The sequence below is a fragment of the Misgurnus anguillicaudatus genome, chromosome 17 (genome assembly GCF_027580225.2).
Source record: "Misgurnus anguillicaudatus chromosome 17, ASM2758022v2, whole genome shotgun sequence".
NCBI classification, from domain to species: domain Eukaryota; kingdom Metazoa; phylum Chordata; class Actinopteri; order Cypriniformes; family Cobitidae; genus Misgurnus; species Misgurnus anguillicaudatus.
In genome coordinates this window covers 2,132,619-2,276,797 of record NC_073353.2, presented here as the reverse complement: position 1 = coordinate 2,276,797, position 144,179 = coordinate 2,132,619, and positions in this window count along the sequence as shown.

Sequence of the window (144,179 nt, the reverse complement as noted above, 5' to 3'; positions counted from 1 at the left end):
AGCTGATACACTGTAAATAAGATAATTGTATTAAGGAACAGTAACTTGGTTTTGAAGACGATTCACGTTTCATTTTGTTAAGTTAAGTAATTAAGCATATGTTGATTTGACATCAGTACAGCATTTTATTTACAGTGTATGGAAAAAAAAAATAGGCTAAAATTAAATAGTCTGTGTTTATTCTGTAAAAGGGCCTTGATGGATACAGATAGACTGGAACAGATTATTAAAATGCTTATGGTATAAGCTGATACACTGTGAATGAATGATAGCATTAAGAAAAGTTATTTGATTGTGCAAGCCAATCCATGTTATTGTTTTAATAGGTAAAGTAGCGATATATTTTGATGTGACATCTTTGCTGAATTTCATTTACAGTGTATGGGAAAAAAATTGACATAAAATAATGAAATAAATAATCAAAATATACAAAGGTGTGGTATTATAGAAAATAAAGGTCTTATAGGGTTTGAATTTATATCACAGTAGACATAAGTGTCTTACAGACAAATGTGTTTGTATGAGTGTGATTGTAAGAATGCAATAATAAAGTGGTTGAATGGGCTCTGTGTTCATGATGAGTGTTATCTATAAAGTGCATGCGTAGATTGTGAAAGTATATATTAATTGGTAAAAGAGTTGACTTCTGCTTTGTACTTATTATTAAATGATATAACAACGTTTATTTCATTGATTAATGGTAAGAGAGTAATGGTAAAAGAGTAATCAACGTTTATTTCATTGATTAATGGTAAGAGAGTAATGGTAAAAGAGTAATTAACAGAAAAATTGACAAGTACAATTAAAGAAGAACATGGCAACGACTCCGGTAGACATATTAGGGTTGAAATATCCATTATGTAAAGACATGAAACTTAAAATGTCAAAGAAATGGGAGAAACGCACAAAAAATAAGGGGACAAAATGGCCAAAGGAGGGAACATTTGATGTGGCATTGTGTGAGGAAATGGACATATTGATAAAGAATTATAAAACTAAAGAAAAAAAGAGTAAGGCAAAAGAAAGAGAAGAAAAAAGAGATTTGGAAAAAAGGGTATTGGTCTTGTTTAAGAAGGAAGGGGAACATTTATTGAAAACTATTAAACAAGCACAAAATGTTAATGAACCAGAGAAAACAGGAAAATGTACTAATCCATTTTTATCAGACATAGATGGGCAATTTCCATTAATTAAAGGTATTGTGGAAGTTACAGGTGAAATGCAAATGGAAGGGCAAGTTGAGTTAGAAAATAAACAAACCAGTGTGGGGGCAAAGCCAAAAATAAGACAAGATAAAAAAGGTAAAAAACCAATGTTGTTAGATTGTTACAAAGATGCATGGGCAGCAGTAGAAAGATCACCAGAGCAGTATAAAAGTGGGGCAAAAAGCAAAGAGACATCAGTAACACAAGAAGATGAAGAGGAAGTAGATGAAGAAGAAGAAGAAAGAATAGATGAAGATATAACTAAAAATGTTATTGAAATTGGAAACATACTTGAAAGTACAGATAAACTGTTAAAAAGTAGAAGTAGACTAAGAGAAGCTAGAGAAAAAGAAAGTGAAGAGGAGATGTCATTTGATGGAGAAAGGTGGACACGAGAAAAAGATAAAGGGCGGCTTAGACCATTGGCTACACAATTACCTGTTTTAATTAAAGGAAACAAAGGGCAATATGTTCCATGGGCTACTCAGGATCTTGAGGGGCTGACCACTCATCTTCCTGACATTCACGAGGGAGCTGGGAAGTGGATTAAAGCCTTTGAAGAAGAGACGATGGGGAAAATAATAGCCGTGGGGGACATGAAAGCACTCATGGCGAGAATTCTCGGAGGAACAAAGATGGAAGAAATCCTCCAAATATCTGAACTGGACAGAGCTGTGGACTCAAACTACATGGATGGGACTGTTTTTGATCCATATCGGCCAGCCGTGTGGCAAGCTTTACGAACTGAATACCCAAACAGAGTGGACAATAAGGCATTGAGAGGTGAACAACTTGGAGAAACAGAGAATCCAGTTGCATATGTTCAGAGACAATTAAAAAGATGGAAACAAGAGACTGAGGGAAACCTGGATATAGACCCTTTACTCATCACTATGTTCAGAAATGCTGTGGTGGATGCTATGCCTCCAGCTGTCAAAAGCAAACTTGAGGATGTAGTGGGCTTGAACTCTAAACCACACAAAGAATTCTGTGACTATGTGGCTCATGCTGTGGAACAGCATAGAAAGACTGAACTCAAACTAACAAATCAAGAAAAAGAGTTACAAAGAAAACTAGCCCAATTACAACTTGATGAACTGACAAAGAAAAACAAGAAAAAGATGCAAGCTACAGTAAAGGAAGAGGAGTCAGAACAAATGACAGTGATGGCTCCTGTGACTGCACCTCCAGCTGTCCTGGCAAGGCCCCCTGCAGTATTCCCTCCAAAAGCACCCCAGACCCCTGCACCAATTGTAAACGTCTATGCAACCCCACCAGGCCAGGAAAGATGGAAAAGAAAACCATTTGGAAGGGGACAGGGAGAAAGAAACAAAGACAGATGCTGGGGATGTGGACAGTTTGATCACAAAAAGAGTGAATGCCCAACTAATCCATGGTACCAGCCACCTTGGGGACAAAGGGGAGGGTGGCAGCAGCCCTTCCAACATCCAGGTCAAAGCCCAGTAAACCCATATAGAGGTCCAAATCAAGGGTATTAGGGAGGCCCAGAGAATCCTGAAGGGGAGAATCAGTTACCTATTTTAACAACAAAAGCTGATCAAGACCCTATGTTAAAAATCAAAATTGAGGGAAAAACGACACCTATGTTGGTGGATACAGGAGCAGTGTATACATGTGTTAATTCAAAATATGCAGCACATCTCCCCTTGTCTGGAAAATTTGCTAAGACTATAGGATTCTCGGGACAAATACAATTAATTCCAATGACTGCTCCAGTGTGTCTACAAACAATAGACAAAAATGTGACCATACCTATTCTTGTATCAGATCACACTCCTGTTAATTTATTAGGAAGAGATGCATTATGCAAATTAGGGCTTCAAATTTGGTGTTCTCCAGAAGGAGTATATGTAAATAGTAGGGGAGTAAGCAACCAAATGATCCTAACTGAACCTAAAGTAAATGTATATTGGATAGGACAATTAAATAGTGATGTACAACCAATAATAAATGAATGGGGGAAATTCATTGAAGCACAAATTCCTAATGCACGATTACCAAGGTCAGGATTTCATTGTACTCTAATATATGATACAGATAAAGATATTAAATTAGAGAAGAAATGGCAGGAAGGAAATAATGGACAAAAAATTGAACTAACAACACAGGACATTATAATAGGTGAACAAGGAGCAGCTATAAGCATAAAAGAAAACAAATTTGTAAAACAATGGTTTAATATTATGGATTCAACTCCCCATATCCCAATATATATTGGACAAAACTGGGAATCAAAAGTTTTAGGAAGAATGATGAAAACTGCCTCGCAAAGTCAATGGCAAGCTACACTAAATCCATTAATTTCTCATTCTGTTGACAAAAAATACATTAAGATTTCATATACGACCATCTTTATAGGAGTTCCTCAAGAAATAATTATCAATGATCAGAACAAAATGAATAAAGAAATGACAACAACATCTTGGGAAAAAGAAAACATTTATACTAAATTGTTAAATAACATGGAAAATCAAGTACCAAATGAATTATGGTCAAAACATGATTCTGATGTTGGCTTAGTGAAATCAGCTAATCCAATAAGGATACCACTTAAACCAAAAGCCCCTTTACCACATAAAGTGCAATATCCTTTACATCCAGAAGCTATAGCAGGAATAAGAACTACAATAGATGGTCTAGTAAAAGCTGATGTGCTTTTAGAAACAAAAAGTTACTGTAACACCCCCATCTTCCCCATTAAAAAGGCAGATAAATCTAAGTGGCGTTTAGTCCATGATTTGAGAGCTATTAATGATATAGTAGAAGATTATCCTGCTGATGTTCCAAATCCTCATACTTTGCTAACAAATGTTCCTCCTAATGCCAAGTATTTTACGGTGATTGATTTATGCTCTGCATATTTTAGTATTCCTATTGCAGAAGAAAGTAGGTATTTGTTTGCATTTACATATGAAGGTAAACAGTATACATATTCTAAGATGCCACAGGGATATAAGCATTCGCCTTATATCTTTAATCGAATACTTAAAAATGACTTAGAAGATCTAATAATGGATAGTACTTTGTTACAATATGTGGATGATTTAATGGTTTGCTCTGAAACACTTGAACAATGCCATCAAGATTCTATAAAGGTACTAACAAAGTTGGCCCAGGGAGGTCATAAAGTGTCTAAAGCTAAATTACAGTATTGCCAATCTCAAGTTGAATATTTGGGACGATTAATTGCATTTGGAACAAAAGCAATAGCGCCATCTCAACTAGAAGGAATAAGCAAAGCACCATTACCACAAACAGTTAAACAACTAATGACATTCTTAGGAATGACTGGGTTCAGTGCTGATTGGATAGAAGAATATGCAATAAAAACAGCACCACTTAGAGAAATCATGAAACAAGCAGGAGTTCAAAATCTAAGTGCTCCATTGAATTGGAATACAGATGCATTAATAGCATTTGAATCTGTTAAAAAGAGCTACAAAAAGCACCTGCTTTATGTACACCTGACTATTCTAAATTATTCCATTTATTTGTTGCCAACAGAGCAGATGGGTATGCCTCAGCAGTTTTGATGCAAAAAAGTTGTAGTGGAAGGAAAAAACAACCCATAGCATATTACAGCACTAAATTGGATAATGTAGCACTAGGATACCCCCCATGTTATCAGCAAGGTCTAGCAGCTGTATACTATGCTTATGACAAAGCATCTACATTAACGATGGGTTATCCAATTATTATCTACACACACCACAAGATCACTGACTTAATAGAAAAAGGAAAATTTGTTCTTACTCAGGCTCGTATTTTGGCATACTCTTTACTGCTTACCTATCCAGATATTACCATCAAGAGATGTAATACTGTAAATCCTGCAGAATTTATTCCTTTACCAAATGAAGGTGAACCACATGATTGTGTGGCTAATGCATTGACTTTTACTAGGTTAAGACCAGATCTTGAATCCACCCCAATTGAGGAAGCAGATGTCACTTATTTTGTGGATGGGTCTAGTTTTAGAGATTTTCTGGGAATACATACAGGTTATTCAGTAGTAAGAAAACAACATAATGATTTTATACCTATTGTAACCCAACATTGTGTACAACCATGTTCTGCCCAATTAGCGGAATTAAAAGCTCTTACTACTGCTTGTCAATTAGCCAAAGGGTTAATAGCAAATGTATTTACTGATTCAGCTTATGCTCATGGAGTATGCCACTTGTTTGGAGCTGTTTGGAAACAAAGGGGTTTTAACAAAAGTGATGGGACGCCTATCCAACATGCTGAACAAATAGGTGAATTAATTTCTGCAATGATGTTACCAAAACGACTAGCCATCATAAAATGTCAAGCTCATAAAAAAGGAAATGACTATGTTATCAAAGGTAACAACATGGCAGATCTAGAAGCTAAAAAGGCCTCAGGATGTCATACAGCAGTATTGGCTCCTATAGTACTCATTGAACCAATGCCTCAATTGGAAGATATTGTACGAATTCAAGAACAAGCAGGTCCTTATGAACACTCTATGTGGCTCCAAAGAGGGGCAAAGAAAGATACGCAAAATATTTGGCGTTCACATGAGGGGAAAATTGTTGCACCAACTGCACTTCTAAATATTCTTATTCCGGATGCACATGGTTTTGATCATTGCTCAAGAGGAGAAGTAATCAGGAAAATTAATGATCAGGGGTATTGGTCTCCATATTTGAATGCAATGGTGCAGGAATTTTTGTCCACATGTGAAGTTTGTGCCAAATATAATGTCAGAAAAGGAATAACAACATCAATAGGTCATATACCAATACCGGAAGGACCATTTAAACACTTGGTTATGGACTATGTAGATATGATACGAAGTATCCGAGGCAAACGTTATATGCTCGTTATTATTGATAGGTTTAGTAGATGGGTAGAAGCAGTACCTTCAGCCAATGAGGGGGCTGAAACAGTAATTAAATTCTTGACAAGAGAAGTAATACCAAGATTTGGAATACCATCAGAAATTAGCTCTGATAATGGTTCCGCATTTATTCAAAAAACTGTAAAACAAGTACTGCAACAGTTGAGAATAAAACAAAGACTAGGGTGTGTTTACCACCCACAATCGCAAGGAATTGTTGAAAAGGTGAATGGTACAATCAAGGCTAAACTCAACAAAATTTGTGCAAGCACGCAACTAAACTGGGTGGATGCTTTACCGCTTGCTTTGATGAGTTACAGAATGCAAATTAACAGAAGCACACATCTAACACCGCATGAAATGCTTACTGGTCGACCAATGCCTGTGCCATTTAGTAGAGGACCATACAAAGGGCCCCCCTTGGAACAATTACAAATGGAATTAAGATCTTATATGATGAAACTAACTGCTATACATAAGGCTATTTGTGTGCAGGAAAGACAAAAGGAGCTGGATAAGGAGACGGAGATAACTTGTCCAATTGTGCCAGGTGATCTAGTGTATCTGAGGGTCTTCAGGAGAAAGTGGAATGAGCCAAGGAGAGAGGGACCCTATAAGGTGGTGAGAGCAACTCCGACAGCAGTCCAAGTGGAAGGAAGTACTACCTGGCCCAAAGCGATCGTTGGAGATGAGGAGCGTGGGAAAAATGATATAGAAGGAAAAAAGTAATTCAACGGAATTAAAAGCAACCAAAGCAATTCAGAGGAGAAAGAACCCGTTGTTGAACCTCGAAAGGACGTGCAAGGAAATTTTTTCAAAAATGGAGAAAAGGCAGTTGCTAATCTGTCTGATAATCTGTGGTTGCATATGGCAAATTCACATGGCTATGGACAACCAAACTTCTCTACAAGTGACTTCTCAACCATCAGCGAAATCTAATGATAACTCAACAAAAACCCAAAAGGAGCAGAATTTGAATGAAAGACAAAAAATATCAAAGCATCGAAGAGACATTGAAAAAGATATCAACAAAGAGTACAAAGTGGACATTGTATGGGAAGCAGCCCAAAATAATGAATGGTACAAATGGGCAACTTTCACAGCCAGAGGACTTGGTATGGACAATTGTTTGTTATGTTCTAAATCACCATTGAGCAAGATAACAATAGTCCCAAGTCCACATGATTATTATAAATGTGCTCAATTTAATCAAAACTTTTGTGGATTAGAAAAAGAGAGACGACCATACTGTCCTGCAGAATGTTTAGGTCTTTTGGGAAATTCTGAGCTTAAAGATCGATTTTATTGGGGACATTTTGGGAGTTGGTGTCAGTACTGGGATGTTAACAAAAATATTAAAGTAGAGAAAGGGAAAATAGAGATTCCAGAATGGTACAGTATAGATTATACCCAAAAATATGAATGCTATACTAAATTATATGGAACAATAGATCTAGGAAATTTTACAGGAAAATGTTCTATAACATGGATTTTAAACAAACCAACTATAAGATTCCCTCGATCTATTAAAAGGTCATCAATGATTTTAGCTCAAGGTATTAAAGAAGGAGGAGAAATGCTCATAGAAGAAGAATGTGAAAATCAGACTATAGCTGCACCTGCAATGGAGATATATGAAGATCAAACAATAGTGTTAGCAGATTTCTTTTGGTTTTGTGGAAAAGGACGACTTATGGCTTCGTTGCCACTACAATGGAAAGGTACATGTACTAGGGTAAGATTAATTCAAGAAATTACCTTGGCTCCATGGAATTTTGAGAAAAATATTGAGAAAACAAAGGATAGAGCTAAAAGAGCTTATACACCAGACCCTGAAGTATACTTAGATGTAATTGGGCAACCTAGAGGAATACCTAATCAATTTAAGGCAAGAGATGAGGTAGCATCAGGGTTTGAATCAATATTTGTATGGATAACACAAAACAAAAATACAGAATGGATCAATTATATATATTATAATCAGCAAAGATTTATTAACTACACTGACGATGCTTTAACTGCCATAGGAGAACAAGTAGACGCCACTAGTAAAATGACGTGGCAAAATCGACAAGCGCTTAACTGGTTACTAGCGGATAAAGGAGGTGTGTGTGTTTTATTTGGGGATCAATGTTGTACTTTTATTCCTAATCATACAGCACCAGATGGGGCATTTACTGAAGCAATGCATAAACTGAAAAGGTTAAGAATGGAAACTGCAGCCAATGCAGGAAGAGATAATTTAAGTTGGGATTGGTTTGATTTACAATTAGGAAAATGGGGTGCTTGGTTTGCTAAATTAGGTATATTTTTAGGAGTTGCTGTGTTAATTGGAGGGTTATTATTTTGTTGTGTTCTTCCTTTATTGAAATCTCTAATTGTAAAAGCCACAGTTAAACAAATGGGAATGACAAAATGGATTCATGTAAGTTTCAATTTGAGAAAGATTCCTGGACATAAAATTAGCAAATGATACAGCAGATGCCAACAGTGTCTTTGGGTTTTGAAAGAAGCAAACAAATCTTCTTTAGATCTGATAGTTTTTATGTATTTGTGGGTTTAACTCTGACTGTACAAGCCAACAGTCTGAGCATAGGCAGCAATAAACAGGAGCAGATTTTGTCAGCCCAGCTTCAACTCATCCTCTGTAGTCTAGTTGTTAGAGCACTGATTCTCTCATATGGGAGACCTGGGTTCAAGTCCCACAGGGTTTAAGTGGAGTTCTCTACTGACAAGTAGTCACTTCATTATCTCTGATAGAGTTTGTGGGCAGCTTATAGCCTTCAAATTCTATTTTGCCTACCCAAATCCAGTAGGTTGTTCATTATATTACTGTTCCTATGTCTCCTGAAGCAGTCTTCATAGCTGATGTGGGCTTAAGGTTTCTGCTGGACATTTGAGTTCAAATTTTATATAGAGTTCTGAACATAACAATCAGTGCTTTCAAGCAAAATGGATTCATGTAAGTTTCAATTTGAGAAAGATTCCTGGACATAAAATTAGCAAATGATACAGCAGATGCCAAGAGTGTCTTTGTGTTTTGAAAGAAGCAAACAAATCTTCTTTAGATCTGATAGTTTTTATGTATTTGTGGGTTTAACTCTGACTGTACAAGCCAACAGTCTGAGCATAGGCAGCAATAAACAGGAGCAGATTTTGTCAGTCCGGTTTCAACTCGTCCTCTGTGTTCTAGTGGTTAGAGCATTGATTCTCCCATATGGGAGACCTGGGTTCAAATCCCACAGGGTTTAAGTGGAGTTCTCCACTGACAAGTAGTCACTTCTTTAGCTCTGATAGAGTTTGTGGGCAGTTTATAGCCTTCAAATTCTATTTTGCCTACCCAAATCCAGTAGGTTGTTCATTATATTACTGTTCCTATGTCTCCTGAAGCAGTCTTCATAGCTGATGTGGGCTTAAGGTTTCTGCTGGACATTTGAGTTCAAATTTTATATAGAGTTCTGGACATAACAATCAGTGCTTTCAAGCAAAATGGATTCATGTAAGTTTCAATTTGAGAAAGATTCCTGGACATAAAATTAGCAAATGATACAGCAGATGCCAACAGTGTCTTTGTGTTTTGAAAGAAGCAAACAAATCTTCTTTAGATCTGATAGTTTTTCTGTATTTGTGGGTTTAACTCTGACTGTACAAGCCAACAGTCTGAGCATAGGCAGCAATAAACAGGAGCAGATTTTGTCAGCCCTGCTTCAACTCATCCTCTGTAGTCTAGTGGTTAGAGCACTGATTCTCCCATATGGGAGACCTGGGTTCAAGTCCCACAGGGTATAAGTGGAGTTCTCTACTGACAAGTAGTCACTTCTTTAGCTCTGATAGAGTTTGTGGGCAGCTTATAGGCTACAAATTCTATTTTGCCTACCCAAATCCAGTAGGTTGTTCATTTTATTACTGTTCCTATGTCTCCTGAAGCAGTCTTCATAGCTGATGTGGGCTTAAGATTTCTGCTGGACATTTGAGATGAAATTTAAGATAGAGTTCTGGACATAACATTCAGTGCTTTCAGGCTAAATGTATTCATGTAAGTTTCAATTTGAGAAAGATTCCTGGACATAAAATTAGCAAATGATACAGCAGATGCCAACAGTGTCTTTGTGTTTTGAAAGAAGCAAACAAATCTTCTTTAGATCTGATAGTTTTTATGTATTTGTGGGTTTAACTCTGACTGTACAAGCCAACAGTCTGAGCATAGGCAGCAATAAACAGGAGCAGATTTTGTCAGCCCGGCTTCAACTCATCCTCTGTAGTCTAGTGGTTAGAGCATTGATTCTCCCATATGGGAGACCTGGGTTCAAGTCCCACAGGGTTTAAGTGGAGTTCTCTATTGACAAGTAGTCACTTCTTTAGCTCTGATAGAGTTTGTGGGCAGCTTATAGCCTTCAAATTCTATTTTGCCTACCCAAATCCAGTAGGTTGTTCATTATATTACTGTTCCTATGTCTCCTGAAGCAGTCTTCATAGCTGATGTGGGCTTAAGGTTTCTGCTGGACATTTGAGTTCAAATTTTATATAGATTTCTTTACATAACAATCAGTGCTTTCAAGCAAAATGGATTCATGTAAGTTTCAATTTGAGAAAGATTCCTGGACATAAAACTAGCAAATGATACAGCAGATGCCAACAGTGTCTTTGTGTTTTGAAAGAAGCAAACAAATCTTCTTTAGATCTGATAGTTTTTATGTATTTGTGGGTTTAACTCTGACTGTACAAGCCAACAATCTGAGCATAGGCAGCAATAAACAGGAGCAGATTTTGTCAGTCCGGCTTCAACTCATCCTCTGTAGTCTAGTGGTTAGAGCACTGATTCTCCCATATGGGAGACCTGGGTTCATGTCCCACAGGGTTTAAGTGGAGTTCTCCACTGACAAGTAGTCACTTCTTTAGCTCTGATAGAGTTTGTGGGCAGCTTATAGCCTTCAAATTCTATTTTGCCTACCCAAATCCAGTAGGTTGTTCATTATATTACTGTTCCTATGTCTCCTGAAGCAGTCTTCATAGCTGATGTGGGCTTAAGGTTTCTGCTTGACATTTGAGTTCAAATTTTATATAATGTTCTGGACATAACATTCAGTGCTTTCAGGCTAAATGTATTCATGTAAGTTTCAATTTGAGAAAGATTCCTGGACATAAAATTAGCAAATGATACAGCAGATGCCAACAGTGTCTTTGTGTTTTGAAAGAAGCAAACAAATCTTCTTTAGATCTGATAGTTTTTATGTATTTGTGGGTTTAACTCTGACTGTACAAGCCAACAGTCTGAACATAGGCAGCAATAAACAGGAGCAGATTTTGTCAGCCCTGTTTCAACTCATCCTCTGTAGTCTAGTGGTTAGAGCACTGATTCTCCCATATGGGAGACCTGGGTTCAAGTCCCACAGGGTTTAAGTGGAGTTCTCTATTGACAAGTAGTCACTTCTTTAGCTCTGATAGAGTTTGTGGGCAGCTTATAGCCTTCAAATTCTATTTTTCCTACCCAAATCCAGTAGGTTGTTCATTATATTACTGTTCCTATGTCTCCTGAAGCAGTCTTCATAGCTGATGTGGGCTTAAGGTTTCTGCTGGACATTTGAGTTCAAATTTTATATAGAGTTCTGGACATAACAATCAGTGCTTTCAAGCAAAATGGATTCATGTAAGTTTCAATTTGAGAAAGATTCCTGGACATAAAACTAGCAAATGATACAGCAGATGCCAACAGTGTCTTTGTGTTTTGAAAGAAGCAAACAAATCTTCTTTAGATCTGATAGTTTTTATGTATTTGTGGGTTTAACTCTGACTGTACAAGCCAACAGTCTGAGCATAGGCAGCAATAAACAGGAGCAGATTTTGTCAGCCCGGTTTCAACTCATCCTCTGTAGACTAGTGGTTAGAGCATTGATTCTCCCATATGGGAGACCTGGGTTCAAGTCCCACAGGGTTTAAGTGGAGTTCTCCACTGACAAGTAGTCACTTCTTTAGCTCTGATAGAGTTTGTGGGCAGCTTATAGCCTTCAAATTCTATTTTGCCTACCCAAATCCAGTAGGTTGTTCATTATATTACTGTTCCTATGTCTCCTGAAGCAGTCTTCATAGCTGATGTGGGCTTAAGGTTTCTGCTGGACATTTGAGTTCAAATTTTATATAGAGTTCTGGACATAACAATCAGTGCTTTCAAGCAAAATGGATTCATGTAAGTTTCAATTTGAGAAAGATTCCTGGACATAAAATTAGCAAATGATACAGCAGATGCCAACAGTGTCTTTGTGTTTTGAAAGAAGCAAACAAATCTTCTTTAGATCTGATAGTTTTTATGTATTTGTGGGTTTAACTCTGACTGTACAAGCCAACAGTCTGAGCATAGGCAGCAATAAACAGGGGCAGATTTTGTCAGCCCGGTTTCAACTCATCCTCTGTAGTCTAGTGGTTAGAGCACTGACTCTCCCATATGGGAGACCTGGGTTCAAGTCCCACAGGGTATAAGTGGAGTTCTCTACTGACAAGTAGTCACTTCTTTAGCTCTGATAGAGTTTGTGGGCAGCTTATAGCCTTCAAATTCTATTTTGCCTACCCAAATCCAGTAGGTTGTTCATTATATTACTGTTCCTATGTCTCCTGAAGCAGTCTTCATAGCTGATGTGGGCTTAAGATTTCTGCTGGACATTTGAGATGAAATTTAAGATAGAGTTCTGGACATAACATTCAGTGCTTTCAGGCTAAATGTATTCATGTAAGTTTCAATTTGAGAAAGATTCCTGGACATAAAATTAGCAAATGATACAGCAGATGCCAACAGTGTCTTTGTGTTTTGAAAGAAGCAAACAAATCTTCTTTAGATCTGATAGTTTTTATGTATTTGTGGGTTTAACTCTGACTGTACAAGCCAACAGTCTGAACATAGGCAGCAATAAACAGGAGCAGATTTTGTCAGCCCTGTTTCAACTCATCCTCTGTAGTCTAGTGGTTAGAGCACTGATTCTCCCATATGGGAGACCTGGGTTCAAGTCCCACAGGGTTTAAGTGGAGTTCTCTATTGACAAGTAGTCACTTCTTTAGCTCTGATAGAGTTTGTGGGCAGCTTATAGCCTTCAAATTCTATTTTTCCTACCCAAATCCAGTAGGTTGTTCATTATATTACTGTTCCTATGTCTCCTGAAGCAGTCTTCATAGCTGATGTGGGCTTAAGGTTTCTGCTGGACATTTGAGTTCAAATTTTATATAGAGTTCTGGACATAACAATCAGTGCTTTCAAGCAAAATGGATTCATGTAAGTTTCAATTTGAGAAAGATTCCTGGACATAAAATTAGCAAATGATACAGCAGATGCCAACAGTGTCTTTGTGTTTTGAAAGAAGCAAACAAATCTTCTTTAGATCTGATAGTTTTTATGTATTTGTGGGTTTAACTCTGACTGTACAAGCCAACAGTCTGAGCATAGGCAGCAATAAACAGGGGCAGATTTTGTCAGCACGGTTTCAACTCATCCTCTGTAGTCTAGTGGTTAGAGCACTGACTCTCCCATATGGGAGACCTGGGTTCAAGTCCCACAGGGTATAAGTGGAGTTCTCTACTGACAAGTAGTCACTTCTTTAGCTCTGATAGAGTTTGTGGGCAGCTTATAGGCTACAAATTCTATTTTGCCTACCCAAATCCAGTAGGTTGTTCATTTTATTACTGTTCCTATGTCTCCTGAAGCAGTCTTCATAGCTGATGTGGGCTTAAGATTTCTGCTGGACATTTGAGATGAAATTTAAGATAGAGTTCTGGACATAACATTCAGTGCTTTCAGGCTAAATGTATTCATGTAAGTTTCAATTTGAGAAAGATTCCTGGACATAAAATTAGCAAATGATACAGCAGATGCCAACAGTGTCTTTGTGTTTTGAAAGAAGCAAACAAATCTTCTTTAGATCTGATAGTTTTTATGTATTTGTGGGTTTAACTCTGACTGTACAAGCCAACAGTCTGAGCATAGGCAGCAATAAACAGGAGCAGATTTTGTCAGCCCGGCTTCAACTCATCCTCTGTAGTCTAGTGGTTAGAGCACCGATTCTCCCATATGGGAGACCAGGGTTCAAGTCCCACAGGGTTTAAGTGGAGTTCTCTATTGACAAGTAGTCACTTCTTTAGCTCTGATAGAGTTTGTGGGCAGCTTATAGCCTTCAAATTCTATTTTGCCTACCCAAATCCAGTAGGTTGTTCATTATATTACTGTTCCTATGTCTCCTGAAGCAGTCTTCATAGCTGATGTGGGCTTAAGGTTTCTGCTGGACATTTGAGTTCAAATTTTATATAGAGTTCTGGACATAACAATCAGTGCTTTCAAGCAAAATGGATTCATGTAAGTTTCAATTTGAGAAAGATTCCTGGACATAAAACTAGCAAATGATACAGCAGATGCCAACAGTGTCTTTGTGTTTTGAAAGAAGCAAACAAATCTTCTTTAGATCTGATAGTTTTTATGTATTTGTGGGTTTAACTCTGACTGTACAAGCCAACAATCTGAGCATAGGCAGCAATAAACAGGAGCAGATTTTGTCAGCCCGGCTTCATCTCATCCTCTGTAGTCTAGTGGTTAGAGCACTGATTCTCCCATATGGGAGACCTGGGTTCAAGTCCCACAGGGTTTAAGTGGAGTTCTCCACTGACAAGTAGTCACTTCTTTAGCTCTGATAGAGTTTGTGGGCAGCTTATAGCCTTCAAATTCTATTTTGCCTACCCAAATCCAGTAGGTTGTTCATTATATTACTGTTCCTATGTCTCCTGAAGCAGTCTTCATAGCTGATGTGGGCTTAAGGTTTCTGCTGGACATTTGAGTTCAAATTTTATATAGAGTTCTGGACATAACAATCAGTGCTTTCAAGCAAAATGGATTCATGTAAGTTTCAATTTGAGAAAGATTCCTGGACATAAAATTAGCAAATGATACAGCAGATGCCAACAGTGTCTTTGTGTTTTGAAAGAAGCAAACAAATCTTCTTTAGATCTGATAGTTTTTATGTATTTGTGGGTTTAACTCTGACTGTACAAGCCAACAGTCTGAGCATAGGCAGCAATAAACAGGGGCAGATTTTGTCAGCCCGGTTTCAACTCATCCTCTGTAGTCTAGTGGTTAGAGCACTGACTCTCCCATATGGGAGACCTGGGTTCAAGTCCCACAGGGTATAAGTGGAGTTCTCTACTGACAAGTAGTCACTTCTTTAGCTCTGATAGAGTTTGTGGGCAGCTTATAGCCTTCAAATTCTATTTTGCCTACCCAAATCCAGTAGGTTGTTCATTATATTACTGTTCCTATGTCTCCTGAAGCAGTCTTCATAGCTGATGTGGGCTTAAGATTTCTGCTGGACATTTGAGATGAAATTTAAGATAGAGTTCTGGACATAACATTCAGTGCTTTCAGGCTAAATGTATTCATGTAAGTTTCAATTTGAGAAAGATTCCTGGACATAAAATTAGCAAATGATACAGCAGATGCCAACAGTGTCTTTGTGTTTTGAAAGAAGCAAACAAATCTTCTTTAGATCTGATAGTTTTTATGTATTTGTGGGTTTAACTCTGACTGTACAAGCCAACAGTCTGAACATAGGCAGCAATAAACAGGAGCAGATTTTGTCAGCCCTGTTTCAACTCATCCTCTGTAGTCTAGTGGTTAGAGCACTGATTCTCCCATATGGGAGACCTGGGTTCAAGTCCCACAGGGTTTAAGTGGAGTTCTCTATTGACAAGTAGTCACTTCTTTAGCTCTGATAGAGTTTGTGGGCAGCTTATAGCCTTCAAATTTTATTTTTCCTACCCAAATCCAGTAGGTTGTTCATTATATTACTGTTCCTATGTCTCCTGAAGCAGTCTTCATAGCTGATGTGGGCTTAAGGTTTCTGCTGGACATTTGAGTTCAAATTTTATATAGAGTTCTGGACATAACAATCAGTGCTTTCAAGCAAAATGGATTCATGTAAGTTTCAATTTGAGAAAGATTCCTGGACATAAAATTAGCAAATGATACAGCAGATGCCAACAGTGTCTTTGTGTTTTGAAAGAAGCAAACAAATCTTCTTTAGATCTGATAGTTTTTATGTATTTGTGGGTTTAACTCTGACTGTACAAGCCAACAGTCTGAGCATAGGCAGCAATAAACAGGGGCAGATTTTGTCAGCCCGGTTTCAACTCATCCTCTGTAGTCTAGTGGTTAGAGCACTGACTCTCCCATATGGGAGACCTGGGTTCAAGTCCCACAGGGTATAAGTGGAGTTCTCTACTGACAAGTAGTCACTTCTTTAGCTCTGATAGAGTTTGTGGGCAGCTTATAGCCTTCAAATTCTATTTTGCCTACCCAAATCCAGTAGGTTGTTCATTATATTACTGTTCCTATGTCTCCTGAAGCAGTCTTCATAGCTGATGTGGGCTTAAGATTTCTGCTGGACATTTGAGATGAAATTTAAGATAGAGTTCTGGACATAACATTCAGTGCTTTCAGGCTAAATGTATTCATGTAAGTTTCAATTTGAGAAAGATTCCTGGACATAAAATTAGCAAATGATACAGCAGATGCCAACAGTGTCTTTGTGTTTTGAAAGAAGCAAACAAATCTTCTTTAGATCTGATAGTTTTTATGTATTTGTGGGTTTAACTCTGACTGTACAAGCCAACAGTCTGAACATAGGCAGCAATAAACAGGAGCAGATTTTGTCAGCCCTGTTTCAACTCATCCTCTGTAGTCTAGTGGTTAGAGCACTGATTCTCCCATATGGGAGACCTGGGTTCAAGTCCCACAGGGTTTAAGTGGAGTTCTCTATTGACAAGTAGTCACTTCTTTAGCTCTGATAGAGTTTGTGGGCAGCTTATAGCCTTCAAATTCTATTTTTCCTACCCAAATCCAGTAGGTTGTTCATTATATTACTGTTCCTATGTCTCCTGAAGCAGTCTTCATAGCTGATGTGGGCTTAAGGTTTCTGCTGGACATTTGAGTTCAAATTTTATATAGAGTTCTGGACATAACAATCAGTGCTTTCAAGCAAAATGGATTCATGTAAGTTTCAATTTGAGAAAGATTCCTGGACATAAAACTAGCAAATGATACAGCAGATGCCAACAGTGTCTTTGTGTTTTGAAAGAAGCAAACAAATCTTCTTTAGATCTGATAGTTTTTATGTATTTGTGGGTTTAACTCTGACTGTACAAGCCAACAGTCTGAGCATAGGCAGCAATAAACAGGAGCAGATTTTGTCAGCCCGGTTTCAACTCATCCTCTGTAGACTAGTGGTTAGAGCATTGATTCTCCCATATGGGAGACCTGGGTTCAAGTCCCACAGGGTTTAAGTGGAGTTCTCCACTGACAAGTAGTCACTTCTTTAGCTCTGATAGAGTTTGTGGGCAGCTTATAGCCTTCAAATTCTATTTTGCCTACCCAAATCCAGTAGGTTGTTCATTATATTACTGTTCCTATGTCTCCTGAAGCAGTCTTCATAGCTGATGTGGGCTTAAGGTTTCTGCTGGACATTTGAGTTCAAATTTTATATAGAGTTCTGGACATAACAATCAGTGCTTTCAAGCAAAATGGATTCATGTAAGTTTCAATTTGAGAAAGATTCCTGGACATAAAATTAGCAAATGATACAGCAGATGCCAACAGTGTCTTTGTGTTTTGAAAGAAGCAAACAAATCTTCTTTAGATCTGATAGTTTTTATGTATTTGTGGGTTTAACTCTGACTGTACAAGCCAACAGTCTGAGCATAGGCAGCAATAAACAGGGGCAGATTTTGTCAGCACGGTTTCAACTCATCCTCTGTAGTCTAGTGGTTAGAGCACTGACTCTCCCATATGGGAGACCTGGGTTCAAGTCCCACAGGGTATAAGTGGAGTTCTCTACTGACAAGTAGTCACTTCTTTAGCTCTGATAGAGTTTGTGGGCAGCTTATAGGCTACAAATTCTATTTTGCCTACCCAAATCCAGTAGGTTGTTCATTTTATTACTGTTCCTATGTCTCCTGAAGCAGTCTTCATAGCTGATGTGGGCTTAAGATTTCTGCTGGACATTTGAGATGAAATTTAAGATAGAGTTCTGGACATAACATTCAGTGCTTTCAGGCTAAATGTATTCATGTAAGTTTCAATTTGAGAAAGATTCCTGGACATAAAATTAGCAAATGATACAGCAGATGCCAACAGTGTCTTTGTGTTTTGAAAGAAGCAAACAAATCTTCTTTAGATCTGATAGTTTTTATGTATTTGTGGGTTTAACTCTGACTGTACAAGCCAACAGTCTGAGCATAGGCAGCAATAAACAGGAGCAGATTTTGTCAGCCCGGCTTCAACTCATCCTCTGTAGTCTAGTGGTTAGAGCACCGATTCTCCCATATGGGAGACCAGGGTTCAAGTCCCACAGGGTTTAAGTGGAGTTCTCTATTGACAAGTAGTCACTTCTTTAGCTCTGATAGAGTTTGTGGGCAGCTTATAGCCTTCAAATTCTATTTTGCCTACCCAAATCCAGTAGGTTGTTCATTATATTACTGTTCCTATGTCTCCTGAAGCAGTCTTCATAGCTGATGTGGGCTTAAGGTTTCTGCTGGACATTTGAGTTCAAATTTTATATAGAGTTCTGGACATAACAATCAGTGCTTTCAAGCAAAATGGATTCATGTAAGTTTCAATTTGAGAAAGATTCCTGGACATAAAACTAGCAAATGATACAGCAGATGCCAACAGTGTCTTTGTGTTTTGAAAGAAGCAAACAAATCTTCTTTAGATCTGATAGTTTTTATGTATTTGTGGGTTTAACTCTGACTGTACAAGCCAACAATCTGAGCATAGGCAGCAATAAACAGGAGCAGATTTTGTCAGCCCGGCTTCATCTCATCCTCTGTAGTCTAGTGGTTAGAGCACTGATTCTCCCATATGGGAGACCTGGGTTCAAGTCCCACAGGGTTTAAGTGGAGTTCTCCACTGACAAGTAGTCACTTCTTTAGCTCTGATAGAGTTTGTGGGCAGCTTATAGCCTTCAAATTCTATTTTGCCTACCCAAATCCAGTAGGTTGTTCATTATATTACTGTTCCTATGTCTCCTGAAGCAGTCTTCATAGCTGATGTGGGCTTAAGGTTTCTGCTGGACATTTGAGTTCAAATTTTATATAGAGTTCTGGACATAACAATCAGTGCTTTCAAGCAAAATGGATTCATGTAAGTTTCAATTTGAGAAAGATTCCTGGACATAAAATTAGCAAATGATACAGCAGATGCCAACAGTGTCTTTGTGTTTTGAAAGAAGCAAACAAATCTTCTTTAGATCTGATAGTTTTTATGTATTTGTGGGTTTAACTCTGACTGTACAAGCCAACAGTCTGAGCATAGGCAGCAATAAACAGGGGCAGATTTTGTCAGCCCGGTTTCAACTCATCCTCTGTAGTCTAGTGGTTAGAGCACTGACTCTCCCATATGGGAGACCTGGGTTCAAGTCCCACAGGGTATAAGTGGAGTTCTCTACTGACAAGTAGTCACTTCTTTAGCTCTGATAGAGTTTGTGGGCAGCTTATAGCCTTCAAATTCTATTTTGCCTACCCAAATCCAGTAGGTTGTTCATTATATTACTGTTCCTATGTCTCCTGAAGCAGTCTTCATAGCTGATGTGGGCTTAAGATTTCTGCTGGACATTTGAGATGAAATTTAAGATAGAGTTCTGGACATAACATTCAGTGCTTTCAGGCTAAATGTATTCATGTAAGTTTCAATTTGAGAAAGATTCCTGGACATAAAATTAGCAAATGATACAGCAGATGCCAACAGTGTCTTTGTGTTTTGAAAGAAGCAAACAAATCTTCTTTAGATCTGATAGTTTTTATGTATTTGTGGGTTTAACTCTGACTGTACAAGCCAACAGTCTGAACATAGGCAGCAATAAACAGGAGCAGATTTTGTCAGCCCTGTTTCAACTCATCCTCTGTAGTCTAGTGGTTAGAGCACTGATTCTCCCATATGGGAGACCTGGGTTCAAGTCCCACAGGGTTTAAGTGGAGTTCTCTATTGACAAGTAGTCACTTCTTTAGCTCTGATAGAGTTTGTGGGCAGCTTATAGCCTTCAAATTCTATTTTTCCTACCCAAATCCAGTAGGTTGTTCATTATATTACTGTTCCTATGTCTCCTGAAGCAGTCTTCATAGCTGATGTGGGCTTAAGGTTTCTGCTGGACATTTGAGTTCAAATTTTATATAGAGTTCTGGACATAACAATCAGTGCTTTCAAGCAAAATGGATTCATGTAAGTTTCAATTTGAGAAAGATTCCTGGACATAAAACTAGCAAATGATACAGCAGATGCCAACAGTGTCTTTGTGTTTTGAAAGAAGCAAACAAATCTTCTTTAGATCTGATAGTTTTTATGTATTTGTGGGTTTAACTCTGACTGTACAAGCCAACAGTCTGAGCATAGGCAGCAATAAACAGGAGCAGATTTTGTCAGCCCGGTTTCAACTCATCCTCTGTAGACTAGTGGTTAGAGCATTGATTCTCCCATATGGGAGACCTGGGTTCAAGTCCCACAGGGTTTAAGTGGAGTTCTCCACTGACAAGTAGTCACTTCTTTAGCTCTGATAGAGTTTGTGGGCAGCTTATAGCCTTCAAATTCTATTTTGCCTACCCAAATCCAGTAGGTTGTTCATTATATTACTGTTCCTATGTCTCCTGAAGCAGTCTTCATAGCTGATGTGGGCTTAAGGTTTCTGCTGGACATTTGAGTTCAAATTTTATATAGAGTTCTGGACATAACAATCAGTGCTTTCAAGCAAAATGGATTCATGTAAGTTTCAATTTGAGAAAGATTCCTGGACATAAAATTAGCAAATGATACAGCAGATGCCAACAGTGTCTTTGTGTTTTGAAAGAAGCAAACAAATCTTCTTTAGATCTGATAGTTTTTATGTATTTGTGGGTTTAACTCTGACTGTACAAGCCAACAGTCTGAGCATAGGCAGCAATAAACAGGGGCAGATTTTGTCAGCACGGTTTCAACTCATCCTCTGTAGTCTAGTGGTTAGAGCACTGACTCTCCCATATGGGAGACCTGGGTTCAAGTCCCACAGGGTATAAGTGGAGTTCTCTACTGACAAGTAGTCACTTCTTTAGCTCTGATAGAGTTTGTGGGCAGCTTATAGGCTACAAATTCTATTTTGCCTACCCAAATCCAGTAGGTTGTTCATTTTATTACTGTTCCTATGTCTCCTGAAGCAGTCTTCATAGCTGATGTGGGCTTAAGATTTCTGCTGGACATTTGAGATGAAATTTAAGATAGAGTTCTGGACATAACATTCAGTGCTTTCAGGCTAAATGTATTCATGTAAGTTTCAATTTGAGAAAGATTCCTGGACATAAAATTAGCAAATGATACAGCAGATGCCAACAGTGTCTTTGTGTTTTGAAAGAAGCAAACAAATCTTCTTTAGATCTGATAGTTTTTATGTATTTGTGGGTTTAACTCTGACTGTACAAGCCAACAGTCTGAGCATAGGCAGCAATAAACAGGAGCAGATTTTGTCAGCCCGGCTTCAACTCATCCTCTGTAGTCTAGTGGTTAGAGCACCGATTCTCCCATATGGGAGACCAGGGTTCAAGTCCCACAGGGTTTAAGTGGAGTTCTCTATTGACAAGTAGTCACTTCTTTAGCTCTGATAGAGTTTGTGGGCAGCTTATAGCCTTCAAATTCTATTTTGCCTACCCAAATCCAGTAGGTTGTTCATTATATTACTGTTCCTATGTCTCCTGAAGCAGTCTTCATAGCTGATGTGGGCTTAAGGTTTCTGCTGGACATTTGAGTTCAAATTTTATATAGAGTTCTGGACATAACAATCAGTGCTTTCAAGCAAAATGGATTCATGTAAGTTTCAATTTGAGAAAGATTCCTGGACATAAAACTAGCAAATGATACAGCAGATGCCAACAGTGTCTTTGTGTTTTGAAAGAAGCAAACAAATCTTCTTTAGATCTGATAGTTTTTATGTATTTGTGGGTTTAACTCTGACTGTACAAGCCAACAATCTGAGCATAGGCAGCAATAAACAGGAGCAGATTTTGTCAGCCCGGCTTCATCTCATCCTCTGTAGTCTAGTGGTTAGAGCACTGATTCTCCCATATGGGAGACCTGGGTTCAAGTCCCACAGGGTTTAAGTGGAGTTCTCCACTGACAAGTAGTCACTTCTTTAGCTCTGATAGAGTTTGTGGGCAGCTTATAGCCTTCAAATTCTATTTTGCCTACCCAAATCCAGTAGGTTGTTCATTATATTACTGTTCCTATGTCTCCTGAAGCAGTCTTCATAGCTGATGTGGGCTTAAGGTTTCTGCTGGACATTTGAGTTCAAATTTTATATAGAGTTCTGGACATAACAATCAGTGCTTTCAAGCAAAATGGATTCATGTAAGTTTCAATTTGAGAAAGATTCCTGGACATAAAATTAGCAAATGATACAGCAGATGCCAACAGTGTCTTTGTGTTTTGAAAGAAGCAAACAAATCTTCTTTAGATCTGATAGTTTTTATGTATTTGTGGGTTTAACTCTGACTGTACAAGCCAACAGTCTGAGCATAGGCAGCAATAAACAGGGGCAGATTTTGTCAGCCCGGTTTCAACTCATCCTCTGTAGTCTAGTGGTTAGAGCACTGACTCTCCCATATGGGAGACCTGGGTTCAAGTCCCACAGGGTATAAGTGGAGTTCTCTACTGACAAGTAGTCACTTCTTTAGCTCTGATAGAGTTTGTGGGCAGCTTATAGCCTTCAAATTCTATTTTGCCTACCCAAATCCAGTAGGTTGTTCATTATATTACTGTTCCTATGTCTCCTGAAGCAGTCTTCATAGCTGATGTGGGCTTAAGATTTCTGCTGGACATTTGAGATGAAATTTAAGATAGAGTTCTGGACATAACATTCAGTGCTTTCAGGCTAAATGTATTCATGTAAGTTTCAATTTGAGAAAGATTCCTGGACATAAAATTAGCAAATGATACAGCAGATGCCAACAGTGTCTTTGTGTTTTGAAAGAAGCAAACAAATCTTCTTTAGATCTGATAGTTTTTATGTATTTGTGGGTTTAACTCTGACTGTACAAGCCAACAGTCTGAACATAGGCAGCAATAAACAGGAGCAGATTTTGTCAGCCCTGTTTCAACTCATCCTCTGTAGTCTAGTGGTTAGAGCACTGATTCTCCCATATGGGAGACCTGGGTTCAAGTCCCACAGGGTTTAAGTGGAGTTCTCTATTGACAAGTAGTCACTTCTTTAGCTCTGATAGAGTTTGTGGGCAGCTTATAGCCTTCAAATTCTATTTTTCCTACCCAAATCCAGTAGGTTGTTCATTATATTACTGTTCCTATGTCTCCTGAAGCAGTCTTCATAGCTGATGTGGGCTTAAGGTTTCTGCTGGACATTTGAGTTCAAATTTTATATAGAGTTCTGGACATAACAATCAGTGCTTTCAAGCAAAATGGATTCATGTAAGTTTCAATTTGAGAAAGATTCCTGGACATAAAACTAGCAAATGATACAGCAGATGCCAACAGTGTCTTTGTGTTTTGAAAGAAGCAAACAAATCTTCTTTAGATCTGATAGTTTTTATGTATTTGTGGGTTTAACTCTGACTGTACAAGCCAACAGTCTGAGCATAGGCAGCAATAAACAGGAGCAGATTTTGTCAGCCCGGTTTCAACTCATCCTCTGTAGACTAGTGGTTAGAGCATTGATTCTCCCATATGGGAGACCTGGGTTCAAGTCCCACAGGGTTTAAGTGGAGTTCTCCACTGACAAGTAGTCACTTCTTTAGCTCTGATAGAGTTTGTGGGCAGCTTATAGCCTTCAAATTCTATTTTGCCTACCCAAATCCAGTAGGTTGTTCATTATATTACTGTTCCTATGTCTCCTGAAGCAGTCTTCATAGCTGATGTGGGCTTAAGGTTTCTGCTGGACATTTGAGTTCAAATTTTATATAGAGTTCTGGACATAACAATCAGTGCTTTCAAGCAAAATGGATTCATGTAAGTTTCAATTTGAGAAAGATTCCTGGACATAAAATTAGCAAATGATACAGCAGATGCCAACAGTGTCTTTGGGTTTTGAAAGAAGCAAACAAATCTTCTTTAGATCTGATAGTTTTTATGTATTTGTGGGTTTAACTCTGACTGTACAAGCCAACAGTCTGAGCATAGGCAGCAATAAACAGGAGCAGATTTTGTCAGCCCGGCTTCAACTCATCCTCTGTAGTCTAGTGGTTAGAGCACTGATTCTCCCATATGGGAGACCTGGGTTCAAGTCCCACAGGGTTTAAGTGGAGTTCTCTATTGACAAGTAGTCACATCTTTAGCTCTGATAGAGTTTGTGGGCAGCTTATAGCCTTCAAATTCTATTTTGCCTACCCAAATCCAGTAGGTTGTTCATTATATTACTGTTCCTATGTCTCCTAAAGCAGTCTTCATAGCTGATGTGGGCTTAAGGTTTCTGCTGGACATTTGAGTTCAAATTTTATATAGAGTTCTGGACATAACAATCAGTGCTTTCAAGCAAAATGGATTCATGTAAGTTTCAATTTGAGAAAGATTCCTGGACATAAAATTAGCAAATGATACAGCAGATGCCAACAGTGTCTTTGGGTTTTGAAAGAAGCAAACAAATCTTCTTTAGATCTGATAGTTTTTATGTATTTGTGGGTTTAACTCTGACTGTACAAGCCAACAGTCTGAGCATAGGTAGCAATAAACAGGAGCAGATTTTGTCAGCCCAGCTTCAACTCATCCTCTGTAGTCTAGTGGTTAGAGCACTGATTCTCCCATATGGGAGACCTGGGTTCAAGTCCCACAGGGTTTAAGTGGAGTTCTCTACTGACAAGTAGTCACTGCTTTAGCTCTGATAGAGTTTGTGGGCAGCTTATAGCCCGAAAGTTCTATTTTGCCTACCCAAATCCAGTAGGTTGTTCATTTTATTACTGTTCCTATGTCTCCTGAAGCAGTCTTCATAGCTGATGTGGGCTTAAGGTTTCTGCTGGACATTTGAGTTCAAATTTAATATGGAGTTCTGGACATAACAATCAGTGCTTTCAAGCAAAATGGATTCATGTAAGTTTCAATTTGAGAAAGATTCCTGGACATAAAATTAGCAAATGATACAGCAGATGCCAACAGTGTCTTTGGGTTTTGAAAGAAGCAAACAAATCTTCTTTAGATCTGATAGTTTTTATGTATTTGTGGGTTTAACTCTGACTGTACAAGCCAACAGTCTGAGCATAGGCAGCAATAAACAGGAGCAGATTTTGTCAGCCCGGCTTCAACTCATCCTCTGTAGTCTAGTGGTTAGAGCACTGATTCTCTCATATGGGAGACCTGGGTTCAAGTCCCACAGGGTTTAAGTGGAGTTCTCTACTGACAAGTAGTCACTTCATTATCTCTGATAGAGTTTGTGGGCAGCTTATTGCCTGCAAATTCTATTTTGCCTACCCAAATCCAGTAGGTTGTTCATTTTAGTACTGTTCCTATGTCTCCTGAAGCAGTCTTCATAGCTGATGTGGGCTTAAGATTTCTGCTGGACATTTGAGTTCAAATTTTATATAGAGTTCTGGACATAACAATCAGTGCTTTCAAGCAAAATGGATTCATGTAAGTTTCAATTTGAGAAAGATTCCTGGACATAAAATTAGCAAATGATACAGCAGATGCCAACAGTGTCTTTGTGTTTTGAAAGAAGCAAACAAATCTTCTTTAGATCTGATAGTTTTTATGTATTTGTGGGTTTAACTCTGACTGTACAAGCCAACAATCTGAGCATAGGCAGCAATAAACAGGAGCAGATTTTGTCAGTCCGGCTTCAACTCATCCTCTGTAGTCTAGTGGTTAGAGCACTGATTCTCCCATATGGGAGACCTGGGTTCAAGTCCCACAGGGTATATGTGGACTCCTCTACTGACAAGTAGTCACTTCTTTAGCTCTGATAGAGTTTGTGGGCAGCTTATAGGCTACAAATTCTATTTTGCCTACCCAAATCCAGTAGGTTGTTCATTATATTACTGTTCCTATGTCTCCTGAAGCAGTCTTCATAGCTGATGTGGGCTTAAGATTTCTGCTGGACATTTGAGATGAAATTTAAGATAGAGTTCTGGACATAACATTCAGTGCTTTCAGGCTAAATGGATTCATGTAAGTTTCAATTTGAGAAAGATTCCTGGACATAAAATTAGCAAATGATACAGCAGATGCCAAGAGTGTCTTTGTGTTTTGAAAGAAGCAAACAAATCTTCTTTAGATCTGATAGTTTTTATGTATTTGTGGGTTTAACTCTGACTGTACAAGCCAACAGTCTGAGCATAGGCAGCAATAAACAGGAGCAGATTTTGTCAGTCCGGTTTCAACTCGTCCTCTGTGTTCTAGTGGTTAGAGCATTGATTCTCCCATATGGGAGACCTGGGTTCAAATCCCACAGGGTTTAAGTGGAGTTCTCCACTGACAAGTAGTCACTTCTTTAGCTCTGATAGAGTTTGTGGGCAGTTTATAGCCTTCAAATTCTATTTTGCCTACCCAAATCCAGTAGGTTGTTCATTATATTACTGTTCCTATGTCTCCTGAAGCAGTCTTCATAGCTGATGTGGGCTTAAGGTTTCTGCTGGACATTTGAGTTCAAATTTTATATAGAGTTCTGGACATAACAATCAGTGCTTTCAAGCAAAATGGATTCATGTAAGTTTCAATTTGAGAAAGATTCCTGGACATAAAATTAGCAAATGATACAGCAGATGCCAACAGTGTCTTTGTGTTTTGAAAGAAGCAAACAAATCTTCTTTAGATCTGATAGTTTTTCTGTATTTGTGGGTTTAACTCTGACTGTACAAGCCAACAGTCTGAGCATAGGCAGCAATAAACAGGAGCAGATTTTGTCAGCCCTGCTTCAACTCATCCTCTGTAGTCTAGTGGTTAGAGCACTGATTCTCCCATATGGGAGACCTGGGTTCAAGTCCCACAGGGTATAAGTGGAGTTCTCTACTGACAAGTAGTCACTTCTTTAGCTCTGATAGAGTTTGTGGGCAGCTTATAGGCTACAAATTCTATTTTGCCTACCCAAATCCAGTAGGTTGTTCATTTTATTACTGTTCCTATGTCTCCTGAAGCAGTCTTCATAGCTGATGTGGGCTTAAGATTTCTGCTGGACATTTGAGATGAAATTTAAGATAGAGTTCTGGACATAACATTCAGTGCTTTCAGGCTAAATGTATTCATGTAAGTTTCAATTTGAGAAAGATTCCTGGACATAAAATTAGCAAATGATACAGCAGATGCCAACAGTGTCTTTGTGTTTTGAAAGAAGCAAACAAATCTTCTTTAGATCTGATAGTTTTTATGTATTTGTGGGTTTAACTCTGACTGTACAAGCCAACAATCTGAGCATAGGCAGCAATAAACAGGAGCAGATTTTGTCAGTCCGGCTTCAACTCATCCTCTGTAGTCTAGTGGTTAGAGCACTGATTCTCCCATATGGGAGACCTGGGTTCATGTCCCACAGGGTTTAAGTGGAGTTCTCCACTGACAAGTAGTCACTTCTTTAGCTCTGATAGAGTTTGTGGGCAGCTTATAGCCTTCAAATTCTATTTTGCCTACCCAAATCCAGTAGGTTGTTCATTATATTACTGTTCCTATGTCTCCTGAAGCAGTCTTCATAGCTGATGTGGGCTTAAGGTTTCTGCTTGACATTTGAGTTCAAATTTTATATAGAGTTCTGGACATAACATTCAGTGCTTTCAGGCTAAATGTATTCATGTAAGTTTCAATTTGAGAAAGATTCCTGGACATAAAATTAGCAAATGATACAGCAGATGCCAACAGTGTCTTTGTGTTTTGAAAGAAGCAAACAAATCTTCTTTAGATCTGATAGTTTTTATGTATTTGTGGGTTTAACTCTGACTGTACAAGCCAACAGTCTGAACATAGGCAGCAATAAACAGGAGCAGATTTTGTCAGCCCTGTTTCAACTCATCCTCTGTAGTCTAGTGGTTAGAGCACTGATTCTCCCATATGGGAGACCTGGGTTCAAGTCCCACAGGGTTTAAGTGGAGTTCTCTATTGACAAGTAGTCACTTCTTTAGCTCTGATAGAGTTTGTGGGCAGCTTATAGCCTTCAAATTCTATTTTTCCTACCCAAATCCAGTAGGTTGTTCATTATATTACTGTTCCTATGTCTCCTGAAGCAGTCTTCATAGCTGATGTGGGCTTAAGGTTTCTGCTGGACATTTGAGTTCAAATTTTATATAGAGTTCTGGACATAACAATCAGTGCTTTCAAGCAAAATGGATTCATGTAAGTTTCAATTTGAGAAAGATTCCTGGACATAAAACTAGCAAATGATACAGCAGATGCCAACAGTGTCTTTGTGTTTTGAAAGAAGCAAACAAATCTTCTTTAGATCTGATAGTTTTTATGTATTTGTGGGTTTAACTCTGACTGTACAAGCCAACAATCTGAGCATAGGCAGCAATAAACAGGAGCAGATTTTGTCAGTCCGGCTTCAACTCATCCTCTGTAGTCTAGTGGTTAGAGCACTGATTCTCCCATATGGGAGACCTGGGTTCAAGTCCCACAGGGTATAAGTGGACTCCTCTACTGACAAGTAGTCACTTCTTTAGCTCTGATAGAGTTTGTGGGCAGCTTATAGGCTACAAATTCTATTTTGCCTACCCAAATCCAGTAGGTTGTTCATTTTATTACTGTTCCTATGTCTCCTGAAGCAGTCTTCATAGCTGATGTGGGCTTAAGATTTCTGCTGGACATTTGAGATGAAATTTAAGATAGAGTTCTGGACATAACATTCAGTGCTTTCAGGCTAAATGTATTCATGTAAGTTTCAATTTGAGAAAGATTCCTGGACATAAAATTAGCAAATGATACAGCAGATGCCAACAGTGTCTTTGGGTTTTGAAAGAAGCAAACAAATCTTCTTTAGATCTGATAGTTTTTATGTATTTGTGGGTTTAACTCTGACTGTACAAGCCAACAGTCTGAACATAGGCAGCAATAAACAGGAGCAGATTTTGTCAGCCCTGTTTCAACTCATCCTCTGTAGTCTAGTGGTTAGAGCACTGATTCTCCCATATGGGAGACCTGGGTTCAAGTCCCACAGGGTTTAAGTGGAGTTCTCTATTGACAAGTAGTCACTTCTTTAGCTCTGATAGAGTTTGTGGGCAGCTTATAGCCTTCAAATTCTATTTTGCCTACCCAAATCCAGTAGGTTGTTCATTATATTACTGTTCCTATGTCTCCTGAAGCAGTCTTCATAGCTGATGTGGGCTTAAGGTTTCTGCTGGACATTTGAGTTCAAATTTTATATAGAGTTCTGGACATAACAATCAGTGCTTTCAAGCAAAATGGATTCATGTAAGTTTCAATTTGAGAAAGATTCCTGGACATAAAACTAGCAAATGATACAGCAGATGCCAACAGTGTCTTTGTGTTTTGAAAGAAGCAAACAAATCTTCTTTAGATCTGATAGTTTTTATGTATTTGTGGGTTTAACTCTGACTGTACAAGCCAACAATCTGAGCATAGGCAGCAATAAACAGGAGCAGATTTTGTCAGTCCGGCTTCAACTCATCCTCTGTAGTCTAGTGGTTAGAGCACTGATTCTCCCATATGGGAGACCTGGGTTCAAGTCCCACAGGGTATAAGTGGACTCCTCTACTGACAAGTAGTCACTTCTTTAGCTCTGATAGAGTTTGTGGGCAGCTTATAGGCTACAAATTCTATTTTGCCTACCCAAATCCAGTAGGTTGTTCATTTTATTACTGTTCCTATGTCTCCTGAAGCAGTCTTCATAGCTGATGTGGGCTTAAGATTTCTGCTGGACATTTGAGATGAAATTTAAGATAGAGTTCTGGACATAACATTCAGTGCTTTCAGGCTAAATGTATTCATGTAAGTTTCAATTTGAGAAAGATTCCTGGACATAAAATTAGCAAATGATACAGCAGATGCCAACAGTGTCTTTGGGTTTTGAAAGAAGCAAACAAATCTTCTTTAGATCTGATAGATTTTATGTATTTGTGGGTTTAACTCTGACTGTACAAGCCAACAGTCTGAGCATAGGCAGCAATAAACAGGAGCAGATTTTGTCAGCCCGGCTTCAACTCATCCTCTGTAGTCTAGTGGTTAGAGCACTGATTCTCCCATATGGGAGACCTGGGTTCAAGTCCCACAGGGTTTAAGTGGAGTTCTCTACTGACAAGTAGTCACTTCTTTAGCTCTGATAGAGTTTGTGGGCAGCTTATAGCCTTCAAATTCTATTTTGCCTACCCAAATCCAGTAGGTTGTTCATTATATTACTGTTCCTATGTCTCCTGAAGCAGTCTTCATAGCTGATGTGGGCTTAAGGTTTCTGCTGGACATTTGAGTTCAAATTTTATATAGAGTTCTGAACATAACAATCAGTGCTTTCAAGCAAAATGGATTCATGTAAGTTTCAATTTGAGAAAGATTCCTGGACATAAAATTAGCAAATGATACAGCAGATGCCAAGAGTGTCTTTGTGTTTTGAAAGAAGCAAACAAATCTTCTTTAGATCTGATAGTTTTTATGTATTTGTGGGTTTAACTCTGACTGTACAAGCCAACAGTCTGAGCATAGGCAGCAATAAACAGGAGCAGATTTTGTCAGTCCGGTTTCAACTCGTCCTCTGTGTTCTAGTGGTTAGAGCATTGATTCTCCCATATGGGAGACCTGGGTTCAAATCCCACAGGGTTTAAGTGGAGTTCTCCACTGACAAGTAGTCACTTCTTTAGCTCTGATAGAGTTTGTGGGCAGTTTATAGCCTTCAAATTCTATTTTGCCTACCCAAATCCAGTAGGTTGTTCATTATATTACTGTTCCTATGTCTCCTGAAGCAGTCTTCATAGCTGATGTGGGCTTAAGGTTTCTGCTGGACATTTGAGTTCAAATTTTATATAGAGTTCTGGACATAACAATCAGTGCTTTCAAGCAAAATGGATTCATGTAAGTTTCAATTTGAGAAAGATTCCTGGACATAAAATTAGCAAATGATACAGCAGATGCCAACAGTGTCTTTGTGTTTTGAAAGAAGCAAACAAATCTCCTTTAGATCTGATAGTTTTTCTGTATTTGTGGGTTTAACTCTGACTGTACAAGCCAACAGTCTGAGCATAGGCAGCAATAAACAGGAGCAGATTTTGTCAGCCCTGCTTCAACTCATCCTCTGTAGTCTAGTGGTTAGAGCACTGATTCTCCCATATGGGAGACCTGGGTTCAAATCCCACAGGGTATAAGTGGAGTTCTCTACTGACAAGTAGTCACTTCTTTAGCTCTGATAGAGTTTGTGGGCAGCTTATAGGCTACAAATTCTATTTTGCCTACCCAAATCCAGTAGGTTGTTCATTTTATTACTGTTCCTATGTCTCCTGAAGCAGTCTTCATAGCTGATGTGGGCTTAAGATTTCTGCTGGACATTTGAGATGAAATTTAAGATAGAGTTCTGGACATAACATTCAGTGCTTTCAGGCTAAATGTATTCATGTAAGTTTCAATTTGAGAAAGATTCCTGGACATAAAATTAGCAAATGATACAGCAGATGCCAACAGTGTCTTTGTGTTTTGAAAGAAGCAAACAAATCTTCTTTAGATCTGATAGTTTTTATGTATTTGTGGGTTTAACTCTGACTGTACAAGCCAACAGTCTGAGCATAGGCAGCAATAAACAGGAGCAGATTTTGTCAGCCCGGCTTCAACTCATCCTCTGTAGTCTAGTGGTTAGAGCACCGATTCTCCCATATGGGAGACCTGGGTTCAAGTCCCACAGGGTTTAAGTGGAGTTCTCTATTGACAAGTAGTCACTTCTTTAGCTCTGATAGAGTTTGTGGGCAGCTTATAGCCTTCAAATTCTATTTTGCCTACCCAAATCCAGTAGGTTGTTCATTATATTACTGTTCCTATGTCTCCTGAAGCAGTCTTCATAGCTGATGTGGGCTTAAGGTTTCTGCTGGACATTTGAGTTCAAATTTTATATAGATTTCTTTACATAACAATCAGTGCTTTCAAGCAAAATGGATTCATGTAAGTTTCAATTTGAGAAAGATTCCTGGACATAAAACTAGCAAATGATACAGCAGATGCCAACAGTGTCTTTGTGTTTTGAAAGAAGCAAACAAATCTTCTTTAGATCTGATAGTTTTTATGTATTTGTGGGTTTAACTCTGACTGTACAAGCCAACAATCTGAGCATAGGCAGCAATAAACAGGAGCAGACTTTGTCAGTCCGGCTTCAACTCATCCTCTGTAGTCTAGTGGTTAGAGCACTGATTCTCCCATATGGGAGACCTGGGTTCAAGTCCCACAGGGTATATGTGGACTCCTCTACTGACAAGTAGTCACTTCTTTAGCTCTGATAGAGTTTGTGGGCAGCTTATAGGCTACAAATTCTATTTTGCCTACCCAAATCCAGTAGGTTGTTCATTTTATTACTGTTCCTATGTCTCCTGAAGCAGTCTTCATAGCTGATGTGGGCTTAAGATTTCTGCTGGACATTTGAGATGAAATTTAAGATAGAGTTCTGGACATAACATTCAGTGCTTTCAGGCTAAATGTATTCATGTAAGTTTCAATTTGAGAAAGATTCCTGGACATAAAATTAGCAAATGATACAGCAGATGCCAACAGTGTCTTTGGGTTTTGAAAGAAGCAAACAAATCTTCTTTAGATCTGATAGATTTTATGTATTTGTGGGTTTAACTCTGACTGTACAAGCCAACAGTCTGAGCATAGGCAGCAATAAACAGGAGCAGATTTTGTCAGCCCGGCTTCAACTCATCCTCTGTAGTCTAGTGGTTAGAGCACTGATTCTCCCATATGGGAGACCTGGGTTCAAGTCCCACAGGGTTTAAGTGGAGTTCTCTACTGACAAGTAGTCACTTCTTTAGCTCTGATAGAGTTTGTGGGCAGCTTATAGCCTTCAAATTCTATTTTGCCTACCCAAATCCAGTAGGTTGTTCATTATATTACTGTTCCTATGTCTCCTGAAGCAGTCTTCATAGCTGATGTGGGCTTAAGGTTTCTGCTGGACATTTGAGTTCAAATTTTATATAGAGTTCTGAACATAACAATCAGTGCTTTCAAGCAAAATGGATTCATGTAAGTTTCAATTTGAGAAAGATTCCTGGACATAAAATTAGCAAATGATACAGCAGATGCCAAGAGTGTCTTTGTGTTTTGAAAGAAGCAAACAAATCTTCTTTAGATCTGATAGTTTTTATGTATTTGTGGGTTTAACTCTGACTGTACAAGCCAACAGTCTGAGCATAGGCAGCAATAAACAGGAGCAGATTTTGTCAGTCCGGTTTCAACTCGTCCTCTGTGTTCTAGTGGTTAGAGCATTGATTCTCCCATATGGGAGACCTGGGTTCAAATCCCACAGGGTTTAAGTGGAGTTCTCCACTGACAAGTAGTCACTTCTTTAGCTCTGATAGAGTTTGTGGGCAGTTTATAGCCTTCAAATTCTATTTTGCCTACCCAAATCCAGTAGGTTGTTCATTATATTACTGTTCCTATGTCTCCTGAAGCAGTCTTCATAGCTGACGTGGGCTTAAGGTTTCTGCTGGACATTTGAGTTCAAATTTTATATAGAGTTCTGGACATAACAATCAGTGCTTTCAAGCAAAATGGATTCATGTAAGTTTCAATTTGAGAAAGATTCCTGGACATAAAATTAGCAAATGATACAGCAGATGCCAACAGTGTCTTTGTGTTTTGAAAGAAGCAAACAAATCTTCTTTAGATCTGATAGTTTTTCTGTATTTGTGGGTTTAACTCTGACTGTACAAGCCAACAGTCTGAGCATAGGCAGCAATAAACAGGAGCAGATTTTGTCAGCCCTGCTTCAACTCATCCTCTGTAGTCTAGTGGTTAGAGCACTGATTCTCCCATATGGGAGACCTGGGTTCAAGTCCCACAGGGTATAAGTGGAGTTCTCTACTGACAAGTAGTCACTTCTTTAGCTCTGATAGAGTTTGTGGGCAGCTTATAGGCTACAAATTCTATTTTGCCTACCCAAATCCAGTAGGTTGTTCATTTTATTACTGTTCCTATGTCTCCTGAAGCAGTCTTCATAGCTGATGTGGGCTTAAGATTTCTGCTGGACATTTGAGATGAAATTTAAGATAGAGTTCTGGACATAACATTCAGTGCTTTCAGGCTAAATGTATTCATGTAAGTTTCAATTTGAGAAAGATTCCTGGACATAAAATTAGCAAATGATACAGCAGATGCCAACAGTGTCTTTGTGTTTTGAAAGAAGCAAACAAATCTTCTTTAGATCTGATAGTTTTTATGTATTTGTGGGTTTAACTCTGACTGTACAAGCCAACAATCTGAGCATAGGCAGCAATAAACAGGAGCAGATTTTGTCAGTCCGGCTTCAACTCATCCTCTGTAGTCTAGTGGTTAGAGCACTGATTCTCCCATATGGGAGACCTGGGTTCATGTCCCACAGGGTTTAAGTGGAGTTCTCCACTGACAAGTAGTCACTTCTTTAGCTCTGATAGAGTTTGTGGGCAGCTTATAGCCTTCAAATTCTATTTTGCCTACCCAAATCCAGTAGGTTGTTCATTATATTACTGTTCCTATGTCTCCTGAAGCAGTCTTCATAGCTGATGTGGGCTTAAGGTTTCTGCTTGACATTTGAGTTCAAATTTTATATAGAGTTCTGGACATAACATTCAGTGCTTTCAGGCTAAATGTATTCATGTAAGTTTCAATTTGAGAAAGATTCCTGGACATAAAATTAGCAAATGATACAGCAGATGCCAACAGTGTCTTTGTGTTTTGAAAGAAGCAAACAAATCTTCTTTAGATCTGATAGTTTTTATGTATTTGTGGGTTTAACTCTGACTGTACAAGCCAACAGTCTGAACATAGGCAGCAATAAACAGGAGCAGATTTTGTCAGCCCTGTTTCAACTCATCCTCTGTAGTCTAGTGGTTAGAGCACTGATTCTCCCATATGGGAGACCTGGGTTCAAGTCCCACAGGGTTTAAGTGGAGTTCTCTATTGACAAGTAGTCACTTCTTTAGCTCTGATAGAGTTTGTGGGCAGCTTATAGCCTTCAAATTCTATTTTTCCTACCCAAATCCAGTAGGTTGTTCATTATATTACTGTTCCTATGTCTCCTGAAGCAGTCTTCATAGCTGATGTGGGCTTAAGGTTTCTGCTGGACATTTGAGTTCAAATTTTATATAGAGTTCTGGACATAACAATCAGTGCTTTCAAGCAAAATGGATTCATGTAAGTTTCAATTTGAGAAAGATTCCTGGACATAAAACTAGCAAATGATACAGCAGATGCCAACAGTGTCTTTGTGTTTTGAAAGAAGCAAACAAATCTTCTTTAGATCTGATAGTTTTTATGTATTTGTGGGTTTAACTCTGACTGTACAAGCCAACAATCTGAGCATAGGCAGCAATAAACAGGAGCAGATTTTGTCAGTCCGGCTTCAACTCATCCTCTGTAGTCTAGTGGTTAGAGCACTGATTCTCCCATATGGGAGACCTGGGTTCAAGTCCCACAGGGTATAAGTGGACTCCTCTACTGACAAGTAGTCACTTCTTTAGCTCTGATAGAGTTTGTGGGCAGCTTATAGGCTACAAATTCTATTTTGCCTACCCAAATCCAGTAGGTTGTTCATTTTATTACTGTTCCTATGTCTCCTGAAGCAGTCTTCATAGCTGATGTGGGCTTAAGATTTCTGCTGGACATTTGAGATGAAATTTAAGATAGAGTTCTGGACATAACATTCAGTGCTTTCAGGCTAAATGTATTCATGTAAGTTTCAATTTGAGAAAGATTCCTGGACATAAAATTAGCAAATGATACAGCAGATGCCAACAGTGTCTTTGGGTTTTGAAAGAAGCAAACAAATCTTCTTTAGATCTGATAGATTTTATGTATTTGTGGGTTTAACTCTGACTGTACAAGCCAACAGTCTGAGCATAGGCAGCAATAAACAGGAGCAGATTTTGTCAGCCCGGCTTCAACTCATCCTCTGTAGTCTAGTGGTTAGAGCACTGATTCTCCCATATGGGAGACCTGGGTTCAAGTCCCACAGGGTTTAAGTGGAGTTCTCTACTGACAAGTAGTCACTTCTTTAGCTCTGATAGAGTTTGTGGGCAGCTTATAGCCTTCAAATTCTATTTTGCCTACCCAAATCCAGTAGGTTGTTCATTATATTACTGTTCCTATGTCTCCTGAAGCAGTCTTCATAGCTGATGTGGGCTTAAGGTTTCTGCTGGACATTTGAGTTCAAATTTTATATAGAGTTCTGAACATAACAATCAGTGCTTTCAAGCAAAATGGATTCATGTAAGTTTCAATTTGAGAAAGATTCCTGGACATAAAATTAGCAAATGATACAGCAGATGCCAAGAGTGTCTTTGTGTTTTGAAAGAAGCAAACAAATCTTCTTTAGATCTGATAGTTTTTATGTATTTGTGGGTTTAACTCTGACTGTACAAGCCAACAGTCTGAGCATAGGCAGCAATAAACAGGAGCAGATTTTGTCAGTCCGGTTTCAACTCGTCCTCTGTGTTCTAGTGGTTAGAGCATTGATTCTCCCATATGGGAGACCTGGGTTCAAATCCCACAGGGTTTAAGTGGAGTTCTCCACTGACAAGTAGTCACTTCTTTAGCTCTGATAGAGTTTGTGGGCAGTTTATAGCCTTCAAATTCTATTTTGCCTACCCAAATCCAGTAGGTTGTTCATTATATTACTGTTCCTATGTCTCCTGAAGCAGTCTTCATAGCTGATGTGGGCTTAAGGTTTCTGCTGGACATTTGAGTTCAAATTTTATATAGATTTCTTTACATAACAATCAGTGCTTTCAAGCAAAATGGATTCATGTAAGTTTCAATTTGAGAAAGATTCCTGGACATAAAACTAGCAAATGATACAGCAGATGCCAACAGTGTCTTTGTGTTTTGAAAGAAGCAAACAAATCTTCTTTAGATCTGATAGTTTTTATGTATTTGTGGGTTTAACTCTGACTGTACAAGCCAACAATCTGAGCATAGGCAGCAATAAACAGGAGCAGATTTTGTCAGTCCGGCTTCAACTCATCCTCTGTAGTCTAGTGGTTAGAGCACTGATTCTCCCATATGGGAGACCTGGGTTCATGTCCCACAGGGTTTAAGTGGAGTTCTCCACTGACAAGTAGTCACTTCTTTAGCTCTGATAGAGTTTGTGGGCAGCTTATAGCCTTCAAATTCTATTTTGCCTACCCAAATCCAGTAGGTTGTTCATTATATTACTGTTCCTATGTCTCCTGAAGCAGTCTTCATAGCTGATGTGGGCTTAAGGTTTCTGCTTGACATTTGAGTTCAAATTTTATATAGAGTTCTGGACATAACATTCAGTGCTTTCAGGCTAAATGTATTCATGTAAGTTTCAATTTGAGAAAGATTCCTGGACATAAAATTAGCAAATGATACAGCAGATGCCAACAGTGTCTTTGTGTTTTGAAAGAAGCAAACAAATCTTCTTTAGATCTGATAGTTTTTATGTATTTGTGGGTTTAACTCTGACTGTACAAGCCAACAGTCTGAACATAGGCAGCAATAAACAGGAGCAGATTTTGTCAGCCCTGTTTCAACTCATCCTCTGTAGTCTAGTGGTTAGAGCACTGATTCTCCCATATGGGAGACCTGGGTTCAAGTCCCACAGGGTTTAAGTGGAGTTCTCTATTGACAAGTAGTCACTTCTTTAGCTCTGATAGAGTTTGTGGGCAGCTTATTGCCTGCAAATTCTATTTTGCCTACCCAAATCCAGTAGGTTGTTCATTTTAGTACTGTTCCTATGTCTCCTGAAGCAGTCTTCATAGCTGATGTGGGCTTAAGATTTCTGCTGGACATTTGAGTTCAAATTTTATATAGAGTTCTGGACATAACAATCAGTGCTTTCAAGCAAAATGGATTCATGTAAGTTTCAATTTGAGAAAGATTCCTGGACATAAAATTAGCAAATGATACAGCAGATGCCAACAGTGTCTTTGTGTTTTGAAAGAAGCAAACAAATCTTCTTTAGATCTGATAGTTTTTATGTATTTGTGGGTTTAACTCTGACTGTACAAGCCAACAATCTGAGCATAGGCAGCAATAAACAGGAGCAGATTTTGTCAGTCCGGCTTCAACTCATCCTCTGTAGTCTAGTGGTTAGAGCACTGATTCTCCCATATGGGAGACCTGGGTTCAAGTCCCACAGGGTATATGTGGACTCCTCTACTGACAAGTAGTCACTTCTTTAGCTCTGATAGAGTTTGTGGGCAGCTTATAGGCTACAAATTCTATTTTGCCTACCCAAATCCAGTAGGTTGTTCATTTTATTACTGTTCCTATGTCTCCTGAAGCAGTCTTCATAGCTGATGTGGGCTTAAGATTTCTGCTGGACATTTGAGATGAAATTTAAGATAGAGTTCTGGACATAACATTCAGTGCTTTCAGGCTAAATGTATTCATGTAAGTTTCAATTTGAGAAAGATTCCTGGACATAAAATTAGCAAATGATACAGCAGATGCCAACAGTGTCTTTGGGTTTTGAAAGAAGCAAACAAATCTTCTTTAGATCTGATAGATTTTATGTATTTGTGGGTTTAACTCTGACTGTACAAGCCAACAGTCTGAGCATAGGCAGCAATAAACAGGAGCAGATTTTGTCAGCCCGGCTTCAACTCATCCTCTGTAGTCTAGTGGTTAGAGCACTGATTCTCCCATATGGGAGACCTGGGTTCAAGTCCCACAGGGTTTAAGTGGAGTTCTCTACTGACAAGTAGTCACTTCTTTAGCTCTGATAGAGTTTGTGGGCAGCTTATAGCCTTCAAATTCTATTTTGCCTACCCAAATCCAGTAGGTTGTTCATTATATTACTGTTCCTATGTCTCCTGAAGCAGTCTTCATAGCTGATGTGGGCTTAAGGTTTCTGCTGGACATTTGAGTTCAAATTTTATATAGAGTTCTGAACATAACAATCAGTGCTTTCAAGCAAAATGGATTCATGTAAGTTTCAATTTGAGAAAGATTCCTGGACATAAAATTAGCAAATGATACAGCAGATGCCAAGAGTGTCTTTGTGTTTTGAAAGAAGCAAACAAATCTTCTTTAGATCTGATAGTTTTTATGTATTTGTGGGTTTAACTCTGACTGTACAAGCCAACAGTCTGAGCATAGGCAGCAATAAACAGGAGCAGATTTTGTCAGTCCGGTTTCAACTCGTCCTCTGTGTTCTAGTGGTTAGAGCATTGATTCTCCCATATGGGAGACCTGGGTTCAAATCCCACAGGGTTTAAGTGGAGTTCTCCACTGACAAGTAGTCACTTCTTTAGCTCTGATAGAGTTTGTGGGCAGTTTATAGCCTTCAAATTCTATTTTGCCTACCCAAATCCAGTAGGTTGTTCATTATATTACTGTTCCTATGTCTCCTGAAGCAGTCTTCATAGCTGATGTGGGCTTAAGGTTTCTGCTGGACATTTGAGTTCAAATTTTATATAGAGTTCTGGACATAACAATCAGTGCTTTCAAGCAAAATGGATTCATGTAAGTTTCAATTTGAGAAAGATTCCTGGACATAAAATTAGCAAATGATACAGCAGATGCCAACAGTGTCTTTGTGTTTTGAAAGAAGCAAACAAATCTTCTTTAGATCTGATAGTTTTTATGTATTTGTGGGTTTAACTCTGACTGTACAAGCCAACAGTCTGAGCATAGGCAGCAATAAACAGGAGCAGATTTTGTCAGCCCTGCTTCAACTCATCCTCTGTAGTCTAGTGGTTAGAGCACTGATTCTCCCATATGGGAGACCTGGGTTCAAGTCCCACAGGGTATAAGTGGAGTTCTCTACTGACAAGTAGTCACTTCTTTAGCTCTGATAGAGTTTGTGGGCAGCTTATAGGCTACAAATTCTATTTTGCCTACCCAAATCCAGTAGGTTGTTCATTTTATTACTGTTCCTATGTCTCCTGAAGCAGTCTTCATAGCTGATGTGGGCTTAAGATTTCTGCTGGACATTTGAGATGAAATTTAAGATAGAGTTCTGGACATAACATTCAGTGCTTTCAGGCTAAATGTATTCATGTAAGTTTCAATTTGAGAAAGATTCCTGGACATAAAATTAGCAAATGATACAGCAGATGCCAACAGTGTCTTTGTGTTTTGAAAGAAGCAAACAAATCTTCTTTAGATCTGATAGTTTTTATGTATTTGTGGGTTTAACTCTGACTGTACAAGCCAACAGTCTGAGCATAGGCAGCAATAAACAGGAGCAGATTTTGTCAGTCCGGCTTCAACTCATCCTCTGTAGTCTAGTGGTTAGAGCACTGATTCTCCCATATGGGAGACCTGGGTTCAAGTCCCACAGGGTTTAAGTGGAGTTCTCCACTGACAAGTAGTCACTTCTTTAGCTCTGATAGAGTTTGTGGGCAGCTTATAGCCTTCAAATTCTATTTTGCCTACCCAAATCCAGTAGGTTGTTCATTATATTACTGTTCCTATGTCTCCTGAAGCAGTCTTCATAGCTGATGTGGGCTTAAGGTTTCTGCTTGACATTTGAGTTCAAATTTTATATAGAGTTCTGGACATAACATTCAGTGCTTTCAGGCTAAATGTATTCATGTAAGTTTCAATTTGAGAAAGATTCCTGGACATAAAATTAGCAAATGATACAGCAGATGCCAACAGTGTCTTTGTGTTTTGAAAGAAGCAAACAAATCTTCTTTAGATCTGATAGTTTTTATGTATTTGTGGGTTTAACTCTGACTGTACAAGCCAACAGTCTGAACATAGGCAGCAATAAACAGGAGCAGATTTTGTCAGCCCTGTTTCAACTCATCCTCTGTAGTCTAGTGGTTAGAGCACTGATTCTCCCATATGGGAGACCTGGGTTCAAGTCCCACAGGGTTTAAGTGGAGTTCTCTATTGACAAGTAGTCACTTCTTTAGCTCTGATAGAGTTTGTGGGCAGCTTATAGCCTTCAAATTCTATTTTGCCTACCCAAATCCAGTAGGTTGTTCATTATATTACTGTTCCTATGTCTCCTGAAGCAGTCTTCATAGCTGATGTGGGCTTAAGGTTTCTGCTGGACATTTGAGTTCAAATTTTATATAGAGTTCTGGACATAACAATCAGTGCTTTCAAGCAAAATGGATTCATGTAAGTTTCAATTTGAGAAAGATTCCTGGACATAAAATTAGCAAATGATACAGCAGATGCCAACAGTGTCTTTGTGTTTTGAAAGAAGCAAACAAATCTTCTTTAGATCTGATAGTTTTTATGTATTTGTGGGTTTAACTCTGACTGTACAAGCCAACAATCTGAGCATAGGCAGCAATAAACAGGAGCAGATTTTGTCAGTCCGGCTTCAACTCATCCTCTGTAGTCTAGTGGTTAGAGCACTGATTCTCCCATATGGGAGACCTGGGTTCAAGTCCCACAGGGTATAAGTGGACTCCTCTACTGACAAGTAGTCACTTCTTTAGCTCTGATAGAGTTTGTGGGCAGCTTATAGGCTACAAATTCTATTTTGCCTACCCAAATCCAGTAGGTTGTTCATTTTATTACTGTTCCTATGTCTCCTGAAGCAGTCTTCATAGCTGATGTGGGCTTAAGATTTCTGCTGGACATTTGAGATGAAATTTAAGATAGAGTTCTGGACATAACATTCAGTGCTTTCAGGCTAAATGTATTCATGTAAGTTTCAATTTGAGAAAGATTCCTGGACATAAAATTAGCAAATGATACAGCAGATGCCAACAGTGTCTTTGGGTTTTGAAAGAAGCAAACAAATCTTCTTTAGATCTGATAGATTTTATGTATTTGTGGGTTTAACTCTGACTGTACAAGCCAACAGTCTGAGCATAGGCAGCAATAAACAGGAGCAGATTTTGTCAGCCCGGCTTCAACTCATCCTCTGTAGTCTAGTGGTTAGAGCACTGATTCTCCCATATGGGAGACCTGGGTTCAAGTCCCACAGGGTTTAAGTGGAGTTCTCTACTGACAAGTAGTCACTTCTTTAGCTCTGATAGAGTTTGTGGGCAGCTTATAGCCTTCAAATTCTATTTTGCCTACCCAAATCCAGTAGGTTGTTCATTATATTACTGTTCCTATGTCTCCTGAAGCAGTCTTCATAGCTGATGTGGGCTTAAGGTTTCTGCTGGACATTTGAGTTCAAATTTTATATAGAGTTCTGAACATAACAATCAGTGCTTTCAAGCAAAATGGATTCATGTAAGTTTCAATTTGAGAAAGATTCCTGGACATAAAATTAGCAAATGATACAGCAGATGCCAAGAGTGTCTTTGTGTTTTGAAAGAAGCAAACAAATCTTCTTTAGATCTGATAGTTTTTATGTATTTGTGGGTTTAACTCTGACTGTACAAGCCAACAGTCTGAGCATAGGCAGCAATAAACAGGAGCAGATTTTGTCAGTCCGGTTTCAACTCGTCCTCTGTGTTCTAGTGGTTAGAGCATTGATTCTCCCATATGGGAGACCTGGGTTCAAATCCCACAGGGTTTAAGTGGAGTTCTCCACTGACAAGTAGTCACTTCTTTAGCTCTGATAGAGTTTGTGGGCAGTTTATAGCCTTCAAATTCTATTTTGCCTACCCAAATCCAGTAGGTTGTTCATTATATTACTGTTCCTATGTCTCCTGAAGCAGTCTTCATAGCTGATGTGGGCTTAAGGTTTCTGCTGGACATTTGAGTTCAAATTTTATATAGAGTTCTGGACATAACAATCAGTGCTTTCAAGCAAAATGGATTCATGTAAGTTTCAATTTGAGAAAGATTCCTGGACATAAAATTAGCAAATGATACAGCAGATGCCAACAGTGTCTTTGTGTTTTGAAAGAAGCAAACAAATCTTCTTTAGATCTGATAGTTTTTCTGTATTTGTGGGTTTAACTCTGACTGTACAAGCCAACAGTCTGAGCATAGGCAGCAATAAACAGGAGCAGATTTTGTCAGCCCTGCTTCAACTCATCCTCTGTAGTCTAGTGGTTAGAGCACTGATTCTCCCATATGGGAGACCTGGGTTCAAGTCCCACAGGGTATAAGTGGAGTTCTCTACTGACAAGTAGTCACTTCTTTAGCTCTGATAGAGTTTGTGGGCAGCTTATAGGCTACAAATTCTATTTTGCCTACCCAAATCCAGTAGGTTGTTCATTTTATTACTGTTCCTATGTCTCCTGAAGCAGTCTTCATAGCTGATGTGGGCTTAAGATTTCTGCTGGACATTTGAGATGAAATTTAAGATAGAGTTCTGGACATAACATTCAGTGCTTTCAGGCTAAATGTATTCATGTAAGTTTCAATTTGAGAAAGATTCCTGGACATAAAATTAGCAAATGATACAGCAGATGCCAACAGTGTCTTTGTGTTTTGAAAGAAGCAAACAAATCTTCTTTAGATCTGATAGTTTTTATGTATTTGTGGGTTTAACTCTGACTGTACAAGCCAACAGTCTGAGCATAGGCAGCAATAAACAGGAGCAGATTTTGTCAGCCCGGCTTCAACTCATCCTCTGTAGTCTAGTGGTTAGAGCACCGATTCTCCCATATGGGAGACCTGGGTTCAAGTCCCACAGGGTTTAAGTGGAGTTCTCTATTGACAAGTAGTCACTTCTTTAGCTCTGATAGAGTTTGTGGGCAGCTTATAGCCTTCAAATTCTATTTTGCCTACCCAAATCCAGTAGGTTGTTCATTATATTACTGTTCCTATGTCTCCTGAAGCAGTCTTCATAGCTGATGTGGGCTTAAGGTTTCTGCTGGACATTTGAGTTCAAATTTTATATAGATTTCTTTACATAACAATCAGTGCTTTCAAGCAAAATGGATTCATGTAAGTTTCAATTTGAGAAAGATTCCTGGACATAAAACTAGCAAATGATACAGCAGATGCCAACAGTGTCTTTGTGTTTTGAAAGAAGCAAACAAATCTTCTTTAGATCTGATAGTTTTTATGTATTTGTGGGTTTAACTCTGACTGTACAAGCCAACAATCTGAGCATAGGCAGCAATAAACAGGAGCAGATTTTGTCAGTCCGGCTTCAACTCATCCTCTGTAGTCTAGTGGTTAGAGCACTGATTCTCCCATATGGGAGACCTGGGTTCATGTCCCACAGGGTTTAAGTGGAGTTCTCCACTGACAAGTAGTCACTTCTTTAGCTCTGATAGAGTTTGTGGGCAGCTTATAGCCTTCAAATTCTATTTTGCCTACCCAAATCCAGTAGGTTGTTCATTATATTACTGTTCCTATGTCTCCTGAAGCAGTCTTCATAGCTGATGTGGGCTTAAGGTTTCTGCTTGACATTTGAGTTCAAATTTTATATAGAGTTCTGGACATAACATTCAGTGCTTTCAGGCTAAATGTATTCATGTAAGTTTCAATTTGAGAAAGATTCCTGGACATAAAATTAGCAAATGATACAGCAGATGCCAACAGTGTCTTTGTGTTTTGAAAGAAGCAAACAAATCTTCTTTAGATCTGATAGTTTTTATGTATTTGTGGGTTTAACTCTGACTGTACAAGCCAACAGTCTGAACATAGGCAGCAATAAACAGGAGCAGATTTTGTCAGCCCTGTTTCAACTCATCCTCTGTAGTCTAGTGGTTAGAGCACTGATTCTCCCATATGGGAGACCTGGGTTCAAGTCCCACAGGGTTTAAGTGGAGTTCTCTATTGACAAGTAGTCACTTCTTTAGCTCTGATAGAGTTTGTGGGCAGCTTATAGCCTTCAAATTCTATTTTTCCTACCCAAATCCAGTAGGTTGTTCATTATATTACTGTTCCTATGTCTCCTGAAGCAGTCTTCATAGCTGATGTGGGCTTAAGGTTTCTGCTGGACATTTGAGTTCAAATTTTATATAGAGTTCTGGACATAACAATCAGTGCTTTCAAGCAAAATGGATTCATGTAAGTTTCAATTTGAGAAAGATTCCTGGACATAAAACTAGCAAATGATACAGCAGATGCCAACAGTGTCTTTGTGTTTTGAAAGAAGCAAACAAATCTTCTTTAGATCTGATAGTTTTTATGTATTTGTGGGTTTAACTCTGACTGTACAAGCCAACAGTCTGAGCATAGGCAGCAATAAACAGGAGCAGATTTTGTCAGCCCGGTTTCAACTCATCCTCTGTAGACTAGTGGTTAGAGCATTGATTCTCCCATATGGGAGACCTGGGTTCAAGTCCCACAGGGTTTAAGTGGAGTTCTCCACTGACAAGTAGTCACTTCTTTAGCTCTGATAGAGTTTGTGGGCAGCTTATAGCCTTCAAATTCTATTTTGCCTACCCAAATCCAGTAGGTTGTTCATTATATTACTGTTCCTATGTCTCCTGAAGCAGTCTTCATAGCTGATGTGGGCTTAAGGTTTCTGCTGGACATTTGAGTTCAAATTTTATATAGAGTTCTGGACATAACAATCAGTGCTTTCAAGCAAAATGGATTCATGTAAGTTTCAATTTGAGAAAGATTCCTGGACATAAAATTAGCAAATGATACAGCAGATGCCAACAGTGTCTTTGTGTTTTGAAAGAAGCAAACAAATCTTCTTTAGATCTGATAGTTTTTATGTATTTGTGGGTTTAACTCTGACTGTACAAGCCAACAGTCTGAGCATAGGCAGCAATAAACAGGGGCAGATTTTGTCAGCCCGGTTTCAACTCATCCTCTGTAGTCTAGTGGTTAGAGCACTGACTCTCCCATATGGGAGACCTGGGTTCAAGTCCCACAGGGTATAAGTGGAGTTCTCTACTGACAAGTAGTCACTTCTTTAGCTCTGATAGAGTTTGTGGGCAGCTTATAGCCTTCAAATTCTATTTTGCCTACCCAAATCCAGTAGGTTGTTCATTATATTACTGTTCCTATGTCTCCTGAAGCAGTCTTCATAGCTGATGTGGGCTTAAGATTTCTGCTGGACATTTGAGATGAAATTTAAGATAGAGTTCTGGACATAACATTCAGTGCTTTCAGGCTAAATGTATTCATGTAAGTTTCAATTTGAGAAAGATTCCTGGACATAAAATTAGCAAATGATACAGCAGATGCCAACAGTGTCTTTGTGTTTTGAAAGAAGCAAACAAATCTTCTTTAGATCTGATAGTTTTTATGTATTTGTGGGTTTAACTCTGACTGTACAAGCCAACAGTCTGAACATAGGCAGCAATAAACAGGAGCAGATTTTGTCAGCCCTGTTTCAACTCATCCTCTGTAGTCTAGTGGTTAGAGCACTGATTCTCCCATATGGGAGACCTGGGTTCAAGTCCCACAGGGTTTAAGTGGAGTTCTCTATTGACAAGTAGTCACTTCTTTAGCTCTGATAGAGTTTGTGGGCAGCTTATAGCCTTCAAATTCTATTTTGCCTACCCAAATCCAGTAGGTTGTTCATTATATTACTGTTCCTATGTCTCCTGAAGCAGTCTTCATAGCTGATGTGGGCTTAAGGTTTCTGCTGGACATTTGAGTTCAAATTTTATATAGAGTTCTGGACATAACAATCAGTGCTTTCAAGCAAAATGGATTCATGTAAGTTTCAATTTGAGAAAGATTCCTGGACATAAAATTAGCAAATGATACAGCAGATGCCAACAGTGTCTTTGTGTTTTGAAAGAAGCAAACAAATCTTCTTTAGATCTGATAGTTTTTATGTATTTGTGGGTTTAACTCTGACTGTACAAGCCAACAGTCTGAGCATAGGCAGCAATAAACAGGGGCAGATTTTGTCAGCACGGTTTCAACTCATCCTCTGTAGTCTAGTGGTTAGAGCACTGACTCTCCCATATGGGAGACCTGGGTTCAAGTCCCACAGGGTATAAGTGGAGTTCTCTACTGACAAGTAGTCACTTCTTTAGCTCTGATAGAGTTTGTGGGCAGCTTATAGGCTACAAATTCTATTTTGCCTACCCAAATCCAGTAGGTTGTTCATTTTATTACTGTTCCTATGTCTCCTGAAGCAGTCTTCATAGCTGATGTGGGCTTAAGATTTCTGCTGGACATTTGAGATGAAATTTAAGATAGAGTTCTGGACATAACATTCAGTGCTTTCAGGCTAAATGTATTCATGTAAGTTTCAATTTGAGAAAGATTCCTGGACATAAAATTAGCAAATGATACAGCAGATGCCAACAGTGTCTTTGTGTTTTGAAAGAAGCAAACAAATCTTCTTTAGATCTGATAGTTTTTATGTATTTGTGGGTTTAACTCTGACTGTACAAGCCAACAGTCTGAGCATAGGCAGCAATAAACAGGAGCAGATTTTGTCAGCCCGGCTTCAACTCATCCTCTGTAGTCTAGTGGTTAGAGCACCGATTCTCCCATATGGGAGACCAGGGTTCAAGTCCCACAGGGTTTAAGTGGAGTTCTCTATTGACAAGTAGTCACTTCTTTAGCTCTGATAGAGTTTGTGGGCAGCTTATAGCCTTCAAATTCTATTTTGCCTACCCAAATCCAGTAGGTTGTTCATTATATTACTGTTCCTATGTCTCCTGAAGCAGTCTTCATAGCTGATGTGGGCTTAAGGTTTCTGCTGGACATTTGAGTTCAAATTTTATATAGAGTTCTGGACATAACAATCAGTGCTTTCAAGCAAAATGGATTCATGTAAGTTTCAATTTGAGAAAGATTCCTGGACATAAAACTAGCAAATGATACAGCAGATGCCAACAGTGTCTTTGTGTTTTGAAAGAAGCAAACAAATCTTCTTTAGATCTGATAGTTTTTATGTATTTGTGGGTTTAACTCTGACTGTACAAGCCAACAATCTGAGCATAGGCAGCAATAAACAGGAGCAGATTTTGTCAGCCCGGCTTCATCTCATCCTCTGTAGTCTAGTGGTTAGAGCACTGATTCTCCCATATGGGAGACCTGGGTTCAAGTCCCACAGGGTTTAAGTGGAGTTCTCCACTGACAAGTAGTCACTTCTTTAGCTCTGATAGAGTTTGTGGGCAGCTTATAGCCTTCAAATTCTATTTTGCCTACCCAAATCCAGTAGGTTGTTCATTATATTACTGTTCCTATGTCTCCTGAAGCAGTCTTCATAGCTGATGTGGGCTTAAGGTTTCTGCTGGACATTTGAGTTCAAATTTTATATAGAGTTCTGGACATAACAATCAGTGCTTTCAAGCAAAATGGATTCATGTAAGTTTCAATTTGAGAAAGATTCCTGGACATAAAATTAGCAAATGATACAGCAGATGCCAACAGTGTCTTTGTGTTTTGAAAGAAGCAAACAAATCTTCTTTAGATCTGATAGTTTTTATGTATTTGTGGGTTTAACTCTGACTGTACAAGCCAACAGTCTGAGCATAGGCAGCAATAAACAGGGGCAGATTTTGTCAGCCCGGTTTCAACTCATCCTCTGTAGTCTAGTGGTTAGAGCACTGACTCTCCCATATGGGAGACCTGGGTTCAAGTCCCACAGGGTATAAGTGGAGTTCTCTACTGACAAGTAGTCACTTCTTTAGCTCTGATAGAGTTTGTGGGCAGCTTATAGCCTTCAAATTCTATTTTGCCTACCCAAATCCAGTAGGTTGTTCATTATATTACTGTTCCTATGTCTCCTGAAGCAGTCTTCATAGCTGATGTGGGCTTAAGATTTCTGCTGGACATTTGAGATGAAATTTAAGATAGAGTTCTGGACATAACATTCAGTGCTTTCAGGCTAAATGTATTCATGTAAGTTTCAATTTGAGAAAGATTCCTGGACATAAAATTAGCAAATGATACAGCAGATGCCAACAGTGTCTTTGTGTTTTGAAAGAAGCAAACAAATCTTCTTTAGATCTGATAGTTTTTATGTATTTGTGGGTTTAACTCTGACTGTACAAGCCAACAGTCTGAACATAGGCAGCAATAAACAGGAGCAGATTTTGTCAGCCCTGTTTCAACTCATCCTCTGTAGTCTAGTGGTTAGAGCACTGATTCTCCCATATGGGAGACCTGGGTTCAAGTCCCACAGGGTTTAAGTGGAGTTCTCTATTGACAAGTAGTCACTTCTTTAGCTCTGATAGAGTTTGTGGGCAGCTTATAGCCTTCAAATTCTATTTTTCCTACCCAAATCCAGTAGGTTGTTCATTATATTACTGTTCCTATGTCTCCTGAAGCAGTCTTCATAGCTGATGTGGGCTTAAGGTTTCTGCTGGACATTTGAGTTCAAATTTTATATAGAGTTCTGGACATAACAATCAGTGCTTTCAAGCAAAATGGATTCATGTAAGTTTCAATTTGAGAAAGATTCCTGGACATAAAACTAGCAAATGATACAGCAGATGCCAACAGTGTCTTTGTGTTTTGAAAGAAGCAAACAAATCTTCTTTAGATCTGATAGTTTTTATGTATTTGTGGGTTTAACTCTGACTGTACAAGCCAACAGTCTGAGCATAGGCAGCAATAAACAGGAGCAGATTTTGTCAGCCCGGTTTCAACTCATCCTCTGTAGACTAGTGGTTAGAGCATTGATTCTCCCATATGGGAGACCTGGGTTCAAGTCCCACAGGGTTTAAGTGGAGTTCTCCACTGACAAGTAGTCACTTCTTTAGCTCTGATAGAGTTTGTGGGCAGCTTATAGCCTTCAAATTCTATTTTGCCTACCCAAATCCAGTAGGTTGTTCATTATATTACTGTTCCTATGTCTCCTGAAGCAGTCTTCATAGCTGATGTGGGCTTAAGGTTTCTGCTGGACATTTGAGTTCAAATTTTATATAGAGTTCTGGACATAACAATCAGTGCTTTCAAGCAAAATGGATTCATGTAAGTTTCAATTTGAGAAAGATTCCTGGACATAAAATTAGCAAATGATACAGCAGATGCCAACAGTGTCTTTGTGTTTTGAAAGAAGCAAACAAATCTTCTTTAGATCTGATAGTTTTTATGTATTTGTGGGTTTAACTCTGACTGTACAAGCCAACAATCTGAGCATAGGCAGCAATAAACAGGAGCAGATTTTGTCAGTCCGGCTTCAACTCATCCTCTGTAGTCTAGTGGTTAGAGCACTGATTCTCCCATATGGGAGACCTGGGTTCAAGTCCCACAGGGTATAAGTGGACTCCTCTACTGACAAGTAGTCACTTCTTTAGCTCTGATAGAGTTTGTGGGCAGCTTATAGGCTACAAATTCTATTTTGCCTACCCAAATCCAGTAGGTTGTTCATTTTATTACTGTTCCTATGTCTCCTGAAGCAGTCTTCATAGCTGATGTGGGCTTAAGATTTCTGCTGGACATTTGAGATGAAATTTAAGATAGAGTTCTGGACATAACATTCAGTGCTTTCAGGCTAAATGTATTCATGTAAGTTTCAATTTGAGAAAGATTCCTGGACATAAAATTAGCAAATGATACAGCAGATGCCAACAGTGTCTTTGGGTTTTGAAAGAAGCAAACAAATCTTCTTTAGATCTGATAGATTTTATGTATTTGTGGGTTTAACTCTGACTGTACAAGCCAACAGTCTGAGCATAGGCAGCAATAAACAGGAGCAGATTTTGTCAGCCCGGCTTCAACTCATCCTCTGTAGTCTAGTGGTTAGAGCACTGATTCTCCCATATGGGAGACCTGGGTTCAAGTCCCACAGGGTTTAAGTGGAGTTCTCTACTGACAAGTAGTCACTTCTTTAGCTCTGATAGAGTTTGTGGGCAGCTTATAGCCTTCAAATTCTATTTTGCCTACCCAAATCCAGTAGGTTGTTCATTATATTACTGTTCCTATGTCTCCTGAAGCAGTCTTCATAGCTGATGTGGGCTTAAGGTTTCTGCTGGACATTTGAGTTCAAATTTTATATAGAGTTCTGGACATAACAATCAGTGCTTTCAGGCTAAATGTATTCATGTAAGTTTCAATTTGAGAAAGATTCCTGGACATAAAATTAGCAAATGATACAGCAGATGCCAACAGTGTCTTTGTGTTTTGAAAGAAGCAAACAAATCTTCTTTAGATCTGATAGTTTTTATGTATTTGTGGGTTTAACTCTGACTGTACAAGCCAACAGTCTGAGCATAGGCAGCAATAAACAGGAGCAGATTTTGTCAGCCCAGCTTCAACTCATCCTCTGTAGTCTAGTGGTTAGAGCACTGATTCTCCCATATGGGAGACCTGGGTTCAAGTCCCACAGGGTTTAAGTGGAGTTCTCTACTGACAAGTAGTCACTTCTTTAGCTCTGATAGAGTTTGTGGGCAGCTTATAGCCCGAAAGTTCTATTTTGCCTACCCAAATCCAGTAGGTTGTTCATTTTATTACTGTTCCTATGTCTCCTGAAGCAGTCTTCATAGCTGATGTGGGCTTAAGGTTTCTGCTGGACATTTGAGTTCAAATTTAATATGGAGTTCTGGACATAACAATCAGTGCTTTCAAGCAAAATGGATTCATGTAAGTTTCAATTTGAGAAAGATTCCTGGACATAAAATTAGCAAATGATACAGCAGATGCCAACAGTGTCTTTGTGTTTTGAAAGAAGCAAACAAATCTTCTTTAGATCTGATAGTTTTTATGTATTTGTGGGTTTAACTCTGACTGTACAAGCCAACAGTCTGAGCATAGGCAGCAATAAACAGGAGCAGATTTTGTCAGCCCGGCTTCAACTCATCCTCTGTAGTCTAGTGGTTAGAGCACTGATTCTCTCATATGGGAGACCTGGGTTCAAGTCCCACAGGGTTTAAGTGGAGTTCTCTACTGACAAGTAGTCACTTCATTATCTCTGATAGAGTTTGTGGGCAGCTTATTGCCTGCAAATTCTATTTTGCCTACCCAAATCCAGTAGGTTGTTCATTTTAGTACTGTTCCTATGTCTCCTGAAGCAGTCTTCATAGCTGATGTGGGCTTAAGATTTCTGCTGGACATTTGAGATGAAATTTAAGATAGAGTTCTGGACATAACATTCAGTGCTTTCAGGCGAAATGTATTCATGTAAGTTTCAATTTGAGAAAGATTCCTGGACATAAAATTAGCAAATGATACAGCAGATGCCAACAGTGTCTTTGTGTTTTGAAAGAAGCAAACAAATCTTCTTTAGATCTGATAGTTTTTATGTATTTGTGGGTTTAACTCTGACTGTACAAGCCAACAGTCTGAGCATAGGCAGCAATAAACAGGAGCAGATTTTGTCAGCCCGGTTTCAACTCATCCTCTGTAGACTAGTGGTTAGAGCATTGATTCTCCCATATGGGAGACCTGGGTTCAAGTCCCACAGGGTTTAAGTGGAGTTCTCCACTGACAAGTAGTCACTTCTTTAGCTCTGATAGAGTTTGTGGGCAGCTTATAGCCTTCAAATTCTATTTTGCCTACCCAAATCCAGTAGGTTGTTCATTATATTACTGTTCCTATGTCTCCTGAAGCAGTCTTCATAGCTGATGTGGGCTTAAGGTTTCTGCTGGACATTTGAGTTCAAATTTTATATAGAGTTCTGGACATAACAATCAGTGCTTTCAAGCAAAATGGATTCATGTAAGTTTCAATTTGAGAAAGATTCCTGGACATAAAATTAGCAAATGATACAGCAGATGCCAACAGTGTCTTTGTGTTTTGAAAGAAGCAAACAAATCTTCTTTAGATCTGATAGTTTTTATGTATTTGTGGGTTTAACTCTGACTGTACAAGCCAACAATCTGAGCATAGGCAGCAATAAACAGGAGCAGATTTTGTCAGTCCGGCTTCAACTCATCCTCTGTAGTCTAGTGGTTAGAGCACTGATTCTCCCATATGGGAGACCTGGGTTCAAGTCCCACAGGGTATAAGTGGACTCCTCTACTGACAAGTAGTCACTTCTTTAGCTCTGATAGAGTTTGTGGGCAGCTTATAGGCTACAAATTCTATTTTGCCTACCCAAATCCAGTAGGTTGTTCATTTTATTACTGTTCCTATGTCTCCTGAAGCAGTCTTCATAGCTGATGTGGGCTTAAGATTTCTGCTGGACATTTGAGATGAAATTTAAGATAGAGTTCTGGACATAACATTCAGTGCTTTCAGGCTAAATGTATTCATGTAAGTTTCAATTTGAGAAAGATTCCTGGACATAAAATTAGCAAATGATACAGCAGATGCCAACAGTGTCTTTGGGTTTTGAAAGAAGCAAACAAATCTTCTTTAGATCTGATAGATTTTATGTATTTGTGGGTTTAACTCTGACTGTACAAGCCAACAGTCTGAGCATAGGCAGCAATAAACAGGAGCAGATTTTGTCAGCCCGGCTTCAACTCATCCTCTGTAGTCTAGTGGTTAGAGCACTGATTCTCCCATATGGGAGACCTGGGTTCAAGTCCCACAGGGTTTAAGTGGAGTTCTCTACTGACAAGTAGTCACTTCTTTAGCTCTGATAGAGTTTGTGGGCAGCTTATAGCCTTCAAATTCTATTTTGCCTACCCAAATCCAGTAGGTTGTTCATTATATTACTGTTCCTATGTCTCCTGAAGCAGTCTTCATAGCTGATGTGGGCTTAAGGTTTCTGCTGGACATTTGAGTTCAAATTTTATATAGAGTTCTGAACATAACAATCAGTGCTTTCAAGCAAAATGGATTCATGTAAGTTTCAATTTGAGAAAGATTCCTGGACATAAAATTAGCAAATGATACAGCAGATGCCAAGAGTGTCTTTGTGTTTTGAAAGAAGCAAACAAATCTTCTTTAGATCTGATAGTTTTTATGTATTTGTGGGTTTAACTCTGACTGTACAAGCCAACAGTCTGAGCATAGGCAGCAATAAACAGGAGCAGATTTTGTCAGTCCGGTTTCAACTCGTCCTCTGTGTTCTAGTGGTTAGAGCATTGATTCTCCCATATGGGAGACCTGGGTTCAAATCCCACAGGGTTTAAGTGGAGTTCTCCACTGACAAGTAGTCACTTCTTTAGCTCTGATAGAGTTTGTGGGCAGTTTATAGCCTTCAAATTCTATTTTGCCTACCCAAATCCAGTAGGTTGTTCATTATATTACTGTTCCTATGTCTCCTGAAGCAGTCTTCATAGCTGATGTGGGCTTAAGGTTTCTGCTGGACATTTGAGTTCAAATTTTATATAGAGTTCTGGACATAACAATCAGTGCTTTCAAGCAAAATGGATTCATGTAAGTTTCAATTTGAGAAAGATTCCTGGACATAAAATTAGCAAATGATACAGCAGATGCCAACAGTGTCTTTGTGTTTTGAAAGAAGCAAACAAATCTTCTTTAGATCTGATAGTTTTTCTGTATTTGTGGGTTTAACTCTGACTGTACAAGCCAACAGTCTGAGCATAGGCAGCAATAAACAGGAGCAGATTTTGTCAGCCCTGCTTCAACTCATCCTCTGTAGTCTAGTGGTTAGAGCACTGATTCTCCCATATGGGAGACCTGGGTTCAAGTCCCACAGGGTATAAGTGGAGTTCTCTACTGACAAGTAGTCACTTCTTTAGCTCTGATAGAGTTTGTGGGCAGCTTATAGGCTACAAATTCTATTTTGCCTACCCAAATCCAGTAGGTTGTTCATTTTATTACTGTTCCTATGTCTCCTGAAGCAGTCTTCATAGCTGATGTGGGCTTAAGATTTCTGCTGGACATTTGAGATGAAATTTAAGATAGAGTTCTGGACATAACATTCAGTGCTTTCAGGCTAAATGTATTCATGTAAGTTTCAATTTGAGAAAGATTCCTGGACATAAAATTAGCAAATGATACAGCAGATGCCAACAGTGTCTTTGTGTTTTGAAAGAAGCAAACAAATCTTCTTTAGATCTGATAGTTTTTATGTATTTGTGGGTTTAACTCTGACTGTACAAGCCAACAGTCTGAGCATAGGCAGCAATAAACAGGAGCAGATTTTGTCAGCCCGGCTTCAACTCATCCTCTGTAGTCTAGTGGTTAGAGCACCGATTCTCCCATATGGGAGACCTGGGTTCAAGTCCCACAGGGTTTAAGTGGAGTTCTCTATTGACAAGTAGTCACTTCTTTAGCTCTGATAGAGTTTGTGGGCAGCTTATAGCCTTCAAATTCTATTTTGCCTACCCAAATCCAGTAGGTTGTTCATTATATTACTGTTCCTATGTCTCCTGAAGCAGTCTTCATAGCTGATGTGGGCTTAAGGTTTCTGCTGGACATTTGAGTTCAAATTTTATATAGAGTTCTGGACATAACAATCAGTGCTTTCAAGCAAAATGGATTCATGTAAGTTTCAATTTGAGAAAGATTCCTGGACATAAAACTAGCAAATGATACAGCAGATGCCAACAGTGTCTTTGTGTTTTGAAAGAAGCAAACAAATCTTCTTTAGATCTGATAGTTTTTATGTATTTGTGGGTTTAACTCTGACTGTACAAGCCAACAATCTGAGCATAGGCAGCAATAAACAGGAGCAGATTTTGTCAGCCCGGCTTCATCTCATCCTCTGTAGTCTAGTGGTTAGAGCACTGATTCTCCCATATGGGAGACCTGGGTTCAAGTCCCACAGGGTATAAGTGGAGTTCTCCACTGACAAGTAGTCACTTCTTTAGCTCTGATAGAGTTTGTGGGCAGCTTATAGCCTTCAAATTCTATTTTGCCTACCCAAATCCAGTAGGTTGTTCATTATATTACTGTTCCTATGTCTCCTGAAGCAGTCTTCATAGCTGATGTGGGCTTAAGGTTTCTGCTGGACATTTGAGTTCAAATTTTATATAGAGTTCTGGACATAACAATCAGTGCTTTCAAGCAAAATGGATTCATGTAAGTTTCAATTTGAGAAAGATTCCTGGACATAAAATTAGCAAATGATACAGCAGATGCCAACAGTGTCTTTGGGTTTTGAAAGAAGCAAACAAATCTTCTTTAGATCTGATAGATTTTATGTATTTGTGGGTTTAACTCTGACTGTACAAGCCAACAGTCTGAGCATAGGCAGCAATAAACAGGAGCAGATTTTGTCAGCCCGGCTTCAACTCATCCTCTGTAGTCTAGTGGTTAGAGCACTGATTCTCCCATATGGGAGACCTGGGTTCAAGTCCCACAGGGTTTAAGTGGAGTTCTCTACTGACAAGTAGTCACTTCTTTAGCTCTGATAGAGTTTGTGGGCAGCTTATAGCCTTCAAATTCTATTTTGCCTACCCAAATCCAGTAGGTTGTTCATTATATTACTGTTCCTATGTCTCCTGAAGCAGTCTTCATAGCTGATGTGGGCTTAAGGTTTCTGCTGGACATTTGAGTTCAAATTTTATATAGAGTTCTGAACATAACAATCAGTGCTTTCAAGCAAAATGGATTCATGTAAGTTTCAATTTGAGAAAGATTCCTGGACATAAAATTAGCAAATGATACAGCAGATGCCAAGAGTGTCTTTGTGTTTTGAAAGAAGCAAACAAATCTTCTTTAGATCTGATAGTTTTTATGTATTTGTGGGTTTAACTCTGACTGTACAAGCCAACAGTCTGAGCATAGGCAGCAATAAACAGGAGCAGATTTTGTCAGCCCTGCTTCAACTCATCCTCTGTAGTCTAGTGGTTAGAGCACTGATTCTCCCATATGGGAGACCTGGGTTCAAGTCCCACAGGGTTTAAGTGGAGTTCTCTATTGACAAGTAGTCACTTCTTTAGCTCTGATAGAGTTTGTGGGCAGCTTATAGCCTTCAAATTCTATTTTGCCTACCCAAATCCAGTAGGTTGTTCATTATATTACTGTTCCTATGTCTCCTGAAGCAGTCTTCATAGCTGATGTGGGCTTAAGGTTTCTGCTGGACATTTGAGTTCAAATTTTATATAGATTTCTTTACATAACAATCAGTGCTTTCAAGCAAAATGGATTCATGTAAGTTTCAATTTGAGAAAGATTCCTGGACATAAAACTAGCAAATGATACAGCAGATGCCAACAGTGTCTTTGTGTTTTGAAAGAAGCAAACAAATCTTCTTTAGATCTGATAGTTTTTATGTATTTGTGGGTTTAACTCTGACTGTACAAGCCAACAGTCTGAGCATAGGCAGCAATAAACAGGAGCAGATTTTGTCAGCCCGGCTTCAACTCATCCTCTGTAGTCTAGTGGTTAGAGCACCGATTCTCCCATATGGGAGACCTGGGTTCAAGTCCCACAGGGTTTAAGTGGAGTTCTCTATTGACAAGTAGTCACTTCTTTAGCTCTGATAGAGTTTGTGGGCAGCTTATAGCCTTCAAATTCTATTTTGCCTACCCAAATCCAGTAGGTTGTTCATTATATTACTGTTCCTATGTCTCCTGAAGCAGTCTTCATAGCTGATGTGGGCTTAAGGTTTCTGCTGGACATTTGAGTTCAAATTTTATATAGAGTTCTGGACATAACAATCAGTGCTTTCAAGCAAAATGGATTCATGTAAGTTTCAATTTGAGAAAGATTCCTGGACATAAAATTAGCAAATGATACAGCAGATGCCAACAGTGTCTTTGTGTTTTGAAAGAAGCAAACAAATCTTCTTTAGATCTGATAGTTTTTATGTATTTGTGGGTTTAACTCTGACTGTACAAGCCAACAGTCTGAGCATAGGCAGCAATAAACAGGAGCAGATTTTGTCAGCCCTGCTTCAACTCATCCTCTGTAGTCTAGTGGTTAGAGCACTGATTCTCCCATATGGGAGACCTGGGTTCAAGTCTAACAGGGTATAAGTGGAGTTCTCTACTGACAAGTAGTCACTTCTTTAGCTCTGATAGAGTTTGTGGGCAACTTATAGGCTACAAATTCTATTTTGCCTACCCAAATCCAGTAGGTTGTTCATTTTATTACTGTTCCTATGTCTCCTGAAGCAGTCTTCATAGCTGATGTGGGCTTAAGATTTCTGCTGGACATTTGAGATGAAATTTAAGATAGAGTTCTGGACATAACAATCAGTGCTTTCAGGCTAAATGTATTCATGTAAGTTTCAATTTGAGAAAGATTCCTGGACATAAAATTAGCAAATGATACAGCAGATGCCAACAGTGTCTTTGGGTTTTGAAAGAAGCAAACAAATCTTCTTTAGATCTGATAGTTTTTATGTATTTGTGGGTTTAACTCTGACTGTACAAGCCAACAGTCTGAGCATAGGTAGCAATAAACAGGAGCAGATTTTGTCAGCCCAGCTTCAACTCATCCTCTGTAGTCTAGTGGTTAGAGCACTGATTCTCCCATATGGGCGACCTGGGTTCAAGTCCCACAGGGTTTAAGTGGAGTTCTCTACTGACAAGTAGTCACTGCTTTAGCTCTGATATAGTTTGTGGGCAGCTTATAGCCCGAAAGTTCTATTTTGCCTACCCAAATCCAGTAGGTTGTTCATTTTATTTCTGTTCCCATGTCTCCTGAAGCAGTCTTCATAGCTGATGTGGGCTTAAGGTTTCTGCTGGACATTTGAGTTCAAATTTAATATGGAGTTCTGGACATAACAATCAGTGCTTTCAAGCAAAATGGATTCATGTAAGTTTCAATTTGAGAAAGATTCCTGGACATAAAATTAGCAAATGATACAGCAGATGCCAACAGTGTCTTTGGGTTTTGAAAGAAGCAAACAAATCTTCTTTAGATCTGATAGTTTTTATGTATTTGTGGGTTTAACTCTGACTGTACAAGCCAACAGTCTGAGCATAGGCAGCAATAAACAGGAGCAGATTTTGTCAGCCCGGCTTCAACTCATCCTCTGTAGTCTAGTGGTTAGAGCACTGATTCTCTCATATGGGAGACCTGGGTTCAAGTCCCACAGGGTTTAAGTGGAGTTCTCTACTGACAAGTAGTCACTTCATTATCTCTGATAGAGTTTGTGGGCAGCTTATTGCCTGCAAATTCTATTTTGCCTACCCAAATCCAGTAGGTTGTTCATTTTAGTACTGTTCCTATGTCTCCTGAAGCAGTCTTCATAGCTGATGTGGGCTTAAGATTTCTGCTGGACATTTGAGTTCAAATTTTATATAGAGTTCTGGACATAACAATCAGTGCTTTCAAGCAAAATGGATTCATGTAAGTTTCAATTTGAGAAAGATTCCTGGACATAAAATTAGCAAATGATACAGCAGATGCCAACAGTGTCTTTGTGTTTTGAAAGAAGCAAACAAATCTTCTTTAGATCTGATAGTTTTTATGTATTTGTGGGTTTAACTCTGACTGTACAAGCCAACAATCTGAGCATAGGCAGCAATAAACAGGAGCAGATTTTGTCAGTCCGGCTTCAACTCATCCTCTGTAGTCTAGTGGTTAGAGCACTGATTCTCCCATATGGGAGACCTGGGTTCAAGTCCCACAGGGTATAAGTGGACTCCTCTACTGACAAGTAGTCACTTCTTTAGCTCTGATAGAGTTTGTGGGCAGCTTATAGGCTACAAATTCTATTTTGCCTACCCAAATCCAGTAGGTTGTTCATTTTATTACTGTTCCTATGTCTCCTGAAGCAGTCTTCATAGCTGATGTGGGCTTAAGATTTCTGCTGGACATTTGAGATGAAATTTAAGATAGAGTTCTGGACATAACATTCAGTGCTTTCAGGCTAAATGTATTCATGTAAGTTTCAATTTGAGAAAGATTCCTGGACATAAAATTAGCAAATGATACAGCAGATGCCAACAGTGTCTTTGGGTTTTGAAAGAAGCAAACAAATCTTCTTTAGATCTGATAGATTTTATGTATTTGTGGGTTTAACTCTGACTGTACAAGCCAACAGTCTGAGCATAGGCAGCAATAAACAGGAGCAGATTTTGTCAGCCCGGCTTCAACTCATCCTCTGTAGTCTAGTGGTTAGAGCACTGATTCTCCCATATGGGAGACCTGGGTTCAAGTCCCACAGGGTTTAAGTGGAGTTCTCTACTGACAAGTAGTCACTTCTTTAGCTCTGATAGAGTTTGTGGGCAGCTTATAGCCTTCAAATTCTATTTTGCCTACCCAAATCCAGTAGGTTGTTCATTATATTACTGTTCCTATGTCTCCTGAAGCAGTCTTCATAGCTGATGTGGGCTTAAGGTTTCTGCTGGACATTTGAGTTCAAATTTTATATAGAGTTCTGAACATAACAATCAGTGCTTTCAAGCAAAATGGATTCATGTAAGTTTCAATTTGAGAAAGATTCCTGGACATAAAATTAGCAAATGATACAGCAGATGCCAAGAGTGTCTTTGTGTTTTGAAAGAAGCAAACAAATCTTCTTTAGATCTGATAGTTTTTATGTATTTGTGGGTTTAACTCTGACTGTACAAGCCAACAGTCTGAGCATAGGCAGCAATAAACAGGAGCAGATTTTGTCAGCCCTGCTTCAACTCATCCTCTGTAGTCTAGTGGTTAGAGCACTGATTCTCCCATATGGGAGACCTGGGTTCAAGTCCCACAGGGTTTAAGTGGAGTTCTCTATTGACAAGTAGTCACTTCTTTAGCTCTGATAGAGTTTGTGGGCAGCTTATAGCCTTCAAATTCTATTTTGCCTACCCAAATCCAGTAGGTTGTTCATTATATTACTGTTCCTATGTCTCCTGAAGCAGTCTTCATAGCTGATGTGGGCTTAAGGTTTCTGCTGGACATTTGAGTTCAAATTTTATATAGATTTCTTTACATAACAATCAGTGCTTTCAAGCAAAATGGATTCATGTAAGTTTCAATTTGAGAAAGATTCCTGGACATAAAACTAGCAAATGATACAGCAGATGCCAACAGTGTCTTTGTGTTTTGAAAGAAGCAAACAAATCTTCTTTAGATCTGATAGTTTTTATGTATTTGTGGGTTTAACTCTGACTGTACAAGCCAACAGTCTGAGCATAGGCAGCAATAAACAGGAGCAGATTTTGTCAGCCCGGCTTCAACTCATCCTCTGTAGTCTAGTGGTTAGAGCACCGATTCTCCCATATGGGAGACCTGGGTTCAAGTCCCACAGGGTTTAAGTGGAGTTCTCTATTGACAAGTAGTCACTTCTTTAGCTCTGATAGAGTTTGTGGGCAGCTTATAGCCTTCAAATTCTATTTTGCCTACCCAAATCCAGTAGGTTGTTCATTATATTACTGTTCCTATGTCTCCTGAAGCAGTCTTCATAGCTGATGTGGGCTTAAGGTTTCTGCTGGACATTTGAGTTCAAATTTTATATAGAGTTCTGGACATAACAATCAGTGCTTTCAAGCAAAATGGATTCATGTAAGTTTCAATTTGAGAAAGATTCCTGGACATAAAATTAGCAAATGATACAGCAGATGCCAACAGTGTCTTTGTGTTTTGAAAGAAGCAAACAAATCTTCTTTAGATCTGATAGTTTTTATGTATTTGTGGGTTTAACTCTGACTGTACAAGCCAACAGTCTGAGCATAGGCAGCAATAAACAGGAGCAGATTTTGTCAGCCCTGCTTCAACTCATCCTCTGTAGTCTAGTGGTTAGAGCACTGATTCTCCCATATGGGAGACCTGGGTTCAAGTCTAACAGGGTATAAGTGGAGTTCTCTACTGACAAGTAGTCACTTCTTTAGCTCTGATAGAGTTTGTGGGCAACTTATAGGCTACAAATTCTATTTTGCCTACCCAAATCCAGTAGGTTGTTCATTTTATTACTGTTCCTATGTCTCCTGAAGCAGTCTTCATAGCTGATGTGGGCTTAAGATTTCTGCTGGACATTTGAGATGAAATTTAAGATAGAGTTCTGGACATAACAATCAGTGCTTTCAGGCTAAATGTATTCATGTAAGTTTCAATTTGAGAAAGATTCCTGGACATAAAATTAGCAAATGATACAGCAGATGCCAACAGTGTCTTTGGGTTTTGAAAGAAGCAAACAAATCTTCTTTAGATCTGATAGTTTTTATGTATTTGTGGGTTTAACTCTGACTGTACAAGCCAACAGTCTGAGCATAGGTAGCAATAAACAGGAGCAGATTTTGTCAGCCCAGCTTCAACTCATCCTCTGTAGTCTAGTGGTTAGAGCACTGATTCTCCCATATGGGCGACCTGGGTTCAAGTCCCACAGGGTTTAAGTGGAGTTCTCTACTGACAAGTAGTCACTGCTTTAGCTCTGATATAGTTTGTGGGCAGCTTATAGCCCGAAAGTTCTATTTTGCCTACCCAAATCCAGTAGGTTGTTCATTTTATTACTGTTCCCATGTCTCCTGAAGCAGTCTTCATAGCTGATGTGGGCTTAAGGTTTCTGCTGGACATTTGAGTTCAAATTTAATATGGAGTTCTGGACATAACAATCAGTGCTTTCAAGCAAAATGGATTCATGTAAGTTTCAATTTGAGAAAGATTCCTGGACATAAAATTAGCAAATGATACAGCAGATGCCAACAGTGTCTTTGGGTTTTGAAAGAAGCAAACAAATCTTCTTTAGATCTGATAGTTTTTATGTATTTGTGGGTTTAACTCTGACTGTACAAGCCAACAGTCTGAGCATAGGCAGCAATAAACAGGAGCAGATTTTGTCAGCCCGGCTTCAACTCATCCTCTGTAGTCTAGTGGTTAGAGCACTGATTCTCTCATATGGGAGACCTGGGTTCAAGTCCCACAGGGTTTAAGTGGAGTTCTCTACTGACAAGTAGTCACTTCATTATCTCTGATAGAGTTTGTGGGCAGCTTATTGCCTGCAAATTCTATTTTGCCTACCCAAATCCAGTAGGTTGTTCATTTTAGTACTGTTCCTATGTCTCCTGAAGCAGTCTTCATAGCTGATGTGGGCTTAAGATTTCTGCTGGACATTTGAGATGAAATTTAAGATAGAGTTCTGGACATAACATTCAGTGCTTTCAGGCGAAATGTATTCATGTAAGTTTCAATTTGAGAAAGATTCCTGGACATAAAATTAGCAAATGATACAGCAGATGCCAACAGTGTCTTTGTGTTTTGAAAGAAGCAAACAAATCTTCTTTAGATCTGATAGTTTTTATGTATTTGTGGGTTTAACTCTGACTGTACAAGCCAACAATCTGAGCATAGGCAGCAATAAACAGGAGCAGATTTTGTCAGTCCGGCTTCAACTCATCCTCTGTAGTCTAGTGGTTAGAGCACTGATTCTCCCATATGGGAGACCTGGGTTCAAGTCCCACAGGGTATAAGTGGACTCCTCTACTGACAAGTAGTCACTTCTTTAGCTCTGATAGAGTTTGTGGGCAGTTTATAGCCTTCAAATTCTATTTTGCCTACCCAAATCCAGTAGGTTGTTCATTATATTACTGTTCCTATGTCTCCTGAAGCAGTCTTCATAGCTGATGTGGGCTTAAGGTTTCTGCTGGACATTTGAGTTCAAATTTTATATAGAGTTCTGGACATAACAATCAGTGCTTTCAAGCAAAATGGATTCATGTAAGTTTCAATTTGAGAAAGATTCCTGGACATAAAATTAGCAAATGATACAGCAGATGCCAACAGTGTCTTTGTGTTTTGAAAGAAGCAAACAAATCTTCTTTAGATCTGATAGTTTTTATGTATTTGTGGGTTTAACTCTGACTGTACAAGCCAACAGTCTGAGCATAGGCAGCAATAAACAGGAGCAGATTTTGTCAGCCCTGCTTCAACTCATCCTCTGTAGTCTAGTGGTTAGAGCACTGATTCTCCCATATGGGAGACCTGGGTTCAAGTCCCACAGGGTTTAAGTGGAGTTCTCTATTGACAAGTAGTCACTTCTTTAGCTCTGATAGAGTTTGTGGGCAGCTTATAGCCTTCAAATTCTATTTTGCCTACCCAAATCCAGTAGGTTGTTCATTATATTACTGTTCCTATGTCTCCTGAAGCAGTCTTCATAGCTGATGTGGGCTTAAGGTTTCTGCTGGACATTTGAGTTCAAATTTTATATAGATTTCTTTACATAACAATCAGTGCTTTCAAGCAAAATGGATTCATGTAAGTTTCAATTTGAGAAAGATTCCTGGACATAAAACTAGCAAATGATACAGCAGATGCCAACAGTGTCTTTGTGTTTTGAAAGAAGCAAACAAATCTTCTTTAGATCTGATAGTTTTTATGTATTTGTGGGTTTAACTCTGACTGTACAAGCCAACAATCTGAGCATAGGCAGCAATAAACAGGAGCAGATTTTGTCAGTCCAGCTTCAACTCATCCTCTGTAGTCTAGTGGTTAGAGCACTGATTCTCCCATATGGGAGACCTGGGTTCATGTCCCACAGGGTTTAAGTGGAGTCCTCCACTGACAAGTAGTCACTTCTTTAGCTCTGATAGAGTTTGTGGGCAGCTTATAGCCTTCAAATTCTATTTTGCCTACCCAAATCCAGTAGGTTGTTCATTATATTACTGTTCCTATGTCTCCTGAAGCAGTCTTCATAGCTGATGTGGGCTTAAGGTTTCTGCTTGACATTTGAGTTCAAATTTTATATAGAGTTCTGGACATAACAATCAGTGCTTTCAAGCAAAATGTATTCATGTAAGTTTCAATTTGAGAAAGATTCCTGGACATAAAATTAGCAAATGATACAGCAGATGCCAACAGTGTCTTTGTGTTTTGAAAGAAGCAAACAAATCTTCTTTAGATCTGATAGTTTTTATGTATTTGTGGGTTTAACTCTGACTGTACAAGCCAACAGTCTGAGCATAGGCAGCAATAAACAGGAGCAGATTTTGTCAGCCCGGTTTCAACTCATCCTTTGTAGACTAGTGGTTAGAGCATTGATTCTCCCATATGGGAGACCTGGGTTCAAGTCCCACAGGGTTTAAGTGGAGTTCTCCACTGACAAGTAGTCACTTCTTTAGCTCTGATAGAGTTTGTGGGCAGCTTATAGCCTTCAAATTCTTTTTTGCCTACCCAAATCCAGTAGGTTGTTCATTATATTACTGTTCCTATGTCTCCTGAAGCAGTCTTCATAGCTGATGTGGGCTTAAGGTTTCTGCTGGACATTTGAGTTCAAATTTTATATAGAGTTCTGGACATAACAATCATTGCTTTCAAGCAAAATGGATTCATGTAAGTTTCAATTTGAGAAAGATTCCTGGACATAAAATTAGCAAATGATACAGCAGATGCCAACAGTGTCTTTGTGTTTTGAAAGAAGCAAACAAATCTTCTTTAGATCTGATAGTTTTTATGTATTTGTGGGTTTAACTCTGACTGTACAAACCAACAGTCTGAGCATAGGCAGCAATAAACAGGAGCAGATTTTGTCAGCCCTGCTTCAACTCATCCTCTGTAGTCTAGTGGTTAGAGCACCGATTCTCCCATATGGGAGACCTGGGTTCAAGTCCCACAGGGTTTAAGTGGAGTTCTCTATTGACAAGTAGTCACTTCTTTAGCTCTGATAGAGTTTGTGGGCAGCTTATAGCCTTCAAATTCTATTTTGCCTACCCAAATCCAGTAGGTTGTTCATTATATTACTGTTCCTATGTCTCCTGAAGCAGTCTTCATAGCTGATGTGGGCTTAAGGTTTCTGCTGGACATTTGAGTTCAAATTTTATATAGATTTCTTTACATAACAATCAGTGCTTTCAGGCAAAATGGATTCATGTAAGTTTCAATTTGAGAAAGATTCCTGGACATAAAACTAGCAAATGATACAGCAGATGCCAACAGTGTCTTTGTGTTTTGAAAGAAGCAAACAAATCTTCTTTAGATCTGATAGTTTTTATGTATTTGTGGGTTTAACTCTGACTGTACAAGCCAACAATCTGAGCATAGGCAGCAATAAACAGGAGCAGATTTTGTCAGTCCGGCTTCAACTCATCCTCTGTAGTCTAGTGGTTAGAGCACTGATTCTCCCATATGGGAGACCTGGGTTCATGTCCCACAGGGTTTAAGTGGAGTTCTCCACTGACAAGTAGTCACTTCTTTAGCTCTGATAGAGTTTGTGGGCAGCTTATAGCCTTCAAATTCTATTTTGCCTACCCAAATCCAGTAGGTTGTTCATTATATTACTGTTCCTATGTCTCCTGAAGCAGTCTTCATAGCTGATGTGGGCTTAAGGTTTCTGCTGGACATTTGAGTTCAAATTTTATATAGAGTTCTGGACATAACAATCAGTGCTTTCAAGCAAAATGGATTCATGTAAGTTTCAATTTGAGAAAGATTCCTGGACATAAAATTAGCAAATGATACAGCAGATGCCAACAGTGTCTTTGTGTTTTGAAAGAAGCAAACAAATCTTCTTTAGATCTGATAGTTTTTATGTATTTGTGGGTTTAACTCTGACTGTACAAGCCAACAGTCTGAGCATAGGCAGCAATAAACAGGAGCAGATTTTGTCAGCCCTGCTTCAACTCATCCTCTGTAGTCTAGTGGTTAGAGCACTGATTCTCCCATATGGGAGACCTGGGTTCAAGTCCCACAGGGTATAAGTGGAGTTCTCTACTGACAAGTAGTCACTTCTTTAGCTCTGATAGAGTTTGTGGGCAGCTTATAGGCTACAAATTCTATTTTGCCTACCCAAATCCAGTAGGTTGTTCATTTTATTACTGTTCCTATGTCTCCTGAAGCAGTCTTCATAGCTGATGTGGGCTTAAGATTTCTGCTGGACATTTGAGATGAAATTTAAGATAGAGTTCTGGACATAACATTCAGTGCTTTCAGGCTAAATGTATTCATGTAAGTTTCAATTTGAGAAAGATTCCTGGACATAAAATTAGCAAATGATACAGCAGATGCCAACAGTGTCTTTGTGTTTTGAAAGAAGCAAACAAATCTTCTTTAGATCTGATAGTTTTTATGTATTTGTGGGTTTAACTCTGACTGTACAAGCCAACAGTCTGAACATAGGCAGCAATAAACAGGAGCAGATTTTGTCAGCCCTGTTTCAACTCATCCTCTGTAGTCTAGTGGTTAGAGCACTGATTCTCCCATATGGGAGACCTGGGTTCAAGTCCCATAGGGTTTAAGTGGAGTTCTCGATTGACAAGTAGTCACTTCTTTAGCTCTGATAGAGTTTGTGGGCAGCTTATAGCCTTCAAATTCTATTTTTCCTACCCAAATCCAGTAGGTTGTTCATTATATTACTGTTCCTATGTCTCCTGAAGCAGTCTTCATAGCTGATGTGGGCTTAAGGTTTCTGCTGGACATTTGAGTTCAAATTTTATATAGAGTTCTGGACATAACAATCAGTGCTTTCAAGCAAAATGGATTCATGTAAGTTTCAATTTGAGAAAGATTCCTGGACATAAAACTAGCAAATGATACAGCAGATGCCAACAGTGTCTTTGTGTTTTGAAAGAAGCAAACAAATCTTCTTTAGATCTGATAGTTTTTATGTATTTGTGGGTTTAACTCTGACTGTACAAGCCAACAGTCTGAGCATAGGCAGCAATAAACAGGAGCAGATTTTGTCAGCCCGGTTTCAACTCATCCTCTGTAGACTAGTGGTTAGAGCATTGATTCTCCCATATGGGAGACCTGGGTTCAAGTCCCACAGGGTTTAAGTGGAGTTCTCCACTGACAAGTAGTCACTTCTTTAGCTCTGATAGAGTTTGTGGGCAGCTTATAGCCTTCAAATTCTATTTTGCCTACCCAAATCCAGTAGGTTGTTCATTATATTACTGTTCCTATGTCTCCTGAAGCAGTCTTCATAGCTGATGTGGGCTTAAGGTTTCTGCTGGACATTTGAGTTCAAATTTTATATAGAGTTCTGGACATAACAATCAGTGCTTTCAAGCAAAATGGATTCATGTAAGTTTCAATTTGAGAAAGATTCCTGGACATAAAATTAGCAAATGATACAGCAGATGCCAACAGTGTCTTTGTGTTTTGAAAGAAGCAAACAAATCTTCTTTAGATCTGATAGTTTTTATGTATTTGTGGGTTTAACTCTGACTGTACAAGCCAACAATCTGAGCATAGGCAGCAATAAACAGGAGCAGATTTTGTCAGTCCGGCTTCAACTCATCCTCTGTAGTCTAGTGGTTAGAGCACTGATTCTCCCATATGGGAGACCTGGGTTCAAGTCCCACAGGGTATAAGTGGACTCCTCTACTGACAAGTAGTCACTTCTTTAGCTCTGATAGAGTTTGTGGGCAGCTTATAGGCTACAAATTCTATTTTGCCTACCCAAATCCAGTAGGTTGTTCATTTTATTACTGTTCCTATGTCTCCTGAAGCAGTCTTCATAGCTGATGTGGGCTTAAGATTTCTGCTGGACATTTGAGATGAAATTTAAGATAGAGTTCTGGACATAACATTCAGTGCTTTCAGGCTAAATGTATTCATGTAAGTTTCAATTTGAGAAAGATTCCTGGACATAAAATTAGCAAATGATACAGCAGATGCCAACAGTGTCTTTGGGTTTTGAAAGAAGCAAACAAATCTTCTTTAGATCTGATAGATTTTATGTATTTGTGGGTTTAACTCTGACTGTACAAGCCAACAGTCTGAGCATAGGCAGCAATAAACAGGAGCAGATTTTGTCAGCCCGGCTTCAACTCATCCTCTGTAGTCTAGTGGTTAGAGCACTGATTCTCCCATATGGGAGACCTGGGTTCAAGTCCCACAGGGTTTAAGTGGAGTTCTCTACTGACAAGTAGTCACTTCTTTAGCTCTGATAGAGTTTGTGGGCAGCTTATAGCCTTCAAATTCTATTTTGCCTACCCAAATCCAGTAGGTTGTTCATTATATTACTGTTCCTATGTCTCCTGAAGCAGTCTTCATAGCTGATGTGGGCTTAAGGTTTCTGCTGGACATTTGAGTTCAAATTTTATATAGAGTTCTGAACATAACAATCAGTGCTTTCAAGCTAAATGGATTCATGTAAGTTTCAATTTGAGAAAGATTCCTGGACATAAAATTAGCAAATGATACAGCAGATGCCAAGAGTGTCTTTGTGTTTTGAAAGAAGCAAACAAATCTTCTTTAGATCTGATAGTTTTTATGTATTTGTGGGTTTAACTCTGACTGTACAAGCCAACAGTCTGAGCATAGGCAGCAATAAACAGGAGCAGATTTTGTCAGCCCTGCTTCAACTCATCCTCTGTAGTCTAGTGGTTAGAGCACTGATTCTCCCATATGGGAGACCTGGGTTCAAGTCCCACAGGGTTTAAGTGGAGTTCTCTATTGACAAGTAGTCACTTCTTTAGCTCTGATAGAGTTTGTGGGCAGCTTATAGCCTTCAAATTCTATTTTGCCTACCCAAATCCAGTAGGTTGTTCATTATATTACTGTTCCTATGTCTCCTGAAGCAGTCTTCATAGCTGATGTGGGCTTAAGGTTTCTGCTGGACATTTGAGTTCAAATTTTATATAGATTTCTTTACATAACAATCAGTGCTTTCAAGCAAAATGGATTCATGTAAGTTTCAATTTGAGAAAGATTCCTGGACATAAAACTAGCAAATGATACAGCAGATGCCAACAGTGTCTTTGTGTTTTGAAAGAAGCAAACAAATCTTCTTTAGATCTGATAGTTTTTATGTATTTGTGGGTTTAACTCTGACTGTACAAGCCAACAGTCTGAGCATAGGCAGCAATAAACTGGAGCAGATTTTGTCAGCCCGGCTTCAACTCATCCTCTGTAGTCTAGTGGTTAGAGCACGGATTCTCCCATATGGGAGACCTGGGTTCAAGTCCCACAGGGTTTAAGTGGAGTTCTCTATTGACAAGTAGTCACTTCTTTAGCTCTGATAGAGTTTGTGGGCAGCTTATAGCCTTCAAATTCTATTTTGCCTACCCAAATCCAGTAGGTTGTTCATTATATTACTGTTCCTATGTCTCCTGAAGCAGTCTTCATAGCTGATGTGGGCTTAAGGTTTCTGCTGGACATTTGAGTTCAAATTTTATATAGAGTTCTGGACATAACAATCAGTGCTTTCAAGCAAAATGGATTCATGTAAGTTTCAATTTGAGAAAGATTCCTGGACATAAAATTAGCAAATGATACAGCAGATGCCAACAGTGTCTTTGTGTTTTGAAAGAAGCAAACAAATCTTCTTTAGATCTGATAGTTTTTATGTATTTGTGGGTTTAACTCTGACTGTACAAGCCAACAGTCTGAGCATAGGCAGCAATAAACAGGAGCAGATTTTGTCAGCCCTGCTTCAACTCATCCTCTGTAGTCTAGTGGTTAGAGCACTGATTCTCCCATATGGGAGACCTGGGTTCAAGTCTAACAGGGTATAAGTGGAGTTCTCTACTGACAAGTAGTCACTTCTTTAGCTCTGATAGAGTTTGTGGGCAACTTATAGGCTACAAATTCTATTTTGCCTACCCAAATCCAGTAGGTTGTTCATTTTATTACTGTTCCTATGTCTCCTGAAGCAGTCTTCATAGCTGATGTGGGCTTAAGATTTCTGCTGGACATTTGAGATGAAATTTAAGATAGAGTTCTGGACATAACAATCAGTGCTTTCAGGCTAAATGTATTCATGTAAGTTTCAATTTGAGAAAGATTCCTGGACATAAAATTAGCAAATGATACAGCAGATGCCAACAGTGTCTTTGGGTTTTGAAAGAAGCAAACAAATCTTCTTTAGATCTGATAGTTTTTATGTATTTGTGGGTTTAACTCTGACTGTACAAGCCAACAGTCTGAGCATAGGTAGCAATAAACAGGAGCAGATTTTGTCAGCCCAGCTTCAACTCATCCTCTGTAGTCTAGTGGTTAGAGCACTGATTCTCCCATATGGGCGACCTGGGTTCAAGTCCCACAGGGTTTAAGTGGAGTTCTCTACTGACAAGTAGTCACTGCTTTAGCTCTGATATAGTTTGTGGGCAGCTTATAGCCCGAAAGTTCTATTTTGCCTACCCAAATCCAGTAGGTTGTTCATTTTATTACTGTTCCCATGTCTCCTGAAGCAGTCTTCATAGCTGATGTGGGCTTAAGGTTTCTGCTGGACATTTGAGTTCAAATTTAATATGGAGTTCTGGACATAACAATCAGTGCTTTCAAGCAAAATGGATTCATGTAAGTTTCAATTTGAGAAAGATTCCTGGACATAAAATTAGCAAATGATACAGCAGATGCCAACAGTGTCTTTGGGTTTTGAAAGAAGCAAACAAATCTTCTTTAGATCTGATAGTTTTTATGTATTTGTGGGTTTAACTCTGACTGTACAAGCCAACAGTCTGAGCATAGGCAGCAATAAACAGGAGCAGATTTTGTCAGCCCGGCTTCAACTCATCCTCTGTAGTCTAGTGGTTAGAGCACTGATTCTCTCATATGGGAGACCTGGGTTCAAGTCCCACAGGGTTTAAGTGGAGTTCTCTACTGACAAGTAGTCACTTCATTATCTCTGATAGAGTTTGTGGGCAGCTTATTGCCTGCAAATTCTATTTTGCCTACCCAAATCCAGTAGGTTGTTCATTTTAGTACTGTTCCTATGTCTCCTGAAGCAGTCTTCATAGCTGATGTGGGCTTAAGATTTCTGCTGGACATTTGAGTTCAAATTTTATATAGAGTTCTGGACATAACAATCAGTGCTTTCAAGCAAAATGGATTCATGTAAGTTTCAATTTGAGAAAGATTCCTGGACATAAAATTAGCAAATGATACAGCAGATGCCAACAGTGTCTTTGTGTTTTGAAAGAAGCAAACAAATCTTCTTTAGATCTGATAGTTTTTATGTATTTGTGGGTTTAACTCTGACTGTACAAGCCAACAATCTGAGCATAGGCAGCAATAAACAGGAGCAGATTTTGTCAGTCCGGCTTCAACTCATCCTCTGTAGTCTAGTGGTTAGAGCACTGATTCTCCCATATGGGAGACCTGGGTTCAAGTCCCACAGGGTATAAGTGGACTCCTCTACTGACAAGTAGTCACTTCTTTAGCTCTGATAGAGTTTGTGGGCAGCTTATAGGCTACAAATTCTATTTTGCCTACCCAAATCCAGTAGGTTGTTCATTTTATTACTGTTCCTATGTCTCCTGAAGCAGTCTTCATAGCTGATGTGGGCTTAAGATTTCTGCTGGACATTTGAGATGAAATTTAAGATAGAGTTCTGGACATAACATTCAGTGCTTTCAGGCTAAATGTATTCATGTAAGTTTCAATTTGAGAAAGATTCCTGGACATAAAATTAGCAAATGATACAGCAGATGCCAACAGTGTCTTTGGGTTTTGAAAGAAGCAAACAAATCTTCTTTAGATCTGATAGATTTTATGTATTTGTGGGTTTAACTCTGACTGTACAAGCCAACAGTCTGAGCATAGGCAGCAATAAACAGGAGCAGATTTTGTCAGCCCGGCTTCAACTCATCCTCTGTAGTCTAGTGGTTAGAGCACTGATTCTCCCATATGGGAGACCTGGGTTCAAGTCCCACAGGGTTTAAGTGGAGTTCTCTACTGACAAGTAGTCACTTCTTTAGCTCTGATAGAGTTTGTGGGCAGCTTATAGCCTTCAAATTCTATTTTGCCTACCCAAATCCAGTAGGTTGTTCATTATATTACTGTTCCTATGTCTCCTGAAGCAGTCTTCATAGCTGATGTGGGCTTAAGGTTTCTGCTGGACATTTGAGTTCAAATTTTATATAGAGTTCTGAACATAACAATCAGTGCTTTCAAGCAAAATGGATTCATGTAAGTTTCAATTTGAGAAAGATTCCTGGACATAAAATTAGCAAATGATACAGCAGATGCCAAGAGTGTCTTTGTGTTTTGAAAGAAGCAAACAAATCTTCTTTAGATCTGATAGTTTTTATGTATTTGTGGGTTTAACTCTGACTGTACAAGCCAACAGTCTGAGCATAGGCAGCAATAAACAGGAGCAGATTTTGTCAGCCCTGCTTCAACTCATCCTCTGTAGTCTAGTGGTTAGAGCACTGATTCTCCCATATGGGAGACCTGGGTTCAAGTCCCACAGGGTTTAAGTGGAGTTCTCTATTGACAAGTAGTCACTTCTTTAGCTCTGATAGAGTTTGTGGGCAGCTTATAGCCTTCAAATTCTATTTTGCCTACCCAAATCCAGTAGGTTGTTCATTATATTACTGTTCCTATGTCTCCTGAAGCAGTCTTCATAGCTGATGTGGGCTTAAGGTTTCTGCTGGACATTTGAGTTCAAATTTTATATAGATTTCTTTACATAACAATCAGTGCTTTCAAGCAAAATGGATTCATGTAAGTTTCAATTTGAGAAAGATTCCTGGACATAAAACTAGCAAATGATACAGCAGATGCCAACAGTGTCTTTGTGTTTTGAAAGAAGCAAACAAATCTTCTTTAGATCTGATAGTTTTTATGTATTTGTGGGTTTAACTCTGACTGTACAAGCCAACAGTCTGAGCATAGGCAGCAATAAACAGGAGCAGATTTTGTCAGCCCGGCTTCAACTCATCCTCTGTAGTCTAGTGGTTAGAGCACCGATTCTCCCATATGGGAGACCTGGGTTCAAGTCCCACAGGGTTTAAGTGGAGTTCTCTATTGACAAGTAGTCACTTCTTTAGCTCTGATAGAGTTTGTGGGCAGCTTATAGCCTTCAAATTCTATTTTGCCTACCCAAATCCAGTAGGTTGTTCATTATATTACTGTTCCTATGTCTCCTGAAGCAGTCTTCATAGCTGATGTGGGCTTAAGGTTTCTGCTGGACATTTGAGTTCAAATTTTATATAGAGTTCTGGACATAACAATCAGTGCTTTCAAGCAAAATGGATTCATGTAAGTTTCAATTTGAGAAAGATTCCTGGACATAAAATTAGCAAATGATACAGCAGATGCCAACAGTGTCTTTGTGTTTTGAAAGAAGCAAACAAATCTTCTTTAGATCTGATAGTTTTTATGTATTTGTGGGTTTAACTCTGACTGTACAAGCCAACAGTCTGAGCATAGGCAGCAATAAACAGGAGCAGATTTTGTCAGCCCTGCTTCAACTCATCCTCTGTAGTCTAGTGGTTAGAGCACTGATTCTCCCATATGGGAGACCTGGGTTCAAGTCTAACAGGGTATAAGTGGAGTTCTCTACTGACAAGTAGTCACTTCTTTAGCTCTGATAGAGTTTGTGGGCAACTTATAGGCTACAAATTCTATTTTGCCTACCCAAATCCAGTAGGTTGTTCATTTTATTACTGTTCCTATGTCTCCTGAAGCAGTCTTCATAGCTGATGTGGGCTTAAGATTTCTGCTGGACATTTGAGATGAAATTTAAGATAGAGTTCTGGACATAACAATCAGTGCTTTCAGGCTAAATGTATTCATGTAAGTTTCAATTTGAGAAAGATTCCTGGACATAAAATTAGCAAATGATACAGCAGATGCCAACAGTGTCTTTGGGTTTTGAAAGAAGCAAACAAATCTTCTTTAGATCTGATAGTTTTTATGTATTTGTGGGTTTAACTCTGACTGTACAAGCCAACAGTCTGAGCATAGGTAGCAATAAACAGGAGCAGATTTTGTCAGCCCAGCTTCAACTCATCCTCTGTAGTCTAGTGGTTAGAGCACTGATTCTCCCATATGGGCGACCTGGGTTCAAGTCCCACAGGGTTTAAGTGGAGTTCTCTACTGACAAGTAGTCACTGCTTTAGCTCTGATATAGTTTGTGGGCAGCTTATAGCCCGAAAGTTCTATTTTGCCTACCCAAATCCAGTAGGTTGTTCATTTTATTACTGTTCCCATGTCTCCTGAAGCAGTCTTCATAGCTGATGTGGGCTTAAGGTTTCTGCTGGACATTTGAGTTCAAATTTAATATGGAGTTCTGGACATAACAATCAGTGCTTTCAAGCAAAATGGATTCATGTAAGTTTCAATTTGAGAAAGATTCCTGGACATAAAATTAGCAAATGATACAGCAGATGCCAACAGTGTCTTTGGGTTTTGAAAGAAGCAAACAAATCTTCTTTAGATCTGATAGTTTTTATGTATTTGTGGGTTTAACTCTGACTGTACAAGCCAACAGTCTGAGCATAGGCAGCAATAAACAGGAGCAGATTTTGTAAGTCCTGCTTCAACTCATCCTCTGTAGTCTAGTGGTTAGAGCACTGATTCTCTCATATGGGAGACCTGGGTTCAAGTCCCACAGGGTTTAAGTGGAGTTCTCTACTGACAAGTAGTCACTTCATTATCTCTGATAGAGTTTGTGGGCAGCTTATTGCCTGCAAATTCTATTTTGCCTACCCAAATCCAGTAGGTTGTTCATTTTAGTACTGTTCCTATGTCTCCTGAAGCAGTCTTCATAGCTGATGTGGGCTTAAGATTTCTGCTGGACATTTGAGATGAAATTTAAGATAGAGTTCTGGACATAACATTCAGTGCTTTCAGGCGAAATGTATTCATGTAAGTTTCAATTTGAGAAAGATTCCTGGACATAAAATTAGCAAATGATACAGCAGATGCCAACAGTGTCTTTGTGTTTTGAAAGAAGCAAACAAATCTTCTTTAGATCTGATAGTTTTTATGTATTTGTGGGTTTAACTCTGACTGTACAAGCCAACAATCTGAGCATAGGCAGCAATAAACAGGAGCAGATTTTGTCAGTCCGGCTTCAACTCATCCTCTGTAGTCTAGTGGTTAGAGCACTGATTCTCCCATATGGGAGACCTGGGTTCAAGTCCCACAGGGTATAAGTGGACTCCTCTACTGACAAGTAGTCACTTCTTTAGCTCTGATAGAGTTTGTGGGCAGTTTATAGCCTTCAAATTCTATTTTGCCTACCCAAATCCAGTAGGTTGTTCATTATATTACTGTTCCTATGTCTCCTGAAGCAGTCTTCATAGCTGATGTGGGCTTAAGGTTTCTGCTGGACATTTGAGTTCAAATTTTATATAGAGTTCTGGACATAACAATCAGTGCTTTCAAGCAAAATGGATTCATGTAAGTTTCAATTTGAGAAAGATTCCTGGACATAAAATTAGCAAATGATACAGCAGATGCCAACAGTGTCTTTGTGTTTTGAAAGAAGCAAACAAATCTTCTTTAGATCTGATAGTTTTTATGTATTTGTGGGTTTAACTCTGACTGTACAAGCCAACAGTCTGAGCATAGGCAGCAATAAACAGGAGCAGATTTTGTCAGCCCTGCTTCAACTCATCCTCTGTAGTCTAGTGGTTAGAGCACTGATTCTCCCATATGGGAGACCTGGGTTCAAGTCCCACAGGGTATAAGTGGAGTTCTCTACTGACAAGTAGTCACTTCTTTAGCTCTGATAGAGTTTGTAGGCAGCTTATAGGCTACAAATTCTATTTTGCCTACCCAAATCCAGTAGGTTGTTCATTTTATTACTGTTCCTATGTCTCCTGAAGCAGTCTTCATAGCTGATGTGGGCTTAAGATTTCTGCTGGACATTTGAGATGAAATTTAAGATAGAGTTCTGGACATAACATTCAGTGCTTTCAGGCTAAATGTATTCATGTAAGTTTCAATTTGAGAAAGATTCCTGGACATAAAATTAGCAAATGATACAGCAGATGCCAACAGTGTCTTTGTGTTTTGAAAGAAGCAAACAAATCTTCTTTAGATCTGATAGTTTTTATGTATTTGTGGGTTTAACTCTGACTGTACAAGCCAACAGTCTGAGCATAGGCAGCAATAAACAGGAGCAGATTTTGTCAGCCCGGCTTCAACTCATCCTCTGTAGTCTAGTGGTTAGAGCACCGATTCTCCCATATGGGAGACCTGGGTTCAAGTCCCACAGGGTTTAAGTGGAGTTCTCTATTGACAAGTAGTCACTTCTTTAGCTCTGATAGAGTTTGTGGGCAGCTTATAGCCTTCAAATTCTATTTTGCCTACCCAAATCCAGTAGGTTGTTCATTATATTACTGTTCCTATGTCTCCTGAAGCAGTCTTCATAGCTGATGTGGGCTTAAGGTTTCTGCTGGACATTTGAGTTCAAATTTTATATAGATTTCTTTACATAACAATCAGTGCTTTCAGGCAAAATGGATTCATGTAAGTTTCAATTTGAGAAAGATTCCTGGACATAAAACTAGCAAATGATACAGCAGATGCCAACAGTGTCTTTGTGTTTTGAAAGAAGCAAACAAATCTTCTTTAGATCTGATAGTTTTTATGTATTTGTGGGTTTAACTCTGACTGTACAAGCCAACAATCTGAGCATAGGCAGCAATAAACAGGAGCAGATTTTGTCAGTCCGGCTTCAACTCATCCTCTGTAGTCTAGTGGTTAGAGCACTGATTCTCCCATATGGGAGACCTGGGTTCATGTCCCACAGGGTTTAAGTGGAGTTCTCCACTGACAAGTAGTCACTTCTTTAGCTCTGATAGAGTTTGTGGGCAGCTTATAGCCTTCAAATTCTATTTTGCCTACCCAAATCCAGTAGGTTGTTCATTATATTACTGTTCCTATGTCTCCTGAAGCAGTCTTCATAGCTGATGTGGGCTTAAGGTTTCTGCTGGACATTTGAGTTCAAATTTTATATAGAGTTCTGGACATAACAATCAGTGCTTTCAAGCAAAATGGATTCATGTAAGTTTCAATTTGAGAAAGATTCCTGGACATAAAATTAGCAAATGATACAGCAGATGCCAACAGTGTCTTTGTGTTTTGAAAGAAGCAAACAAATCTTCTTTAGATCTGATAGTTTTTATGTATTTGTGGGTTTAACTCTGACTGTACAAGCCAACAGTCTGAGCATAGGCAGCAATAAACAGGAGCAGATTTTGTCAGCCCTGCTTCAACTCATCCTCTGTAGTCTAGTGGTTAGAGCACTGATTCTCCCATATGGGAGACCTGGGTTCAAGTCCCACAGGGTTTAAGTGGAGTTCTCTACTGACAAGTAGTCACTGCTTTAGCTCTGATATAGTTTGTGGGCAGCTTATAGCCCGAAAGTTCTATTTTGCCTACCCAAATCCAGTAGGTTGTTCATTTTATTACTGTTCCTATGTCTCCTGAAGCAGTCTTCATAGCTGATGTGGGCTTAAGATTTCTGCTGGACATTTGAGATGAAATTTAAGATAGAGTTCTGGACATAACATTCAGTGCTTTCAGGCGAAATGTATTCATGTAAGTTTCAATTTGAGAAAGATTCCTGGACATAAAATTAGCAAATGATACAGCAGATGCCAACAGTGTCTTTGTGTTTTGAAAGAAGCAAACAAATCTTCTTTAGATCTGATAGTTTTTATGTATTTGTGGGTTTAACTCTGACTGTACAAGCCAACAATCTGAGCATAGGCAGCAATAAACAGGAGCAGATTTTGTCAGTCCGGCTTCAACTCATCCTCTGTAGTCTAGTGGTTAGAGCACTGATTCTCCCATATGGGAGACCTGGGTTCAAGTCCCACAGGGTATAAGTGGACTCCTCTACTGACAAGTAGTCACTTCTTTAGCTCTGATAGAGTTTGTGGGCAGTTTATAGCCTTCAAATTCTATTTTGCCTACCCAAATCCAGTAGGTTGTTCATTATATTACTGTTCCTATGTCTCCTGAAGCAGTCTTCATAGCTGATGTGGGCTTAAGGTTTCTGCTGGACATTTGAGTTCAAATTTTATATAGAGTTCTGGACATAACAATCAGTGCTTTCAAGCAAAATGGATTCATGTAAGTTTCAATTTGAGAAAGATTCCTGGACATAAAATTAGCAAATGATACAGCAGATGCCAACAGTGTCTTTGTGTTTTGAAAGAAGCAAACAAATCTTCTTTAGATCTGATAGTTTTTATGTATTTGTGGGTTTAACTCTGACTGTACAAGCCAACAGTCTGAGCATAGGCAGCAATAAACAGGAGCAGATTTTGTCAGCCCTGCTTCAACTCATCCTCTGTAGTCTAGTGGTTAGAGCACTGATTCTCCCATATGGGAGACCTGGGTTCAAGTCCCACAGGGTTTAAGTGGAGTTCTCTATTGACAAGTAGTCACTTCTTTAGCTCTGATAGAGTTTGTGGGCAGCTTATAGCCTTCAAATTCTATTTTGCCTACCCAAATCCAGTAGGTTGTTCATTATATTACTGTTCCTATGTCTCCTGAAGCAGTCTTCATAGCTGATGTGGGCTTAAGGTTTCTGCTGGACATTTGAGTTCAAATTTTATATAGATTTCTTTACATAACAATCAGTGCTTTCAAGCAAAATGGATTCATGTAAGTTTCAATTTGAGAAAGATTCCTGGACATAAAACTAGCAAATGATACAGCAGATGCCAACAGTGTCTTTGTGTTTTGAAAGAAGCAAACAAATCTTCTTTAGATCTGATAGTTTTTATGTATTTGTGGGTTTAACTCTGACTGTACAAGCCAACAATCTGAGCATAGGCAGCAATAAACAGGAGCAGATTTTGTCAGTCCAGCTTCAACTCATCCTCTGTAGTCTAGTGGTTAGAGCACTGATTCTCCCATATGGGAGACCTGGGTTCATGTCCCACAGGGTTTAAGTGGAGTCCTCCACTGACAAGTAGTCACTTCTTTAGCTCTGATAGAGTTTGTGGGCAGCTTATAGCCTTCAAATTCTATTTTGCCTACCCAAATCCAGTAGGTTGTTCATTATATTACTGTTCCTATGTCTCCTGAAGCAGTCTTCATAGCTGATGTGGGCTTAAGGTTTCTGCTTGACATTTGAGTTCAAATTTTATATAGAGTTCTGGACATAACAATCAGTGCTTTCAAGCAAAATGTATTCATGTAAGTTTCAATTTGAGAAAGATTCCTGGACATAAAATTAGCAAATGATACAGCAGATGCCAACAGTGTCTTTGTGTTTTGAAAGAAGCAAACAAATCTTCTTTAGATCTGATAGTTTTTATGTATTTGTGGGTTTAACTCTGACTGTACAAGCCAACAGTCTGAGCATAGGCAGCAATAAACAGGAGCAGATTTTGTCAGCCCGGTTTCAACTCATCCTTTGTAGACTAGTGGTTAGAGCATTGATTCTCCCATATGGGAGACCTGGGTTCAAGTCCCACAGGGTTTAAGTGGAGTTCTCCACTGACAAGTAGTCACTTCTTTAGCTCTGATAGAGTTTGTGGGCAGCTTATAGCCTTCAAATTCTTTTTTGCCTACCCAAATCCAGTAGGTTGTTCATTATATTACTGTTCCTATGTCTCCTGAAGCAGTCTTCATAGCTGATGTGGGCTTAAGGTTTCTGCTGGACATTTGAGTTCAAATTTTATATAGAGTTCTGGACATAACAATCATTGCTTTCAAGCAAAATGGATTCATGTAAGTTTCAATTTGAGAAAGATTCCTGGACATAAAATTAGCAAATGATACAGCAGATGCCAACAGTGTCTTTGTGTTTTGAAAGAAGCAAACAAATCTTCTTTAGATCTGATAGTTTTTATGTATTTGTGGGTTTAACTCTGACTGTACAAACCAACAGTCTGAGCATAGGCAGCAATAAACAGGAGCAGATTTTGTCAGCCCTGCTTCAACTCATCCTCTGTAGTCTAGTGGTTAGAGCACCGATTCTCCCATATGGGAGACCTGGGTTCAAGTCCCACAGGGTTTAAGTGGAGTTCTCTATTGACAAGTAGTCACTTCTTTAGCTCTGATAGAGTTTGTGGGCAGCTTATAGCCTTCAAATTCTATTTTGCCTACCCAAATCCAGTAGGTTGTTCATTATATTACTGTTCCTATGTCTCCTGAAGCAGTCTTCATAGCTGATGTGGGCTTAAGGTTTCTGCTGGACATTTGAGTTCAAATTTTATATAGATTTCTTTACATAACAATCAGTGCTTTCAGGCAAAATGGATTCATGTAAGTTTCAATTTGAGAAAGATTCCTGGACATAAAACTAGCAAATGATACAGCAGATGCCAACAGTGTCTTTGTGTTTTGAAAGAAGCAAACAAATCTTCTTTAGATCTGATAGTTTTTATGTATTTGTGGGTTTAACTCTGACTGTACAAGCCAACAATCTGAGCATAGGCAGCAATAAACAGGAGCAGATTTTGTCAGTCCGGCTTCAACTCATCCTCTGTAGTCTAGTGGTTAGAGCACTGATTCTCCCATATGGGAGACCTGGGTTCATGTCCCACAGGGTTTAAGTGGAGTTCTCCACTGACAAGTAGTCACTTCTTTAGCTCTGATAGAGTTTGTGGGCAGCTTATAGCCTTCAAATTCTATTTTGCCTACCCAAATCCAGTAGGTTGTTCATTATATTACTGTTCCTATGTCTCCTGAAGCAGTCTTCATAGCTGATGTGGGCTTAAGGTTTCTGCTGGACATTTGAGTTCAAATTTTATATAGAGTTCTGGACATAACAATCAGTGCTTTCAAGCAAAATGGATTCATGTAAGTTTCAATTTGAGAAAGATTCCTGGACATAAAATTAGCAAATGATACAGCAGATGCCAACAGTGTCTTTGTGTTTTGAAAGAAGCAAACAAATCTTCTTTAGATCTGATAGTTTTTATGTATTTGTGGGTTTAACTCTGACTGTACAAGCCAACAGTCTGAGCATAGGCAGCAATAAACAGGAGCAGATTTTGTCAGCCCTGCTTCAACTCATCCTCTGTAGTCTAGTGGTTAGAGCACTGATTCTCCCATATGGGAGACCTGGGTTCAAGTCCCACAGGGTATAAGTGGAGTTCTCTACTGACAAGTAGTCACTTCTTTAGCTCTGATAGAGTTTGTGGGCAGCTTATAGGCTACAAATTCTATTTTGCCTACCCAAATCCAGTAGGTTGTTCATTTTATTACTGTTCCTATGTCTCCTGAAGCAGTCTTCATAGCTGATGTGGGCTTAAGATTTCTGCTGGACATTTGAGATGAAATTTAAGATAGAGTTCTGGACATAACATTCAGTGCTTTCAGGCTAAATGTATTCATGTAAGTTTCAATTTGAGAAAGATTCCTGGACATAAAATTAGCAAATGATACAGCAGATGCCAACAGTGTCTTTGTGTTTTGAAAGAAGCAAACAAATCTTCTTTAGATCTGATAGTTTTTATGTATTTGTGGGTTTAACTCTGACTGTACAAGCCAACAGTCTGAACATAGGCAGCAATAAACAGGAGCAGATTTTGTCAGCCCTGTTTCAACTCATCCTCTGTAGTCTAGTGGTTAGAGCACTGATTCTCCCATATGGGAGACCTGGGTTCAAGTCCCATAGGGTTTAAGTGGAGTTCTCGATTGACAAGTAGTCACTTCTTTAGCTCTGATAGAGTTTGTGGGCAGCTTATAGCCTTCAAATTCTATTTTTCCTACCCAAATCCAGTAGGTTGTTCATTATATTACTGTTCCTATGTCTCCTGAAGCAGTCTTCATAGCTGATGTGGGCTTAAGGTTTCTGCTGGACATTTGAGTTCAAATTTTATATAGAGTTCTGGACATAACAATCAGTGCTTTCAAGCAAAATGGATTCATGTAAGTTTCAATTTGAGAAAGATTCCTGGACATAAAACTAGCAAATGATACAGCAGATGCCAACAGTGTCTTTGTGTTTTGAAAGAAGCAAACAAATCTTCTTTAGATCTGATAGTTTTTATGTATTTGTGGGTTTAACTCTGACTGTACAAGCCAACAGTCTGAGCATAGGCAGCAATAAACAGGAGCAGATTTTGTCAGCCCGGTTTCAACTCATCCTCTGTAGACTAGTGGTTAGAGCATTGATTCTCCCATATGGGAGACCTGGGTTCAAGTCCCACAGGGTTTAAGTGGAGTTCTCCACTGACAAGTAGTCACTTCTTTAGCTCTGATAGAGTTTGTGGGCAGCTTATAGCCTTCAAATTCTATTTTGCCTACCCAAATCCAGTAGGTTGTTCATTATATTACTGTTCCTATGTCTCCTGAAGCAGTCTTCATAGCTGATGTGGGCTTAAGGTTTCTGCTGGACATTTGAGTTCAAATTTTATATAGAGTTCTGGACATAACAATCAGTGCTTTCAAGCAAAATGGATTCATGTAAGTTTCAATTTGAGAAAGATTCCTGGACATAAAATTAGCAAATGATACAGCAGATGCCAACAGTGTCTTTGTGTTTTGAAAGAAGCAAACAAATCTTCTTTAGATCTGATAGTTTTTATGTATTTGTGGGTTTAACTCTGACTGTACAAGCCAACAATCTGAGCATAGGCAGCAATAAACAGGAGCAGATTTTGTCAGTCCGGCTTCAACTCATCCTCTGTAGTCTAGTGGTTAGAGCACTGATTCTCCCATATGGGAGACCTGGGTTCAAGTCCCACAGGGTATAAGTGGACTCCTCTACTGACAAGTAGTCACTTCTTTAGCTCTGATAGAGTTTGTGGGCAGCTTATAGGCTACAAATTCTATTTTGCCTACCCAAATCCAGTAGGTTGTTCATTTTATTACTGTTCCTATGTCTCCTGAAGCAGTCTTCATAGCTGATGTGGGCTTAAGATTTCTGCTGGACATTTGAGATGAAATTTAAGATAGAGTTCTGGACATAACATTCAGTGCTTTCAGGCTAAATGTATTCATGTAAGTTTCAATTTGAGAAAGATTCCTGGACATAAAATTAGCAAATGATACAGCAGATGCCAACAGTGTCTTTGGGTTTTGAAAGAAGCAAACAAATCTTCTTTAGATCTGATAGATTTTATGTATTTGTGGGTTTAACTCTGACTGTACAAGCCAACAGTCTGAGCATAGGCAGCAATAAACAGGAGCAGATTTTGTCAGCCCGGCTTCAACTCATCCTCTGTAGTCTAGTGGTTAGAGCACTGATTCTCCCATATGGGAGACCTGGGTTCAAGTCCCACAGGGTTTAAGTGGAGTTCTCTACTGACAAGTAGTCACTTCTTTAGCTCTGATAGAGTTTGTGGGCAGCTTATAGCCTTCAAATTCTATTTTGCCTACCCAAATCCAGTAGGTTGTTCATTATATTACTGTTCCTATGTCTCCTGAAGCAGTCTTCATAGCTGATGTGGGCTTAAGGTTTCTGCTGGACATTTGAGTTCAAATTTTATATAGAGTTCTGAACATAACAATCAGTGCTTTCAAGCTAAATGGATTCATGTAAGTTTCAATTTGAGAAAGATTCCTGGACATAAAATTAGCAAATGATACAGCAGATGCCAAGAGTGTCTTTGTGTTTTGAAAGAAGCAAACAAATCTTCTTTAGATCTGATAGTTTTTATGTATTTGTGGGTTTAACTCTGACTGTACAAGCCAACAGTCTGAGCATAGGCAGCAATAAACAGGAGCAGATTTTGTCAGCCCTGCTTCAACTCATCCTCTGTAGTCTAGTGGTTAGAGCACTGATTCTCCCATATGGGAGACCTGGGTTCAAGTCCCACAGGGTTTAAGTGGAGTTCTCTATTGACAAGTAGTCACTTCTTTAGCTCTGATAGAGTTTGTGGGCAGCTTATAGCCTTCAAATTCTATTTTGCCTACCCAAATCCAGTAGGTTGTTCATTATATTACTGTTCCTATGTCTCCTGAAGCAGTCTTCATAGCTGATGTGGGCTTAAGGTTTCTGCTGGACATTTGAGTTCAAATTTTATATAGATTTCTTTACATAACAATCAGTGCTTTCAAGCAAAATGGATTCATGTAAGTTTCAATTTGAGAAAGATTCCTGGACATAAAACTAGCAAATGATACAGCAGATGCCAACAGTGTCTTTGTGTTTTGAAAGAAGCAAACAAATCTTCTTTAGATCTGATAGTTTTTATGTATTTGTGGGTTTAACTCTGACTGTACAAGCCAACAGTCTGAGCATAGGCAGCAATAAACTGGAGCAGATTTTGTCAGCCCGGCTTCAACTCATCCTCTGTAGTCTAGTGGTTAGAGCACGGATTCTCCCATATGGGAGACCTGGGTTCAAGTCCCACAGGGTTTAAGTGGAGTTCTCTATTGACAAGTAGTCACTTCTTTAGCTCTGATAGAGTTTGTGGGCAGCTTATAGCCTTCAAATTCTATTTTGCCTACCCAAATCCAGTAGGTTGTTCATTATATTACTGTTCCTATGTCTCCTGAAGCAGTCTTCATAGCTGATGTGGGCTTAAGGTTTCTGCTGGACATTTGAGTTCAAATTTTATATAGAGTTCTGGACATAACAATCAGTGCTTTCAAGCAAAATGGATTCATGTAAGTTTCAATTTGAGAAAGATTCCTGGACATAAAATTAGCAAATGATACAGCAGATGCCAACAGTGTCTTTGTGTTTTGAAAGAAGCAAACAAATCTTCTTTAGATCTGATAGTTTTTATGTATTTGTGGGTTTAACTCTGACTGTACAAGCCAACAGTCTGAGCATAGGCAGCAATAAACAGGAGCAGATTTTGTCAGCCCTGCTTCAACTCATCCTCTGTAGTCTAGTGGTTAGAGCACTGATTCTCCCATATGGGAGACCTGGGTTCAAGTCTAACAGGGTATAAGTGGAGTTCTCTACTGACAAGTAGTCACTTCTTTAGCTCTGATAGAGTTTGTGGGCAACTTATAGGCTACAAATTCTATTTTGCCTACCCAAATCCAGTAGGTTGTTCATTTTATTACTGTTCCTATGTCTCCTGAAGCAGTCTTCATAGCTGATGTGGGCTTAAGATTTCTGCTGGACATTTGAGATGAAATTTAAGATAGAGTTCTGGACATAACAATCAGTGCTTTCAGGCTAAATGTATTCATGTAAGTTTCAATTTGAGAAAGATTCCTGGACATAAAATTAGCAAATGATACAGCAGATGCCAACAGTGTCTTTGGGTTTTGAAAGAAGCAAACAAATCTTCTTTAGATCTGATAGTTTTTATGTATTTGTGGGTTTAACTCTGACTGTACAAGCCAACAGTCTGAGCATAGGTAGCAATAAACAGGAGCAGATTTTGTCAGCCCAGCTTCAACTCATCCTCTGTAGTCTAGTGGTTAGAGCACTGATTCTCCCATATGGGCGACCTGGGTTCAAGTCCCACAGGGTTTAAGTGGAGTTCTCTACTGACAAGTAGTCACTGCTTTAGCTCTGATATAGTTTGTGGGCAGCTTATAGCCCGAAAGTTCTATTTTGCCTACCCAAATCCAGTAGGTTGTTCATTTTATTACTGTTCCCATGTCTCCTGAAGCAGTCTTCATAGCTGATGTGGGCTTAAGGTTTCTGCTGGACATTTGAGTTCAAATTTAATATGGAGTTCTGGACATAACAATCAGTGCTTTCAAGCAAAATGGATTCATGTAAGTTTCAATTTGAGAAAGATTCCTGGACATAAAATTAGCAAATGATACAGCAGATGCCAACAGTGTCTTTGGGTTTTGAAAGAAGCAAACAAATCTTCTTTAGATCTGATAGTTTTTATGTATTTGTGGGTTTAACTCTGACTGTACAAGCCAACAGTCTGAGCATAGGCAGCAATAAACAGGAGCAGATTTTGTCAGCCCGGCTTCAACTCATCCTCTGTAGTCTAGTGGTTAGAGCACTGATTCTCTCATATGGGAGACCTGGGTTCAAGTCCCACAGGGTTTAAGTGGAGTTCTCTACTGACAAGTAGTCACTTCATTATCTCTGATAGAGTTTGTGGGCAGCTTATTGCCTGCAAATTCTATTTTGCCTACCCAAATCCAGTAGGTTGTTCATTTTAGTACTGTTCCTATGTCTCCTGAAGCAGTCTTCATAGCTGATGTGGGCTTAAGATTTCTGCTGGACATTTGAGTTCAAATTTTATATAGAGTTCTGGACATAACAATCAGTGCTTTCAAGCAAAATGGATTCATGTAAGTTTCAATTTGAGAAAGATTCCTGGACATAAAATTAGCAAATGATACAGCAGATGCCAACAGTGTCTTTGTGTTTTGAAAGAAGCAAACAAATCTTCTTTAGATCTGATAGTTTTTATGTATTTGTGGGTTTAACTCTGACTGTACAAGCCAACAATCTGAGCATAGGCAGCAATAAACAGGAGCAGATTTTGTCAGTCCGGCTTCAACTCATCCTCTGTAGTCTAGTGGTTAGAGCACTGATTCTCCCATATGGGAGACCTGGGTTCAAGTCCCACAGGGTATAAGTGGACTCCTCTACTGACAAGTAGTCACTTCTTTAGCTCTGATAGAGTTTGTGGGCAGCTTATAGGCTACAAATTCTATTTTGCCTACCCAAATCCAGTAGGTTGTTCATTTTATTACTGTTCCTATGTCTCCTGAAGCAGTCTTCATAGCTGATGTGGGCTTAAGATTTCTGCTGGACATTTGAGATGAAATTTAAGATAGAGTTCTGGACATAACATTCAGTGCTTTCAGGCTAAATGTATTCATGTAAGTTTCAATTTGAGAAAGATTCCTGGACATAAAATTAGCAAATGATACAGCAGATGCCAACAGTGTCTTTGGGTTTTGAAAGAAGCAAACAAATCTTCTTTAGATCTGATAGATTTTATGTATTTGTGGGTTTAACTCTGACTGTACAAGCCAACAGTCTGAGCATAGGCAGCAATAAACAGGAGCAGATTTTGTCAGCCCGGCTTCAACTCATCCTCTGTAGTCTAGTGGTTAGAGCACTGATTCTCCCATATGGGAGACCTGGGTTCAAGTCCCACAGGGTTTAAGTGGAGTTCTCTACTGACAAGTAGTCACTTCTTTAGCTCTGATAGAGTTTGTGGGCAGCTTATAGCCTTCAAATTCTATTTTGCCTACCCAAATCCAGTAGGTTGTTCATTATATTACTGTTCCTATGTCTCCTGAAGCAGTCTTCATAGCTGATGTGGGCTTAAGGTTTCTGCTGGACATTTGAGTTCAAATTTTATATAGAGTTCTGAACATAACAATCAGTGCTTTCAAGCAAAATGGATTCATGTAAGTTTCAATTTGAGAAAGATTCCTGGACATAAAATTAGCAAATGATACAGCAGATGCCAAGAGTGTCTTTGTGTTTTGAAAGAAGCAAACAAATCTTCTTTAGATCTGATAGTTTTTATGTATTTGTGGGTTTAACTCTGACTGTACAAGCCAACAGTCTGAGCATAGGCAGCAATAAACAGGAGCAGATTTTGTCAGCCCTGCTTCAACTCATCCTCTGTAGTCTAGTGGTTAGAGCACTGATTCTCCCATATGGGAGACCTGGGTTCAAGTCCCACAGGGTTTAAGTGGAGTTCTCTATTGACAAGTAGTCACTTCTTTAGCTCTGATAGAGTTTGTGGGCAGCTTATAGCCTTCAAATTCTATTTTGCCTACCCAAATCCAGTAGGTTGTTCATTATATTACTGTTCCTATGTCTCCTGAAGCAGTCTTCATAGCTGATGTGGGCTTAAGGTTTCTGCTGGACATTTGAGTTCAAATTTTATATAGATTTCTTTACATAACAATCAGTGCTTTCAAGCAAAATGGATTCATGTAAGTTTCAATTTGAGAAAGATTCCTGGACATAAAACTAGCAAATGATACAGCAGATGCCAACAGTGTCTTTGTGTTTTGAAAGAAGCAAACAAATCTTCTTTAGATCTGATAGTTTTTATGTATTTGTGGGTTTAACTCTGACTGTACAAGCCAACAGTCTGAGCATAGGCAGCAATAAACAGGAGCAGATTTTGTCAGCCCGGCTTCAACTCATCCTCTGTAGTCTAGTGGTTAGAGCACCGATTCTCCCATATGGGAGACCTGGGTTCAAGTCCCACAGGGTTTAAGTGGAGTTCTCTATTGACAAGTAGTCACTTCTTTAGCTCTGATAGAGTTTGTGGGCAGCTTATAGCCTTCAAATTCTATTTTGCCTACCCAAATCCAGTAGGTTGTTCATTATATTACTGTTCCTATGTCTCCTGAAGCAGTCTTCATAGCTGATGTGGGCTTAAGGTTTCTGCTGGACATTTGAGTTCAAATTTTATATAGAGTTCTGGACATAACAATCAGTGCTTTCAAGCAAAATGGATTCATGTAAGTTTCAATTTGAGAAAGATTCCTGGACATAAAATTAGCAAATGATACAGCAGATGCCAACAGTGTCTTTGTGTTTTGAAAGAAGCAAACAAATCTTCTTTAGATCTGATAGTTTTTATGTATTTGTGGGTTTAACTCTGACTGTACAAGCCAACAGTCTGAGCATAGGCAGCAATAAACAGGAGCAGATTTTGTCAGCCCTGCTTCAACTCATCCTCTGTAGTCTAGTGGTTAGAGCACTGATTCTCCCATATGGGAGACCTGGGTTCAAGTCTAACAGGGTATAAGTGGAGTTCTCTACTGACAAGTAGTCACTTCTTTAGCTCTGATAGAGTTTGTGGGCAACTTATAGGCTACAAATTCTATTTTGCCTACCCAAATCCAGTAGGTTGTTCATTTTATTACTGTTCCTATGTCTCCTGAAGCAGTCTTCATAGCTGATGTGGGCTTAAGATTTCTGCTGGACATTTGAGATGAAATTTAAGATAGAGTTCTGGACATAACAATCAGTGCTTTCAGGCTAAATGTATTCATGTAAGTTTCAATTTGAGAAAGATTCCTGGACATAAAATTAGCAAATGATACAGCAGATGCCAACAGTGTCTTTGGGTTTTGAAAGAAGCAAACAAATCTTCTTTAGATCTGATAGTTTTTATGTATTTGTGGGTTTAACTCTGACTGTACAAGCCAACAGTCTGAGCATAGGTAGCAATAAACAGGAGCAGATTTTGTCAGCCCAGCTTCAACTCATCCTCTGTAGTCTAGTGGTTAGAGCACTGATTCTCCCATATGGGCGACCTGGGTTCAAGTCCCACAGGGTTTAAGTGGAGTTCTCTACTGACAAGTAGTCACTGCTTTAGCTCTGATATAGTTTGTGGGCAGCTTATAGCCCGAAAGTTCTATTTTGCCTACCCAAATCCAGTAGGTTGTTCATTTTATTACTGTTCCCATGTCTCCTGAAGCAGTCTTCATAGCTGATGTGGGCTTAAGGTTTCTGCTGGACATTTGAGTTCAAATTTAATATGGAGTTCTGGACATAACAATCAGTGCTTTCAAGCAAAATGGATTCATGTAAGTTTCAATTTGAGAAAGATTCCTGGACATAAAATTAGCAAATGATACAGCAGATGCCAACAGTGTCTTTGGGTTTTGAAAGAAGCAAACAAATCTTCTTTAGATCTGATAGTTTTTATGTATTTGTGGGTTTAACTCTGACTGTACAAGCCAACAGTCTGAGCATAGGCAGCAATAAACAGGAGCAGATTTTGTAAGTCCTGCTTCAACTCATCCTCTGTAGTCTAGTGGTTAGAGCACTGATTCTCTCATATGGGAGACCTGGGTTCAAGTCCCACAGGGTTTAAGTGGAGTTCTCTACTGACAAGTAGTCACTTCATTATCTCTGATAGAGTTTGTGGGCAGCTTATTGCCTGCAAATTCTATTTTGCCTACCCAAATCCAGTAGGTTGTTCATTTTAGTACTGTTCCTATGTCTCCTGAAGCAGTCTTCATAGCTGATGTGGGCTTAAGATTTCTGCTGGACATTTGAGATGAAATTTAAGATAGAGTTCTGGACATAACATTCAGTGCTTTCAGGCGAAATGTATTCATGTAAGTTTCAATTTGAGAAAGATTCCTGGACATAAAATTAGCAAATGATACAGCAGATGCCAACAGTGTCTTTGTGTTTTGAAAGAAGCAAACAAATCTTCTTTAGATCTGATAGTTTTTATGTATTTGTGGGTTTAACTCTGACTGTACAAGCCAACAATCTGAGCATAGGCAGCAATAAACAGGAGCAGATTTTGTCAGTCCGGCTTCAACTCATCCTCTGTAGTCTAGTGGTTAGAGCACTGATTCTCCCATATGGGAGACCTGGGTTCAAGTCCCACAGGGTATAAGTGGACTCCTCTACTGACAAGTAGTCACTTCTTTAGCTCTGATAGAGTTTGTGGGCAGTTTATAGCCTTCAAATTCTATTTTGCCTACCCAAATCCAGTAGGTTGTTCATTATATTACTGTTCCTATGTCTCCTGAAGCAGTCTTCATAGCTGATGTGGGCTTAAGGTTTCTGCTGGACATTTGAGTTCAAATTTTATATAGAGTTCTGGACATAACAATCAGTGCTTTCAAGCAAAATGGATTCATGTAAGTTTCAATTTGAGAAAGATTCCTGGACATAAAATTAGCAAATGATACAGCAGATGCCAACAGTGTCTTTGTGTTTTGAAAGAAGCAAACAAATCTTCTTTAGATCTGATAGTTTTTATGTATTTGTGGGTTTAACTCTGACTGTACAAGCCAACAGTCTGAGCATAGGCAGCAATAAACAGGAGCAGATTTTGTCAGCCCTGCTTCAACTCATCCTCTGTAGTCTAGTGGTTAGAGCACTGATTCTCCCATATGGGAGACCTGGGTTCAAGTCCCACAGGGTATAAGTGGAGTTCTCTACTGACAAGTAGTCACTTCTTTAGCTCTGATAGAGTTTGTAGGCAGCTTATAGGCTACAAATTCTATTTTGCCTACCCAAATCCAGTAGGTTGTTCATTTTATTACTGTTCCTATGTCTCCTGAAGCAGTCTTCATAGCTGATGTGGGCTTAAGATTTCTGCTGGACATTTGAGATGAAATTTAAGATAGAGTTCTGGACATAACATTCAGTGCTTTCAGGCTAAATGTATTCATGTAAGTTTCAATTTGAGAAAGATTCCTGGACATAAAATTAGCAAATGATACAGCAGATGCCAACAGTGTCTTTGTGTTTTGAAAGAAGCAAACAAATCTTCTTTAGATCTGATAGTTTTTATGTATTTGTGGGTTTAACTCTGACTGTACAAGCCAACAGTCTGAGCATAGGCAGCAATAAACAGGAGCAGATTTTGTCAGCCCGGCTTCAACTCATCCTCTGTAGTCTAGTGGTTAGAGCACCGATTCTCCCATATGGGAGACCTGGGTTCAAGTCCCACAGGGTTTAAGTGGAGTTCTCTATTGACAAGTAGTCACTTCTTTAGCTCTGATAGAGTTTGTGGGCAGCTTATAGCCTTCAAATTCTATTTTGCCTACCCAAATCCAGTAGGTTGTTCATTATATTACTGTTCCTATGTCTCCTGAAGCAGTCTTCATAGCTGATGTGGGCTTAAGGTTTCTGCTGGACATTTGAGTTCAAATTTTATATAGATTTCTTTACATAACAATCAGTGCTTTCAGGCAAAATGGATTCATGTAAGTTTCAATTTGAGAAAGATTCCTGGACATAAAACTAGCAAATGATACAGCAGATGCCAACAGTGTCTTTGTGTTTTGAAAGAAGCAAACAAATCTTCTTTAGATCTGATAGTTTTTATGTATTTGTGGGTTTAACTCTGACTGTACAAGCCAACAATCTGAGCATAGGCAGCAATAAACAGGAGCAGATTTTGTCAGTCCGGCTTCAACTCATCCTCTGTAGTCTAGTGGTTAGAGCACTGATTCTCCCATATGGGAGACCTGGGTTCATGTCCCACAGGGTTTAAGTGGAGTTCTCCACTGACAAGTAGTCACTTCTTTAGCTCTGATAGAGTTTGTGGGCAGCTTATAGCCTTCAAATTCTATTTTGCCTACCCAAATCCAGTAGGTTGTTCATTATATTACTGTTCCTATGTCTCCTGAAGCAGTCTTCATAGCTGATGTGGGCTTAAGGTTTCTGCTGGACATTTGAGTTCAAATTTTATATAGAGTTCTGGACATAACAATCAGTGCTTTCAAGCAAAATGGATTCATGTAAGTTTCAATTTGAGAAAGATTCCTGGACATAAAATTAGCAAATGATACAGCAGATGCCAACAGTGTCTTTGTGTTTTGAAAGAAGCAAACAAATCTTCTTTAGATCTGATAGTTTTTATGTATTTGTGGGTTTAACTCTGACTGTACAAGCCAACAGTCTGAGCATAGGCAGCAATAAACAGGAGCAGATTTTGTCAGCCCTGCTTCAACTCATCCTCTGTAGTCTAGTGGTTAGAGCACTGATTCTCCCATATGGGAGACCTGGGTTCAAGTCCCACAGGGTATAAGTGGAGTTCTCTACTGACAAGTAGTCACTTCTTTAGCTCTGATAGAGTTTGTGGGCAGCTTATAGGCTACAAATTCTATTTTGCCTACCCAAATCCAGTAGGTTGTTCATTTTATTACTGTTCCTATGTCTCCTGAAGCAGTCTTCATAGCTGATGTGGGCTTAAGATTTCTGCTGGACATTTGAGATGAAATTTAAGATAGAGTTCTGGACATAACATTCAGTGCTTTCAGGCTAAATGTATTCATGTAAGTTTCAATTTGAGAAAGATTCCTGGACATAAAATTAGCAAATGATACAGCAGATGCCAACAGTGTCTTTGTGTTTTGAAAGAAGCAAACAAATCTTCTTTAGATCTGATAGTTTTTATGTATTTGTGGGTTTAACTCTGACTGTACAAGCCAACAGTCTGAGCATAGGCAGCAATAAACAGGAGCAGATTTTGTCAGCCCGGCTTCAACTCATCCTCTGTAGTCTAGTGGTTAGAGCACCGATTCTCCCATATGGGAGACCTGGGTTCAAGTCCCACAGGGTTTAAGTGGAGTTCTCTATTGACAAGTAGTCACTTCTTTAGCTCTGATAGAGTTTGTGGGCAGCTTATAGCCTTCAAATTCTATTTTGCCTACCCAAATCCAGTAGGTTGTTCATTATATTACTGTTCCTATGTCTCCTGAAGCAGTCTTCATAGCTGATGTGGGCTTAAGATTTCTGCTGGACATTTGAGATGAAATTTAAGATAGAGTTCTGGACATAACATTCAGTGCTTTCAGGCTAAATGTATTCATGTAAGTTTCAATTTGAGAAAGATTCCTGGACATAAAATTAGCAAATGATACAGCAGATGCCAACAGTGTCTTTGTGTTTTGAAAGAAGCAAACAAATCTTCTTTAGATCTGATAGTTTTTATGTATTTGTGGGTTTAACTCTGACTGTACAAGCCAACAGTCTGAACATAGGCAGCAATAAACAGGAGCAGATTTTGTCAGCCCTGTTTCAACTCATCCTCTGTAGTCTAGTGGTTAGAGCACTGATTCTCCCATATGGGAGACCTGGGTTCAAGTCCCATAGGGTTTAAGTGGAGTTCTCGATTGACAAGTAGTCACTTCTTTAGCTCTGATAGAGTTTGTGGGCAGCTTATAGCCTTCAAATTCTATTTTTCCTACCCAAATCCAGTAGGTTGTTCATTATATTACTGTTCCTATGTCTCCTGAAGCAGTCTTCATAGCTGATGTGGGCTTAAGGTTTCTGCTGGACATTTGAGTTCAAATTTTATATAGAGTTCTGGACATAACAATCAGTGCTTTCAAGCAAAATGGATTCATGTAAGTTTCAATTTGAGAAAGATTCCTGGACATAAAACTAGCAAATGATACAGCAGATGCCAACAGTGTCTTTGTGTTTTGAAAGAAGCAAACAAATCTTCTTTAGATCTGATAGTTTTTATGTATTTGTGGGTTTAACTCTGACTGTACAAGCCAACAGTCTGAGCATAGGCAGCAATAAACAGGAGCAGATTTTGTCAGCCCGGTTTCAACTCATCCTCTGTAGACTAGTGGTTAGAGCATTGATTCTCCCATATGGGAGACCTGGGTTCAAGTCCCACAGGGTTTAAGTGGAGTTCTCCACTGACAAGTAGTCACTTCTTTAGCTCTGATAGAGTTTGTGGGCAGCTTATAGCCTTCAAATTCTATTTTGCCTACCCAAATCCAGTAGGTTGTTCATTATATTACTGTTCCTATGTCTCCTGAAGCAGTCTTCATAGCTGATGTGGGCTTAAGGTTTCTGCTGGACATTTGAGTTCAAATTTTATATAGAGTTCTGGACATAACAATCAGTGCTTTCAAGCAAAATGGATTCATGTAAGTTTCAATTTGAGAAAGATTCCTGGACATAAAATTAGCAAATGATACAGCAGATGCCAACAGTGTCTTTGTGTTTTGAAAGAAGCAAACAAATCTTCTTTAGATCTGATAGTTTTTATGTATTTGTGGGTTTAACTCTGACTGTACAAGCCAACAATCTGAGCATAGGCAGCAATAAACAGGAGCAGATTTTGTCAGTCCGGCTTCAACTCATCCTCTGTAGTCTAGTGGTTAGAGCACTGATTCTCCCATATGGGAGACCTGGGTTCAAGTCCCACAGGGTATAAGTGGACTCCTCTACTGACAAGTAGTCACTTCTTTAGCTCTGATAGAGTTTGTGGGCAGCTTATAGGCTACAAATTCTATTTTGCCTACCCAAATCCAGTAGGTTGTTCATTTTATTACTGTTCCTATGTCTCCTGAAGCAGTCTTCATAGCTGATGTGGGCTTAAGATTTCTGCTGGACATTTGAGATGAAATTTAAGATAGAGTTCTGGACATAACATTCAGTGCTTTCAGGCTAAATGTATTCATGTAAGTTTCAATTTGAGAAAGATTCCTGGACATAAAATTAGCAAATGATACAGCAGATGCCAACAGTGTCTTTGGGTTTTGAAAGAAGCAAACAAATCTTCTTTAGATCTGATAGATTTTATGTATTTGTGGGTTTAACTCTGACTGTACAAGCCAACAGTCTGAGCATAGGCAGCAATAAACAGGAGCAGATTTTGTCAGCCCGGCTTCAACTCATCCTCTGTAGTCTAGTGGTTAGAGCACTGATTCTCCCATATGGGAGACCTGGGTTCAAGTCCCACAGGGTTTAAGTGGAGTTCTCTACTGACAAGTAGTCACTTCTTTAGCTCTGATAGAGTTTGTGGGCAGCTTATAGCCTTCAAATTCTATTTTGCCTACCCAAATCCAGTAGGTTGTTCATTATATTACTGTTCCTATGTCTCCTGAAGCAGTCTTCATAGCTGATGTGGGCTTAAGGTTTCTGCTGGACATTTGAGTTCAAATTTTATATAGAGTTCTGAACATAACAATCAGTGCTTTCAAGCAAAATGGATTCATGTAAGTTTCAATTTGAGAAAGATTCCTGGACATAAAATTAGCAAATGATACAGCAGATGCCAAGAGTGTCTTTGTGTTTTGAAAGAAGCAAACAAATCTTCTTTAGATCTGATAGTTTTTATGTATTTGTGGGTTTAACTCTGACTGTACAAGCCAACAGTCTGAGCATAGGCAGCAATAAACAGGAGCAGATTTTGTCAGCCCTGCTTCAACTCATCCTCTGTAGTCTAGTGGTTAGAGCACTGATTCTCCCATATGGGAGACCTGGGTTCAAGTCCCACAGGGTTTAAGTGGAGTTCTCTATTGACAAGTAGTCACTTCTTTAGCTCTGATAGAGTTTGTGGGCAGCTTATAGCCTTCAAATTCTATTTTGCCTACCCAAATCCAGTAGGTTGTTCATTATATTACTGTTCCTATGTCTCCTGAAGCAGTCTTCATAGCTGATGTGGGCTTAAGGTTTCTGCTGGACATTTGAGTTCAAATTTTATATAGATTTCTTTACATAACAATCAGTGCTTTCAAGCAAAATGGATTCATGTAAGTTTCAATTTGAGAAAGATTCCTGGACATAAAACTAGCAAATGATACAGCAGATGCCAACAGTGTCTTTGTGTTTTGAAAGAAGCAAACAAATCTTCTTTAGATCTGATAGTTTTTATGTATTTGTGGGTTTAACTCTGACTGTACAAGCCAACAGTCTGAGCATAGGCAGCAATAAACTGGAGCAGATTTTGTCAGCCCGGCTTCAACTCATCCTCTGTAGTCTAGTGGTTAGAGCACGGATTCTCCCATATGGGAGACCTGGGTTCAAGTCCCACAGGGTTTAAGTGGAGTTCTCTATTGACAAGTAGTCACTTCTTTAGCTCTGATAGAGTTTGTGGGCAGCTTATAGCCTTCAAATTCTATTTTGCCTACCCAAATCCAGTAGGTTGTTCATTATATTACTGTTCCTATGTCTCCTGAAGCAGTCTTCATAGCTGATGTGGGCTTAAGGTTTCTGCTGGACATTTGAGTTCAAATTTTATATAGAGTTCTGGACATAACAATCAGTGCTTTCAAGCAAAATGGATTCATGTAAGTTTCAATTTGAGAAAGATTCCTGGACATAAAATTAGCAAATGATACAGCAGATGCCAACAGTGTCTTTGTGTTTTGAAAGAAGCAAACAAATCTTCTTTAGATCTGATAGTTTTTATGTATTTGTGGGTTTAACTCTGACTGTACAAGCCAACAGTCTGAGCATAGGCAGCAATAAACAGGAGCAGATTTTGTCAGCCCTGCTTCAACTCATCCTCTGTAGTCTAGTGGTTAGAGCACTGATTCTCCCATATGGGAGACCTGGGTTCAAGTCTAACAGGGTATAAGTGGAGTTCTCTACTGACAAGTAGTCACTTCTTTAGCTCTGATAGAGTTTGTGGGCAACTTATAGGCTACAAATTCTATTTTGCCTACCCAAATCCAGTAGGTTGTTCATTTTATTACTGTTCCTATGTCTCCTGAAGCAGTCTTCATAGCTGATGTGGGCTTAAGATTTCTGCTGGACATTTGAGATGAAATTTAAGATAGAGTTCTGGACATAACAATCAGTGCTTTCAGGCTAAATGTATTCATGTAAGTTTCAATTTGAGAAAGATTCCTGGACATAAAATTAGCAAATGATACAGCAGATGCCAACAGTGTCTTTGGGTTTTGAAAGAAGCAAACAAATCTTCTTTAGATCTGATAGTTTTTATGTATTTGTGGGTTTAACTCTGACTGTACAAGCCAACAGTCTGAGCATAGGTAGCAATAAACAGGAGCAGATTTTGTCAGCCCAGCTTCAACTCATCCTCTGTAGTCTAGTGGTTAGAGCACTGATTCTCCCATATGGGCGACCTGGGTTCAAGTCCCACAGGGTTTAAGTGGAGTTCTCTACTGACAAGTAGTCACTGCTTTAGCTCTGATATAGTTTGTGGGCAGCTTATAGCCCGAAAGTTCTATTTTGCCTACCCAAATCCAGTAGGTTGTTCATTTTATTACTGTTCCCATGTCTCCTGAAGCAGTCTTCATAGCTGATGTGGGCTTAAGGTTTCTGCTGGACATTTGAGTTCAAATTTAATATGGAGTTCTGGACATAACAATCAGTGCTTTCAAGCAAAATGGATTCATGTAAGTTTCAATTTGAGAAAGATTCCTGGACATAAAATTAGCAAATGATACAGCAGATGCCAACAGTGTCTTTGGGTTTTGAAAGAAGCAAACAAATCTTCTTTAGATCTGATAGTTTTTATGTATTTGTGGGTTTAACTCTGACTGTACAAGCCAACAGTCTGAGCATAGGCAGCAATAAACAGGAGCAGATTTTGTCAGCCCGGCTTCAACTCATCCTCTGTAGTCTAGTGGTTAGAGCACTGATTCTCTCATATGGGAGACCTGGGTTCAAGTCCCACAGGGTTTAAGTGGAGTTCTCTACTGACAAGTAGTCACTTCATTATCTCTGATAGAGTTTGTGGGCAGCTTATTGCCTGCAAATTCTATTTTGCCTACCCAAATCCAGTAGGTTGTTCATTTTAGTACTGTTCCTATGTCTCCTGAAGCAGTCTTCATAGCTGATGTGGGCTTAAGATTTCTGCTGGACATTTGAGTTCAAATTTTATATAGAGTTCTGGACATAACAATCAGTGCTTTCAAGCAAAATGGATTCATGTAAGTTTCAATTTGAGAAAGATTCCTGGACATAAAATTAGCAAATGATACAGCAGATGCCAACAGTGTCTTTGTGTTTTGAAAGAAGCAAACAAATCTTCTTTAGATCTGATAGTTTTTATGTATTTGTGGGTTTAACTCTGACTGTACAAGCCAACAATCTGAGCATAGGCAGCAATAAACAGGAGCAGATTTTGTCAGTCCGGCTTCAACTCATCCTCTGTAGTCTAGTGGTTAGAGCACTGATTCTCCCATATGGGAGACCTGGGTTCAAGTCCCACAGGGTATAAGTGGACTCCTCTACTGACAAGTAGTCACTTCTTTAGCTCTGATAGAGTTTGTGGGCAGCTTATAGGCTACAAATTCTATTTTGCCTACCCAAATCCAGTAGGTTGTTCATTTTATTACTGTTCCTATGTCTCCTGAAGCAGTCTTCATAGCTGATGTGGGCTTAAGATTTCTGCTGGACATTTGAGATGAAATTTAAGATAGAGTTCTGGACATAACATTCAGTGCTTTCAGGCTAAATGTATTCATGTAAGTTTCAATTTGAGAAAGATTCCTGGACATAAAATTAGCAAATGATACAGCAGATGCCAACAGTGTCTTTGGGTTTTGAAAGAAGCAAACAAATCTTCTTTAGATCTGATAGATTTTATGTATTTGTGGGTTTAACTCTGACTGTACAAGCCAACAGTCTGAGCATAGGCAGCAATAAACAGGAGCAGATTTTGTCAGCCCGGCTTCAACTCATCCTCTGTAGTCTAGTGGTTAGAGCACTGATTCTCCCATATGGGAGACCTGGGTTCAAGTCCCACAGGGTTTAAGTGGAGTTCTCTACTGACAAGTAGTCACTTCTTTAGCTCTGATAGAGTTTGTGGGCAGCTTATAGCCTTCAAATTCTATTTTGCCTACCCAAATCCAGTAGGTTGTTCATTATATTACTGTTCCTATGTCTCCTGAAGCAGTCTTCATAGCTGATGTGGGCTTAAGGTTTCTGCTGGACATTTGAGTTCAAATTTTATATAGAGTTCTGAACATAACAATCAGTGCTTTCAAGCAAAATGGATTCATGTAAGTTTCAATTTGAGAAAGATTCCTGGACATAAAATTAGCAAATGATACAGCAGATGCCAAGAGTGTCTTTGTGTTTTGAAAGAAGCAAACAAATCTTCTTTAGATCTGATAGTTTTTATGTATTTGTGGGTTTAACTCTGACTGTACAAGCCAACAGTCTGAGCATAGGCAGCAATAAACAGGAGCAGATTTTGTCAGCCCTGCTTCAACTCATCCTCTGTAGTCTAGTGGTTAGAGCACTGATTCTCCCATATGGGAGACCTGGGTTCAAGTCCCACAGGGTTTAAGTGGAGTTCTCTATTGACAAGTAGTCACTTCTTTAGCTCTGATAGAGTTTGTGGGCAGCTTATAGCCTTCAAATTCTATTTTGCCTACCCAAATCCAGTAGGTTGTTCATTATATTACTGTTCCTATGTCTCCTGAAGCAGTCTTCATAGCTGATGTGGGCTTAAGGTTTCTGCTGGACATTTGAGTTCAAATTTTATATAGATTTCTTTACATAACAATCAGTGCTTTCAAGCAAAATGGATTCATGTAAGTTTCAATTTGAGAAAGATTCCTGGACATAAAACTAGCAAATGATACAGCAGATGCCAACAGTGTCTTTGTGTTTTGAAAGAAGCAAACAAATCTTCTTTAGATCTGATAGTTTTTATGTATTTGTGGGTTTAACTCTGACTGTACAAGCCAACAGTCTGAGCATAGGCAGCAATAAACAGGAGCAGATTTTGTCAGCCCGGCTTCAACTCATCCTCTGTAGTCTAGTGGTTAGAGCACCGATTCTCCCATATGGGAGACCTGGGTTCAAGTCCCACAGGGTTTAAGTGGAGTTCTCTATTGACAAGTAGTCACTTCTTTAGCTCTGATAGAGTTTGTGGGCAGCTTATAGCCTTCAAATTCTATTTTGCCTACCCAAATCCAGTAGGTTGTTCATTATATTACTGTTCCTATGTCTCCTGAAGCAGTCTTCATAGCTGATGTGGGCTTAAGGTTTCTGCTGGACATTTGAGTTCAAATTTTATATAGAGTTCTGGACATAACAATCAGTGCTTTCAAGCAAAATGGATTCATGTAAGTTTCAATTTGAGAAAGATTCCTGGACATAAAATTAGCAAATGATACAGCAGATGCCAACAGTGTCTTTGTGTTTTGAAAGAAGCAAACAAATCTTCTTTAGATCTGATAGTTTTTATGTATTTGTGGGTTTAACTCTGACTGTACAAGCCAACAGTCTGAGCATAGGCAGCAATAAACAGGAGCAGATTTTGTCAGCCCTGCTTCAACTCATCTTCTGTAGTCTAGTGGTTAGAGCACTGATTCTCCCATATGGGAGACCTGGGTTCAAGTCTAACAGGGTATAAGTGGAGTTCTCTACTGACAAGTAGTCACTTCTTTAGCTCTGATAGAGTTTGTGGGCAACTTATAGGCTACAAATTCTATTTTGCCTACCCAAATCCAGTAGGTTGTTCATTTTATTACTGTTCCTATGTCTCCTGAAGCAGTCTTCATAGCTGATGTGGGCTTAAGATTTCTGCTGGACATTTGAGATGAAATTTAAGATAGAGTTCTGGACATAACAATCAGTGCTTTCAGGCTAAATGTATTCATGTAAGTTTCAATTTGAGAAAGATTCCTGGACATAAAATTAGCAAATGATACAGCAGATGCCAACAGTGTCTTTGGGTTTTGAAAGAAGCAAACAAATCTTCTTTAGATCTGATAGTTTTTATGTATTTGTGGGTTTAACTCTGACTGTACAAGCCAACAGTCTGAGCATAGGTAGCAATAAACAGGAGCAGATTTTGTCAGCCCAGCTTCAACTCATCCTCTGTAGTCTAGTGGTTAGAGCACTGATTCTCCCATATGGGCGACCTGGGTTCAAGTCCCACAGGGTTTAAGTGGAGTTCTCTACTGACAAGTAGTCACTGCTTTAGCTCTGATATAGTTTGTGGGCAGCTTATAGCCCGAAAGTTCTATTTTGCCTACCCAAATCCAGTAGGTTGTTCATTTTATTACTGTTCCCATGTCTCCTGAAGCAGTCTTCATAGCTGATGTGGGCTTAAGGTTTCTGCTGGACATTTGAGTTCAAATTTAATATGGAGTTCTGGACATAACAATCAGTGCTTTCAAGCAAAATGGATTCATGTAAGTTTCAATTTGAGAAAGATTCCTGGACATAAAATTAGCAAATGATACAGCAGATGCCAACAGTGTCTTTGGGTTTTGAAAGAAGCAAACAAATCTTCTTTAGATCTGATAGTTTTTATGTATTTGTGGGTTTAACTCTGACTGTACAAGCCAACAGTCTGAGCATAGGCAGCAATAAACAGGAGCAGATTTTGTAAGTCCTGCTTCAACTCATCCTCTGTAGTCTAGTGGTTAGAGCACTGATTCTCTCATATGGGAGACCTGGGTTCAAGTCCCACAGGGTTTAAGTGGAGTTCTCTACTGACAAGTAGTCACTTCATTATCTCTGATAGAGTTTGTGGGCAGCTTATTGCCTGCAAATTCTATTTTGCCTACCCAAATCCAGTAGGTTGTTCATTTTAGTACTGTTCCTATGTCTCCTGAAGCAGTCTTCATAGCTGATGTGGGCTTAAGATTTCTGCTGGACATTTGAGATGAAATTTAAGATAGAGTTCTGGACATAACATTCAGTGCTTTCAGGCGAAATGTATTCATGTAAGTTTCAATTTGAGAAAGATTCCTGGACATAAAATTAGCAAATGATACAGCAGATGCCAACAGTGTCTTTGTGTTTTGAAAGAAGCAAACAAATCTTCTTTAGATCTGATAGTTTTTATGTATTTGTGGGTTTAACTCTGACTGTACAAGCCAACAATCTGAGCATAGGCAGCAATAAACAGGAGCAGATTTTGTCAGTCCGGCTTCAACTCATCCTCTGTAGTCTAGTGGTTAGAGCACTGATTCTCCCATATGGGAGACCTGGGTTCAAGTCCCACAGGGTATAAGTGGACTCCTCTACTGACAAGTAGTCACTTCTTTAGCTCTGATAGAGTTTGTGGGCAGTTTATAGCCTTCAAATTCTATTTTGCCTACCCAAATCCAGTAGGTTGTTCATTATATTACTGTTCCTATGTCTCCTGAAGCAGTCTTCATAGCTGATGTGGGCTTAAGGTTTCTGCTGGACATTTGAGTTCAAATTTTATATAGAGTTCTGGACATAACAATCAGTGCTTTCAAGCAAAATGGATTCATGTAAGTTTCAATTTGAGAAAGATTCCTGGACATAAAATTAGCAAATGATACAGCAGATGCCAACAGTGTCTTTGTGTTTTGAAAGAAGCAAACAAATCTTCTTTAGATCTGATAGTTTTTATGTATTTGTGGGTTTAACTCTGACTGTACAAGCCAACAGTCTGAGCATAGGCAGCAATAAACAGGAGCAGATTTTGTCAGCCCTGCTTCAACTCATCCTCTGTAGTCTAGTGGTTAGAGCACTGATTCTCCCATATGGGAGACCTGGGTTCAAGTCCCACAGGGTTTAAGTGGAGTTCTCTATTGACAAGTAGTCACTTCTTTAGCTCTGATAGAGTTTGTGGGCAGCTTATAGCCTTCAAATTCTATTTTGCCTACCCAAATCCAGTAGGTTGTTCATTATATTACTGTTCCTATGTCTCCTGAAGCAGTCTTCATAGCTGATGTGGGCTTAAGGTTTCTGCTGGACATTTGAGTTCAAATTTTATATAGATTTCTTTACATAACAATCAGTGCTTTCAAGCAAAATGGATTCATGTAAGTTTCAATTTGAGAAAGATTCCTGGACATAAAACTAGCAAATGATACAGCAGATGCCAACAGTGTCTTTGTGTTTTGAAAGAAGCAAACAAATCTTCTTTAGATCTGATAGTTTTTATGTATTTGTGGGTTTAACTCTGACTGTACAAGCCAACAATCTGAGCATAGGCAGCAATAAACAGGAGCAGATTTTGTCAGTCCAGCTTCAACTCATCCTCTGTAGTCTAGTGGTTAGAGCACTGATTCTCCCATATGGGAGACCTGGGTTCATGTCCCACAGGGTTTAAGTGGAGTCCTCCACTGACAAGTAGTCACTTCTTTAGCTCTGATAGAGTTTGTGGGCAGCTTATAGCCTTCAAATTCTATTTTGCCTACCCAAATCCAGTAGGTTGTTCATTATATTACTGTTCCTATGTCTCCTGAAGCAGTCTTCATAGCTGATGTGGGCTTAAGGTTTCTGCTTGACATTTGAGTTCAAATTTTATATAGAGTTCTGGACATAACAATCAGTGCTTTCAAGCAAAATGTATTCATGTAAGTTTCAATTTGAGAAAGATTCCTGGACATAAAATTAGCAAATGATACAGCAGATGCCAACAGTGTCTTTGTGTTTTGAAAGAAGCAAACAAATCTTCTTTAGATCTGATAGTTTTTATGTATTTGTGGGTTTAACTCTGACTGTACAAGCCAACAGTCTGAGCATAGGCAGCAATAAACAGGAGCAGATTTTGTCAGCCCGGTTTCAACTCATCCTTTGTAGACTAGTGGTTAGAGCATTGATTCTCCCATATGGGAGACCTGGGTTCAAGTCCCACAGGGTTTAAGTGGAGTTCTCCACTGACAAGTAGTCACTTCTTTAGCTCTGATAGAGTTTGTGGGCAGCTTATAGCCTTCAAATTCTTTTTTGCCTACCCAAATCCAGTAGGTTGTTCATTATATTACTGTTCCTATGTCTCCTGAAGCAGTCTTCATAGCTGATGTGGGCTTAAGGTTTCTGCTGGACATTTGAGTTCAAATTTTATATAGAGTTCTGGACATAACAATCATTGCTTTCAAGCAAAATGGATTCATGTAAGTTTCAATTTGAGAAAGATTCCTGGACATAAAATTAGCAAATGATACAGCAGATGCCAACAGTGTCTTTGTGTTTTGAAAGAAGCAAACAAATCTTCTTTAGATCTGATAGTTTTTATGTATTTGTGGGTTTAACTCTGACTGTACAAACCAACAGTCTGAGCATAGGCAGCAATAAACAGGAGCAGATTTTGTCAGCCCTGCTTCAACTCATCCTCTGTAGTCTAGTGGTTAGAGCACTGATTCTCCCATATGGGAGACCTGGGTTCAAGTCCCACAGGGTATAAGTGGAGTTCTCTACTGACAAGTAGTCACTTCTTTAGCTCTGATAGAGTTTGTGGGCAGCTTATAGGCTACAAATTCTATTTTGCCTACCCAAATCCAGTAGGTTGTTCATTTTATTACTGTTCCTATGTCTCCTGAAGCAGTCTTCATAGCTGATGTGGGCTTAAGATTTCTGCTGGACATTTGAGATGAAATTTAAGATAGAGTTCTGGACATAACATTCAGTGCTTTCAGGCTAAATGTATTCATGTAAGTTTCAATTTGAGAAAGATTCCTGGACATAAAATTAGCAAATGATACAGCAGATGCCAACAGTGTCTTTGTGTTTTGAAAGAAGCAAACAAATCTTCTTTAGATCTGATAGTTTTTATGTATTTGTGGGTTTAACTCTGACTGTACAAGCCAACAGTCTGAGCATAGGCAGCAATAAACAGGAGCAGATTTTGTCAGCCCGGCTTCAACTCATCCTCTGTAGTCTAGTGGTTAGAGCACTGATTCTCCCATATGGGAGACCTGGGTTCAAGTCCCACAGGGTTTAAGTGGAGTTCTCTATTGACAAGTAGTCACTTCTTTAGCTCTGATAGAGTTTGTGGGCAGCTTATAGCCTTCAAATTCTATTTTTCCTACCCAAATCCAGTAGGTTGTTCATTTTATTACTGTTCCTATGTCTCCTGAAGCAGTCTTCATAGCTGATGTGGGCTTAAGATTTCTGTTGGACATTTGAGATGAAATTTAAGATAGAGTTCTGGACATAACATTCAGTGCTTTCAGGCTAAATGTATTCATGTAAGTTTCAATTTGAGAAAGATTCCTGGACATAAAATTAGCAAATGATACAGCAGATGCCAAGAGTGTCTTTGTGTTTTGAAAGAAGCAAACAAATCTTCTTTAGATCTGATAGTTTTTATGTATTTGTGGGTTTAACTCTGACTGTACAAGCCAACAGTCTGAGCATAGGCAGCAATAAACAGGAGCAGATTTTGTCAGTCCGGTTTCAACTCGTCCTCTGTGTTCTAGTGGTTAGAGCATTGATTCTCCCATATGGGAGACCTGGGTTCAAATCCCACAGGGTTTAAGTGGAGTTCTCCACTGACAAGTAGTCACTTCTTTAGCTCTGATAAAGTTTGTGGGCAGTTTTTTAGCCTTCAAATTCTATTTTGCCTACCCAAATCCAGTAGGTTGTTCATTATATTACTGTTCCTATGTCTCCTGAAGCAGTCTTCATAGCTGATGTGGGCTTAAGGTTTCTGCTGGACATTTGAGTTCAAATTTTATATAGAGTTCTGGACATAACAATCAGTGCTTTCAAGCAAAATGGATTCATGTAAGTTTCAATTTGAGAAAGATTCCTGGACATAAAATTAGCAAATGATACAGCAGATGCCAACAGTGTCTTTGTGTTTTGAAAGAAGCAAACAAATCTTCTTTAGATCTGATAGTTTTTATGTATTTGTGGGTTTAACTCTGACTGTACAAGCCAACAGTCTGAGCATAGGCAGCAATAAACAGGAGCAGATTTTGTCAGCCCTGCTTCAACTCATCCTCTGTAGTCTAGTGGTTAGAGCACTGATTCTCCCATATGGGAGACCTGGGTTCAAGTCCCACAGGGTATAAGTGGAGTTCTCTACTGACAAGTAGTCACTTCTTTAGCTCTGATAGAGTTTGTAGGCAGCTTATAGGCTACAAATTCTATTTTGCCTACCCAAATCCAGTAGGTTGTTCATTTTATTACTGTTCCTATGTCTCCTGAAGCAGTCTTCATAGCTGATGTGGGCTTAAGATTTCTGCTGGACATTTGAGATGAAATTTAAGATAGAGTTCTGGACATAACATTCAGTGCTTTCAGGCTAAATGTATTCATGTAAGTTTCAATTTGAGAAAGATTCCTGGACATAAAATTAGCAAATGATACAGCAGATGCCAACAGTGTCTTTGTGTTTTGAAAGAAGCAAACAAATCTTCTTTAGATCTGATAGTTTTTATGTATTTGTGGGTTTAACTCTGACTGTACAAGCCAACAGTCTGAGCATAGGCAGCAATAAACAGGAGCAGATTTTGTCAGCCCGGCTTCAACTCATCCTCTGTAGTCTAGTGGTTAGAGCACCGATTCTCCCATATGGGAGACCTGGGTTCAAGTCCCACAGGGTTTAAGTGGAGTTCTCTATTGACAAGTAGTCACTTCTTTAGCTCTGATAGAGTTTGTGGGCAGCTTATAGCCTTCAAATTCTATTTTGCCTACCCAAATCCAGTAGGTTGTTCATTATATTACTGTTCCTATGTCTCCTGAAGCAGTCTTCATAGCTGATGTGGGCTTAAGGTTTCTGCTGGACATTTGAGTTCAAATTTTATATAGATTTCTTTACATAACAATCAGTGCTTTCAGGCAAAATGGATTCATGTAAGTTTCAATTTGAGAAAGATTCCTGGACATAAAACTAGCAAATGATACAGCAGATGCCAACAGTGTCTTTGTGTTTTGAAAGAAGCAAACAAATCTTCTTTAGATCTGATAGTTTTTATGTATTTGTGGGTTTAACTCTGACTGTACAAGCCAACAATCTGAGCATAGGCAGCAATAAACAGGAGCAGATTTTGTCAGTCCGGCTTCAACTCATCCTCTGTAGTCTAGTGGTTAGAGCACTGATTCTCCCATATGGGAGACCTGGGTTCATGTCCCACAGGGTTTAAGTGGAGTTCTCCACTGACAAGTAGTCACTTCTTTAGCTCTGATAGAGTTTGTGGGCAGCTTATAGCCTTCAAATTCTATTTTGCCTACCCAAATCCAGTAGGTTGTTCATTATATTACTGTTCCTATGTCTCCTGAAGCAGTCTTCATAGCTGATGTGGGCTTAAGGTTTCTGCTGGACATTTGAGTTCAAATTTTATATAGAGTTCTGGACATAACAATCAGTGCTTTCAAGCAAAATGGATTCATGTAAGTTTCAATTTGAGAAAGATTCCTGGACATAAAATTAGCAAATGATACAGCAGATGCCAACAGTGTCTTTGTGTTTTGAAAGAAGCAAACAAATCTTCTTTAGATCTGATAGTTTTTATGTATTTGTGGGTTTAACTCTGACTGTACAAGCCAACAGTCTGAGCATAGGCAGCAATAAACAGGAGCAGATTTTGTCAGCCCTGCTTCAACTCATCCTCTGTAGTCTAGTGGTTAGAGCACTGATTCTCCCATATGGGAGACCTGGGTTCAAGTCCCACAGGGTATAAGTGGAGTTCTCTACTGACAAGTAGTCACTTCTTTAGCTCTGATAGAGTTTGTGGGCAGCTTATAGGCTACAAATTCTATTTTGCCTACCCAAATCCAGTAGGTTGTTCATTTTATTACTGTTCCTATGTCTCCTGAAGCAGTCTTCATAGCTGATGTGGGCTTAAGATTTCTGCTGGACATTTGAGATGAAATTTAAGATAGAGTTCTGGACATAACATTCAGTGCTTTCAGGCTAAATGTATTCATGTAAGTTTCAATTTGAGAAAGATTCCTGGACATAAAATTAGCAAATGATACAGCAGATGCCAACAGTGTCTTTGTGTTTTGAAAGAAGCAAACAAATCTTCTTTAGATCTGATAGTTTTTATGTATTTGTGGGTTTAACTCTGACTGTACAAGCCAACAGTCTGAGCATAGGCAGCAATAAACAGGAGCAGATTTTGTCAGCCCGGCTTCAACTCATCCTCTGTAGTCTAGTGGTTAGAGCACCGATTCTCCCATATGGGAGACCTGGGTTCAAGTCCCACAGGGTTTAAGTGGAGTTCTCTATTGACAAGTAGTCACTTCTTTAGCTCTGATAGAGTTTGTGGGCAGCTTATAGCCTTCAAATTCTATTTTGCCTACCCAAATCCAGTAGGTTGTTCATTATATTACTGTTCCTATGTCTCCTGAAGCAGTCTTCATAGCTGATGTGGGCTTAAGGTTTCTGCTGGACATTTGAGTTCAAATTTTATATAGATTTCTTTACATAACAATCAGTGCTTTCAAGCAAAATGGATTCATGTAAGTTTCAATTTGAGAAAGATTCCTGGACATAAAACTAGCAAATGATACAGCAGATGCCAACAGTGTCTTTGTGTTTTGAAAGAAGCAAACAAATCTTCTTTAGATCTGATAGTTTTTATGTATTTGTGGGTTTAACTCTGACTGTACAAGCCAACAATCTGAGCATAGGCAGCAATAAACAGGAGCAGATTTTGTCAGTCCGGCTTCAACTCATCCTCTGTAGTCTAGTGGTTAGAGCACTGATTCTCCCATATGGGAGACCTGGGTTCATGTCCCACAGGGTTTAAGTGGAGTTCTCCACTGACAAGTAGTCACTTCTTTAGCTCTGATAGAGTTTGTGGGCAGCTTATAGCCTTCAAATTCTATTTTGCCTACCCAAATCCAGTAGGTTGTTCATTATATTACTGTTCCTATGTCTCCTGAAGCAGTCTTCATAGCTGATGTGGGCTTAAGGTTTCTGCTTGACATTTGAGTTCAAATTTTATATAGAGTTCTGGACATAACATTCAGTGCTTTCAGGCTAAATGTATTCATGTAAGTTTCAATTTGAGAAAGATTCCTGGACATAAAATTAGCAAATGATACAGCAGATGCCAACAGTGTCTTTGTGTTTTGAAAGAAGCAAACAAATCTTCTTTAGATCTGATAGTTTTTATGTATTTGTGGGTTTAACTCTGACTGTACAAGCCAACAGTCTGAACATAGGCAGCAATAAACAGGAGCAGATTTTGTCAGCCCTGTTTCAACTCATCCTCTGTAGTCTAGTGGTTAGAGCACTGATTCTCCCATATGGGAGACCTGGGTTCAAGTCCCACAGGGTTTAAGTGGAGTTCTCTATTGACAAGTAGTCACTTCTTTAGCTCTGATAGAGTTTGTGGGCAGCTTATAGCCTTCAAATTCTATTTTTCCTACCCAAATCCAGTAGGTTGTTCATTATATTACTGTTCCTATGTCTCCTGAAGCAGTCTTCATAGCTGATGTGGGCTTAAGGTTTCTGCTGGACATTTGAGTTCAAATTTTATATAGAGTTCTGGACATAACAATCAGTGCTTTCAAGCAAAATGGATTCATGTAAGTTTCAATTTGAGAAAGATTCCTGGACATAAAACTAGCAAATGATACAGCAGATGCCAACAGTGTCTTTGTGTTTTGAAAGAAGCAAACAAATCTTCTTTAGATCTGATAGTTTTTATGTATTTGTGGGTTTAACTCTGACTGTACAAGCCAACAGTCTGAGCATAGGCAGCAATAAACAGGAGCAGATTTTGTCAGCCCGGTTTCAACTCATCCTCTGTAGACTAGTGGTTAGAGCATTGATTCTCCCATATGGGAGACCTGGGTTCAAGTCCCACAGGGTTTAAGTGGAGTTCTCCACTGACAAGTAGTCACTTCTTTAGCTCTGATAGAGTTTGTGGGCAGCTTATAGCCTTCAAATTCTATTTTGCCTACCCAAATCCAGTAGGTTGTTCATTATATTACTGTTCCTATGTCTCCTGAAGCAGTCTTCATAGCTGATGTGGGCTTAAGGTTTCTGCTGGACATTTGAGTTCAAATTTTATATAGAGTTCTGGACATAACAATCAGTGCTTTCAAGCAAAATGGATTCATGTAAGTTTCAATTTGAGAAAGATTCCTGGACATAAAATTAGCAAATGATACAGCAGATGCCAACAGTGTCTTTGTGTTTTGAAAAAAACAAACAAATCTTCTTTAGATCTGATAGTTTTTATGTATTTGTGGGTTTAACTCTGACTGTACAAGCCAACAGTCTGAGCATAGGCAGCAATAAACAGGAGCAGATTTTGTCAGCCCGGCTTCAATTCATCCTCTGTAGTCTAGTGGTTAGAGCACTGATTCTCCCATATGGGAGACCTGGGTTCAAGTCCCACAGGGTTTAAGTGGAGTTCTCTATTGACAAGTAGTCACTTCTTTAGCTCTGATAGAGTTTGTGGGCAGCTTATAGCCTTCAAATTCTATTTTTCCTACCCAAATCCAGTAGGTTGTTCATTATATTACTGTTCCTATGTCTCCTGAAGCAGTCTTCATAGCTGATGTGGGCTTAAGGTTTCTGCTGGACATTTGAGTTCAAATTTTATATAGAGTTCTGGACATAACAATCAGTGCTTTCAAGCAAAATGGATTCATGTAAGTTTCAATTTGAGAAAGATTCCTGGACATAAAACTAGCAAATGATACAGCAGATGCCAACAGTGTCTTTGTGTTTTGAAAGAAGCAAACAAATCTTCTTTAGATCTGATAGTTTTTATGTATTTGTGGGTTTAACTCTGACTGTACAAGCCAACAGTCTGAGCATAGGCAGCAATAAACAGGAGCAGATTTTGTCAGCCCGGTTTCAACTCATCCTCTGTAGACTAGTGGTTAGAGCATTGATTCTCCCATATGGGAGACCTGGTTCAAGTCCCACAGGGTTTAAGTGGAGTTCTCCACTGACAAGTAGTCACTTCTTTAGCTCTGATAGAGTTTGTGGGCAGCTTATAGCCTTCAAATTCTATTTTGCCTACCCAAATCCAGTAGGTTGTTCATTATATTACTGTTCCTATGTCTCCTGAAGCAGTCTTCATAGCTGATGTGGGATTAAGGTTTCTGCTGGACATTTGAGTTCAAATTTTATATAGAGTTCTGGACATAACAATCAGTGCTTTCAAGCAAAATGGATTCATGTAAGTTTCAATTTGAGAAAGATTCCTGGACATAAAATTAGCAAATGATACAGCAGATGCCAACAGTGTCTTTGTGTTTTGAAAGAAGCAAACAAATCTTCTTTAGATCTGATAGTTTTTATGTATTTGTGGGTTTAACTCTGACTGTACAAGCCAACAGTCTGAGCATAGGCAGCAATAAACAGGAGCAGATTTTGTCAGCCCGGTTTCAACTCATCCTCTGTAGTCTAGTGGTTAGAGCACTGATTCTCCCATATGGGAGACCTGGGTTCAAGTCCCACAGGGTTTAAGTGGAGTTCTCCACTGACAAGTAGTCACTTCTTTAGCTCTGATAGAGTTTGTGGGCAGATTATAGCCTTCAAATTCTATTTTGCCTACCCAAATCCAGTAGGTTGTTCATTATATTACTGTTCCTATGTCTCCTGAAGCAGTCTTCATAGCTGATGTGGGCTTAAGGTTTCTGCTGGACATTTGAGTTCAAATTTTATATAGAGTTCTGGACATAACAATCAGTGCTTTCAAGCAAAATGGATTCATGTAAGTTTCAATTTGAGAAAGATTCCTGGACATAAAATTAGCAAATGATACAGCAGATGCCAACAGTGTCTTTGTGTTTTGAAAGAAGCAAACAAATCTTCTTTAGATCTGATAGTTTTTATGTATTTGTGGGTTTAACTCTGACTGTACAAGCCAACAGTCTGAGCATAGGCAGCAATAAACAGGAGCAGATTTTGTCAGCCCGGCTTCAATTCATCCTCTGTAGTCTAGTGGTTAGAGCACTGATTCTCCCATATGGGAGACCTGGGTTCAAGTCCCACAGGGTTTAAGTGGAGTTCTCTATTGACAAGTAGTCACTTCTTTAGCTCTGATAGAGTTTGTGGGCAGCTTATAGCCTTCAAATTCTATTTTTCCTACCCAAATCCAGTAGGTTGTTCATTATATTACTGTTCCTATGTCTCCTGAAGCAGTCTTCATAGCTGATGTGGGCTTAAGGTTTCTGCTGGACATTTGAGTTCAAATTTTATATAGAGTTCTGGACATAACAATCAGTGCTTTCAAGCAAAATGGATTCATGTAAGTTTCAATTTGAGAAAGATTCCTGGACATAAAACTAGCAAATGATACAGCAGATGCCAACAGTGTCTTTGTGTTTTGAAAGAAGCAAACAAATCTTCTTTAGATCTGATAGTTTTTATGTATTTGTGGGTTTAACTCTGACTGTACAAGCCAACAGTCTGAGCATAGGCAGCAATAAACAGGAGCAGATTTTGTCAGCCCGGTTTCAACTCATCCTCTGTAGACTAGTGGTTAGAGCATTGATTCTCCCATATGGGAGACCTGGTTCAAGTCCCACAGGGTTTAAGTGGAGTTCTCCACTGACAAGTAGTCACTTCTTTAGCTCTGATAGAGTTTGTGGGCAGCTTATAGCCTTCAAATTCTATTTTGCCTACCCAAATCCAGTAGGTTGTTCATTATATTACTGTTCCTATGTCTCCTGAAGCAGTCTTCATAGCTGATGTGGGATTAAGGTTTCTGCTGGACATTTGAGTTCAAATTTTATATAGAGTTCTGGACATAACAATCAGTGCTTTCAAGCAAAATGGATTCATGTAAGTTTCAATTTGAGAAAGATTCCTGGACATAAAATTAGCAAATGATACAGCAGATGCCAACAGTGTCTTTGTGTTTTGAAAGAAGCAAACAAATCTTCTTTAGATCTGAAAGTTTTTATGTATTTGTGGGTTTAACTCTGACTGTACAAGCCAACAGTCTGAGCATAGGCAGCAATAAACAGGAGCAGATTTTGTCAGCCCGGTTTCAACTCATCCTCTGTAGACTAGTGGTTAGAGCATTGATTCTCCCATATGGGAGACCTGGGTTCAAGTCCCACAGGGTTTAAGTGGAGTTCTCCACTGACAAGTAGTCACTTCTTTAGCTCTGATAGAGTTTGTGGGCAGCTTATAGCCTTCAAATTCTATTTTGCCTACCCAAATCCAGTAGGTTGTTCATTATATTACTGTTCCTATGTCTCCTGAAGCAGTCTTCATAGCTGATGTGGGCTTAAGGTTTCTGCTGGACATTTGAGTTCAAATTTTATATAGAGTTCTGGACATAACAATCAGTGCTTTCAAGCAAAATGGATTCATGTAAGTTTCAATTTGAGAAAGATTCCTGGACATAAAATTAGCAAATGATACAGCAGATGCCAACAGTGTCTTTGTGTTTTGAAAGAAGCAAACAAATCTTCTTTAGATCTGATAGTTTTTATGTATTTGTGGGTTTAACTCTGACTGTACAAGCCAACAGTCTGAGCATAGGCAGCAATAAACAGGAGCAGATTTTGTCAGCCCGGTTTCAACTCATCCTCTGTAGACTAGTGGTTAGAGCATTGATTCTCCCATATGGGAGACCTGGGTTCAAGTCCCACAGGGTTTAAGTGGAGTTCTAAACTGACAAGTAGTCACTTCTTTAGCTCTGATAGAGTTTGTGGGCAGCTTATAGCCTTCAAATTCTATTTTGCCTACCCAAATCCAGTAGGTTGTTCATTATATTACTGTTCCTATGTCTCCTGAAGCAGTCTTCATAGCTGATGTGGGCTTAAGATTTCTGCTGGACATTTGAGATGAAATTTAAGATAGAGTTCTGGACATAACATTCAGTGCTTTCAGGCGAAATGTATTCATGTAAGTTTCAATTTGAGAAAGATTCCTGGACATAAAATTAGCAAATGATACAGCAGATGCCAACAGTGTCTTTGTGTTTTGAAAGAAGCAAACAAATCTTCTTTAGATCTGATAGTTTTTATGTATTTGTGGGTTTAACTCTGACTGTACAAGCCAACAGTCTGAGCATAGGCAGCAATAAACAGGAGCAGATTTTGTCAGCCCGGTTTCAACTCATCCTCTGTAGACTAGTGGTTAGAGCATTGATTCTCCCATATGGGAGACCTGGGTTCAAGTCCCACAGGGTTTAAGTGGAGTTCTCCACTGACAAGTAGTCACTTCTTTAGCTCTGATAGAGTTTGTGGGCAGCTTATAGCCTTCAAATTCTATTTTGCCTACCCAAATCCAGTAGGTTGTTCATTATATTACTGTTCCTATGTCTCCTGAAGCAGTCTTCATAGCTGATGTGGGCTTAAGGTTTCTGCTGGACATTTGAGTTCAAATTTTATATAGAGTTCTGGACATAACAATCAGTGCTTTCAAGCAAAATGGATTCATGTAAGTTTCAATTTGAGAAAGATTCCTGGACATAAAATTAGCAAATGATACAGCAGATGCCAACAGTGTCTTTGTGTTTTGAAAGAAGCAAACAAATCTTCTTTAGATCTGATAGTTTTTATGTATTTGTGGGTTTAACTCTGACTGTACAAGCCAACAATCTGAGCATAGGCAGCAATAAACAGGAGCAGATTTTGTCAGTCCGGCTTCAACTCATCCTCTGTAGTCTAGTGGTTAGAGCACTGATTCTCCCATATGGGAGACCTGGGTTCAAGTCCCACAGGGTTTAAGTGGAGTTCTCCACTGACAAGTAGTCACTTCTTTAGCTCTGATAGAGTTTGTGGGCAGCTTATAGCCTTCAAATTCTATTTTGCCTACCCAAATCCAGTAGGTTGTTCATTATATTACTGTTCCTATGTCTCCTGAAGCAGTCTTCATAGCTGATGTGGGCTTAAGGTTTCTGCTGGACATTTGAGTTCAAATTTTATATAGAGTTCTGGACATAACAATCAGTGCTTTCAAGCAAAATGGATTCATGTAAGTTTCAATTTGAGAAAGATTCCTGGACATAAAATTAGCAAATGATACAGCAGATGCCAACAGTGTCTTTGTGTTTTGAAAGAAGCAAACAAATCTTCTTTAGATCTGATAGTTTTTATGTATTTGTGGGTTTAACTCTGACTGTACAAGCCAACAGTCTGAGCATAGGCAGCAATAAACAGGAGCAGATTTTGTCAGCCCGGTTTCAACTCATCCTCTGTAGACTAGTGGTTAGAGCATTGATTCTCCCATATGGGAGACCTGGGTTCAAGTCCCACAGGGTTTAAGTGGAGTTCTAAACTGACAAGTAGTCACTTCTTTAGCTCTGATAGAGTTTGTGGGCAGCTTATAGCCTTCAAATTCTATTTTGCCTACCCAAATCCAGTAGGTTGTTCATTATATTACTGTTCCTATGTCTCCTGAAGCAGTCTTCATAGCTGATGTGGGCTTAAGATTTCTGCTGGACATTTGAGATGAAATTTAAGATAGAGTTCTGGACATAACATTCAGTGCTTTCAGGCGAAATGTATTCATGTAAGTTTCAATTTGAGAAAGATTCCTGGACATAAAATTAGCAAATGATACAGCAGATGCCAACAGTGTCTTTGTGTTTTGAAAGAAGCAAACAAATCTTCTTTAGATCTGATAGTTTTTATGTATTTGTGGGTTTAACTCTGACTGTACAAGCCAACAGTCTGAGCATAGGCAGCAATAAACAGGAGCAGATTTTGTCAGCCCGGTTTCAACTCATCCTCTGTAGACTAGTGGTTAGAGCATTGATTCTCCCATATGGGAGACCTGGGTTCAAGTCCCACAGGGTTTAAGTGGAGTTCTCCACTGACAAGTAGTCACTTCTTTAGCTCTGATAGAGTTTGTGGGCAGCTTATAGCCTTCAAATTCTATTTTGCCTACCCAAATCCAGTAGGTTGTTCATTATATTACTGTTCCTATGTCTCCTGAAGCAGTCTTCATAGCTGATGTGGGCTTAAGGTTTCTGCTGGACATTTGAGTTCAAATTTTATATAGAGTTCTGGACATAACAATCAGTGCTTTCAAGCAAAATGGATTCATGTAAGTTTCAATTTGAGAAAGATTCCTGGACATAAAATTAGCAAATGATACAGCAAATGCCAACAGTGTCTTTGTGTTTTGAAAGAAGCAAACAAATCTTCTTTAGATCTGATAGTTTTTATGTATTTGTGGGTTTAACTCTGACTGTACAAGCCAACAATCTGAGCATAGGCAGCAATAAACAGGAGCAGATTTTGTCAGTCCGGCTTCAACTCATCCTCTGTAGTCTAGTGGTTAGAGCACTGATTCTCCCATATGGGAGACCTGGGTTCAAGTCCCACAGGGTATAAGTGGACTCCTCTACTGACAAGTAGTCACTTCTTTAGCTCTGATAGAGTTTGTGGGCAGCTTATAGGCTACAAATTCTATTTTGCCTACCCAAATCCAGTAGGTTGTTCATTTTATTACTGTTCCTATGTCTCCTGAAGCAGTCTTCATAGCTGATGTGGGCTTAAGATTTCTGCTGGACATTTGAGATGAAATTTAAGATAGAGTTCTGGACATAACATTCAGTGCTTTCAGGCTAAATGTATTCATGTAAGTTTCAATTTGAGAAAGATTCCTGGACATAAAATTAGCAAATGATACAGCAGATGCCAACAGTGTCTTTGGGTTTTGAAAGAAGCAAACAAATCTTCTTTAGATCTGATAGATTTTATGTATTTGTGGGTTTAACTCTGACTGTACAAGCCAACAGTCTGAGCATAGGCAGCAATAAACAGGAGCAGATTTTGTCAGCCCGGCTTCAACTCATCCTCTGTAGTCTAGTGGTTAAAGCACTTATTCTCCCATATGGGAGACCTGGGTTCAAGTCCCACAGGGTTTAAGTGGAGTTCTCTACTGACAAGTAGTCACTTCTTTAGCTCTGATAGAGTTTGTGGGCAGCTTATAGCCTTCAAATTCTATTTTGCCTACCCCAAATCCAGTAGGTTGTTCATTATATTACTGTTCCTATGTCTCCTGAAGCAGTCTTCATAGCTGATGTGGGCTTAAGGTTTCTGCTGGACATTTGAGTTCAAATTTTATATAGAGTTCTGAACATAACAATCAGTGCTTTCAAGCAAAATGGATTCATGTAAGTTTCAATTTGAGAAAGATTCCTGGACATAAAATTAGCAAATGATACAGCAGATGCCAAGAGTGTCTTTGTGTTTTGAAAGAAGCAAACAAATCTTCTTTAGATCTGATAGTTTTTATGTATTTGTGGGTTTAACTCTGACTGTACAAGCCAACAGTCTGAGCATAGGCAGCAATAAACAGGAGCAGATTTTGTCAGTCCGGTTTCAACTCGTCCTCTGTGTTCTAGTGGTTAGAGCATTGATTCTCCCATATGGGAGACCTGGGTTCAAATCCCACAGGGTTTAAGTGGAGTTCTCTACTGACAAGTAGTCACTTCTTTAGCTCTGATAAAGTTTGTGGGCAGTTTTTTAGCCTTCAAATTCTATTTTGCCTACCCAAATCCAGTAGGTTGTTCATTATATTACTGTTCCTATGTCTCCTGAAGCAGTCTTCATAGCTGATGTGGGCTTAAGGTTTCTGCTGGACATTTGAGTTCAAATTTTATATAGAGTTCTGGACACAACAATCAGTGCTTTCAAGCAAAATGGATTCATGTAAGTTTCAATTTGAGAAAGATTCCTGGACATAAAATTAGCAAATGATACAGCAGATGCCAACAGTGTCTTTGTGTTTTGAAAGAAGCAAACAAATCTTCTTTAGATCTGATAGTTTTTATGTATTTGTGGGTTTAACTCTGACTGTACAAGCCAACAGTCTGAGCATAGGCAGCAATAAACAGGAGCAGATTTTGTCAGCCCTGCTTCAACTCATCCTCTGTAGTCTAGTGGTTAGAGCACTGATTCTCCCATATGGGAGACCTGCGTTCAAGTCCCACAGGGTATAAGTGGAGTTCTCTACTGACAAGTAGTCACTTCTTTAGCTCTGATAGAGTTTGTAGGCAGCTTATAGGCTACAAATTCTATTTTGCCTACCCAAATCCAGTAGGTTGTTCATTTTAGTACTGTTCCTATGTCTCCTGAAGCAGTCTTCATAGCTGATGTGGGCTTAAGATTTCTGCTGGACATTTGAGATGAAATTTAAGATAGAGTTCTGGACATAACATTCAGTGCTTTCAGGCTAAATGTATTCATGTAAGTTTCAATTTGAGAAAGATTCCTGGACATAAAATTAGCAAATGATACAGCAGATGCCAACAGTGTCTTTGTGTTTTGAAAGAAGCAAACAAATCTTCTTTAGATCTGATAGTTTTTATGTATTTGTGGGTTTAACTCTGACTGTACAAGCCAACAGTCTGAGCATAGGCAGCAATAAACAGGAGCAGATTTTGTCAGCCCGGCTTCAACTCATCCTCTGTAGTCTAGTGGTTAGAGCACCGATTCTCCCATATGGGAGACCTGGGTTCAAGTCCCACAGGGTTTAAGTGGAGTTCTCTATTGACAAGTAGTCACTTCTTTAGCTCTGATAGAGTTTGTGGGCAGCTTATAGCCTTCAAATTCTATTTTGCCTACCCAAATCCAGTAGGTTGTTCATTATATTACTGTTCCTATGTCTCCTGAAGCAGTCTTCATAGCTGATGTGGGCTTAAGGTTTCTGCTGGACATTTGAGTTCAAATTTTATATAGATTTCTTTACATAACAATCAGTGCTTTCAAGCAAAATGGATTCATGTAAGTTTCAATTTGAGAAAGATTCCTGGACATAAAACTAGCAAATGATACAGCAGATGCCAACAGTGTCTTTGTGTTTTGAAAGAAGCAAACAAATCTTCTTTAGATCTGATAGTTTTTATGTATTTGTGGGTTTAACTCTGACTGTACAAGCCAACAGTCTGAGCATAGGCAGCAATAAACAGGAGCAGATTTTGTCAGTCCAGCTTCAACTCATCCTCTGTAGTCTAGTGGTTAGAGCACTGATTCTCCCATATGGGAGACCTGGGTTCATGTCCCACAGGGTTTAAGTGGAGTTCTCCACTGACAAGTAGTCACTTCTTTAGCTCTGATAGAGTTTGTGGGCAGCTTATAGCCTTCAAATTCTATTTTGCCTACCCAAATCCAGTAGGTTGTTCATTATATTACTGTTCCTATGTCTCCTGAAGCAGTCTTCATAGCTGATGTGGGCTTAAGGTTTCTGCTGGACATTTGAGTTCAAATTTTATATAGAGTTCTGGACATAACAATCAGTGCTTTCAAGCAAAATGGATTCATGTAAGTTTCAATTTGAGAAAGATTCCTGGACATAAAATTAGCAAATGATACAGCAGATGCCAACAGTGTCTTTGTGTTTTGAAAGAAGCCAACAAATCTTCTTTAGATCTGATAGTTTTTATGTATTTGTGGGTTTAACTCTGACTGTACAAGCCAACAGTCTGAGCATAGGCAGCAATAAACAGGAGCAGATTTTGTCAGCCCTGCTTCAACTCATCCTCTGTAGTCTAGTGGTTAGAGCACTGATTCTCCCATATGGGAGACCTGGGTTCAAGTCCCACAGGGTATAAGTGGAGTTCTCTACTGACAAGTAGTCACTTCTTTAGCTCTGATAGAGTTTGTGGGCAGCTTATAGGCTACAAATTCTATTTTGCCTACCCAAATCCAGTAGGTTGTTCATTTTATTACTGTTCCTATGTCTCCTGAAGCAGTCTTCATAGCTGATGTGGGCTTAAGATTTCTGCTGGACATTTGAGATGAAATTTAAGATAGAGTTCTGGACATAACATTCAGTGCTTTCAGGCTAAATGTATTCATGTAAGTTTCAATTTGAGAAAGATTCCTGGACATAAAATTAGCAAATGATACAGCAGATGCCAACAGTGTCTTTGTGTTTTGAAAGAAGCAAACAAATCTTCTTTAGATCTGATAGTTTTTATGTATTTGTGGGTTTAACTCTGACTGTACAAGCCAACAGTCTGAGCATAGGCAGCAATAAACAGGAGCAGATTTTGTCAGCCCGGCTTCAACTCATCCTCTGTAGTCTAGTGGTTAGAGCACTGATTCTCCCATATGGGAGACCTGGGTTCAAGTCCCACAGGGTTTAAGTGGAGTTCTCTATTGACAAGTAGTCACTTCTTTAGCTCTGATAGAGTTTGTGGGCAGCTTATAGCCTTCAAATTCTATTTTTCCTACCCAAATCCAGTAGGTTGTTCATTTTATTACTGTTCCTATGTCTCCTGAAGCAGTCTTCATAGCTGATGTGGGCTTAAGATTTCTGCTGGACATTTGAGATGAAATTTAAGATAGAGTTCTGGACATAACATTCAGTGCTTTCAGGCTAAATGTATTCATGTAAGTTTCAATTTGAGAAAGATTCCTGGACATAAAATTAGCAAATGATACAGCAGATGCCAACAGTGTCTTTGTGTTTTGAAAGAAGCAAACAAATCTTCTTTAGATCTGATAGTTTTTATGTATTTGTGGGTTTAACTCTGACTGTACAAGCCAACAGTCTGAGCATAGGCAGCAATAAACAGGAGCAGATTTTGTCAGCCCGGCTTCAACTCATCCTCTGTAGTCTAGTGGTTAGAGCACTGATTCTCCCATATGGGAGACCTGGGTTCAAGTCCCACAGGATTTAAGTGGAGTTCTCTATTGACAAGTAGTCACTTCTTTAGCTCTGATAGAGTTTGTGGGCAGCTTATAGCCTTCAAATTCTATTTTTCCTACCCAAATCCAGTAGGTTGTTCATTATATTACTGTTCCTATGTCTCCTGAAGCAGTCTTCATAGCTGATGTGGGCTTAAGGTTTCTGCTGGACATTTGAGTTCAAATTTTATATAGAGTTCTGGACATAACAATCAGTGCTTTCAAGCAAAATGGATTCATGTAAGTTTCAATTTGAGAAAGATTCCTGGACATAAAATTAGCAAATGATACAGCAGATGCCAACAGTGTCTTTGTGTTTTGAAAGAAGCAAACAAATCTTCTTTAGATCTGATAGTTTTTATGTATTTGTGGGTTTAACTCTGACTGTACAAGCCAACAGTCTGAGCATAGGCAGCAATAAACAGGAGCAGATTTTGTCAGCCCGGCTTCAATTCATCCTCTGTAGTCTAGTGGTTAGAGCACTGATTCTCCCATATGGGAGACCTGGGTTCAAGTCCCACAGGGTTTAAGTGGAGTTCTCTATTGACAAGTAGTCACTTCTTTAGCTCTGATAGAGTTTGTGGGCAGCTTATAGCCTTCAAATTCTATTTTTCCTACCCAAATCCAGTAGGTTGTTCATTATATTACTGTTCCTATGTCTCCTGAAGCAGTCTTCATAGCTGATGTGGGCTTAAGGTTTCTGCTGGACATTTGAGTTCAAATTTTATATAGAGTTCTGGACATAACAATCAGTGCTTTCAAGCAAAATGGATTCATGTAAGTTTCAATTTGAGAAAGATTCCTGGACATAAAACTAGCAAATGATACAGCAGATGCCAACAGTGTCTTTGTGTTTTGAAAGAAGCAAACAAATCTTCTTTAGATCTGATAGTTTTTATGTATTTGTGGGTTTAACTCTGACTGTACAAGCCAACAGTCTGAGCATAGGCAGCAATAAACAGGAGCAGATTTTGTCAGCCCGGTTTCAACTCATCCTCTGTAGACTAGTGGTTAGAGCATTGATTCTCCCATATGGGAGACCTGGTTCAAGTCCCACAGGGTTTAAGTGGAGTTCTCCACTGACAAGTAGTCACTTCTTTAGCTCTGATAGAGTTTGTGGGCAGCTTATAGCCTTCAAATTCTATTTTGCCTACCCAAATCCAGTAGGTTGTTCATTATATTACTGTTCCTATGTCTCCTGAAGCAGTCTTCATAGCTGATGTGGGATTAAGGTTTCTGCTGGACATTTGAGTTCAAATTTTATATAGAGTTCTGGACATAACAATCAGTGCTTTCAAGCAAAATGGATTCATGTAAGTTTCAATTTGAGAAAGATTCCTGGACATAAAATTAGCAAATGATACAGCAGATGCCAACAGTGTCTTTGTGTTTTGAAAGAAGCAAACAAATCTTCTTTAGATCTGATAGTTTTTATGTATTTGTGGGTTTAACTCTGACTGTACAAGCCAACAGTCTGAGCATAGGCAGCAATAAACAGGAGCAGATTTTGTCAGCCCGGTTTCAACTCATCCTCTGTAGTCTAGTGGTTAGAGCACTGATTCTCCCATATGGGAGACCTGGGTTCAAGTCCCACAGGGTTTAAGTGGAGTTCTCCACTGACAAGTAGTCACTTCTTTAGCTCTGATAGAGTTTGTGGGCAGCTTATAGCCTTCAAATTCTATTTTGCCTACCCAAATCCAGTAGGTTGTTCATTATATTACTGTTCCTATGTCTCCTGAAGCAGTCTTCATAGCTGATGTGGGCTTAAGGTTTCTGCTGGACATTTGAGTTCAAATTTTATATAGAGTTCTGGACATAACAATCAGTGCTTTCAAGCAAAATGGATTCATGTAAGTTTCAATTTGAGAAAGATTCCTGGACATAAAATTAGCAAATGATACAGCAGATGCCAACAGTGTCTTTGTGTTTTGAAAGAAGCAAACAAATCTTCTTTAGATCTGATAGTTTTTATGTATTTGTGGGTTTAACTCTGACTGTACAAGCCAACAGTCTGAGCATAGGCAGCAATAAACAGGAGCAGATTTTGTCAGCCCGGTTTCAACTCATCCTCTGTAGACTAGTGGTTAGAGCATTGATTCTCCCATATGGGAGACCTGGGTTCAAGTCCCACAGGGTTTAATTGGAGTTCTCCACTGACAAGTAGTCACTTCTTTAGCTCTGATAGAGTTTGTGGGCAGCTTATAGCCTTCAAATTCTATTTTGCCTACCCAAATCCAGTAGGTTGTTCATTATATTACTGTTCCTATGTCTCCTGAAGCAGTCTTCATAGCTGATGTGGGCTTAAGGTTTCTGCTGGACATTTGAGTTCAAATTTTATATAGAGTTCTGGACATAACAATCAGTGCTTTCAAGCAAAATGGATTCATGTAAGTTTCAATTTGAGAAAGATTCCTGGACATAAAATTAGCAAATGATACAGCAGATGCCAACAGTGTCTTTGTGTTTTGAAAGAAGCAAACAAATCTTCTTTAGATCTGATAGTTTTTATGTATTTGTGGGTTTAACTCTGACTGTACAAGCCAACAGTCTGAGCATAGGCAGCAATAAACAGGAGCAGATTTTGTCAGCCCAGTTTCAACTCATCCTCTGTAGTCTAGTGGTTAGAGCACTGATTCTCCCATATGGGAGACCTGGGTTCAAGTCCCACAGGGTTTAAGTGGAGTTCTCCACTGACAAGTAGTCACTTCTTTAGCTCTGATAGAGTTTGTGGGCAGCTTATAGCCTTCAAATTCTATTTTGCCTACCCAAATCCAGTAGGTTGTTCATTATATTACTGTTCCTATGTCTCCTGAAGCAGTCTTCATAGCTGATGTGGGCTTAAGGTTTCTGCTGGACATTTGAGTTCAAATTTTATATAGAGTTCTGGACATAACAATCAGTGCTTTCAAGCAAAATGGATTCATGTAAGTTTCAATTTGAGAAAGATTCCTGGACATAAAATTAGCAAATGATACAGCAGATGCCAACAGTGTCTTTGTGTTTTGAAAGAAGCAAACAAATCTTCTTTAGATCTGATAGTTTTTATGTATTTGTGGGTTTAACTCTGACTGTACAAGCCAACAGTCTGAGCATAGGCAGCAATAAACAGGAGCAGATTTTGTCAGCCCGGTTTCAACTCATCCTCTGTAGTCTAGTGGTTAGAGCACTGATTCTCCCATATGGGAGACCTGGGTTCAAGTCCCACAGGGTATAAGTGGAGTTCTCTACTGACAAGTAGTCACTTCTTTAGCTCTGATAGAGTTTGTGGGCAGCTTATAGGCTACAAATTCTATTTTGCCTACCCAAATCCAGTAGGTTGTTCATTTTATTACTGTTCTTATGTCTCCTGAAGCAGTCTTCATAGCTGATGTGGGCTTAAGATTTCTGCTGGACATTTGAGATGAAATTTAAGATAGAGTTCTGGACATAACATTCAGTGCTTTCAGGCTAAATGTATTCATGTAAGTTTCAATTTGAGAAAGATTCCTGGACATAAAATTAGCAAATGATACAGCAGATGCCAACAGTGTCTTTGTGTTTTGAAAGAAGCAAACAAATCTTCTTTAGATCTGATAGTTTTTATGTATTTGTGGGTTTAACTCTGACTGTACAAGCCAACAATCTGAGCATAGGCAGCAATAAACAGGAGCAGATTTTGTCAGCCGGGCTTCAACTCATCCTCTGTAGTCTAGTGGTTAGAGCACTGATTCTCCCATATGGGAGACCTGGGTTCAAGTCCCACAGGGTTTAAGTGGAGTTCTCCACTGACAAGTAGTCACTTCTTTAGCTCTGATAGAGTTTGTGGGCAGCTTATAGCCTTCAAATTCTGTTTTGCCTACCCAAATCCAGTAGGTTGTTCATTATATTACTGTTCCTATGTCTCCTGAAGCAGTCTTCATAGCTGATGTGGGCTTAAGGTTTCTGCTGGACATTTGAGTTCAAATTTTATATAGAGTTCTGGACATAACAATCAGTGCTTTCAAGCAAAATGGATTCATGTAAGTTTCAATTTGAGAAAGATTCCTGGACATAAAATTAGCAAATGATACAGCAGATGCCAACAGTGTCTTTGTGTTTTGAAAGAAGCAAACAAATCTTCTTTAGATCTGATAGTTTTTATGTATTTGTGGGTTTAACTCTGACTGTACAAGCCAACAGTCTGAGCATAGGCAGCAATAAACAGGAGCAGATTTTGTCAGCCCTGCTTCAACTCATACTCTGTAGTCTAGTGGTTAGAGCACTGATTCTCCCATATGGGAGATCTGGGTTCAAGTCCCACAGGGTATAAGTGGAGTTCTCTACTGACAAGTAGTCACTTCTTTAGCTCTGATAGAGTTTGTGGGCAGCTTATAGGCTACAAATTCTATTTTGCCTTCCCAAATCCAGTAGGTTGTTCATTTTATTACTGTTCCTATGTCTCCTGAAGCAGTCTTCATAGCTGATGTGGGCTTAAGATTTCTGCTGGACATTTGAGATGAAATTTAAGATAGAGTTCTGGACATAACATTCAGTGCTTTCAGGCTAAATGTATTCATGTAAGTTTCAATTTGAGAAAGATTCCTGGACATAAAATTAGCAAATGATACAGCAGATGCCAACAGTGTCTTTGTGTTTTGAAAGAAGCAAACAAATCTTCTTTAGATCTGATAGTTTTTATGTATTTGTGGGTTTAACTCTGACTGTACAAGCCAACAGTCTGAGCATAGGCAGCAATAAACAGGAGCAGATTTTGTCAGCCCTGCTTCAACTCATACTCTGTAGTCTAGTGGTTAGAGCACTGATTCTCCCATATGGGAGATCTGGGTTCAAGTCCCACAGGGTATAAGTGGAGTTCTCTACTGACAAGTAGTCACTTCTTTAGCTCTGATAGAGTTTGTGGGCAGCTTATAGGCTACAAATTCTATTTTGCCTTCCCAAATCCAGTAGGTTGTTCATTTTATTACTGTTCCTATGTCTCCTGAAGCAGTCTTCATAGCTGATGTGGGCTTAAGATTTCTGCTGGACATTTGAGATGAAATTTAAGATAGAGTTCTGGACATAACATTCAGTGCTTTCAGGCTAAATGTATTCATGTAAGTTTCAATTTGAGAAAGATTCCTGGACATAAAATTAGCAAATGATACAGCAGATGCCAACAGTGTCTTTGTGTTTTGAAAGAAGCAAACAAATCTTCTTTAGATCTGATAGTTTTTATGTATTTGTGGGTTTAACTCTGACTGTACAAGCCAACAGTCTGAGCATAGGCAGCAATAAACAGGAGCAGATTTTGTCAGCCCTGCTTCAACTCATCCTCTGTAGTCTAGTGGTTAGAGCACTGATTCTCCCATATGGGAGATCTGGGTTCAAGTCCCACAGGGTATAAGTGGAGTTCTCTACTGACAAGTAGTCACTTCTTTAGCTCTGATAGAGTTTGTGGGCAGCTTATAGGCTACAAATTCTATTTTGCCTTCCCAAATCCAGTAGGTTGTTCATTTTATTACTGTTCCTATGTCTCCTGAAGCAGTCTTCATAGCTGATGTGGGCTTAAGATTTCTGCTGGACATTTGAGATGAAATTTAAGATAGAGTTCTGGACATAACATTCAGTGCTTTCAGGCTAAATGTATTCATGTAAGTTTCAATTTGAGAAAGATTCCTGGACATAAAATTAGCAAATGATACAGCAGATGCCAACAGTGTCTTTGTGTTTTGAAAGAAGCAAACAAATCTTCTTTAGATCTGATAGTTTTTATGTATTTGTGGGTTTAACTCTGACTGTACAAGCCAACAGTCTGAGCATAGGCAGCAATAAACAGGAGCAGATTTTGTCAGCCCGGCTTCAACTCATCCTCTGTAGTCTAGTGGTTAGAGCACTGATTCTCCCATATGGGAGACCTGGGTTCAAGTCCCACAGGGTTTAAGTGGAGTTCTCCACTGACAAGTAGTCACTTCTTTAGCTCTGATAGAGTTTGTGGGCAGCTTATAGCCTTCAAATTCTGTTTTGCCTACCCAAATCCAGTAGGTTGTTCATTATATTACTGTTCCTATGTCTCCTGAAGCAGTCTTCATAGCTGATGTGGGCTTAAGGTTTCTGCTGGACATTTGAGTTCAAATTTTATATAGAGTTCTGGACATAACAATCAGTGCTTTCAAGCAAAATGGATTCATGTAAGTTTCAATTTGAGAAAGATTCCTGGACATAAAATTAGCAAATGATACAGCAGATGCCAACAGTGTCTTTGTGTTTTGAAAGAAGCAAACAAATCTTCTTTAGATCTGATAGTTTTTATGTATTTGTGGGTTTAACTCTGACTGTACAAGCCAACAGTCTGAGCATAGGCAGCAATAAACAGGAGCAGATTTTGTCAGCCCTGCTTCAACTCATCCTCTGTAGTCTAGTGGTTAGAGCACTGATTCTCCCATATGGGAGATCTGGGTTCAAGTCCCACAGGGTATAAGTGGAGTTCTCTACTGACAAGTAGTCACTTCTTTAGCTCTGATAGAGTTTGTGGGCAGCTTATAGGCTACAAATTCTATTTTGCCTTCCCAAATCCAGTAGGTTGTTCATTTTATTACTGTTCCTATGTCTCCTGAAGCAGTCTTCATAGCTGATGTGGGCTTAAGATTTCTGCTGGACATTTGAGATGAAATTTAAGATAGAGTTCTGGACATAACATTCAGTGCTTTCAGGCTAAATGTATTCATGTAAGTTTCAATTTGAGAAAGATTCCTGGACATAAAATTAGCAAATGATACAGCAGATGCCAACAGTGTCTTTGTGTTTTGAAAGAAGCAAACAAATCTTCTTTAGATCTGATAGTTTTTATGTATTTGTGGGTTTAACTCTGACTGTACAAGCCAACAGTCTGAGCATAGGCAGCAATAAACAGGAGCAGATTTTGTCAGCCCTGCTTCAACTCATCCTCTGTAGTCTAGTGGTTAGAGCACTGATTCTCCCATATGGGAGACCTGGGTTCAAGTCCCACAGGGTATAAGTGGAGTTCTCTACTGACAAGTAGTCACTTCTTTAGCTCTGATAGAGTTTGTGGGCAGCTTATAGGCTACAAATTCTATTTTGCCTACCTAAATCCAGTAGGTTGTTCATTTTATTACTGTTCCTATGTCTCCTGAAGCAGTCTTCATAGCTGATGTGGGCTTAAGATTTCTGCTGGACATTTGAGATGAAATTTAAGATAGAGTTCTGGACATAACATTCAGTGCTTTCAGGCTAAATGTATTCATGTAAGTTTCAATTTGAGAAAGATTCCTGGACATAAAATTAGCAAATGATACAGCAGATGCCAACAGTGTCTTTGTGTTTTGAAAGAAGCAAACAAATCTTCTTTAGATCTGATAGTTTTTATGTATTTGTGGGTTTAACTCTGACTGTACAAGCCAACAGTCTGAGCATAGGCAGCAATAAACAGGAGCAGATTTTGTCAGCCCGGTTTCAACTCATCCTCTGTAGTCTAGTGGTTAGAGCACTGATTCTCCCATATGGTAGATCTGGGTTCAAGTCCCACAGGGTATAAGTGGAGTTCTCTACTGACAAGTAGTCACTTCTTTAGCTCTGATAGAGTTTGTGGGCAGCTTATAGGCTACAAATTCTATTTTGCCTTCCCAAATCCAGTAGGTTGTTCATTTTATTACTGTTCCTATGTCTCCTGAAGCAGTCTTCATAGCTGATGTGGGCTTAAGATTTCTGCTGGACATTTGAGATGAAATTTAAGATAGAGTTCTGGACATAACATTCAGTGCTTTCAGGCTAAATGTATTCATGTAAGTTTCAATTTGAGAAAGATTCCTGGACATAAAATTAGCAAATGATACAGCAGATGCCAACAGTGTCTTTGTGTTTTGAAAGAAGCAAACAAATCTTCTTTAGATCTGATAGTTTTTATGTATTTGTGGGTTTAACTCTGACTGTACAAGCCAACAGTCTGAGCATAGGCAGCAATAAACAGGAGCAGATTTTGTCAGCCCTGCTTCAACTCATCCTCTGTAGTCTAGTGGTTAGAGCACTGATTCTCCCATATGGGAGACCTGGGTTCAAGTCCCACAGGGTATAAGTGGAGTTCTCTACTGACAAGTAGTCACTTCTTTAGCTCTGATAGAGTTTGTGGGCAGCTTATAGGCTACAAATTCTATTTTGCCTACCCAAATCCAGTAGGTTGTTCATTTTATTACTGTTCCTATGTCTCCTGAAGCAGTCTTCATAGCTGATGTGGGCTTAAGATTTCTGCTGGACATTTGAGATGAAATTTAAGATAGAGTTCTGGACATAACATTCAGTGCTTTCAGGCTAAATGTATTCATGTAAGTTTCAATTTGAGAAAGATTCCTGGACATAAAATTAGCAAATGATACAGCAGATGCCAACAGTGTCTTTGTGTTTTGAAAGAAGCAAACAAATCTTCTTTAGATCTGATAGTTTTTATGTATTTGTGGGTTTAACTCTGACTGTACAAGCCAACAGTCTGAGCATAGGCAGCAATAAACAGGAGCAGATTTTGTCAGCCCGGTTTCAACTCATCCTCTGTAGTCTAGTGGTTAGAGCACTGATTCTCCCATATGGGAGACCTGGGTTCAAGTCCCACAGGGTTTAAGTGGAGTTCTCCACTGACAAGTAGTCACTTCTTTAGCTCTGATAGAGTTTGTGGGCAGCTTATAGCCTTCAAATTCTATTTTGCCTACCCAAATCCAGTAGGTTGTTCATTATATTACTGTTCCTATGTCTCCTGAAGCAGTCTTCATAGCTGATGTGGGCTTAAGGTTTCTGCTGGACATTTGAGTTCAAATTTTATATAGAGTTCTGGACATAACAATCAGTGCTTTCAAGCAAAATGGATTCATGTAAGTTTCAATTTGAGAAAGATTCCTGGACATAAAATTAGCAAATGATACAGCAGATGCCAACAGTGTCTTTGTGTTTTGAAAGAAGCAAACAAATCTTCTTTAGATCTGATAGTTTTTATGTATTTGTGGGTTTAACTCTGACTGTACAAGCCAACAGTCTGAGCATAGGCAGCAATAAACAGGAGCAGATTTTGTCAGCCCGGCTTCAATTCATCCTCTGTAGTCTAGTGGTTAGAGCACTGATTCTCCCATATGGGAGACCTGGGTTCAAGTCCCACAGGGTTTAAGTGGAGTTCTCTATTGACAAGTAGTCACTTCTTTAGCTCTGATAGAGTTTGTGGGCAGCTTATAGCCTTCAAATTCTATTTTTCCTACCCAAATCCAGTAGGTTGTTCATTATATTACTGTTCCTATGTCTCCTGAAGCAGTCTTCATAGCTGATGTGGGCTTAAGGTTTCTGCTGGACATTTGAGTTCAAATTTTATATAGAGTTCTGGACATAACAATCAGTGCTTTCAAGCAAAATGGATTCATGTAAGTTTCAATTTGAGAAAGATTCCTGGACATAAAACTAGCAAATGATACAGCAGATGCCAACAGTGTCTTTGTGTTTTGAAAGAAGCAAACAAATCTTCTTTAGATCTGATAGTTTTTATGTATTTGTGGGTTTAACTCTGACTGTACAAGCCAACAGTCTGAGCATAGGCAGCAATAAACAGGAGCAGATTTTGTCAGCCCGGTTTCAACTCATCCTCTGTAGACTAGTGGTTAGAGCATTGATTCTCCCATATGGGAGACCTGGTTCAAGTCCCACAGGGTTTAAGTGGAGTTCTCCACTGACAAGTAGTCACTTCTTTAGCTCTGATAGAGTTTGTGGGCAGCTTATAGCCTTCAAATTCTATTTTGCCTACCCAAATCCAGTAGGTTGTTCATTATATTACTGTTCCTATGTCTCCTGAAGCAGTCTTCATAGCTGATGTGGGATTAAGGTTTCTGCTGGACATTTGAGTTCAAATTTTATATAGAGTTCTGGACATAACAATCAGTGCTTTCAAGCAAAATGGATTCATGTAAGTTTCAATTTGAGAAAGATTCCTGGACATAAAATTAGCAAATGATACAGCAGATGCCAACAGTGTCTTTGTGTTTTGAAAGAAGCAAACAAATCTTCTTTAGATCTGATAGTTTTTATGTATTTGTGGGTTTAACTCTGACTGTACAAGCCAACAGTCTGAGCATAGGCAGCAATAAACAGGAGCAGATTTTGTCAGCCCGGTTTCAACTCATCCTCTGTAGTCTAGTGGTTAGAGCACTGATTCTCCCATATGGGAGACCTGGGTTCAAGTCCCACAGGGTTTAAGTGGAGTTCTCCACTGACAAGTAGTCACTTCTTTAGCTCTGATAGAGTTTGTGGGCAGCTTATAGCCTTCAAATTCTATTTTGCCTACCCAAATCCAGTAGGTTGTTCATTATATTACTGTTCCTATGTCTCCTGAAGCAGTCTTCATAGCTGATGTGGGCTTAAGGTTTCTGCTGGACATTTGAGTTCAAATTTTATATAGAGTTCTGGACATAACAATCAGTGCTTTCAAGCAAAATGGATTCATGTAAGTTTCAATTTGAGAAAGATTCCTGGACATAAAATTAGCAAATGATACAGCAGATGCCAACAGTGTCTTTGTGTTTTGAAAGAAGCAAACAAATCTTCTTTAGATCTGATAGTTTTTATGTATTTGTGGGTTTAACTCTGACTGTACAAGCCAACAGTCTGAGCATAGGCAGCAATAAACAGGAGCAGATTTTGTCAGCCCGGTTTCAACTCATCCTCTGTAGTCTAGTGGTTAGAGCACTGATTCTCCCATATGGGAGACCTGGGTTCAAGTCCCACAGGGTTTAAGTGGAGTTCTCCACTGACAAGTAGTCACTTCTTTAGCTCTGATAGAGTTTGTGGGCAGCTTATAGCCTTCAAATTCTATTTTGCCTACCCAAATCCAGTAGGTTGTTCATTATATTACTGTTCCTATGTCTCCTGAAGCAGTCTTCATAGCTGATGTGGGCTTAAGGTTTCTGCTGGACATTTGAGTTCAAATTTTATATAGAGTTCTGGACATAACAATCAGTGCTTTCAAGCAAAATGGATTCATGTAAGTTTCAATTTGAGAAAGATTCCTGGACATAAAATTAGCAAATGATACAGCAGATGCCAACAGTGTCTTTGTGTTTTGAAAGAAGCAAACAAATCTTCTTTAGATCTGATAGTTTTTATGTATTTGTGGGTTTAACTCTGACTGTACAAGCCAACAGTCTGAGCATAGGCAGCAATAAACAGGAGCAGATTTTGTCAGCCCGGTTTCAACTCATCCTCTGTAGTCTAGTGGTTAGAGCACTGATTCTCCCATATGGGAGACCTGGGTTCAAGTCCCACAGGGTTTAAGTGGAGTTCTCCACTGACAAGTAGTCACTTCTTTAGCTCTGATAGAGTTTGTGGGCAGCTTATAGCCTTCAAATTCTATTTTGCCTACCCAAATCCAGTAGGTTGTTCATTATATTACTGTTCCTATGTCTCCTGAAGCAGTCTTCATAGCTGATGTGGGCTTAAGGTTTCTGCTGGACATTTGAGTTCAAATTTTATATAGAGTTCTGGACATAACAATCAGTGCTTTCAAGCAAAATGGATTCATGTAAGTTTCAATTTGAGAAAGATTCCTGGACATAAAATTAGCAAATGATACAGCAGATGCCAACAGTGTCTTTGTGTTTTGAAAGAAGCAAACAAATCTTCTTTAGATCTGATAGTTTTTATGTATTTGTGGGTTTAACTCTGACTGTACAAGCCAACAGTCTGAGCATAGGCAGCAATAAACAGGAGCAGATTTTGTCAGCCCGGTTTCAACTCATCCTCTGTAGTCTAGTGGTTAGAGCACTGATTCTCCCATATGGGAGACCTGGGTTCAAGTCCCACAGGGTATAAGTGGAGTTCTCTACTGACAAGTAGTCACTTCTTTAGCTCTGATAGAGTTTGTGGGCAGCTTATAGGCTACAAATTCTATTTTGCCTACCCAAATCCAGTAGGTTGTTCATTTTATTACTGTTCTTATGTCTCCTGAAGCAGTCTTCATAGCTGATGTGGGCTTAAGATTTCTGCTGGACATTTGAGATGAAATTTAAGATAGAGTTCTGGACATAACATTCAGTGCTTTCAGGCTAAATGTATTCATGTAAGTTTCAATTTGAGAAAGATTCCTGGACATAAAATTAGCAAATGATACAGCAGATGCCAACAGTGTCTTTGTGTTTTGAAAGAAGCAAACAAATCTTCTTTAGATCTGATAGTTTTTATGTATTTGTGGGTTTAACTCTGACTGTACAAGCCAACAATCTGAGCATAGGCAGCAATAAACAGGAGCAGATTTTGTCAGCCGGGCTTCAACTCATCCTCTGTAGTCTAGTGGTTAGAGCACTGATTCTCCCATATGGGAGACCTGGGTTCAAGTCCCACAGGGTTTAAGTGGAGTTCTCCACTCACAAGTAGTCACTTCTTTAGCTCTGATAGAGTTTGTGGGCAGCTTATAGCCTTCAAATTCTGTTTTGCCTACCCAAATCCAGTAGGTTGTTCATTATATTACTGTTCCTATGTCTCCTGAAGCAGTCTTCATAGCTGATGTGGGCTTAAGGTTTCTGCTGGACATTTGAGTTCAAATTTTATATAGAGTTCTGGACATAACAATCAGTGCTTTCAAGCAAAATGGATTCATGTAAGTTTCAATTTGAGAAAGATTCCTGGACATAAAATTAGCAAATGATACAGCAGATGCCAACAGTGTCTTTGTGTTTTGAAAGAAGCAAACAAATCTTCTTTAGATCTGATAGTTTTTATGTATTTGTGGGTTTAACTCTGACTGTACAAGCCAACAGTCTGAGCATAGGCAGCAATAAACAGGAGCAGATTTTGTCAGCCCTGCTTCAACTCATCCTCTGTAGTCTAGTGGTTAGAGCACTGATTCTCCCATATGGGAGATCTGGGTTCAAGTCCCACAGGGTATAAGTGGAGTTCTCTACTGACAAGTAGTCACTTCTTTAGCTCTGATAGAGTTTGTGGGCAGCTTATAGGCTACAAATTCTATTTTGCCTTCCCAAATCCAGTAGGTTGTTCATTTTATTACTGTTCCTATGTCTCCTGAAGCAGTCTTCATAGCTGATGTGGGCTTAAGATTTCTGCTGGACATTTGAGATGAAATTTAAGATAGAGTTCTGGACATAACATTCAGTGCTTTCAGGCTAAATGTATTCATGTAAGTTTCAATTTGAGAAAGATTCCTGGACATAAAATTAGCAAATGATACAGCAGATGCCAACAGTGTCTTTGTGTTTTGAAAGAAGCAAACAAATCTTCTTTAGATCTGATAGTTTTTATGTATTTGTGGGTTTAACTCTGACTGTACAAGCCAACAGTCTGAGCATAGGCAGCAATAAACAGGAGCAGATTTTGTCAGCCCGGCTTCAACTCATCCTCTGTAGTCTAGTGGTTAGAGCACTGATTCTCCCATATGGGAGACCTGGGTTCAAGTCCCACAGGGTTTAAGTGGAGTTCTCCACTGACAAGTAGTCACTTCTTTAGCTCTGATAGAGTTTGTGGGCAGCTTATAGGCTACAAATTCTATTTTGCCTTCCCAAATCCAGTAGGTTGTTCATTTTATTACTGTTCCTATGTCTCCTGAAGCAGTCTTCATAGCTGATGTGGGCTTAAGATTTCTGCTGGACATTTGAGATGAAATTTAAGATAGAGTTCTAGACATAACATTCAGTGCTTTCAGGCTAAATGTATTCATGTAAGTTTCAATTTGAGAAAGATTCCTGGACATAAAATTAGCAAATGATACAGCAGATGCCAACAGTGTCTTTGTGTTTTGAAAGAAGCAAACAAATCTTCTTTAGATCTGATAGTTTTTATGTATTTGTGGGTTTAACTCTGACTGTACAAGCCAACAGTCTGAGCATAGGCAGCAATAAACAGGAGCAGATTTTGTCAGCCCTGCTTCAACTCATCCTCTGTAGTCTAGTGGTTAGAGCACTGATTCTCCCATATGGGAGACCTGGGTTCAAGTCCCACAGGGTATAAGTGGAGTTCTCTACTGACAAGTAGTCACTTCTTTAGCTCTGATAGAGTTTGTGGGCAGCTTATAGGCTACAAATTCTATTTTGCCTACCCAATCCAGTAGGTTGTTCATTTTATTACTGTTCCTATGTCTCCTGAAGCAGTCTTCATAGCTGATGTGGGCTTAAGATTTCTGCTGGACATTTGAGATGAAATTTAAGATAGAGTTCTGGACATAACATTCAGTGCTTTCAGGCTAAATGTATTCATGTAAGTTTCAATTTGAGAAAGATTCCTGGACATAAAATTAGCAAATGATACAGCAGATGCCAACAGTGTCTTTGTGTTTTGAAAGAAGCAAACAAATCTTCTTTAGATCTGATAGTTTTTATGTATTTGTGGGTTTAACTCTGACTGTACAAGCCAACAGTCTGAGCATAGGCAGCAATAAACAGGAGCAGATTTTGTCAGCCCGGCTTCAACTCATCCTCTGTAGTCTAGTGGTTAGAGCACTGATTCTCCCATATGGGAGACCTGGGTTCAAGTCCCACAGGGTTTAAGTGGAGTTCTCTATTGACAAGTAGTCACTTCTTTAGCTCTGATAGAGTTTGTGGGCAGCTTATAGCCTTCAAATTCTATTTTGCCTACCCAAATCCAGTAGGTTGTTCATTATATTACTGTTCCTATGTCTCCTGAAGCAGTCTTCATAGCTGATGTGGGCTTAAGGTTTCTGCTGGACATTTGAGTTCAAATTTTATATAGAGTTCTGGACATAACAATCAGTGCTTTCAAGCAAAATGGATTCATGTAAGTTTCAATTTGAGAAAGATTCCTGGACATAAAACTAGCAAATGATACAGCAGATGCCAACAATGTCTTTGTGTTTTGAAAGAAGCAAACAAATCTTCTTTAGATCTGATAGTTTTTATGTATTTGTGGGTTTAACTCTGACTGTACAAGCCAACAGTCTGAGCATAGGCAGCAATAAACAGGAGCAGATTTTGTCAGCCCGGTTTCAACTCATCCTCTGTAGACTAGTGGTTAGAGCATTGATTCTCCCATATGGGAGACCTGGGTTCAAGTCCCACAGGGTTTAAGTGGAGTTCTCCACTGACAAGTAGTCACTTCTTTAGCTCTGATAGAGTTTGTGGGCAGCTTATAGCCTTCAAATTCTATTTTGCCTACCCAAATCCAGTAGGTTGTTCATTATATTACTGTTCCTATGTCTCCTGAAGCAGTCTTCATAGCTGATGTGGGCTTAAGGTTTCTGCTGGACATTTGAGTTCAAATTTTATATAGAGTTCTGGACATAACAATCAGTGCTTTCAAGCAAAATGGATTCATGTAAGTTTCAATTTGAGAAAGATTCCTGGACATAAAATTAGCAAATGATACAGCAGATGCCAACAGTGTCTTTGTGTTTTGAAAGAAGCAAACAAATCTTCTTTAGATCTGATAGTTTTTATGTATTTGTGGGTTTAACTCTGACTGTACAAGCCAACAGTCTGAGCATAGGCAGCAATAAACAGGAGCAGATTTTGTCAGCCCGGCTTCAACTCATCCTCTGTAGTCTAGTGGTTAGAGCACTGATTCTCCCATATGGGAGACCTGGGTTCAAGTCCCACAGGGTTTAAGTGGAGTTCTCTATTGACAAGTAGTCACTTCTTTAGCTCTGATAGAGTTTGTGGGCAGCTTATAGCCTTCAAATTCTATTTTTCCTACCCAAATCCAGTAGGTTGTTCATTATATTACTGTTCCTATGTCTCCTGAAGCAGTCTTCATAGCTGATGTGGGCTTAAGGTTTCTGCTGGACATTTGAGTTCAAATTTTATATAGAGTTCTGGACATAACAATCAGTGCTTTCAAGCAAAATGGATTCATGTAAGTTTCAATTTGAGAAAGATTCCTGGACATAAAACTAGCAAATGATACAGCAGATGCCAACAGTGTCTTTGTGTTTTGAAAGAAGCAAACAAATCTTCTTTAGATCTGATAGTTTTTATGTATTTGTGGGTTTAACTCTGACTGTACAAGCCAACAGTCTGAGCATAGGCAGCAATAAACAGGAGCAGATTTTGTCAGCCCGGCTTCAACTCATCCTCTGTAGTCTAGTGGTTAGAGCACTGATTCTCCCATATGGGAAACCTGGGTTCAAGTCCCACAGGGTTTAAGTGGAGTTCTCTATTGACAAGTAGTCACTTCTTTAGCTCTGATAGAGTTTGTGGGCAGCTTATAGCCTTCAAATTCTATTTTTCCTACCCAAATCCAGTAGGTTGTTCATTATATTACTGTTCCTATGTCTCCTGAAGCAGTCTTCATAGCTGATGTGGGCTTAAGGTTTCTGCTGGACATTTGAGTTCAAATTTTATATAGAGTTCTGGACATAACAATCAGTGCTTTCAAGCAAAATGGATTCATGTAAGTTTCAATTTGAGAAAGATTCCTGGACATAAAACTAGCAAATGATACAGCAGATGCCAACAGTGTCTTTGTGTTTTGAAAGAAGCAAACAAATCTTCTTTAGATCTGATAGTTTTTATGTATTTGTGGGTTTAACTCTGACTGTACAAGCCAACAGTCTGAGCATAGGCAGCAATAAACAGGAGCAGATTTTGTCAGCCCGGTTTCAACTCATCCTCTGTAGACTAGTGGTTAGAGCATTGATTCTCCCATATGGGAGACCTGGGTTCAAGTCCCACAGGGTTTAAGTGGAGTTCTCCACTGACAAGTAGTCACTTCTTTAGCTCTGATAGAGTTTGTGGGCAGCTTATAGCCTTCAAATTCTATTTTGCCTACCCAAATCCAGTAGGTTGTTCATTATATTACTGTTCCTATGTCTCCTGAAGCAGTCTTCATAGCTGATGTGGGCTTAAGGTTTCTGCTGGACATTTGAGTTCAAATTTTATATAGAGTTCTGGACATAACAATCAGTGCTTTCAAGCAAAATGGATTCATGTAAGTTTCAATTTGAGAAAGATTCCTGGACATAAAACTAGCAAATGATACAGCAGATGCCAACAGTGTCTTTGTGTTTTGAAAGAAGCAAACAAATCTTCTTTAGATCTGATAGTTTTTATGTATTTGTGGGTTTAACTCTGACTGTACAAGCCAACAGTCTGAGCATAGGCAGCAATAAACAGGAGCAGATTTTGTCAGCCCGGTTTCAACTCATCCTCTGTAGTCTAGTGGTTAGAGCACTGATTCTCCCATATGGGAGACCTGGGTTCAAGTCCCACAGGGTTTAAGTGGAGTTCTCCACTGACAAGTAGTCACTTCTTTAGCTCTGATAGAGTTTGTGGGCAGCTTATAGCCTTCAAATTCTATTTTGCCTACCCAAATCCAGTAGGTTGTTCATTATATTACTGTTCCTATGTCTCCTGAAGCAGTCTTCATAGCTGATGTGGGCTTAAGGTTTCTGCTGGACATTTGAGTTCAAATTTTATATAGAGTTCTGGACATAACAATCAGTGCTTTCAAGCAAAATGGATTCATGTAAGTTTCAATTTGAGAAAGATTCCTGGACATAAAATTAGCAAATGATACAGCAGATGCCAACAGTGTCTTTGTGTTTTGAAAGAAGCAAACAAATCTTCTTTAGATCTGATAGTTTTTATGTATTTGTGGGTTTAACTCTGACTGTACAAGCCAACAGTCTGAGCATAGGCAGCAATAAACAGGAGCAGATTTTGTCAGCCCGGTTTCAACTCATCCTCTGTAGTCTAGTGGTTAGAGCACTGATTCTCCCATATGGGAGACCTGGGTTCAAGTCCCACAGGGTATAAGTGGAGTTCTCTACTGACAAGTAGTCACTTCTTTAGCTCTGATAGAGTTTGTGGGCAGCTTATAGGCTACAAATTCTATTTTGCCTACCCAAATCCAGTAGGTTGTTCATTTTATTACTGTTCTTATGTCTCCTGAAGCAGTCTTCATAGCTGATGTGGGCTTAAGATTTCTGCTGGACATTTGAGATGAAATTTAAGATAGAGTTCTGGACATAACAATCAGTGCTTTCAAGCAAAATGGATTCATGTAAGTTTCAATTTGAGAAAGATTCCTGGACATAAAATTAGCAAATGATACAGCAGATGCCAACAGTGTCTTTGTGTTTTGAAAGAAGCAAACAAATCTTCTTTAGATCTGATAGTTTTTATGTATTTGTGGGTTTAACTCTGACTGTACAAGCCAACAGTCTGAGCATAGGCAGCAATAAACAGGAGCAGATTTTGTCAGCCCGGTTTCAACTCATCCTCTGTAGTCTAGTGGTTAGAGCACTGATTCTCCCATATGGGAGACCTGGGTTCAAGTCCCACAGGGTATAAGTGGAGTTCTCTACTGACAAGTAGTCACTTCTTTAGCTCTGATAGAGTTTGTGGGCAGCTTATAGGCTACAAATTCTATTTTGCCTACCCAAATCCAGTAGGTTGTTCATTTTATTACTGTTCTTATGTCTCCTGAAGCAGTCTTCATAGCTGATGTGGGCTTAAGATTTCTGCTGGACATTTGAGATGAAATTTAAGATAGAGTTCTGGACATAACATTCAGTGCTTTCAGGCTAAATGTATTCATGTAAGTTTCAATTTGAGAAAGATTCCTGGACATAAAATTAGCAAATGATACAGCAGATGCCAACAGTGTCTTTGTGTTTTGAAAGAAGCAAACAAATCTTCTTTAGATCTGATAGTTTTTATGTATTTGTGGGTTTAACTCTGACTGTACAAGCCAACAGTCTGAGCATAGGCAGCAATAAACAGGAGCAGATTTTGTCAGCCCGGCTTCAACTCATCCTCTGTAGTCTAGTGGTTAGAGCACTGATTCTCCCATATGGGAGACCTGGGTTCAAGTCCCACAGGGTTTAAGTGGAGTTCTCCACTGACAAGTAGTCACTTCTTTAGCTCTGATAGAGTTTGTGGGCAGCTTATAGCCTTCAAATTCTGTTTTGCCTACCCAAATCCAGTAGGTTGTTCATTATATTACTGTTCCTATGTCTCCTGAAGCAGTCTTCATAGCTGATGTGGGCTTAAGGTTTCTGCTGGACATTTGAGTTCAAATTTTATATAGAGTTCTGGACATAACAATCAGTGCTTTCAAGCAAAATGGATTCATGTAAGTTTCAATTTGAGAAAGATTCCTGGACATAAAATTAGCAAATGATACAGCAGATGCCAACAGTGTCTTTGTGTTTTGAAAGAAGCAAACAAATCTTCTTTAGATCTGATAGTTTTTATGTATTTGTGGGTTTAACTCTGACTGTACAAGCCAACAGTCTGAGCATAGGCAGCAATAAACAGGAGCAGATTTTGTCAGCCCTGCTTCAACTCATCCTCTGTAGTCTAGTGGTTAGAGCACTGATTCTCCCATATGGGAGATCTGGGTTCAAGTCCCACAGGGTATAAGTGGAGTTCTCTACTGACAAGTAGTCACTTCTTTAGCTCTGATAGAGTTTGTGGGCAGCTTATAGGCTACAAATTCTATTTTGCCTTCCCAAATCCAGTAGGTTGTTCATTTTATTACTGTTCCTATGTCTCCTGAAGCAGTCTTCATAGCTGATGTGGGCTTAAGATTTCTGCTGGACATTTGAGATGAAATTTAAGATAGAGTTCTGGACATAACATTCAGTGCTTTCAGGCTAAATGTATTCATGTAAGTTTCAATTTGAGAAAGATTCCTGGACATAAAATTAGCAAATGATACAGCAGATGCCAACAGTGTCTTTGTGTTTTGAAAGAAGCAAACAAATCTTCTTTAGATCTGATAGTTTTTATGTATTTGTGGGTTTAACTCTGACTGTACAAGCCAACAGTCTGAGCATAGGCAGCAATAAACAGGAGCAGATTTTGTCAGCCCTGCTTCAACTCATCCTCTGTAGTCTAGTGGTTAGAGCACTGATTCTCCCATATGGGAGATCTGGGTTCAAGTCCCACAGGGTATAAGTGGAGTTCTCTACTGACAAGTAGTCACTTCTTTAGCTCTGATAGAGTTTGTGGGCAGCTTATAGGCTACAAATTCTATTTTGCCTTCCCAAATCCAGTAGGTTGTTCATTTTATTACTGTTCCTATGTCTCCTGAAGCAGTCTTCATAGCTGATGTGGGCTTAAGATTTCTGCTGGACATTTGAGATGAAATTTAAGATAGAGTTCTGGACATAACATTCAGTGCTTTCAGGCTAAATGTATTCATGTAAGTTTCAATTTGAGAAAGATTCCTGGACATAAAATTAGCAAATGATACAGCAGATGCCAACAGTGTCTTTGTGTTTTGAAAGAAGCAAACAAATCTTCTTTAGATCTGATAGTTTTTATGTATTTGTGGGTTTAACTCTGACTGTACAAGCCAACAGTCTGAGCATAGGCAGCAATAAACAGGAGCAGATTTTGTCAGCCCGGCTTCAACTCATCCTCTGTAGTCTAGTGGTTAGAGCACTGATTCTCCCATATGGGAGACCTGGGTTCAAGTCCCACAGGGTTTAAGTGGAGTTCTCCACTGACAAGTAGTCACTTCTTTAGCTCTGATAGAGTTTGTGGGCAGCTTATAGCCTTCAAATTCTGTTTTGCCTACCCAAATCCAGTAGGTTGTTCATTATATTACTGTTCCTATGTCTCCTGAAGCAGTCTTCATAGCTGATGTGGGCTTAAGGTTTCTGCTGGACATTTGAGTTCAAATTTTATATAGAGTTCTGGACATAACAATCAGTGCTTTCAAGCAAAATGGATTCATGTAAGTTTCAATTTGAGAAAGATTCCTGGACATAAAATTAGCAAATGATACAGCAGATGCCAACAGTGTCTTTGTGTTTTGAAAGAAGCAAACAAATCTTCTTTAGATCTGATAGTTTTTATGTATTTGTGGGTTTAACTCTGACTGTACAAGCCAACAGTCTGAGCATAGGCAGCAATAAACAGGAGCAGATTTTGTCAGCCCTGCTTCAACTCATCCTCTGTAGTCTAGTGGTTAGAGCACTGATTCTCCCATATGGGAGATCTGGGTTCAAGTCCCACAGGGTATGAGTGGAGTTCTCTACTGACAAGTAGTCACTTCTTTAGCTCTGATAGAGTTTGTGGGCAGCTTATAGGCTACAAATTCTATTTTGCCTTCCCAAATCCAGTAGGTTGTTCATTTTATTACTGTTCCTATGTCTCCTGAAGCAGTCTTCATAGCTGATGTGGGCTTAAGATTTCTGCTGGACATTTGAGATGAAATTTAAGATAGAGTTCTGGACATAACATTCAGTGCTTTCAGGCTAAATGTATTCATGTAAGTTTCAATTTGAGAAAGATTCCTGGACATAAAATTAGCAAATGATACAGCAGATGCCAACAGTGTCTTTGTGTTTTGAAAGAAGCAAACAAATCTTCTTTAGATCTGATAGTTTTTATGTATTTGTGGGTTTAACTCTGACTGTACAAGCCAATAGTCTGAGCATAGGCAGCAATAAACAGGAGGAGATTTTGTCAGCCCGGCTTCAACTCATCCTCTGTAGTCTAGTGGTTAGAGCACCGATTCTCCCATATGGGAGACCTGGGTTCCAGTCCCACAGGGTTTAAGTGGAGTTCTCTATTGACAAGTAGTCACTTCTTTAGCTCTGATAGAGTTTGTGGGCAGCTTATAGCCTTCAAATTCTATTTTGCCTACCCAAATCCAGTAGGTTGTTCATTATATTACTGTTCCTATGTCTCCTGAAGCAGTCTTCATAGCTGATGTGGGCTTAAGGTTTCTGCTGGACATTTGAGTTCAAATTTTATATAGAGTTCTGGACATAACAATCAGTGCTTTCAAGCAAAATGGATTCATGTAAGTTTCAATTTGAGAAAGATTCCTGGACATAAAACTAGCAAATGATACAGAAGATGCCAACAGTGTCTTTGTGTTTTGAAAGAAGCAAACAAATCTTCTTTAGATCTGATAGTTTTTATGTATTTGTGGGTTTAACTCTGACTGTACAAGCCAACAATCTGAGCATAGGCAGCAATAAACAGGAGCAGATTTTGTCAGCCCGGCTTCAACTCATCCTCTGTAGTCTAGTGGTTAGAGCACTGATTCTCCCATATGGGAGACCTGGGTTCAAGTCCCACAGGGTTTAAGTGGAGTTCTCCACTGACAAGTAGTCACTTCTTTAGCTCTGATAGAGTTTGTGGGCAGCTTATAGCCTTCAAATTCAGTTTTGCCTACCCAAATCCAGTAGGTTGTTCATTATATTACTGTTCCTATGTCTCCTGAAGCAGTCTTCATAGCTGATGTGGGCTTAAGGTTTCTGCTGGACATTTGAGTTCAAATTTTATATAGAGTTCTGGACATAACAATCAGTGCTTTCAAGCAAAATGGATTCATGTAAGTTTCAATTTGAGAAAGATTCCTGGACATAAAATTAGCAAATGATACAGCAGATGCCAACAGTGTCTTTGTGTTTTGAAAGAAGCAAACAAATCTTCTTTAGATCTGATAGTTTTTATGTATTTGTGGGTTTAACTCTGACTGTACAAGCCAACAGTCTGAGCATAGGCAGCAATAAACAGGAGCAGATTTTGTCAGCCCTGCTTCAACTCATCCTCTGTAGACTAGTGGTTAGAGCACTGATTCTCCCATATGGGAGACCTGGGTTCAAGTCCCACAGGGTTTAAGTGGAGTTCTCTACTGACAAGTAGTCACTTCTTTAGCTCTGATAGAGTTTGTGGGCAGCTTATAGGCTACAAATTCTATTTTGCCTACCCAAATCCAGTAGGTTGTTCATTTTATTACTGTTCCTATGTCTCCTGAAGCAGTCTTCATAGCTGATGTGGGCTTAAGATTTCTGCTGGACATTTGAGATGAAATTTAAGATAGAGTTCTGGACATAACATTCAGTGCTTTCAGGCTAAATGTATTCATGTAAGTTTCAATTTGAGAAAGATTCCTGGACATAAAATTAGCAAATGATACAGCAGATGCCAACAGTGTCTTTGGGTTTTGAAAGAAGCAAACAAATCTTCTTTAGATCTGATAGTTTATATGTATTTGTGGGTTTAACTCTGACTGTACAAGCCAACAGTCTGAGCATAGGCAGCAATAAACAGGAGCAGATTTTGTCAGCCCGGTTTCAACTCATCCTCTGTAGACTAGTGGTTAGAGCATTGATTCTCCCATATGAGAGACCTGGGTTCAAGTCCCACAGGGTTTAATTGGAGTTCTCCACTGACAAGTAGTCACTTCTTTAGCTCTGATAGAGTTTGTGGGCAGCTTATAGCCTACAAATTCTATTTTGCCTACCCAAATCCAGTAGGTTGTTCATTATATTACTGTTCCTATGTCTCCTGAAGCAGTCTTCATAGCTGATGTGGGCTTAAGGTTTCTGCTGGACATTTGAGTTCAAATTTTATATAGAGTTCTGGACATAACAATCAGTGCTTTCAAGCAAAATGGATTCATGTAAGTTTCAATTTGAGAAAGATTCCTGGACATAAAATTAGCAAATGATACAGCAGATGCCAACAGTGTCTTTGTGTTTTGAAAGAAGCAAACAAATCTTCTTTAGATCTGATAGTTTTTATGTATTTGTGGGTTTAACTCTGACTGTACAAGCCAACAGTCTGAGCATAGGCAGCAATAAACAGGAGCAGATTTTGTCAGCCCGGTTTCAACTCATCCTCTGTAGTCTAGTGGTTAGAGCACTGATTCTCCCATATGGGAGACCTGGGTTCAAGTCCCACAGGGTATAAGTGGAGTTCTCTACTGACAAGTAGTCACTTCTTTAGCTCTGATAGAGTTTGT